Source organism: Ascaphus truei, chromosome 1, assembly GCF_040206685.1.
Source record: "Ascaphus truei isolate aAscTru1 chromosome 1, aAscTru1.hap1, whole genome shotgun sequence".
Taxonomy (NCBI): Eukaryota; Metazoa; Chordata; class Amphibia; order Anura; family Ascaphidae; genus Ascaphus; species Ascaphus truei.
The window spans coordinates 401,909,782-402,053,960 of record NC_134483.1 but is presented as its reverse complement, the minus strand read 5'-3'; positions in this window follow the sequence as shown (position 1 = coordinate 402,053,960).

The window sequence follows — 144,179 nt, the reverse complement described above, 5'->3', positions numbered from 1 at the left end:
ATTATATTTTTCTACTTACCTAGCACGTTCCTACATTAGCCCTGGGGTTGTGAGTCTCCAGCCACCTTTTTACACTTTCTCAAGACACAAAATATACTTTAACAATTATCATGAAAACAACACTTATTGTTATGACATAATTTGCTAAGATTAACAATAACTCATATTTTGCTAAATTTGATTAGGGCAAATGTTATGACTAAAAAGGATAACACACGTTTTTTATCTACCTCAACTTATTGATATGTTTCCCTTCCGTAACTGTAATAACTATAATGTAAATATTAGGGGGAATTATATCACACACCCCTCAAAGGGATTTAAAATCCAAGCTAAAAGTTTTTGAACATGTGACACTAAACCAGTGGTTTATCTGTAGAAATGTCCCTGTGGTATGGAATACTTAGGACAAACCGGGAAGCGTATTAAACTAATATAAATGTATCATTAGAAATTTGGATCCATCAAATATCAAAAAAGATACACCGGTATGAAGACATTTTTATTTCTATAAACATAGTGTATCACAATTACAGTGGCAGGTGGTAGAACAAGTATAGGTACCAACAAGGGGAGGTAATAGGAGAGAGTATATTTTACAAAGACAAATGTTTTGGATTGATAAGCTAGATACATGCACCCTTAGAGGGATAAACGAGGGAGCTTCACATACTTTTTGGGTTTGTTGATACATCTTTTTTAAAACAAAGTGTTGTAGCAATTTCCCTGATATTTGAAGTTTGGCAACAAATGTTGACTTCAGCTCTCTGTTCCTATGTTCCTAAGTATCCTTTAAAGTACTTTGGCCTGTATACATCAATCGCTGTTAAAATGGAGTTCAAACCGGAACAGGTACAAAAAAAATTGTACAGAAGGAAAAATGTCACATGATACATCCACCAGGCCAGCCATCATATGGAACATCAACCAATCAGTTTAGTTGATTTGCCATGTGGTTCCCTTACATTGTTGGAGATAAGATTGTCACAGGAGACCAGGTTTAGTGTACACCTTTACCAGGATATATAGTGAGCAAAACAAGATAATGAAATAAATTGAGGTTTATTAACAGAAATAGACATACACACAATGGAACACAAAATACAGTTTAAAAGCAAACTTATTGTATAGGTAACTACTCCCAGCTCCAAAAATAGTGATACAGAGACTCTGAGAAATGATCTGAGAGACCCAAAAATGAAATGTATATGACATATATGAAGTCCAAAAGATGGTTCAAAATCCGCAGCAAATCAGGTTATAAGTTCTTGGGCAAATAACATCGCCTATTGTGTACAATGAAGGACTGAACGAACAGGGAAAGATGGACCCAATAAGAGAGTAGCTAGAGAAAATATAGCCAGCCTTGAATCGAACCCTTAGTAACTCATTAGCATAAATATCTCGGTCCTAGCTTCTGCATCCCTTAATGTCCAAAGATAGAGGTAAATACCTGTGTCCTTTTGATAAAGCATTGTAGGATCCCACGTGCTGAAGCTATGGTGATACCGAAGCCTCAGACCGTCCGGGAAAAACTTCAGGCTACTCACATGGAGGTGCCCGTCTCCTCTCGGCGTTCTCCCATGAGGCGTAGCGAATTGCCAGAACCTGCGCTGCGGAAGTGTGTAACTCCAATCGTGTGGCAGTAGAGTTGAAAAAATTGGTGGAACAGCAGGAACCCAGAGAAAGCACCAATCAACTCACCAGAGGTAGCAAAAAATTAAAAAGGTTTATTGAATTACATTGTTAAAAACAAAAAACAAACTAACATAAAAAACAAAATCTCCTACATGTTTCAGGCTCTCCAGCCCTTTCTCAAGGAGTATGAGAGGGGTCTGATGGAATGGTGTATATATAGCCCCTCCTCTGAACTCTCCAACACCAGAAATGCATTACAGGTGATTAAGACATATAACAATTAACTCAAAAAGTGTGTCCCTGTCTCTATATTGATAATGCACTAGGAAAATAATAAATCATAAATCAATATGGGAACATCAGAGGGGTAAATGATAAGTGTATATAAGCGCTAGTGTATTCAGTGTTATACAAACAATAGAACAATAGAGCAAAACCTGTGATACAGTCTTTGGATGAAGGTAGTCCTTAAGCTGCCTTAGGGGTTGATCTTAGATCTTCCAACCAGATATGGAAGATGTGTGTAGAATAACCTCTTGTGGCGTTGAGGAAAGATGGATGGAACAAAGTCTTGTGCAGAAATTCCTTCTTTTATGGATACCCCAGAGAGGGAGACAAGAGATGTACAAAAAACACCACAATAGTGTATTACCCTTTAGACAATGTATGACATGGTGATTAAAGTACAAGAGCATTTATTGGTTAAAACAATTGTATCTACAATTGGTGTAAAACATGAATTAATAAACAGTAGATGAACTTCTGTTAGTAAATGAATATGCAGGCTTCCAAGCGCTTCTGCTAAATGAAGCCGTGCTGCTCCGCCAATGGTAAAACCGAAATCCTACTCACCGTCCTTGAGTAGGACATGTGCAGTGGTACGGGGTCTTTTGCCAAGGGTTGCCGTCTGCTGTGGGGTGCCGGACGTCGTTTCGTGAGATGCGGGGAGATTTTCTGGTGTGCTCGTGGTCTCAATACCAGCCGAGTAAATTGCAAGCTTCTCCTCCACTGACGTCACCGCCTGGTTGGTTCAGCTACGGTGTCCCTGGATGATCACAAAGCCTTCCTACGCGTTTCGAAACTCCTATTCACGGGTTTCTTCGTCAGGGAGTTTCGAAACGCGTAGGAAGGTTTTGTGGTCATCCAGGGACACCGTAGCTGAACCAACCAGGCGGTGACGTCAGCGGAGGAGAAGCTTGCAATTTACTCGGCTGGTATTGAGACCACGAGCACACCAGAAAATCTCCCCGCATCTCACGAACAGACGTCCGGCACCCCACAGCAGACGGCAACCCTTGGCAAAAGACCCCGTACCACTGCACATGTCCTACTCAAGGACGGTGAGTAGGATTTCGGTTTTACCATTGGCGGAGCAGCACGGCTTCATTTAGCAGAAGCGCTTGGAAGCCTGCATATTCATTTACTAACAGAAGTTCATCTACTGTTTATTAATTCATGTTTTACACCAATTATAGATACAATTGTTTTAACCAATAAATGCTCTTGTTACTTTAATCACCATGTCATACATTGTCTAAAGGGTAATACACTATTGTGGTGTTTTTTGTACATCTCTTGTCTCCCTCTCTGAGGTATCCATAAAAGAAGGAATTTCTGCACAAGACTTTGTTCCATCCATCTTTCCTCAGCGCCACAAGAGGTTATTCTACACACAATATGGGAACATGTATCAATAAACAGCTAGGCAGTGGACAGAGAAATCTACAATATAAGTAAACTCAATGTCATACAAAGAAATTGATACAGATTGTATTGAATAAAGGTGTATCACACTAATTGATTAATTAAGCTATCCCTATCACATAAGTGATGAGGACACACACAAACATGTTGATTGCATAAACATAGGAAAAGCTGGTATAACCTTCATGAAGTAATAGATATAATACAGAATAGAAAACATTTCACAAAGATATAAAAACTACAATGTATATGAAAATAAACAAGGATATACATCCAATTAGTTTAACAAAAAAAGTGTTTTAGAAGAAAAGAAAAGAAGGGAGAATACCTGATCATATAATATAACTACCTTTATCAACTGTAACACCGATTTTGTGATCTATATGCTTATATGCGGTTGCAACAAAAGATACATTGGTCTCACGTCTCGTATGTTCAAAATTCGAGTGATGGAACACATGAGACTGATTCTCAAATGAGATAAAGTACATCCTGTGTCCAAACACTTTGATACATGTCAAAATGGTTCTCTTGTTAATTTTAAATGCGTTGCCATTGACACTGTTCAGATTCATAGCTGTGGAGGTGATAGAACCAATGCACTATACAGGAGAGAGGCCCATTGGATTTTCTCTTTAAATACTCTTGTCCCAAATGGGTTAAATACACATTGGGATTTGAAGTATTTTTTATGATTTATGTCCATTTCTCTTGTGGGTACTCTCTCATGTTATATTGCATTGGTTCTTCACCAACATTTATATTATATTTAATCTTTCAAATTACAAGTCTGTTTTGAGTTTTCAGTGTTACCTTTGAACTGTGGAATCACATCAAATATTATAACATATACAAATGATCAAATAATACATTCTATTGATATGATCATTTTATATTATTTGTTTTCTATGAGATGATTTTGTATGTGCTCCAGTGGCGCAATCTGTTAGCGCGCGGTACTTATATGTCAGTATGTGCTAAACTATGCCGAGGTTGTACAGTAAGTTCAAGCCTCACCTGGAGCATACCTTATCCTCTCGTGGTTACGTTTACAGTTCACAAATCATACCAACAGGACTTGTTTTATCTTTCTTTCATTCTTCCCTTCTTTTCTTTTCTTCTAAAACACTTTTTTGTCAAACTAATTGGATGTATATCCTTGTTTATTTCCATATACATTGTAGTTTTTATATCTTTGTGAAATGTTTTCTGTTCTGTATTATATCTATTACTTCATGAAGGTTATGCCAGCTTTTCCTATGTTTATGCAATCAACATGTTTATGTGTGTCCTCATCTCTTAAGTGATAGGGATAGCTTAATTTATCAATTAGTCGTATACACCTTTATTCAATACAATCTGTATCAATTTCTTTGTATGACATTGAGTTTACTTATATTGTAAATTTCTCTGTCCACTGCCTAGCTGTTTATTGATACATGTTCCCATATTGATTTATGATTTATTATTTTCCTAGTGCATTATCAATATAGAGACATGGACACACTTTTTGAGTTAATTGTTATATGTCTTAATCACCTGTCATGCATTTCTGGTGTTGGAGAGTTCAGAGGAGGGGCTATATATACACCATTCTATCAGACCCCTCTCATACTCATTGAGAAAGGGCTGGAGAGCCTGAAAAATATAGGAGATTTTGTTTTTTATGTTAGTTTGTTTTTTGGTTTTAACAATATAATTCAATAAACCTTTTTTATTTTTTGCTAGCACTGGTGAGTTGATCGGTGCTTTCTCTGGGTTCCTGCTGTTCCACCAATTTTTTCAACTCTACTGCCCCACGATTGGAGAAAAGCACACTTACACTGATTGGCTTAGGGGTTTCTTATACTAGTTTGGAGTTCATTCTAAAAATACTACAGCTAATCAGAGTGTGGGTACATTCTCAGTAGCCAATCAGAGCAAAGCCCAAATGACTGCCATGCATCCCAGGGTGTGGGTATTTGAGCCCTTCCTTGCTACCCAAATGGCTTTCACACCTCAGGCATCCTCTGGTGGCTTTCATCTCCGATGTTCAGCAGACTCACTGGCACCAACTTGGTAGCCCTGGTAGCCTGTCTGAACATTGGTTCCGAAAGTCCCAGCTCATTTACCGTGCACAACATTACATTACACTATTAAAAACAATGTTAATAAAATATACTTTTAATATATCCTAAGTCTCTGGGTATGGGGAATAGAATAGAAAACTGCACTTTATTTTCTATTAACCTTTATTCCCAACACACTATCTAAGAGACCTTATACTTATGGTTGGAGTGCCCGTGAACCCCAATACAGGTTCTGGGCTACCTGGGCATTAACTGGGTATCCCCATTAACCTAGGGATCCCTCATAGTTACAGGGACATTTTGCATCCCTTTGCCCCATTTACCTTTCTGGGCTATGCTGAAGCAGGGAACCCTAGCGTGAGTCGTGCAAGCATTTCCAAGGGGAGATATTGCCGGGAAAATGTGCCTACATGTATCCGAAAATCAAGCATGATTCTCGGGTACAGTTTTAGGGGAATCGACAACTCAGACCCCAACTACCTAAGCACATTCTGACAATAATTTCTCTGCAAAACCCCCCGCCCCCCCTTGAAACTCATGCCATAGCAATCCCTGCTTGCTGTAATTCCTGGAAAGGCAAAAAACACATACATTCTTTATTAAAGCATTTTACAGATTATGCATTTACAGTTGTTGGGCTCAAGAGCTGACACTTCTTGTACCTCCCACCCATGGATCAGGGGTAACTATTCATGGGCTTGACATTTATTGAGAGCCTGGTTACCCCCTACAGTCACAGAGATGTCATCTCAAAGTGAGAGAATCACATGGTACATCAACCAACCTGATTGGTTATGTAGCATTTGATGTCAGGCACCCTTTGTGACATCCCAGACCCTAAATAAGGCTTGAGCCATCTCAGAAGACTGGAAGTTAGTCAAGAGGCTACATCCAGTGGCTGAAGAGTAAAGAAGAAAAGTGAAGACAGCTTTAAAGAAGATAAGAAAAAAAGAAGTAAAACATTTACAGCAAGAAATACTTACAGATGAACACTCTAAAAGCAACTGAGGATCAAAGACTTTGGGACAAGTTGAGGATCCAACGTCAGAGACCACGGATGCAATTTGATTTAAAATAAGCCATCGGGTCTGCATTTATTTTTCACTTTGGGTTTTTTTTTTCCATCGGGCCCTAGATTATTTTTATGGTTTTTGTATATTTTATTTTGTTAGCCATCAGGCTAGGATTTATTTTTTTGTATGGTTGGATATCGGTTCTTTATTGGATTGGTTCTGGGGGGCATCTGCTCTAAAAATGAAGAGGATGGCCTTTATCCCAGCAGCTGATTGGTTTAGTGGTCAACATAGATTGCCAGTGTGGCTATCTAGGCCCCCATTGAGGGCCTAAGTTGCCACAGTGACAATCAATGTGTCATGTTCTAGCTTACAGTACCCATGCTTATCCACTGGGACTGCTGTTCTCTGCTAGCTCTCTCAAGAAATATTCCAGACCCTGTAACTGACACCTCTGCCCCTGTGCTCTACTCTCAGCCTGCCTATACTGTAGTGCCGACAAGTATTCTAAAACAAATCTGGGGCAATCACCAACAAGACCCAGGTACATGCTGGGTACATGCTGGGTACATGCTGCAACATTTCAGTGACATTTCTGCAGACAGACTAATGGCCCATTTCTCTGCAGAAATGTCACTGAAATGTTGCAGCATGTATCCTTCATGTACCCAGCATGTACCTGGATCTTGTTGGTGATAGCCCCAGATTTTCCAAGGCAAGTTTAAGGCAAGTTTTAGAATACTCGTCGGCGCACCTGTATTTCTGGTCTGGTCTGGGAATTTCTCATCAAGATTAACACAGCAGGGGTCTCTGCTTCTGAATGGGGCTCCTGTTGTGTTAAACCTTCTAGGCTGCATCAGTCTGGAAGAGCTGCGCAGTGAGCGCAGACATAATCAGTCCCTTTCTCACAATGTTTTTATTTTATTTGAATTACATAGTATTGAAACAGGGGGTCCCCGGAGCTGAACCGCATTAATTTCAACACCGGGTCAACATCACTAACGTACTCCACAAAAATGTACTGCCAGAGACACCCAAATTCGTAAGCAGGAGAGCCCGTTCTTTACTCCATTCATTAAGGTGACCAGATCCTATGGGCTAAAGAACTATCTGAGACAGACAGCATAGACACAACACTGCCACGGTTTTGGATACGTTTTTAAAGAATGGGAAATTTGTGAGTGCACACTTCACAGGATTTCAAGATCAACAGAACACATTTTTGTTTAAACATATTGCACTATATTTTGTATGCTTCTTTTATTTGCATACATCTGCACTACCCATACATCCGGACAACAACCTGAGTGCCTGAAGAACATTGGGGAGGCCTTCATCCAGCAATGGATCGACAAGGGCTGATAATGATGAAATACTGTATATATTTTAAGAACTAACGTCTGTAATTAAATAAATTTCTTCTTGTTTTTTTTTTGTATTGTTTGCTGCATTGAAGCTATCATGTTAAAGAAGCTCTTAGAATAATTCATGAATGTCTTGAATTGATCAAAATTAGAACTACTGTTAGTGATGAAGCTATAAGGATAAGCGTTTATGAAAGGTACTATTGATTGGTAATCAAGCTTTTGCTGAAAGAATGATGCAGCCTGAATATATATGGGTTGCACAAATCTAAATTTCCAGTTTAATCGATTTAGCAATACTGGTATATCCCTCTGGTACAGTACATTACACAGATTTTGATTAACCAAATTAAATAAAGTAAATCAGTCATTCAAGAAGTGCAGATAGATTTCTAAACACAAATGCTTATTGTTTGTACTTTTTTATCAATTAATTTGTTCAACATGTCTCTGCATTGTGTTTTGCATCTGGCTTTCTAATCCGTAGATTATGTTGAAGATATGTGGTAATAACCAACAGAGTATCTACACAGCTGTGCATTAGAGCTTAGCTGTAGTTGTTATGTGTTATGCCAGTAAACGTGACAGAAATCCCTTCATCATTCTTAGATTCATGCCTCGTGTATTTGCAGGGCGACACAGTAAGCCAGAGGAAGGTCAATACATTGTGATTCTAGAGTCAATAAGAATTGACACATGCCACTCTTACAGGAAATTGCTTGCCTCCTGTTTGTTTATATGTTTCAATAAACACCTTTTGCTTCATCTCCATAGATTTACACAATTGGTTTTTGGGCACATAGTCTATAATATGTAGTCACAGATGTTATGAAAAGTAGCAGATTATTTTGGCATAACAATAGAACATGAATTAATTCAGGTATGTAGAAACACATAACCTAACATAATTATTGTGTAAACACGTGTAAACACTTAGTTATACTAATGACAGAAATGTATAAAGAGTATAGAAAAGAAGTATGCATATAACTATATAGATTATCAAAACTTTTTTAATGACCAAACCATGGTGTCTTGATTAACCTAACTATCGATTTACCAACAATTCAGAATTAACCCCGAGGGAGGATTTAATCATTTCAGTGTCAGGGAATTAGCTGACAGCTGTTTCATGTGACTATGCTTTTTAACAGCTGGCAGCAAAACTCAATGCTGCTCCACCTACTGTAAGCATTTAAATGAGAACCTTTCAATGTGTAAAATCACTATCAGTATCAGTATCAGTATCAGAATATTACTTAAGTAAATTGTCAAGAAAACGGATTCTCACTAAATTAACAAAAAGAAAATGGTGTTTACAAAAAAATATACATAGAAGGTTTACTGAGAGATATTCAATCCCAGTATTAAATAACATTTACAGATTTACTACAGCAGAATTCATTGTGGCCCTGGATAACTCTGCATACCCAGTCATACCGCAGAATAATGAAACACAGAGTTTCCATTGTAGAGTATTAATGTTTGCACCAACATAACACAAAAGAGAGAACAATGAAGTCTTCTACATCCGTACAAACTGTGCATGATCAATGATGCACAGTTAACCATGCCACTATAATCACAGAACAGTAACATATAACAAAATACATGTTTTCATAATTTTTAAAAGAAGAAGAATATTTTATTCTGAATTCCTTATATTTAGTGCAACTATACTTTCAGGAGTTTGTTACATTGCCCCTGTGGGTATTTTATTTAATCTACAAATCAGGGATATGTCTAGTTCCTTATTAATGGTCTCACACTCTCACATAATACATAATGCAACTTTCTCATAATTTCCTCCTCCGAATAATCCTACCTAAAGCATTTTATATGTATGTAACAGTGTTTCCCCCACCCGGTGGGAGATTTGTCCATTACTACGGTGTATGGTACATATACCTGCTGGCAACAGGAGGGCTGAGTCGTCCGCTGATGGTAGTGGATCAGGATCAGGCTTCTGAGGTTCATACCCCACATATCTCTTTAGCAGTCCAGCGCTTCCATGTGACGTAGGCTCCAGGAACTGAAGGTGATCTCCCACAGTAGAACATATTACCTCTCCTCCCAGTAAGGTCACGCACCAGGCAGGAGGTATATAACAACAGGAACAGTTTATTCACTCTGTACAGCACAGTTACATGGCAGGCTTCTGCCCGATGCAGTACTCTCAGCTCTCACTGAATGATGGTCCCTGGACTGTCACTACAGGCCAAGGGCACCCACAGCTGTCCTAACTCTTCCCTACCTCCCTAGCTGTCCCAGCTACAACAGGATGTACCACCCCCTGCTGTCACTCAAGCACAGTACCAAAAGGAAGGGGAAAAACCTCATACTAACTTCTGGCAACCTGATTGTACCAGGGTTTACTGCCAGCCCTAGGGCAGAATAGTAGCCATCAGGTGACCTGACTACATGTATATAAATATACAGGGTAACATATCAACTTGAAGGCAAACAATAATTAGTAAATACTGTCTGTCATGAATGGCCCCTGTACCTATAAATACATACATACTGTTCATCATGTTTATATGGGTGCAGTTCCACTTTTTGCTTCTCACCTGTTCCAATCACGTTTGCTGTAAATATGATCTCCGTCTAGAAAATAAGCATGTGCAGCCTCCTCTACAGCTACATTGTAAAAAATTTTTTTTTTTAATATTTCTCCGGTTTGCATTGACATTAATTCTTTACCATTTTCTCCAGATCTACAATATTTTCAGTTCCCACATTTAAAGAAACCCGCAGGCATTTTTTTTTATTAAGCCAATTGCCTTCTATTTTATCCATTCTTGGAATACTTCGTGATATTCTTTTTTTTAATATTTTCTGCTCTAGTATAAATCAATTTTGGTCTTACAATTAAACAATTTTTAAAAAGGGGATCTTCTTGTAAAATATGGTGATGTTTTTTCATTTTTTTTTCTATTTCTGTATATTCTGTGTTAAACTGTGTAATAAAGGTTACCACATTATCCTTGTGTTGTTTATTTTTCTCTTCATTATTGTTTATCAGATTTTCTCTATTTTCATTTAACACTTGTGTTTTTGCTTCTAATATTACAGTATTTTTGTATTTTCTCACTTGAAATTTTTGCATTAAAGTTTTAGATTGTTCTAAAAATACGTCGTTGTCTGTGCAGTTACAGTACATGTTATATGTTTAAACTCCCCTTTGGGAATGTTATTGAGCCATCTACTAAGGTGGTTGCTTATAGGTAGAACATAACTATTATAGTCCACGGGTTTATAGAATGTTTTGTTTTGACTGTTTCTTCCTTTTAAATGCACAGATCCAAAAACTCTATTTTTTCTGAACAAAAGTTACTAGTACACTTTAAATTCCAATTATTGATATTAATATTTTCCAAAAAAATTACCACATTTTCTTGACCGCCTCTCCAAACAAATATGATGTCATCAATTAATCTTTTCCAAAGGACCAGGTTTGTGCCAAGCACGCCATCCGTCCATATGTATTCCTCCTCCCACTTACTGTGTATTTCTGTCATGTTGGATGTAGCATTGGGCTTCTCTGTCGTCTGTTGTATACATATGCCACGCTCAATAGCACTCCATTTTGACACATATACATATACATATATATATATACACATACATATATATATATATATATATATATATATATATATATATATATATATATATATATATATTGTGGGGGATCAGGGGTTCCCAAAAAGAGCTTGCTGGGGTTCTGTGTTCTGTTAACCTCCTCCCACTTTCCCATGAACAGATTCACGTAGCTTGGTGCAAACCTGGTGTCCATTGCTGTTCTGTATAACTATAAATAATATTTGTCGTTAAAAATAAAATAATTATGATAAAGTATATATTGTATACTGTCCAAAATAAATTTATTTTGATCTTTATGTATAGATGAATCCCAATCTAAAAAATATTTTACAGCTTCCTGACCTATGCAATGTTCTATATTCGTGTACAATGACGTGATGTCTCACATCACTAACAAGTCATTTTCCTTCCATTGAATACCTTTCAAAAGATTTATTATGTGTGTTCTGTCTTTTATATGTGATTTTAGTTTAGGTACGTAACCCTGCAAAAAGAAGTCCACGTATTGTGATAGATTTGAACTTATTACATTTCTTCCACTGATTATTGGACGTCCTGGCTGATTTATTAGGTCCTTGTGAACTTTGGCTAAAAAATAAAAGGCTGCAACATTGGGGTTTTCAAATAACAGAAAATGATATTCTTCATCAGAAAGTATGTTTTTGTTTTTACCTTCTATGACAAGATTTGTTATTTTTGTTTTAAATTCTTCTGTTGGATTTTTTGATAGAATTTTATATATTTTTTATCTTCTAATATTTTTAAAGATTCTCTATCATATCTTCTTTTGTCCATTAGGACGATTCCTCCCCCTTTGTTAGCACTTTTTATTACTATTTTGGATTTTTTTGTTTATTTCTGTAATGCCTCCTTTTCTTCTTTGGTTAGATTTTGTTTTATTTAGTTTTTTTCTTTTTTTAATTCCTCGAAATATTTATTCACAAGCTGATAAAATGTTTCCACAAGGTTTCCCTTACTTTGACTTGGGAAAAATGTGGATTTTCTTTTGAAATCTGTATGTTTATACACATTTGAAGAATTTTCTCCATCTTGGTTGTTATTAGAAATGATTATATTAAACTCCTGAATATTTTTCGAAAAAAAATCTTTTTATAGCTAATTTTCTAATATATTTGTTTAAATCAATATATTAATTAAATGAATTGTGTTTGCAATTTGGAGCAAATGTCAATCCTTTTTGTAAAACGTTTTTCTCCTGTTCAGTTAATTTATATGGATATGAAACGGGTAAACAGCAAGTTAACCCACCAGGCGCTCAGAAAGCTCAGAAAGCATGGCTGCAGCTGTGAACTGATGCTTGAAAAACAGTTAATGTTGGTAACGAACGCCACAGTCCCCCAGTGTAATCTTCACAAATGTAAATCTCTGCAACTGGCTAACCATAAGCACGATAAAGTTAGAGAAAACATAGAAGTAGATAACTTACAACTGGGGGATGTAGAGAAGTGGCTGGTCTATCCTCCGGTATGGAAATGCTGCATGTCCCTCTGCTAGCAATGTGTCTTGACGACATGATCCTCTCAGCCCGCCAGCACTTTCTTCTGCCGCCAACCCTACATCCGCTCGATCGCGGTGGGTGGTCACCTGACCGACGGCAGTGCCGGTATATCCGGGTGTAGCAGGGGGACGCAGGTGCACCAGACGCAGCCCGGCGTGCAGGCAGCAGGCACTGGAATACTGGAAATCCTCCCAGGGGAGGTGTAAACGCCGCACAGCCGTGGAGCAAGAACTTCAGAGAAGGCTGATCAGTGATTCATAAAAAACTTTAATGAGACAAAGTACAAACGGATCCTCTTGACGCGTTTCGGCCCGTCAGGCCTTTGTCAGGCCTATATCCTTCATGCCATCCTTTTTTACTTCTTGATGGTTCCCTCTTTGTGTTCCCTGATTTTTTTACATTTCTATAGTTTCCTGTTTTGTAATATTGTTTGTCTCTTCTAAATTTAGTTTGTTTTATCACAATCACTTCTTGTTCTATTTTGTCTAGTTTTTCTGTTGGATTGATTTCTAGTAATTGTACCTCATTGGTCTATTCCATTTTTTCCAATCTATTTTTTTTATCTCTGTAATTTCTATATCTATTCTGTTGAGTGATTGTCTCCTATATGATCCCTGAAGAAGTTTTCCATAACGAAACGCGTAGGAGTGGGCGCATTCCCTACTTATGCTCTATATACCCATTGGGGTATTTTTTATCACACTATCTGCTGGGGACCCGTTATCCTTCTGTGCCTTTTCGCCGGTTTTTGGCACCATCTAGCGTGACGGAACAAAGACACTGAGACATTACCGGACGCCATCTGATGACGTCAGACGCCACTGTGCACGTGCACGTGCACGTGTCAGAAAGCGAAGGAGCTCCGCTGAGTTTGCAGTGACACTGCCAGGTACTAGGAGGGATCCCCACCAGTGAGCTGATCCAGACGTGCCTCTGCAACAGCTGAGTGAGCCAGGCGTGCCTCTGCAACAGCTGAGTGATCTGCTGCCGAGCTGAATCACGCGAGCCTCTGTCACTGCTGTGAGAGGAAAAGATCTGCAAGTTCTGCATTGCGAGGGTGATCGGCTGTCTACAGATGGGTAACATGTCCCAAACATGTCATGCTGTGTGATTTTTTAATTGATGTACGTGCAATACTCACCTTTTAATTATAAATTGAATTTTTGAATTTATTACACTATGAGGTTTTTCTTTGCGCTGTTCTCTTTCTTTTTTCTCCTATGTGAAATAAGAAGGTTCATGATCTGAATTGAACAATTGTCTGAGATACGATTCCATTCACTAATAAAAATATCATTGTTTATATCAAAAGTGGGTGACTTAAAGATACGTCATGTAGCCCTCGTGGTATACGTTTGCTACACATGTACTGTTGTAATGTCGTCATGTCCCACCACTGTTTAACCCCTGTAATCATAATCTTTCCAAGATAAGCAAATTCCTCTTCAATGTTATTAGTCTTAGAGAAAGTGAATTTATTAGTTTCTTCCTCAGTGCAATAAAAATGTAATCTAAGTTTAAACCTCTCTTATCCCTGTTGTGGGAACAAAATGGCTTTACTCCATTGTATATGAATTCCTTCAAGGTTAAATACCTATATAGAATGTTGTGCAGATTCAACTATAACAGTACAAATAACTGTGCAAATAACAATATAAAATAACAGTGTTAAAACTATATGCAATATTGTGCACATGCACCTGCACAGCGACAAGACATCCCTTCTGTATCCTCCTCCCATCCAACACCTCTTCCTAACTCTCCTCCTGCCTCTTTTTCCACTGTCACAAAGAAGGATGTATTGCTGCTGATCTCCTCTTCTCCCTCTATCACGTGCCCTCTTGACCGCATTCCCTCCCATCTCCTAAAACCTCTTGCTCCTACTCTAATCCCTACGCTCACACATATTTTCAACTCCTCCCTTTACTCTGGTACCTTTCCCTTCTCCTTCAAACATGCAACAGTTATACAACTACTCAGAAACAGCAAGCTTGACCCTATCGGTCTCTCTAACTATTGTCCTGCCTCCCTCCTGCCTTTTGCCTCTAAACACCTTGAATGCCTTGAATTCTCTCGCTTGTTCCATTTTATCACCTCCTATTCTTTCCTAGATCTTGTACAATCTGGATTTTGCACTGCTCACTCCACTGGAAAAGCCCTCACCAAAATAACGAATGACCTCCATGCTGCCAAAGACAAAGATCATTATACCCTGCTTATGTTACCCAACCTCTCTGTAACCTTTGATACTGTGAACCACCCTCTCCGCTTCATATTCTCCATAATCTTTGTATCTGTAAGAGAACAGTATTCTGGATTTCCTCTTACCTCTCCCTTGGTACTTTCAGTGTCTGATTTGCGAACACCTCCTAATCCTCTGTCAATCTCTCTATGGGTGTACCCAAGGTGTCTTCTTCTCTTTTCTCTCTACACACTTTCTCTATGTGATTTTATCACATCTTATGGATTCAAATATTACCCCTATGCTGATGTCAAACAAAGTTATCTTTAAACCCCTGATCTTACACCTGCAGATCAAGTCTCTGAATGTTTCTCCACTATATCATCTTGGATGGACCTCAAATTTAACATGTCAAAGAAGTAGCTCCTCATACTTACTACCAGATCTGGCCTTACTACCTCCTTTTACATTACTGTTGGGAGCACTATCAAACAGTACACCCATTGTCACAAGCATGCGGTCTAGGGGTCACATTTGACTCCTCCCTCACAATCTCCTCTCATATTCAAAATTTAGCTAAAACCTGTTCTTTTTTCCTTACATCTCAGCCCTAATTTATCGCTATACACAATCCCAACTCTTGCGTTCTGCTCACAGATGTCTTCTCTCTACCCGTATTGTATCTAAAGCCCTCTCCCGCCTTAAACCTTTCTCACTCACTGCCCCACCTTTGAAATGCCTTCCCCTCCATATCCGACAAGCACCCTCTCTATCCACCTTTAAGACCTTTCTTAAAACCCTTGAGAAAGGGCATAGTGCCCGAAACGCGTTGGTGGACTTGTGCTGTGGCTTAAGGGGACATTTAGTCCATCTTTTTAATGCAATAAATATTTTTTGCTGCTGCAACCGTGAGCCTCCTTCTGGTCTTTCTGGCAGTGCACTGCCATTTTTCCTACCTGTTCCTGCTGTCTACTTGGGAGATTGCACGCCTATCCATCATCTACTGTTGGATACTCCAAGTGAGTCTGCTTTATGGGTCGCTGTACCCTGTCTTTCTCCTTAAATGGGACTTTGGTCTGTACTAATTATTAATGGTGCCGTTGGCATTAAGTACTAGTCCCCTAACCCTATTAGGGCAACATTATTGTACAACCAGTACATTGAAAGGAGTTAATTTCAACTGCAGTTAATTACATTACAAGGACTTGTTCTTCAGATGCACTGGCGTTCTATATACATTCTTAAAACCCACCTCCTCAAGAAAGCATATGCGTAGTTCCGAGGCTGATACGCTTCATACATTGACCTTGACCCATTGCAGACGAACTTACCAGAATACCTTCCTAGTGTCTCCAGAGAGAGAGGGGAGAGAGAGTGGGGGGGGGGGAGAAAGGGGAGAGAGAAAGTGAGAAAGGGGTGAGAGTAAGATAGAGAGAGGGGGCAATAGAAGGGGAGAAAGAAAGAAAGAGAGAAGGGGGAGGGGAGAGAAGGGGGAAGGAAAGGGGGAGAGGAGAAAGGAGAGAGAGGGAAGGAGAGAGAGAGGGGAAGGAGACTGGGAGAGAAGGGGAAGGAAACAGGGAGAGAGGGGGTAAGAGGAGAAAGAGGGGGGGAATTAGAGAGACCAAGGGAGGAAAGAGAAGAGCAAAGAGAAGGTAAGAAGAAAGAGAGATAGATAAGGGGAGGAGAGTAAGATATGGGGAGGAGAGGGAGAGGGGGAAGAGAGGGGGAAACATGGAGATTGGAAGAGAGGATCTGAGTGTACACACTTCCTAGCTTCTACCCTGGAGGTCTAAGGGTGCTGCAGAGGTGCCTGCTGGAAGGTGCCCATGGAGGTGCCTGTCAGGGGGCCTCCCTCCACCATCCTACATCATGCTGCCGGGACAGGCACCTCCACAGACACATTCCAGCAGGCCCCCTCTCCAAAGCCTTTCATAAGGCCCACTCTGTGGATCAGGCCACATGTCAGGTTTTGTAGCAGAGAGCCCGGTCCCCTTCATTCATTGGGCCTGGGACAAGAGTTCCAGCTGTACTCCACTGTTGGTGGCCCAGCATATACAAAAATGTATTTTGAACGATTGTTTGCTTCATGCGTCTCTTTAATTTGGGGAAACTCAGCAGCTTGAGCAGAACCTTGTTAAAAGTATAATGACTTTCATTATTTATATACAGTACAGTCATAAATATGGAATATGTAGTAGTACGTGCTGAGTTGCTTTATAGGGCTGAGAAATGCTTTTAAGGCAGTACTACAATACTGTATTTTTTGTGCACAATTATCTTAGAATTCTTTGGCCTGGATGATTTATTGTATATTCTTCTTTTTTTTAGATCATACAGGTGACCAATTAATAGAGCTAGAAATTACAACAGAAAAGAAGCATGGATGGAAAAGTTATTTTTATGAAATCCACCAAAAAGCAATATTTATTCTGATTTAAAAATATAATGTATGTAATGGATATTTAAAAAAAAAAAAAAAAAAAAGAATTATATGAGCCACTGATCTTTGGATGCTCCCAAAACTTTTATATTATTGTGGTATTTATATCCATTTGCTATGTATTGTTGATTCTACATCATGAGACGTTGCCTGGAAGCCATCATTCTCTGGTAAATATGAGTTAATATCCCAGCAAAAAAAAACCAAAACAACGTGACTTGTTATCGCAATGTTATGACCTACAATAAAGGGAGGGTGTTTATTATCCCTAGGGAAAGGGTGGTAGGTGTTAACCCCCAGCTTGCCACAGTGGTTAATAAAGCATTGCCATCCTTACTAGCTTCTTAGGTAGTAACAAGTGGTAGGCATTGTAGTATCTGGAATGCATTAACCCACGACTAGCTAGATACTTGAACTACTAAGGGGTTAATGTGGTTTTAAATGTTGTATAATCTATTCCAGGTTGTTATTGTTTCTTTTTCCTATATGCAGATCATCATCATTATCCTCAGCCTATGTCAATTCACTGCTGGTGGTCTATCCAATGATCTTCCAGGTACTGTGGATGCATGCTTCTCTTTTCCAGGTACTGTGGATGCAAGCTTCTCTTTTCCAGGTACTGTGGATGCAAGCTTCTCTTTTCCAGGTACTGTGGATGCAAGCTTCTCTTTTCCAGGTACTGTGGATGCAAGCTTCTCTTTTCCAGGTACTGTGGATGCAAGCTTCTCTTTTCCAGGTACTGTGGATGCAAGCTTCTCTTTTCCAGGTACTCAAACACATTTTACGATTTTGGTTATCGCCTTAGCTTTTATAATACAGAATATCATAGGATTCAATGGCACTGTTGGAGCAGTATGCCATAATATATTACAACATCCAGTATCAAACATGAAAGAACAATTAAGTCTACTAGATTTGTACCTTTAATGCCAAGAAAATGTTCATATTTTTGCAACAAAAACATAAAAATGTAGAACATATTTGTCTTATTTTCTATTTTTCGGTATGCATCAACTAAATTTATTAGGTTGTCTTTCAATTGCTCCTGGGTCCATATTAATATTTGGTCATACACCAACCAAATCCTTTATGAAATGTATGGGACTTTTTTAAACAAGTGATACTGTATGTTACATAGTTACATAGTCGATAAGGTTGAAAAAAGACACAATGTACGTCCATCAAGTTCAACCTATGCTAAATTTAGACAACAGATACCTATCCTATATTTGTATTTACCATACAGAATATTGATCCAGAGGAAGGCAAAGAAAAAAACCCAGTGAAATATCATCTAATGATATCTCATAAGGGGAAAAATAAATTCCTTCCTGACTCCAAATATTGGCAATCAGATTACTCCCTGGATTAACATCCTTCCCATGTTTATGTATGTCCCTGTATACAGTACCTTTCCTTTCTAAAAATAACTTTTTTTTTAAAAGATACAGTATCTATTGTATCTGCCATTACAGTCTCTATGGGTAATGAATTCCACATTTTAATTGCCCTTACTGTAAAAAAAAAAAAACCCTTTCCTTTGTTGCTGGTGAAATCTCCTTTCCTCCAAACATAAGGAGAGACGTCTCCGGAAAGTTCTTTCCTTCTTTTTTTTTCATCTTTCTTCTCTTTCTTGTGTAGCCCCCTTTCCCTATGCCTAAAGGAACTAAGTGACAACTATGTTTGCTGCTATATCTGTTGCTCACAGGAGGCGTAAGCCTTTGCCTCTGTGAGCCTTTGGTGAGCTCTTTCTCCTTTGGTGCAGCACCTCCACCTATGAGGGATCCCAGTGTTGGCAGGATAACCCCTCACAGGAACCAGTAAAAGTAATGAATAATACACCATGCAATGTATTTAACTAAGGTTTACTGTACACACTAATAACACATATAACAGATAGCAACGGTATCTACAATATAACCCCAGTGACCCAACACTTGGTGGTTCCCCCAAAGTACTGAGGGTGCTGTGGCACCAATACCCCTGGTGTTCTGTCCCAGTAAGTCCCACCAAAATGTGAGGTAGCGCTACCCCCTGTAAATGTAGGGGCACGTTGGGTACCTGCCAGGGTACTCCAGTACACAGGTGCTGCTTTTCGTGATAGTATTGTTATAGACAATTTTAGAGATTTGATGGGACTACTGTACATCTCTTATTATATTGTTTACACTCAGGATCACACAGAAAGCTACCCCAGTCTTGTGAATGTGAGATGTTCATGCAAGGTACTTCAGGCTTGTAGGGGAGGGGGAGGGGAGCAGGGGGGGATTGCACTCTAAAACAGAAGAGTGAAACAAAATAATAAAAAATACAACTGAATGGGTCAATTAGGGCCATCTTAACCCTAGACCTATCTGCCTTTGAGTGAAACCTTTCCACCATATCATTGTATGTACCGGTCCAGTGTTCCAGGTGAAATATATACCTGTGGTGATGGAGGGGTTAATCAGGATTAATAAAGGTATTCTACCCGGCTGATTAACCCCAACTCACATTGGGAGTGAAGGGGTTAACAGTATATGCATTACCCTGATGTATTGGCCCTTGTCCGAGCCTTCTTATCTCCATTTTACAGCCTGTTCCCTGCCTGCAGTAATAGAAATGCATACAAATTGTAGTATTGTTTTTTAGGCACAAGATGGCATTGTGAGCGCTGAGCCGAGTGCTGATTGAACAAGAGTGGCTGTGTATGGAAGTTCTGCTTTGAAGAATGGGTATCCATATCTAAGCCGTAGACCTCGTAACCGCAAGGTCAATTGAATAAGTGGCTTGCGGTTAAATCTGAAGTGGATACTGTCAAAATGTATCACTCATCTTATTTGCGTTCTTAACTTGAAAGGGGGAAGTCTATTGCCGTGAGAACTAGGTTAACCACGGAAACCACAATAGACAGCTTTCAATTAAGTACGCTAATTCGAGAACCAAAAGAGCTGGCACTCTGATTTTTGGTGTGCAGTCCAGAATAAAGAAACCATGTACCCACATATAAAGTTTATTCCCGTAGCATAAGCAGAACATACTTTACTAATAAAATGTATTTTACTGTTAGTTTTAAATGCATAGGCAGAAAAGGTTTTTTCTGAAAGCCCGGGAAAAAAATCCTTCAGTATGTAAATATGCTAAGGGTGAATGAGCTGAGGGTATTTTCTGCCCTGTACTTCAAAGAGCCGCTGCTAAGTGGGAGACTCTGAGTCTAGTGAAGTGCAGGGTTGAAAAGCCTCAGAGATTCCAAGTGTGAAAAAGTCCGGGAAGTTGCTGAGTGATCCCGGTACTCAGCATGAGCCATTGACACCTTGGGACCAAACCCTAGACTGAGGGTCGCCAAATTGAGGGCGGACACCCGGTATGTTAAACCGCATAGGTGTCAGGCTGACACACAGGCCGCAGCTGGGCTTCTCCGATCCACGAACTCCCTTCTCCGGACCCTCCACAGAGATCCCAGCTGCATGTACAGGCTTTTGTCTTTCCCGCCAGGGGACAGCAAGCAGAGATGGCAGAAGAAAGGCCCAGGCGATCCGACCCTCCCTCCCCCACCCCGGTAACTCTGCTCCTCTTTACACCATTCACGGTCCTCTCCCCTCTGTCATCAGAAATCCAACTCCAACATCCAACTCCAGCTTCTTCTCCGGGTCCTCCGACGCTTGGCATCTGCATCCAACGGAGACCTGCCTGGACATCAAACAGCCACAAAACTCGAACCGGATCTCATGGTTAGTCCTATAATAACCTTTTTTGTTCCAACCACTGTGTTGTGTAAAATTCGGAGAACGTGAAAATTGACACACTTTCTCCTTTAAGAGCCTGATTGAGACTAATTTCCCACCCTTTCATGCTGGCCACGTGAGGATCCCCTCACTTTGGCTCCAGGGAGGACTCCTCTTCCGATCCTTGGTAGGTTGTCGTTGCTGTTGGATTCAGCTTTTTTAGGAAATCTTCTCCTTCCAATAGATTCTTCATTACATTAGCTTTGCCATCCTTGATCAGTAAGAGGCCAAAGGGGAAAATCCATCTGTACTGCACCCCCCTCTCCCTCAAGATTTTGGTAATCGGCTGTAAGTTGCGGTGTCTGCTAAGAGTAGTGGGGGACAGATCCTGAAATACTTGTATATTTATTTTTTCAAAGGAAATGTTGTTGTGCTTTGTTATTTTGCTTAGGGCATCTATTTTTTATATATAATGGTAATATTGGAGAATGATGTCCCTTGGGGAGCTCCAGGCTGCTGCCTACTTCTTAAGGTTCTTTGATACCTGTAAAGTTCAAGCTCTGCCTCTGTCTTCTCCAGCATCATGGAGGTCATCCACCTTGACACAAAGTCCTCGACCTCTATGATTGTCTCTGGAATTGCCCTTATTTTTATATTATTCCTGCGATCCCTGTTATCAGAGTCCTCCTTCCGATCTTTGAGCTCAGTTATCTGGCCCTTAAGGTAAGTTGTGGATTTTATATTTTTGTTTAGGACTTTGATCATAGAGTCCAACTTCTTTTCGAGGTCATCTGTTCTATTACCCATATTTGCTATATTTCTCCTCATCTCTTTCATTTCGGCCTGAAACAGCATCTTTAGATCACTAAAAAGTGTTTCTATGTCTGTCTTTGTAACCATTAGTTTCAACAGGTCTATATTTCCTCTTTCTACTGATTCCCGCTCAGAGTCAGACCCCCCACTGTTCGGTCCGGCACACTTGCTGTCTGAGCTGATTCCTTTTTCTGAAAATAACATACTAAATCCAGCGTCTTTCTTTTGGTTTGAGCCTTACTAGTCATCTCAGAGATCTTACTGAACTTGATCTTTATGTTTTAATGTGTTTTGCTTAGTCCAAATGTATTTTCTCTGTTTTTTTAATGCTTAGGCTTCCATGCTCATTACCGTCATGCATGCACCCTCGGGTTGTTATATTTTAATGTTTATTGGGGATAGAGAAGGTGGGTGAATGGGGATACTTGGCTCAGGGTGTGTGCTTAGGCCTACAGGGTTGGTAGAGGGAGGGGTTGATCTCTTTCTTAAGATAACAGCTACCACCTATGGTAATGAAGGGGATAACGCCTCCTGCAATCTTCTTGGCTGGCCTAACCACCGACCCTGGGCCAAGTACCCCCATTTACCTATCCCCTCTACCCCCAGTAGACCAGGTACTGTGGCCTAGCGCCTTCATTGCCTTAGCAGTTAGCCTCTAAGGTAATGAAGCTGTTTTAATGTTAATTTTAATAACAGAGTATTGAAGCAGGAGGTATCCTGAGCTGAACCCCAATAATTTCAGCCTCGGGACCCCCTGCTTCCCGAGTTACAGGCTGGTATCCCCGCCATGTTTAAATCTCCCGCATCACGTGACCGGAACATTTAAACGCACAGAATATACCGGCACCCCATACCGGGGCCTGTAACTCAGGAAGCAGGGGGTCCCCGAGGCTGAAATGAATGCAATTCAGCTCAGGAGATCCCCTGCTTTAATACTCTGTTATTAAAGTTAACATTAAAACTGTGTGATCACCTGTAAGAGCTGTGCAGGGAGATGCAGCTCTCTCCGTGCAGCTCTTGTAGGCTGCAATTTAAGCAAACACAAGTACTGCGATAAGTATTTGAAAAAAAAAACACAAAGTAGTGCGATGTTGCATTTTTTTACCGCACTATAAAAAAATTGTGATTTTTCTTAGTGAATATGGTTTGACACACATTTCTTACAGTGCGGTAAGAAAATGCAAACCTGCTGGGCAATGCACTGAATTTATCGAAGTTTTGTGAATGAGCCCCTAAAGGTGAGCATTTTCAACGACAAAAAACAAACAAATCTGAGAAAACAGAACTCTTGTGTTTTAACTTGAATTTTGATCCAAACTTGTGAACAAACTTTGTTTCGAAAGTTCAGAGATGGAACTCACGAGCATGCCCAACGTTTTTCAAAAAGGAAAAGAAATTTTTTATGAATCCCTTGTTACTCAGTATTTTGTTCTTTAAACTATGGCAGTATCAATTATACCTAAAGATTCATCTTTGTAATTCGCAGGTTTTAGAACTCACATTTTTGGTGCATCCCAAAGAACGTCGTCTCTGACAAACAACTGCTACAGGTGCAGCCACGAGTATCCGAACACTTGCCTTGGAAAATCTGGGGCAATCTCCCAGTAATGCTGCAACATTTCTGTGACATTTCTGTAGACAGACTAATGGCCCATTGGATTAACACAGCGGAGGTCCCTGGCAGTCCCATTCAAACTGACCAGGGATCCCTGCTGTGTTAATCCGATGGGTCATTAGTCTTTCTGCAGAAATGTCAGAGAAATTATTCAGCATTACTGGGAGATTGCCCCAGATTTTTCAAAGCAGTGTTCGGATACTCGTAGCTGCATCTGTAATTCAACATGTATTCCGATGCTCAATTTAATAACAATTGCAATTTCACTGTCCCAAACAGTATATTGGAGTTTCACTGTCCCATACAGTATATTGGAGTTTCACTGTCCTCTTCTAATGAGAATGGCTCCATATTTGTATGAATACTATATATCCACGGGGGGGCTGGACCTCTCCTTCTCAATACATGTTAAGGTCATGCTTGACAGATGTCTATTTAGGTACAAAATGCAGTTTTGCATGACATAGCACATTAAAGCTATCAAGATCAGACACCAGAGGTGACGGTGTCATTGAGAATCGCAGCAGGAAGAGTATTCCAAGGTGATAAAGCATTCCGAACTCTCCATTGTTAATGCCAGAAATAATCTTGACCTTTGCTAAATGTCATTTTCCCTCCATGAAGCTTACTCTGTGGGATTTACAGATGAAGATGAGTATCATGGAGGGAGAACTCCAGCTATCACCTGATTAAACTGCTTCACAACAAAACTGATATAAAAAGTGTATAATATATACAATTATAAGTTTACAATGCAAAACAATACTGGTTAGGGTCAAAGTATACAGAAACCCTGTGGAATTCTTCACACACCACTTGTGAACAAAATAACTCTGTTTTTCTGAAATCTATAGTAAACGGTGGATGCCTTACACAACAATTTAAAATGTACCCCAAAACAATAAATACATTCTAGTACTGGGTGGGCTGTCAAGTTCTCAAGTGCCAACCACCAACTTTATTTAATACAGTAGCATTATAGGACTGACGTTATTTGATAATGTATACTTAATGTACAAAAAAAAGCAGTAATGATCCCCAGCCATGCTTTATGTAGTACCATAAAGACTAGATTGTCATAGAACATGGTGTAATCATCGAAGCAAACAAGTCTGAAATGTGACAAAGACTTTACGTGTACATACAACAGCACAATTACCACCACTTATGCTGGATATCTCACATTTCTGTGGCTTCCAATATCAATGCAATTCCAATACTAATACAAGTCAATGAAACTCTCTCCATTATTCTCACGAGGAGAGTGCAGAGTAGAGATCATTAAAAAAAAACACATTTTTTTTACATCTTAAATTAAATTTTCCACACATTTTTTGCACAAAACACAAGAATAATGAGATATATATAAAAAACAAAACAATTCTCCCTGATCCTCCTGCCCCCACATCCCAAAATTAACAACAACCAATCTGTGAATCTAAATGATTTACAATTTCCCATTGAACTCATTTAGTAAGAGTCTCAATATAAATGTCCCATGTAGAGAAAGGGTTTGAGTACCTCGCACCAAACACTGTTATAGTAGAGGAGTCGTATGGAGGTTGTGTGCTACCTGGGAGATAGACAAAATGTCAGAGAAAAGTGGTTCGTATCTGGAGTGTACTTGCCACTTACAGAAATCCCTAATCTAGTGGTGCACAACAGACCATAAGGTTTATATAGGTCCAAAGATGCTCACACTGAGTCTGTTAAAAAATTACTTTTTATTAAGACCAAATGTCTAATTAATTTTAGTTTTCTAAATTTTAATTAAAAATTGGTTTCCTTGCTTATTATTCCTTGTACTAAATAGTGCATAGAACCATAGTCCAGCAACTCACGTAAATACCACCAATAGATCTTTTATTAGGAGGGTCAGGGAGTGACTCTTTGTACACTCCACAAAATTGTTTATCAGTAGCTTTGTTTACACATGTTCACACTAAAGCAATTTTAATGTCAAGAGTGCCATTTCCGTTCTTGAGCCTCTTTGTATAATTGTATTAACGCCTTTGCTCAATTTTCGCCCTATGTTTATGTCTTCAATTTAGGCATGTCAAAAGGAGAAGCTATGTATCAAATCATGTGCCTCTTTGTATAATGTTCCCGCCTTTCAATCTGCATCAAAATAATCCACCAGTTTAACCTTTTGCTTTTTAACAGCGTGCACCAGATATACATATTGTATGTACATTTCATGTGCAGTGCGCGAATACACGCTTTATCTGCTGCAAAATTGCCTTAGTAACTATACCCTTATACTCTGCTGCTGCAACATGATGCAACTTCAAAGTTTTACAGACTGAATATGACTAACAGGAAACAACATGTAGAACTGTGGACCAGACAAAAACAAACAAACGACAGCACAGAAGAGAGCCTCCGAGGTGACGCAAATTCCAATATGGAAAATCCATGGCATCTAACAACCTTATTATTCAGTTTATAGGGATCTTCTGCATAACTATGCCATATGATTATTTAAAAAAAAAAACACCAAAGTGAATAACACATATACTGTATACTGTATAAAGAGTCATATAAAAAATAGGAAAATCCCCATATACCAGAAAACTAAATAATACACATCATAATGAACCATATCTAAATGCCAATGTAACCATGCTGTAAAATGGATTACAGTCATCCCTCCTGCTGACAGTAAGGCCTGGTAAGTTATGGGCATCCCAGCAGTAATTATGGAGGTTTGCCCTCACACCCTGGTGAGGTGCCCTATATATGGATGGGAGTGGTCACATGCTCTGAATTCATGATTAGTGATGTCAGAGTTGTGCCAGCCCCCAGAGTATACATAAGGCACAGCACTGCCAAAAGTTAGTTGTTGGTTCAGAGGTTGTTGCTGAGTTGGTAGTAGATGATGAAGCAAGGAGCAACTCTGAGTACAGACTTGGGAGGAGACAGCTTATGAGACTGTGACCAGGGACCTGGCACAGGGACTATCTCCCTGAGGGGAGATAGGGAATCCACCAATTTGGGAAAGGACACCTTTCAGAGGGAAGTGCGGTGAACATGAGCGGCTGAGTACAACCGCTGTGAGGGGCAGCTGGCCCGCCGCAAGTCAATAAAGATGATCTTGTTAAATCATACCCTTGTGTGTAAGTGTGGAGTGATTACACAGAGGAGTGCACCACAGAGGAGTTCCTCACCAGGACCATCCACAAGCGGACGCTGGGATCCTGATGAGGTGGAGGCGCTGCACTGGATATAGGTAGGACTCAAGCACACTACCTCAGCTGCCTGTCTGGGTTGGCAATCACCACACAACATCATGCGGGAGACTCAGGAGTCCTGTTGCCAACAGGTGCACCACCAGACACTACACTGTAATGGGGACTGGTTAGACCACAGGGGCCAATGTGAGATTGGGTGGGTTAGGCTAGTCCAGAAAATCCGTTACACCAAAATAGACTCATACAGTATCTACAGTATGTCCTAGTTTATAGTATGCGCAGAATATGTCTTTGTAATACAGTAGATATTCAAGTATGGCTGTATCATCAATGATCTAACTGCAGCTTGTAAGGGAGCTTGAATACACATGTATGCGGATGACACAATCTTATATGCCAAAGCCCTAGCCTGCTGACCTTGAACAGATACTGTATATCAATCTGATTTTTTGAGACTTTAAAACTGGATTTCCCAAAGCAAACTGTTTTTAAACACTGAGTAGACTATAACAATGGTATTTCGGACCAAGGTTACATTTCTAAAGCTATCAATGACGGAGCTACAGATCAGAACCAATTCTAACACTATTCTAGCACTGACACTAGTTTTAAATATCGGGGCATATGGTTTGACTCCCATGTAACATTTGGGTTGCACATTGATACCGTGACATCCAAAACATATGCCAAACTAGGCGCACTTCATAGGAACAAATCCTCCTTAAGCCCGCTGGTCAGAAAGCGCATCGCACAGCAGATGCTAATATCATTTATAGACTAAGGGGACATAGTATACTGATGCAGCGGCCATTATTCGAACACATCACGGCGCCGATTTTGAGTTCTCTGCTGTTCCCCACGCAGCATGAACGCGGCCAATCGCCCCAAGCACCCACACTTATCGCAGATGTTTTGTTTGAATTTCATAGATTCTCTTTATTCGTTTGCAATAAAATGGATGAGTTGTAATGTGTTCAGTACTGTGCTACTGTGTCAATTTCATGTTTTTAAAAGCCAGAACACAAAAATTCGTGCGGGAAGGCTGGAATTCATCCCACGGTTTCAAATCGGGATTCCGATATACATGACGCGTGAAGTGTTCGCATAACGGCCGCTTCATCAGTATGGTACAGCTCACCAAACTCACCTTGGCAAACTAGACACCCAATGCAACTCAATATGCCGCTTTTTCCTCCAATGTAACTACAACACACATCACAGCGAAATGCTCAAAGATTTAGATTACTATTACTTGAGTCTAGGCACAAAGTACATTTTTCCTATCTTGCCTTCAAATACTTTCTGGGCAAGCTACCCGCCTAACTGAACAAGCTCCTCACCCCTAGCACATGCAGCACTTATCACCTGAGATCTGACTACAAAAGATTGTTCATGGTCCCAAGGTTCAAAATACGATTATGTTAGTTAGGCTATACCTCAGCGAGGTGATGTTTCAATGGAGCATTTGTAGAAAGTTTCTATTTTAAAGTTTCTATGTCAATTATATTGTAAATATGCTTTTTTTGTTGCATCTAGTTCTCGTCAATGAAGACTTGAATACAATATGTTAAGGTCAATTTTCATTTTAATGTGTATGTGTATACATTTACTCAGACTGCACTTATCCTGTGCACGTACATTTTTCCCCTGTTGTCATGAGTTCAGGGTTATTTATCCTTCTCAGGTGTTTGTTAAACTTTTCCCCTGCTGATTCAGCGCGGCCAAATGCGATCTGGGTATTTAAATTCACCATTTTGTCTGAACCCTCACTCTTTCACAAAGCGCCAGTGTTGGTGTGATATGCGTCAGAGTGATTCTCCAGGCTGTTTAAATCTGCCAATAAAGTTTTCTTGTGCAATCGGTAACTGGCATTCCAGCTCTGTATTTCATCAGCAGTGCATCGCAATTACCTGCTTTTCCTCTGTGATCTATTCTGGTAGAAGTTCACCAAACTACCCCTCGTGGACTGTAATCGGAGTGTGTAAAACCTCATTATTTATGCTTCAGCTGAATATATTTCTAGAGATATAAGCCATGGGCTTTGTTTGCACTGGGATTTATTGGCAGCAGTACATTTGCGGACTTATGAACGATATTTATTTTTGCTTCGGCAATTCAGCTTAAACAGCTCATTGACTCAGGGAGTCTTTAAAGAAATTATAATTACCACAGTCTTTACCTCTGTCAAGATTTAAAAGTACTCACTCTGCTACAGTCGATATTATTCCCTTGCAAGCAGACACAGTTTGGAACACTTGAGTTTTTTTTGTTTGTATACTGTAGTCATTCTCACACAGTCATTTTTTAATGATGAACAATACTCCAAATATATGCAGACCACATACTTAGAGGTTACTCCAATATTCCCTCAAAATAGTATCTGGCCGCTCCTCCTTCTCTTACCGTGCACCTGATAACTGGCACAATCTACCGGAGACTCACAGCCACCAGCAGTCTAAGTTCTTTCAAAACTAAAGCTGTCTCAAATTTTAATCTGGTCTGTAACTGTTACATGCGCTTATAACATGTATTATCTTTAACTTTTAATTTAATGTCTTTAAAAATAATGTATAACCCTGTTCATTTAATGTAACCATATATGGTCATCATAACTCTGTGACCAGGACATACTTGAAAACGAGAGGTAACTCTCAATGTATTACTTCCTGGTAAAACATGTTATAAATATATAAGTACATTTTATTTACAGTCTATACAGTAGCACCAACAGTGTATGCAGCGCTTTATTAAATTACAATGCAGGTAAAATTAAGAACAAATAATGGGGATGAGAGCAGCAAGTAAATTACAACATAGGACAAAGGGAGACCCTGCTCCAAAGAGCTTACAAAGTATAATTCAGTATGAAGTAACGATGTTTATCTTTTCACTCATATTGTATCATAGCAAAGAGTAGCTGTGAGATCACAATGTAAGCCAACTTTCCAGGTCTGAAAAGGAGTCCAGTCATTGAGAAAAAAGCGGAGCACAGCGACAAAGCCCTATAGCAGCGTGAAACGCGTCAGAGTACTTACCTGCTACCTCCATGTTGTGACCCTATTAATAAAGTCATTTTTTTAAATCATTCTTGATCTGCTTAGCCCCAGTTTTTTATATCACTGTGCTCCGCTTTTTTCTCCATGACTGGACTCCTTTTCATATCTACTTCCTGGCTGGATGCATGCACCAGAGGACAAACTTCACCTCAATTGTGAGTACCATTTCTACACTTCACTGATTTGGATGAAGAATAATAGAGACTTACAGTATGCATTATGCTTTAGGATGGTTGCCTGTTGTAAATGAGTAATAGAGACATAGCTGTCCTTACAGGTGGTAGTTGGTTCTCCGGATGCAGGGATTATCCATATTCCGCAAACAATTTAGCCTTGCAGGTCATTTATATTTTACTCACAGGTGAATTAATACTCTGTCCTCCTACTAAGAATACAGTATATATTGTCACACTACAAATCCTATACTCGGATGTACTGATTCCAGAGACTTTGTTCTCTACTGTTTGTTCTATAACTTTCCAGGTCATTGCCGAAAGGGGGCGACAGACAGAAAAATACTGAAGCAAAAATAATGCAGATAGATATGCATGTTTGGTATATTATGATCTATTGGAATGAATGAGGAGATTGACTACTCTTGCTCAGTGCTACGGTATGTGATCTGTATGGGTTATACATTTGGGGTAAAAGAACAATGTGATAGGTACTAGGCTTTGGATTTGAACTCTGAATTCTGAACAATGAGGTTGATAGGAATCTCACACTTTCCGTACTGGAAATGATGGGCATCAGGTTGTAATTATGCAATGCTTATGCCTTTTCTCTGTATTTCCCTTGGATTACGTTTCGTGAGAAAGGGCTCTGTGTAGTTTAAGAAGTTGAAGGCTTCTTCACTGTTCCTCTAAAATAAAATCAGATATTATATTAAATTTTTTATAAACCCTACACACGCACACACACACGCACGTGCACGCATGCACGCACACAGTAAATAATATAGAGAAAGTGTCACTCCATTACTTACAAATGTCTTTATAAAGTATTCTCTCACTGGTGCTCACAGCCCATTAACCCTGGCATCTCAAAGCTGGATCTAAAGGTACACACATTATAGTAATTGTGAAGAAAGCACACAGGAATCAGAAATGTAAAAAGCTTCCTCTATTTTAATCCATTAGCAGAGCAGGCGCAATCATAGCGTGATGCCCTTGCATCAGACTCTACACCTGTATTAGCACTGTGAAAAGCACATATAAATAGCCCTTGATAGGGGTTAATAACTCACCCAAGACCACTACATGTGAAACATGTAGGGGAGCGGTTACAACTTCCACATCTTTGTGAATCTCACAGCAGGCAGTATTGCGCTATAAAGGCATTTATCGCACTTAAAAGCACTTATCTCTGCTTTGTGCATAGCCCCCAGAAAACCCACTTATCACTGCTTTGTGAATAGGCCCCATAGTATTAGATACAATCAGTTATTTTATTTAATTGTTTATCAACCCTACACACATGCACGCACACAGTACATACAAACACACACTTACACACACAATATGGGGTAATTTATCAAATCTTTCAAGATTTGTGTAAAACAATACTTATTAAAATTGCAAAATTGGTGAACGGTTGGTAGCCAATTTCCTTTGAAAAATATGATGTTTTTCTACTACTATTGACCCAGTTTTGCAGACTGTTAAATAAGTAATTAGACACGTATAAACATTTTATAGCGTACAGTAGTAAAATAGACATGTCAGTTTAGTGTCAGTGCGTCGCATTGATAAATAATGAGAGTTGGCCAATATGAGAGGCACAGGATAGAAAAAAGTAAAAATCTAATAAGATTGTGTTGTGTTACAGTGCTTTCAAGATTCAGATGCTATCAAATGGTAACAGTGTTGAATTATTACTAAAACATTTTAAACAATATAGAATAGGCAGCATTGTAATTAAGCACATCACTTAAATTCACAAGAAACTAAAAATAAATGTCAAAGTTGCTATTTATACTGCAATTAAGTGCTGTATCATGTCTATTAGCTAATACTTTCAGATTCGTTTCTCAAGTATAAAAACTGCCTTAATTAAATGTTTACAGCCTTTGTTGACAAAACTGTATTTAGATGTCTGGTCCAAAGAAAGGACTGCTATTCAGTTAAAAAACATACGCTGTATTTTTTAGTATAGGACGTGCATTTAAGGTACTGTATATGTTAACATTTCATATGGAATATGTTAAACTCCATTGTATCATTTGAAATTCTACATATAAGAGATTTTACAATATCAAAATTAATTCTTGTTGAGTGAACACATTTCAATGAACCCTTTCATTGCTAGAGGGGCCACGGCATCAGAGAGCCACAGATCCCCAGCAAATTTAAATCCTGTGGTGCTCCTCAGAGTGATCACATGATTGCGGGTCACTTAATCTGGAAATGGAAGAGGAGTCTATAGGAGCCCAGTACGTAATCTCGAAACAAAAGAGGCCGTCTGTTAAGCTCATAGGACACTACACAAATATGGCAATGAATAGCCTAAGGGTTAATTGTATGTTTGCAAAGCATAAATGGAGTTGAGCCTAGATGGAGAAGTATGGGGGTAATTGAATGCAGATTCGTATCCAAATGTGAAGGTTTACGGCTGCAAATAAACACAGTGTCCTTTTGCCGGTATGGAGTATGCGTCTTACTCACAATTAGTACCATCCCCCTTCTTTCTTGGCCTCGCGGTGAAGGTAGGTGGATGGTGATCAGCGTCCCTCCATAGCATGGTCTCAATCAAAGTGTCACAGTAGAAGAAAAAAGATCGATGCAGCAGCCACTCCTGATGTACACTGAGACTCACCAGCAAAAAGTAAAATAAAAACCTTTTATTGGACTACATAAAACAGGGTTGGGCATTGTGTCTTTATTATTGCGATGTGAATGCCCAGATAGGGTGTCTTTATTAAGATGTACTGCTGCATAATGTGCTTGAAGTTTCAAAATAGCCAATGTGATATAATCATATCTATGGATGAATATATATTTCAAATTAGAAACCAATTGATATAGATTTACTCATTATAAAGCATATTTTTAAAAATACAATTGATTGTTTCGTTCAATAGATGTTTATAGGTATTTATATACCTTTACATTAGAAAATAATACTCTTTGGTCCAATGTAATTACATTTCTATACACATTAAATCATTGGTGGTGTTACACAACAATCTATTAACTGAAGGGAGGTTTAAATAGTACCCTCCTTCTGCTGATGTCACACTCCTTGAGAAAGAGCAGTTTTGCTCGAAACGCGTGGGAGGAGGTTTCCTATTTTTGTTCGTGACAGTATCTGTTTTATGTAGTCCAATAAAAGGTTTTTATTTTACTTTTTGCTGGTGAGTCTCAGTGTACATCAGGAGTGGCTGCTGCATCGATATTTTTTCTTCTACAGTACGCAATCTCACCTGGAAAACAAACACAAAAAGTGCTTGACATAGCCACCACATCATGGGGTCCTGGAGTGCCAGACCTATATCTTAGTGGCTACTTCCTGGGGCATCCAACGGTTAATATAAAAATATACATGTATTCCATATTTAATATGGAAATGTTAGAATGTATACCTGATTTACTGAAGTTTTAGCATCCTCCTTATTCATAAAGAAAAAGGACCTAAAATGGCCCAATCACATTATTAATAGACATTCAAAAACGGTATGAAGCAGTAATTTGAAACAATATCTCATTGTGTGGCTTTACTGTCACATAATATCAGTGAATCAATATGTTTGAATCAGAAATGTAACAGCAGTAATGGAGTCAGTGTTGATTTTAGATGACTATTTTACCTTAGTTTTCTGCATTCTGAATTGTAATAGAATTCTCAGAAAACTCATATCTATCATTTGTCATCAGCTCTTTGTCTGCTAATGAAATATTGAGATGGGAACTTGAGGGGAGTTTGACTTCATCTCTGAAGTCCTTCCTTCCAAACACTGAAAGAATAGAACGCTTGAAGAAGTGATCTGCAAAAGTGTAACTGGGAGAACACAGATAATAGAAGCACTTTTCAAAGTTTGTTGGCTGAAGAGAAGCATTTTGAAATCAATTCTGAAAGTGAATATAGTATTTTGTATGTACTGTAGCTAATGAGTATCAATGTACCGTATCAGCCTTAGCTCCCTTGTTTTATAGAAAAAGTGCACTGATAAGGATATTCTACTGCTGATAATCAGTACTGTACATTTTTTTGGTAATCAGGAAACCCAGTGCCGAATAAAAGAATCCTTTATACTCATATGGATCTCTGTCAATAATTAGTGAACAAGGCATCACTTATTAAGTAAATAAATCTGTGAGAAAACAATGATGTACAAAAAGGCAATGCAGGCAAGGAAAATAAAAATCACACGTTTTAGTAAATAAGGAAAATAAAACTTAAACCTGTAACAAGTGTACCTGTAAGCAATCTTTATTGCCAACGGGAAACCATTTATTGAAAAAATAGAAATGAACACTGACTAGATAATGATGAAAAATACAGAAACACACAGTACCGTATGTGTCAACAAAACATTATGAAGGGAGTGCCACAGACGACTATAGACTTGCGAGTGGGGGCCAATATTGGTGGAAATTCTATAGAAAGGTTTTTTCAGGAAGGTGAAAGATAGACAAAGTGGGAATCTTGAGATGAGGAAAATTTTGCTTTGTAGGCATGTGCAGCATTTCAAACGCCGACAGAGTGGAGAAAGCTGGAAATTTAGAGGTGTTGAAAGCAGGGAGATTAATGGAGAGTATGTCACAAGGATAAAGAAAGCCCCTGGTCAAAAGTATGGGAGCGGAACCTCACTGGGGGCCTATGGGGCTCTACTGTGAGGATTTGCTGTGCAGCTAAGATGGCCAATGGACCAGGATACTCTCACCCCAACCAAAATGTCCATCAAACCAGGGTCAGCATCTCTGACTCTGATTGTCAGTTCCTGCTCCAGGGCTTTAAATAGCAGCCAGTTACATTCAGCCATTTCCTGTGCAAAATATTAGTATACTGGATGTGCTTCCTTGTCCTATATTTTCCCTTGTCCTTGCTATTGATCTTGCTGTGACCTCGGAACTGTGACTCGAGTATCCCTGCCTTTAACTCTATCTGCCTCGACCCTGGCCTCTGGTGTATGTAAAGAGGGAGTGGCTCAGTGAGTAAAGGCACTGACTGGCATTGAGAGTTTGAAGCAGGGGAGCCTGGTTCAATTCCCAGTGTCGACTCCTTGTGACCTTAATATGTAATTAATATGTGACCGTAATAGGGTGCTACACTGAAAAGTGATATCAAATTCTCGCCCTCTAATCCATGCTTTGCTTAGACCAGGGAGTCATTTTTAGAGATCCCAGATCTCTGTTTGGAGCATGAGAGCAGGGACATTTCCCACAGCGACTACGTGTCATGGTGGTTCTTGAACCTTGAAGGCCCAGGCATGGACCTCCCAGAACCTCCACAAGCATGATGGTGACTTGGATTGACTTAAATTTTACTACTGAGTCAGGCACCCCAGGTCTGAGATCTCAGCAGCGGCTCCAAATGTAACCCATGTTCCCCTGTAACTAAAACGGACTACCGTGCTGCTGTTACCTGCTGGCTCACAGAAGGCCAGAGCCTCCGCCACTGGGAGCCTGGGGTGATCGGATGTCCACCTTGGTGCAGCACCTCCACCTGAAAGGGATCTTGGCGCACCAGGATAATCCCCTTCCAGGAACAATACCAGTAATACACACACACACACAGGTATATAATAACAATCTTTACAGTACACACCATAAATAATACCCTCTACCACACAGTATAATAGGCCCCAACTTAGTACCACCAATGAGTGTCCCCAAAGTACATAGGGTGCCAGGCACCAATACCCTGATGTCCTTTTCCCAATGTCAAGGCCCACCCAAAGTGTATAGAGTAGCGCTACCCCGTGAACTGTTGGTGCACTTTGTTGAGGTACCTGCCGAGTACTCGAGTACTCGTTGCGGCCGACTTAGTGATGGTGATCCGCTGATCCAGTGATGTCGTCATCCGTGATGGTGTCCGCCTCTGCATTGGGTGGTCTCCGATAGGAGGGTTCCACCTTTAAGAGTCTCTGTACATAAGGAGGGTCTGGTCCCAGACCGCAGGCCGTGAATCACAGCTCAGTGTCTTTACTGTGTCCCTTACAGTAAGAAGGGGGGCGTGTCCCTATCTAAGGGGCCTTCCCTGAAGCAACCACATGCTACACGTGAGCCGGGGCCTATCTGGGGCTCCTGAGACACTACCTGTCTTTTCAGCTCCCTTCTCCGACTGGCGTGGTCCTGCTGAGCGCGCCAAATGTATCAGTCTCTCTTGCTCCTGCCCCATAGTCTTCTGGGGGCTGTACTTCCCGCGGTGCACCTTTCCTAATGGCCACCGGCTATATCCATAGTCCTGCGCATGCGCTGGGTGTACTAAGATGGCCAACAGATCTAACAGGGCACTGCACATGCCCAAATCCCTATCGCGCCTGCGTGCACCTATTCATCATGGCAACGCCCTGTAATGGCAGCCACCGGGAGCCTCCGGCGATCCGATCGCCTCTCCACCTTCTCCTGCATGCCACCACAATGTCCCTGCTCGCCGCTCCTCCCACCGAGGTATCCCGGTAGCCGTCCACCTCCCGCAACCCGTAGGTAAGAGGGTGACCTGTCTACATGCCATAAAGTGATCTGTACACAGTAAGGGCTCTATAATACTACCAAAATACATATTATCCAAACTTTATAACATCCTCTCAGCTTGGTTACCTTACCAGCATCTGTCATTATGCAATTACTATCCAACCATTTATCTTTTCCCCCTTTAAAGTATGCTTCAGACTAGGAGTGAAAAAATGTACAGTAGCTGATGCATTTGCTTCATGGTTTCTAGACTCCTTTTTCTGTATCAGTATACCTCATAGAGACAGAACAAAATCACAAAATATGCTCACGTTTTCTTCAGGACTATATTGATGCTACAGTATCAGCCAACAGGTAATAAGCTGATGCTTTTACATGCTCCTGCTTAAACATAAAGGCTTGAGAATGAAAAAGTTGAGCATTTGCAATTAAGGCTTTGAGGCAGTCTTTGAGGCATGGCATGAGGAAGGAGTCATTTACAAGCACCAATGCACTCTATCAACTGTCTATTGACATAATCGTAAACAGAAATTGACATACAGGCACATAACAAGCTTTGCAAGGCTCCTGAACATCTGATATGCTTTTTTTTTTTTAAAACAAATTTCCGTATAAATTTTTACAAGCATCAATGCACACTCTCAACTGTTTATTGGCATAATTGAGAACAGAAATTGACATACAGGCACACAACCAGCTTTGCAAGGCTCCTGATTTTCTGATATGCTTTTTATTTAAAAAATCAGTAGAAAGAATATTTAGTCACACCTCGGACATTGGAAAAATGGTCCACATGACACTGGGGCAATGCATTTGCTGTCCATACACCTTTGTCCTGGTGCCTTTTCTCAGACAGCCTTTTTCCTCATAGAAAACAATAGGAATAAGCGTTCTCCTCTGGCTGATACTGGCTTAAGAGGCTTTTCTAGTCTTACATTTGAAATGGACCATTTTCAATAACAGATTGCCTCTGAATGATGAGCTTATCTCCCTCCAGTTTATATTTGCTTTAACAACATTGCACAGTTTGGGCAGAAGCACTGACTGGAACTACAGTATATCATTCCTATTTAAGGATTTAAGGTTATCATTGGTAAACTGTATCATGCAGTGGACTGTGACATACTACCAACCTACCTACATTCACAGTGTAGGTATACGATTGAACCTATACCGTATGTTACTATTCTAAAGCTTCAAATCCTGTTTTATTATTTAAACGTGCTTATATTTTTAAAGCAGGTATAATCACAGGAGACAGCTATCTTTCTGTCAAGTGAAAGATGAAAGAGGTAACTAGAGGTGTACTGTACCGAGTATCCGGAATTACCCGGTACCCGGTGTTACGCCGGCACATTTCCAGCTACCCGGACATTACCCGGTCCCGGCAACTGAGAAGTGGGCCCGGCGCCGGGTAATACCCGACGTCGGGTAATGTCAGGGTAGCTGAAAATAATCACATCACTTACCTTTCTTACCTTTCAGCCAGCGACGGAAGACACCTAGGAACAGCAGCAGCGGTCCTGTGGCGGTGGCAGCATCAGAAGTGTCTTCAGCCGGCATGGGACAGCAGGAATCCATTACACAGCACTGCAGCAGGTAAGCAGTGTGAGTCGGGGAACCATGTGACTGGAGCAGGAGTGTTCCTATTGGACAGACGTCTGGTCACATGGTTCCCCGGCGGCTCACACACACACACACACACACACACACACACTGCTTACCTGCTGCGGTGCTGTGCAATGGATTCCTGCTGTCCCACGCCAGCTGAAGACACTTCTGATGCTGAAACCTCCACAGGACCACTGCTGCTGTTCGTAGATGTCGCCGCCACCCTGCAGGTAGGTGCCAAACTGGGTAACCGGCTGAGTAGAACTATTAATTTTGGCCCCGAAACCATTTTTATTTTTTTTAAAAATCACTACCTGGTACAACACTAGAGGTAATCATTGCAGAACAACTATGTTATGAATACAAAGGGGATCTGTAATATTTACCTTTTACCCGGATTGCGGGCTTTACTTAATACTATATTTAGAGTATTACACATCTCCTTACCACCATTTTGTGTGCTCCAGAAGCCATCTTTTATGGTCTCTAGAAATGTTACATTTACATCAGGATTTGAGGTGATCTCTATCCAGCATGTGCAAGGATTCAACATGGTTACATTGTTCTCTTTGCCTGCAAGTATTCTAAGCTCTTTTACCATTTCATATTTCCCATTTCACTCTTTTTTTTTATCGTTGAAATGTTGTATTGCGTTTTCCATATCAAAACATATTACATTTCAACAAGACCACAAAATACTAATTTACAGTGATTACAATATTCATTTACATTTAACAGTGCACTAAACCAGTAAATAATATATTAAAATTACATATACTTTAGACAATGACAAAAAAAATTAAATTCAATTTTAAATCGATGAGTCAGTTCTATCTGAATTGCATAATTTCCCTCTGTACCTTCCCCCCCCCTTACCCACAGTTCCTTTTGTTGTTTCTGTGCTATAGTCCTAACCTTATCTATATGTTATTCTTTTCCCCCCTCATCACCTTCTGTGCCTCTCACGTACCAGACTTCTTAGTAAATATCACAACATTTGGTCAAATGCCCGCAACACAACCTCTGTTTCTGTCTGGTAAAATTTCAATAAAGGGATCCCATTTTTAAAATAGTGTTTCCGTTTTTAGCTCTTTATTGGTTTCGGCTTCCATTTTATCTAACATAAATAATTGTGTTAAATATTTGTTTTGCATCTCCATGTCAGGGGTATATTCTTTATCCATTGTAACATTATGGTTTTTCTGACTACCAATAATGTAATTTCTATGAATGTAGGTATTCTCACTTATTATTCATGATCTTCCATTCCTCCAAGTTACCAAATATCAAAGAAACTGGTTCTTTAACCGCAGTTATTTTAACATTCTGCTGTATGTAACATGGTATGTCGCATAATACCTCTCTTTCCCACACAGTATATCTGTTATGTAAGTCCTGTTAGCTGCAGGTAGTAACAGGTTACCCCCCAGTGACCCCTCCTTATGCTCCACTTGTAAGTGAAGGAAGTAAGGTGGTGACTCATGGCCTGTGTACAGCCTATCAGTGATAGGTACAGTCCATGAGCCCACCCCTTCCAGAGACTTCCAAGTGGGGGTAGCAAAGTTAGTTCAGTCTTGCTCTGCCTGCAAAGGAGAGAGCATGGGCTGTCAGACTCTCCCATGTCACGGATGAGCTGCCATCAAGACTCAAGGCCCCATACTATAGGGGTACACATCATCCAGAAGTCCTGGGACTTTGAATATCAACATCTATGCTGTGAGAAGAACTGCTGCAGTATGTCCAATAAATATATCTGCTCACTATACCTCTGCCTGGGTGTCAGTTCCTGGTCAGGAGGGGTAGGGAGTGTTGTGGTGGGAACTGATGTCCTGCACCCCAGGAGCCCATCACAGCTGGTGGCGCTGAAGCACTGATGATATAGAACCCCAAAAGCCTGTCCTGTTGCCCCTTACGATCACGGCTACTCAGCTCTCCTGAACCAGCAGGTATGCCTCAGCACCATACTAACATAGTAATGCAGTGTATCTCCCAGAGGGGGGGTGGGGGGGGGGCATGTGTTACATGTATATAATCCAGCACTTGGTCCCAAAAATTTGCAATCTTGGGGCAGTCCCATAAGCAGTGTTTTAGGTCTGCTTTCGGTTGTTGGCACTTTGGACAACTATTCCTGGATTTGGCTGTATTTTTGTAAAATGTTAAAAGCACAAAATGCCCTGTGTGTCAGTTTTAGTTGCATCTCTCGCCACGTTTCTGATATGATAAGTGTTCTAGTTCTATCTAAACCAGTAAGTATTACATTAAGTTCTGTTATTTCCTTGAAATCTTTGTTGCAGAACACAAAAACCTTTTGCAAAAACCTCTCATAATTTTTGTCTCTTACTAAATTATATATATATCCAGTGGTGGGATTCAGCCGGTTCGCACAGGTTTGTGCGAACCTGTTCCTGGAATTTTTCAGGTTCGCCGAACCGGTGCATTAACTGGCTGTAGAATCACTTGTTGCAGTGCAGGACTGCAGGGGAGGTGCGCCATCTAGCGTTCTGACCAAAACTTACGGTGTCTGCAGCTTGAGCTCCTCACGTGCAGCTCCTGCTCTGCCTCAAGTGATTCTTCTGCCGCTGCATACCATCTCCCCCCGCCTGTGGGCAGCCAGGGAGGCATGGAGGTGTGGAGGGAGAGATCTGAGGGAGATGTGAGAGGAAGTGAGGGAGATGTCTGAGAGAGATGTGAGAGGGACTGAGGGTTGTTGCCGTAGTACAGTTTGATGGAAGTCGGGTACTCCTCAATACTGACACGTGGATTAGTGGTCATTGAGGCAGTGACTATCTGACTGTTACTGCCTATTGGGTGTGTATTACTATTGTCAAACCACAGAAGTGGTAAAAAAAAAAAAAAAAAGAAACGTCTGCCTCAGGAAAACGTTCCTTAGACATGTATTTTATGTATGCAGAGTTTTGAAGAAAAGGCGCACACAGCTTCTAATCTTCTAGCAAAAATACAGAATATCATAAAGCGTTGGCTAACTGCCAGGGCACTTGTGGTTGGGATTGTGGCGGGGATAACAGTTCCAACTAGGTTGCAGTATTTAAACAAGGCAACATGACACACATTCCTTCTTTTGCCCACATAGTCAATTTAATATTCACTCATTTACGGTGTTGGAATGTGCAGAGAATTTTGGTTGTAGCTAGAAATTTATGTGCTTACTTTAGCCAATCGTACATAGATCCCCCTAAGCTGCAGGAGCAAAACAACCTGCTTCATCACCAGCTAAAAATGGTGGTGCCTACATGCTGGAATTCCATCTTGATCGCCTCCATGAGCAGCAGAAGGCAGTCAATAATTTTGTCATAGAGAATGCCAGCCGGCAGCTGGGTGGGCTCTTTCTGCAGCCTAGACAGTGGCATTTGATGGAAGAGCTGTGCAGTCTGCTGAGGCCCTTTGAGGAAGCCACCATTTTGGTGAACAGTGATGAAGCTGGCAAAGGTCAGATACTACCTCTAATATTCCTCGAAAAAACATTAATCAATATGCAGCATAATAATGACGACAAGGATGATCAAAATTATGATAATAATTATATGTTGGCAATGTTTGCTAAATTGCCTGGCTACACTTTTAGACCCAAGATTCAATTACAGAATGAAAGACTTTTTGCCTCAGAAAGAAGAGATTGCAAGGAAAATTTAATTAATTATGTCCGGGCACAGTTGGAAAGGGAGGAAAGGCAGAAAAATTAGGCCAATGAAGGTTCTTAAGTGGCAGCCTCAGTGGGAGTAAATTCACAACAACACGGTGGTCATCATTACTGCTTTCTTCTTCTCAGGTCTCAAGTCAATTGGTTTTAAGTCGTGGTGGTGTTGGCAGTGGCGGCATTGGCAGTGACAGCAGCCAAAGTCATGGCCCATCTCTATGGCAAATGCTCCATCTCTATGGCATGGTTCGCAGTAGCGCAGAAGCAGCAGACACCTCTAATAGTAGCAGTGTTATGGACATGGTGGAGTTGTATATGGGTGATCGTCATTCCTGGCTCCTGGGCTGCTAAAACCAAAACATGGACTGCTCATCAAAGGTTGCAGTGGACTGGCTGAGTTGTCCTCCTGCAAGTGTATTGTCAGAGAGAGCATTTAGTGCAGCCAGTGACTATTGTTAAATTGGCCCAAGGCAATGCAGGGCAGCCATCCACCAATTCCATTGCATTTAGATTGGCATTGGCACAGTGCTTAGCTTTTTGTGTTTAAGTATGTCCTCATTTAATAGTTACTCTAGCATATTGCAATAATGTACAGATGGGAGAGAGGACCCCCAGGACATTGGGAGGGAGGGCCCCCAGGACATTTATTATATTTTATTGGGATAATAAAAATTATGAACCTGTGTGAACTTTTAGCACTCTTTGAGCCGGTTACATAAAAATGACCGCAATTTTGTTGTCATTCATAATAATTGCAGTAATTGTTTAAGGGGTGTGATGCCTATGATAGAAATAGCATTAGCCTGTTTGATGCCTGGGGTTAGCAAGGTATACCAGATTCACCAAAGGAGTCAATACGTTTAAAAAATGCATTACCTAACCCTTAGTGGCTAGTAAAGCATTGCCATACAATCCTTCACTAACTGCTAAGGTAACCAAGGGGTAAACCCATCCAGTCAACCCCCGGGGAGGCCTAAGCACCCTCCCTAGGCAACTCCCCGCCCACCCTCAAGATTAATGCCCAAGATCCCTGTAGGAGTTGTGTGCAGAGGTGAAAACGGGAGACTGCTTTTGGAAAACAAATGTAGGCTTTCATTTCGCCCAAATCTTTAACATAAAATGTTGCTTCGGTTCAGCATACAAGAATAAACATAACTAGATCTGCATGGATCTCTGAATAACATCAGACCTTTAGTCCCTATCTGTTAGTTTGAGGGATAAGCCCCTTAACAACAATAAAACAGAGTTCAGTGTGGGTTAAGGTTTTCTTTTGGGATCCCTAACCTCGTGTGGAACTGTATCAAAAGCCTTTTCAAAATCTAAGTAGACACATCATCACCCTGGTCTAAATTCCTACGTACCTCCTTAAAGAGCCAAAGAAGAAAAAAGCAGCGCACTGCCAAAGAGCCAGGTGGTAAAATATTTTAAATTTTTTATTTAAAAAAAAGGGAGTTGTGCAACTTCCTTGGGTGATGTTAATTTTTTGAATAAAGAATGTAAAACGTTTTACCACCTGGATCCAAGGCAGTGCGCTGCTTTTTTCTCCTTTGGCTATTGGATTTCTACATTTGCGGCTGGACACGCCATTATAGTCTTGTGGAGGCTGGAGGCTCAGGAGTGGGTAAGATTTATTCAACATGTTATTTGAAGAGTGTTCTTAAACTCCAGTATTGATTACTTTTTCTCCAATGAGATAACTTCAGATTGATTTACCACCACCATGATCATTTTCTTCAGGAGATACAGCTTGTACCCCTTATAACGCTGTGCTTGGGGTCCAAAGAATCACATCGCGTCATAAGCAGATTGCGTTAGAAATAATGTACAATTGTATGCATTGTACAATAAAGTATTTAAGATACCAATAATCGTGTTGTAAAGTATTCATAAATATGAAAATTTGGAACCACGCTTGCATCGCGTTATAAGCGGATTCGCGTTGTAACGGATCGCGTTATAACAGGGTTGAACTGTATTATGTTCTCATCTCACTGGTTTATTACTCAAGATACTGTACTTTATCCACTCCATACTAGAGTCTTACCCCAGAGTTTCAATTATAAGGATTATTTATATAAGACTGTATATATTCCGAAATCATTGGAGCACCCAATTTCTCATATGTACCTCCTCAAAGAAACTAATACGGTTAGTTTGGCTCGAACTATCCTTCATAAATCCATGCTATTACTAATAATGTTGTTTTCCATTAGGTATTCCAGAAAAATATCCATGGTAATATCAGTAATGTTGCCTGTGGCTCCTGATTCCCCTCTCAATATTGCTGACCATTGTGAGCCACCGTAGCTATTCAGTTTTGACACCGCACTCGGAAGTGCTGGCTCCATACCAGTATAGATGGGCGAACTTCTCCGGAGACGCGCATTCACAGGAGGGAACCTACACACAACCTGCTGTATTGAGAGGGGAATCAAGAGCCACAGGGAATGTACGGCCCCAGGAACTGCAGGAAACTACACGCATTGTATTTGGAGGATCTCAGCATCATTGCAAAGATAGAACGAGCAGATACCAGTGTGCTGGAAAGCATTATATTTGAATGTCTGATTTTAAAGAACTGTTCGTGAGTGTAAAGTGACATTCTAATTTCTAAGCTCCAATAAATATTATTATGCCATGTATCTTCTATCTTCTAACTAAGATTCAGTATACTGTACCTTGAAAGACTGCGAAAGAAAGACCAGTGTGCACCAACCATCTTCTCCATAAAGAAAGCTACTACAGTCAAGTTAAGTGTACCTCAATAATTTTATGACTAACTCCTGCATTTAATTGAGATACACTCTATGTTTCCTCTCTTCCATGTATTAAATTTGATCAGTCCACGTACCAAAAGACGTCCACCCTTTCATCGTTTCAGTTATATTTGGGAGAGATTGGAAATCCCTCCTCCTAGGAGCTCGGCAGGTGGACGAAAAATTCCTTCATCTGGGACTCCCTACAATTGGAGGTTTTTAATTTTAATTGTATTATATCATGTTACACATGTACAGCTATCTGGGATATCAAGGGGTTTTGCATTTATATTGGTTACATTTGTACCAAGACATTTTAGAGTGTTAGCGCTTTCTTTTTCATTCCAATAGTAGCATTGAGTGACTGTCTCACTCACATAATTGCTTATTTAATTAATAAATAATTAACACAACCAGCCATCACAGAGGCTGACTGTGTATGAAATTAACTCAACGTAGCTAAAGAATGCAGCAGTATAATTTGTCTGTGTCTCACACAGAGTGTGACATTTCTCATTTATGCATCACAGCTTCAGGTTTCTGTGCAGTGCAGGATGCTCCTGAAACTGTGCTCTGCACTTAGGACAATATAAACTCTTTATTCCTCCTTGCCGTCCAACACAATACCAATACAGTCCTGGCAGAAAGTAATATCCTCATTTCTTCCTGATAGTTACAAGATGTGTATAAATGCACAGGCACATACAGCAGTTTTGCAGAGGCAATCCTACTGAGTTCTTGGTTTAATAAGTGACAAACAATGAAACTAATAATAAAAAGAAATTAACATATTGTCCTGGACTTTTTATCATTTCCTATCACTTCATATTATATAATTTTCCTACTTTCAAACACCACTCTGCATTTTCTATCTCCATCCTGTTCCATAAGACTCACTGGAGACATTAGTGACTCCTGTTCTCTTCTCAAGTTGCCTTCATGTAAAGTATTGTCCAAAAACCATCAGGTGGTCATTCACAAAAAGGGAAAAAAAGAGCAAAACAGTGCACTGCCAGGGAGCCAGGTGGTGTAAATATATAAAGTCTATTTATTCAGCAACACTCACAAAAACATACCCCCAGGGGGTGAAAAAGTAGCTCCTACGCGTTTCGGACCGTGGGGGACCTTTATCAAGGAGTATGGGGGATTAGAAGAAGGGGGCCCTTTAAATACACCCTATCATAAGCAAATGACCAATCCAAAGTTTGAAATTGGCGCCAAAACCGGGTGCGCACCGGTGTGACGTCATTCGTGTGAGCCCCACGTGCTGCGTCCCAGAAATCACTGGATCGCGCACCCTCAGACCACACCTCCTTATGAACGCCAGATCGGCAAGAACACCATAGTAACGGCTACAAGGTAGAAGGAGGGAGTCTCCTCCCCTGGGGGAGGACCCGTACAGACTGACAGGGCCACGTCACGCACACAAACAGCCTTTGAGAACCAGGCTGATGTGCCCATACCCCTGGCCCGATCTGCCTGGGAACAACAAAGACAACTCCACGGAGGGGTGTACCCCTCCCCCCCTAACTCAAAACGGGACTGGGAATAAACAAGTGTATTCCTTATGAGAACACACCCAATAAACTTGTGCTCCCACGATTAAATCTACTGTGAAAAACAGAAATCAGGGTCCCCTTATTCTCTCCTCCATGTAGACAAACAAAAGTTTAAAATAACGTGAAACAACACAGACACAGGTCCCTTAACCTTTTTCTAGGCAAAAATATTGACACATAATACTACTGTAGGAAAAGGGACCTGATACTAACACAATTTATTTAAAAACATTAGGTGGAATATTTAAATCTTATATTGTTATTCCACTATGAATCATAAATCACCCATCTGGGGTAATATTGCAAGGAAAACGGTACAATTCATCAAATCTTAAAAAATATATATTCAAGAATCAATCATTCTATACGCTCTTTTAGAAAAATGTAAGAAAATGAATTTGCAGGTGATGTGTATATACAGAACGAATGCAAATTCACAAATTAATTAAAAATGAAAAATGTATCAAAAATTACTACATTGATTCTAAACATATATTGGACAGTGGACCAATATTTCTCCTCTCCATACTGTACAACAAGATAAACCTTCAATAGCCACGAAGCACATCAAGGTGTATAACACAAATAATTAAAGCCAAAGAGGATGCTAACTGAGAACACGAATTATCCCCTTTTACACCACTCTTCTGATATTCTTTAATATTTAATAAGTAACACACATAAAAAATATGTAATTAGTGTTTCACCACCACTTCTTAGGAAAATGTATTGTTTCAGAAAGTGACTCAGATTCCATTCAATGTTAAGACCGCAGGGAGCACGGGTTTTAAGCATAAAGATCCAATAAGCTTCCCTGCGGTCCAACAGATTGAGCCTATCTCCTCCTCTTTCCTGTGAGAAAACTCTCTCAATACCTTTAACAGTCAAACTTTTAATCCCTCCTTCCTTACACTCTGTAAAGTGTTTCGACACCGGGTGAGAGCAATCTTGCTTTTTGATTAGCAGGTAATGGGAAATGAATCCCTGTGGGTGCTACAAATGTCTCTGCAGGGTTGTGCAATATAGCATAGGTGTACAGGTACACTTCTTATGCAGTATATAGAGTACTGAATGCTCACTTGATAGCCATATGATAGGGTAATAGAGTAGTATGCAAGCTCCTCAGCAGGTGTGTGAAATGTACCCTCACTGAAGAGAGCACACCCCACACCCACTTATGGGACGGCACCCCTCAACCCATAGGCATGAGACATGATAATGACATTAATAATGGAACTGCAATCACAGAAATGCGTAACTCACGAGACCTTCCTGGACTGGTATAGCGTGCCTCCTTCCGATATGATGAATCCAAGTAGAGAAGAAAGTGGTGTGGCACTGCTGAACAAATGAAAGGTCTGGAGGCTGCTTGCAAATAAAAAATGCTTTAATTTATGGCATTAGTAGACCGGGCTACAAAAATGGGATACCTCTGACGCGTTTCGCGCTGTAGGAGCGCTTTATCAAAGAGTAACCTGCGTGTATGCAATCTCTCATTTATATATGCCAGAGCTGCATAGCCTGTTCGCGCCAAAACGGGCCCCTCCGATCACGTGGTCGGGTGTAATTACGGGTGCCCGTATAGGCATGGACAGCCCACCCAGCTTGTGCATAATAGACCTAATTAAAAACAAGCTAACTAAAATCGTCACTTAGCTGAGTCTGAAATCTGCAGATCATCTCTCCTCCCCACCCGGTCTCCTGTCTAAATCCAAGATGGCGACCGGAGCTAGATATCTATGGAGGCCCTGGATGGACAAAAAGATCTGACCTGCAGATAGTGACTTCAAAGCAAAAATAACTTTAACAGCCTGATAAATGAACACAAAAACAATATTAAAAGAGATTGAACAAGAATATAAAGACAAGAAAAAAAGAGAATTAAAAACAAATCTAACATAGTAAGCTAAATACTGAAATAAACCAGATAATAATAATAATGATATATGAAAAACACACTATTATATTAACCCCCACTAGTGAACAATATATAAATAAATAAATAATATTGTGACATAAATCGAATAGATCTAAGTAATATACCAGTGTGCCCTTGATACGAGCCACTGTACTCATATGTATACATATATATGATTAACCTAAGTGAAATATTTACTCAAAATAATGATAAATAAATATAATATATATAATAGATCTAAATACGTATATAAATAAATAATGACCTAAATACATTTACTACATATTATAAAATATCTGTGTAAGGTGATCATAATAAATCATCAAATGAATAAGTGATTGAATCCATCCCTATAAATCATAAAAATATCAAGTATATATTAAAAAAATCAAATATATAAAAAAAATATGAACTTCTAAGAATTTATAACAAAAAAGAAAATGTAATTGAATGAATCATAATACTAATAAATAATATATAATATTGATGTTTAAAGAAAATTAACCAGTTCCCAATCCTGGTTTATTCCAGGTGGAAATAGAGTATCCATACTGAATATCCAGAACATCTCTCGTCTGTTGAGCACGTTCAGTCTGTCACCCCCCCGTTGGGGCATGGGAACATGCTCAACAGCCGAAAAAGAGAAGCCCTGGATACCTCCCTGTGGACAATCAACAAAATGTCTTGCCAAGGGATGGATAATATTTATAGGGATGTATTCAATCACTTATTCATTTGATGATTTATTATGATCACCTTACACAGATATTTTATAATATGTAGTAAATGTATTTAGGTCATTATTTATTTATATATGTATTTAGATCTATTATATATATTATATTTATTTATCATTATTTGGAGTAAATATTTCACTTAGGTTAATCATATATATGTATACATATGAGTACAGTGGCTCGTATCAAGGGCACACTGGTATATTACTTAGATCTATTCTATTTATGTCACAATATTATTTATTTATTTATATATTGTTCACTAGTGGGGGTTAATATAATAGTGTGTTTTTCATATATCATTATTATTATTATCTGGTTTATTTCAGTATTTAGCATACTATGTTAGATTTGTTTTTAATTCTCTTTTTTTCTTGTCTTTATATTCTTGTTCAATCTCTTCTAATATTGTTTTTGTGTTCATTTATCAGGCTGTTAAAGTTATTTTTGCTTTGAAGTCACTATCTGCAGGTCGGATCTTTTTGTCCATCCAGGGCCTCCATAGATATCTAGCTCCGGTCGCCATCTTGGATTTAGACAGGAGACCGGGTGGGGAGGAGAGATGATCTGCAGATTTCAGACTCAGCTAAGTGACGATTTTAGTTAGCTTGTTTTTAATTAGGTCTATTATGCACATGCCTATACGGGCACCCGTAATTACACCCAACCACGTGATCGGAGGGGCCCGTTTTGGCGCGAACAGGCTATGCAGCTCTGGCATATATAAATGAGAGATTGCATACACGCAGGTTACTCTTTGATAAAGCGCTCCTACAGCGCGAAACGCGTCAGAGGTATCCAATTTTTGTAGCCCGGTCTACTAATGCCATAAATTAAAGCATTTTTTATTTGCAAGCAGCCTCCAGCCCTTTCATTTGTTCAGCAGTGCTCCACCACTTTCTTCTCTACTTGCTTTTTGATTAGTCTGAGGTGTTCCATGATCCTGACTTTAAGCGCCCGTGTAGTTCTTCCTACATAGTTTGCCCCACAACGACATGTTAACAAATATATAACAAATTCAGTGTTACAGTTAATGAAGGAGGTAATAGGAAAAGACTTAGATGACTGTGAACTTGAGAATTGGGAGGATGGTGACATGTATCGACATATGCCACAACCACCACATCTGATGGAACCTTTTGTACAAAATGTATTGGTGCTTCTCACTGTGGGGGAGGCTACATAACTAGGGGAGAGATAGGAGGTAATAGTTTTCGCCTTTCTGTATGCAAATCGAGGCCCTTGTTTCAAACATTTCTCTAAACTATGGTCCATTTTTAAGATGTCCCAATGTTTAAATATAATTGCTTGTACTTGTCTACTACATTTATTGTATTGTGTAATCAATAAAGGTGTATCCTCGTAAAACATGTCTCTCTGTCTGTTTTTCTTACCCAAACTTAGTTCTTTTGTATTCACTTTAGGGTAAACATTTTTCTTTCCTCTACTTCTTCCCTTCGTGGACATATAACCCTGTGCAAGGATTAGGGACTGTATATCCAGTGTTCTAACTTCCTCCAATGTATGTTGTAACTCAGGACCATCATAGCCTCTCTGCTGAAAACGCCTGGCCAACTCCCCAGACCGACGGGCAAAACCCTCCTCCGCGGAGCAGTTCCTCCTCAGTCTGAGGAATTGGCCTTTGGGGATACCCTTAATGACCGCTTTAGGGTGACAGCTGTCCGTCCTAAGTAACATGTTTCTAGAATTAGGTTTTCTGTAGATATCCGTTTGGATGTCTCTATTGATGTCAATAAAGAGTAAAAGGTTCAGATAATGTATGTGGTGCAGGTTAAAATAAAAAGTGAATATTAAATTATTAGGATTCTGATCAAAAAATAAAAAAATAAGTGCAGAGTGGGTAAATCACCTTCCCAAATCATAACCAAATCATCAATGAAACGTTTATAAAATGTGATAAATTTTCTAAACGGATTTGTGCTACTGAAAATAAACTGTGATTCCCACCACCCCATAAATAAATTAGCATACGTGGGTGCAAAACTTGTGACCATGGCAGTCCCCTACAGCTGTAGATAAAATTTGTGATCAAACAGAAAATAATTGTGCGTGAGTAAAAATTAATTGAATCTGATATAAAAGTGGTGTGAAACAAATTATTATCTGGACATTCTAAAAAGTGGCGGACAGCTGCCAATCCTTGGTCATGTTTGATAACCGAATATAAAGATGTAACGTCAAGGGTGACCTACACTGATTGTGGGCCCCACTTGATCCCCTTTAACTGAGTAATTAAATCTCCAGAGTCCAGCAGGAAAAAGGGAAGACCCCTTACAAATGGTTGTAGATATTTGTCAATATATTTAGAAAGTCCATCTCCCAAAGATCCAATAGACGAGACAATTGGTCTCCCTTGAGGGTTGACCAATGTCCTGTGGATCTTTGGGAGATGGTAAACCACTGGAATTCTCGGATGAGGGTTTCCATAAAAACACCATTTCGTCTTTAGTCAAGACATTGGTAATTTGTCCCAAATCTATGAGATCTTTGAATCCCCTTAAGAAGATGTCGGTGGGGTCCCTTGGTAGCTCAGAGTAGGTTGTGGCATCCCCAAGTTGGCGGTAGGCTTCCTTTAGGTAGCCAGACCTACTCTGAACCACCACTGCCCCACCTTTGTCTGCATTTTTTATTACAATTAAAGTGTTTTTCTGTAATGAATGCATGGCTAGTTTTTCCTTGTGACTTAAGTTGTTCTCACCCGTGTGCGAAAAAGAAAACCCTTCTGCTAACATTCGCAGATCTCTGATCACCACATTTTCAAAAGTCGTTAAGTAAGGACTTTTAACAAACTGGCGGTAAAAGATTGATCCTCTTTTGAGGTTAGATTTCCAGGTACTGAATTCTGGTATGTCTACCCCTGAGGGTTGATCTTCTAAATCCTCCATTAGTTCATTAAGGTCATTAATATCCTGAAAAAAACATGCCTCTCTAAAGGTCGAATCTTGACCCCTTATGTCAATGCTTACATGATCCCCCCTTGAATCCCCAGTCATGGAAGAACTAGGTACTTCACTAAGAGGTAAAGGAATGGTGTAATTATGATTACCTTTGATCTGCCTCAGTTGATAAAGCACGTTTCTGAAAAAAAGATTTAAGTGTTAATTTACGTACAAATTTATGTACATCTATGGCAGTGTTAAAAAGATCAAACTTCATCGTTGGAGCATATTTAAGTCCTTTCCCCAGTAGCGAGAGTTCTGAGGGGGATAGTTCGTACCCTGAGATGTTAATCACATTCGTGGACTCCTCAATTACTGCTTCTTCCTCTTGATTGGCCTTTTGTAACCCTCTCTTCTTTTTCCCTCTTCAGGTTCTTTTTGTTTTTTTTTTAAAAAGAGGGAAGTTTTTTTGTTGATATTGGTTGGACCATTGCTGGTTATCTGACGGTCCCTCATGATAAGATCTTGAGGTCCTATTCTCTGCTGGTCGTTGGCCTGGTGGTTCAGAGGTGATAAATGACTTATAGCCAGATCTATCTGTTTGGGAAAATGACACCGAATGGGACAAAGTCTCTACATTGGATATATCAGAGTCCCTACTAGGTACATCACTACCCCTTGTTTTCAAAATTGATTTACGAGGTGTTAATCGCATTGTTTTATCTCTTTCATTATTTTTAGAGGGGGCTTGAAATGAACGTTCCCTATTGGGGGTGATTCTTTGCCAACTATACACTTGTTTTCTTTCATAGTCGGTACGATCCCTGTCATACTTAATTTGTTTTTTAGCCATACTGTCCTCTTCCACCTTTATGACAGTATCGGAAAGTATTTTATCATAACCTCTGAAACCATCTAGATCTTGAAATTGTTGTAATTGGGTCTGTAGCTCTTTTACCTGAAGTTGTAACCCCTTTCTTTCTTTAGCTTTTTGTTCAATAACCAACTCCATTAATTTGAACGAACATTGGTCTAAAGTGGCAATCCACTGTTGTTCAAAAATGGGGTCTACAAATCCAAAAGTAGGAGCTTTTTTGATTCTTAATCCCCTTGGGATTCTTTTATTTAGGAGATAGTTTTCTAGGGAAATGATATCCCACCATGTTCTAGAATTTAGAATCAATAATTTCTCCAGTTTCTGAAAGTGCGTTTTAAGGTCAGTAATATCCCTGGAATCAGTTTCCACAATCCGTTCAAACCCCTGCATCGCTTTTTTCTTACGCAAGGAATCATCAAAACAATTAAAAGCGTACATTGCCGTTTCCTCTTGCACCACCTCTATTTCTTCAATATCCGACATCATGTAAAATCTAAATGCAGAAATATTTTCTATAAAGGATAGAAGAAATTTGGTATAGGAGTGTCCTGGACCAATAGCAAAGTTGTGATGGATATACCAATCCTCGGGTCCTTTTGCACCAGGCAAAAATTGTCGGTTCAATGACCCCAGAATAAAAAAAATCACACACCTGCTCCCTTAAACAAATACATTTTGATTGAAGACAGTCCTATCTGCGATGAGCAAACCCAAGCAAATCAATTCAACGTATAGGGGTATAGGGTGAAATGGGTGCTTCAACGTCAGTGGGACTTCCAGCATATATGTCCGTAATAATGAAACAGGACTGGTGGACAGAGTCAATAACGGATTGGGTATACTGAGGAATGTGATATGTGAGTCACCTATTAAACACATGCGTCTCCTGAAGGAGACCAACTATTGTACCCTAAGGCACTCTAGTGACACCTCATTGGAGACAAGACAGTACTATTGATGGTACTCATCTACAGTTAGGTCCAGAAATAATTGGACACTGATACAAGTTTTGTTATTTTGGCTGTGTACCAAAATAAATTCAATTTACAGTTAAATAATGAATATGGGCTTAAAGTGCAGTCTATCAGCTTTAATTTGAGGGTATTCACATCCAAATTGGAGGAAGGGTTTAGGAATTACATATCTTTAATATGTAGCTCCCTCTTTTTCAAGGGACCAAAAGTAATTGGACAATTGACTGAAACGCTGTTTCATGGACAGGTGTGGACTATTCCTTTGTTATTTCATCATCAATTAAGCAGGTAATTGGTCTGGAGTTGATTCCAGGTGTGGCATTCGCATTTTGAAGCTGTTGCTGTGAACCCACAACATGCGGTCAAAGGAGCACTCAATGCAAGTGAAACAGGGCATCCTTAGACTGCAAAAAAAAAAATCCATCAGAGAGATAGCAGGAACATTAGGAGCGGCCAAATCAACAGTTTGGTACTTTCTGAGAAGAAAAGAACGCACTGGTGAGCTCTGCAACACAAAAAGGCCTGGACGTCCACGGAAGACAACAGTGGTGGATGATCGTAGGATCCTTTCCATGGTAAAGAACAATCCCTTCACAACATCCAGCCAACTGAAGAACACTCTCCAGGAGGTAGGCATATCCTTATCCAAGTCTACCATAAAGAGAAGACTTTACGCGAGCAAATACAGAGGGTTCACCACAAGTTGCAAACCATTCATAAGCCTCAAGAATAGAAAGGCCAGATGAGACTTTGCCAAACAATATCTAAACAAGCCAGCCCAGTTCTGGAACAGCATTCTTTGGACAGATGAAACTAAGATCAACCTGTACCAGAATGATGGGAAGAAAACACGGTGGAGGCAGTGTGATGGCATGGGCATGCATGGCTTTCAATGGCACTGGGTCACTAGTGTTTATTGATGATGTGACAGAAGACAGGAGCAGCCGGAAGAATTCTGAAGTGTATAGGGATATATTGTCTGCTCAGATTCAGCCAAATTCAGCGAAGTTGATTGGACGGCGCTTCACTGTACAGATGGACATTGACCTGAAACATACGGTGAAAGCAACCCAGGAGTTTTTTAAGGCAAAGAAGTGGAATATTCTGCAATGGCCGATTCAATCACCTGATCTCAAGCTGATCGAGCGAGCATGCATTTCACTTGCTGAAGACAAAACTTAAGGCAGAAAGACCCATGAACAAACAACAACTGAAGACAGCTGCAGTAAAGGCCTGGCAAAACATCACAAACGAGGAAACCCAGCATTTGGTGATGTCCATGCATTCCAGACTTCAAGCACTCATTGCCTGCAAAGGATTCTCGACAAAGTTTTAAAAATTAACATTTTATTTATGATTTTGTTAATTTGTCCAATTACATTTGAGCCCCTGAAATAAAGGGACTGTGTATGAAAATGGTTGCAATTCCTAAACGTTTCATACAATTTTTTTGTTCAACCCCTTGAATTAAAGCTGAAAGTCTGCACTTCTATTGCATCTCGGTTGTGTCATTTCAAATCCATTGTGCTGGCGAACAAAGCTAAAATGATGAAAATTGTGTCAGTGTCCAATTATTTCCGGACCTAACTTTATAACAATCACAAATGATTAATAATAATAAAATCTTACCCACTCCATCTGTCTGCATATTCCTGCATAGTCCATCCAATTGGCGTGCAAATCTGTAGATAGTAATCCAGCAAGAGAAAAAAAGAGCAAAACAGTGCACTGCCAGGGAGCCAGGTGGTGCAAATATATAAAGTCTATTTATTCAGCAACACTCACAAAAACATAACCCCCGGGGGTGAAAAAGTAGCTCCTACGCGTTTGGGTAAGGAAAACAGACAGAGAGATATGTTTCACGAGGATACACCTTTATTGATTACACAATACAATAAATGTAGTAGACAAGTACAAGCAATTATATATAAACATTGGGACATTTTAAAAATGGACCATAGTTTAGAGAAATGTGTGAAACAAGGGCCTCGCTTTGTATACAGAAAGGCGAAAATTATTGCCTCCTATGTCTCCCCTAGTTATGTAGCCTCCCCCACGGTGAGAAACACAAATACATTTTGTACAAAAGGTTCCTTCAGATATGGTGGTTGTGGCATATGTCGATACATGTCACCATCCTCCCAATTCTCAAGTTCACAGTCATCTAAGTCTTTTCCTATTACCTCCTTCATTAACTGTAACACTCAATTTGTTAAATATTTGTTAACATGTCGTTGTGGGGCAAACTATGTAGGAAAAACTACACGGGCGCTTAAAGTCAGGTTCATGGAACACCTCAGACTAATAAAAAAGCAAGATTGCTCTCACCCGGTGTCGAAACACTTTACAGAGTGTAAGGAAGGAGGGATTAAAGGTTTGACTGTTAAAGGTATTGAGAGAGTTTTCTCACAGGAAAGAGGAGGAGATAGGCTCAATCTGTTGGACCACAGGGAAGCTTATTGGATCTTTATGCTTAAAACCTGTGCTCCTTGCGGTCTTAACATTGAATGGAATCTGAGCCACTTTCTGAAACAATAAATTTTCCTAAGAAGTGGTGGTGAAAAACTAATTACATATTTTTTATGTGTGTTACTTATTAAATATTAAAGAATATCAGAAGAGTGGTGTAAAAGGGGATAATTCGTGTTCTCAGTTAGCATCCTCTTTGGCTTTAATTATTTGTGTTATACACCTTGATGTGCTTCGTGGCTATAGAAGGTTTATCTTGTTGTACAGTATGGAGAGGAGAAATATTGGTCCACTGTCCAATATATGTTTAGAATCAATGTAGTAATTTTTGATTAATTTTTCATTTTTAATTAATTTGTGAATTTGCATTCGTTCTGTATATACACATCACCTGCAAAGTAATTTTCTTACATTTTTCTAAAAGAGCGTATAGAATGATTGATTCTTGAATATATATTTTTTAAGATTTGATGAATTGTACCGTTTTCCTTGCAATATTACCCCAGATGGGTGATTTATGATTCATAGTGGAATAACAATATAAGATTTAAATATTCCATCTAATGTTTTTAAATAAGTTGTGTTAGTATCAGGTCCCTTTTCCTACAGTAGTATTATGTGTCGATATATTTTTGCCTAGAAAAAGGTTAAGGGACCTGTGTCTGTGTTGTTTGACGTTATTTTAATCTTTTGTTTGTCTATATGGAGGAGAGAATAAGGGGACCCTGATTTCTGTTTTGCACAGTAGATTTAATCGTGGGAGCACAAGTTTATTGGGTGTGTTCTCATAAGAAATACACCTGTTTATTCCCAGTCCCATTTTGAGTTAGGGGGGGAGGGGTGCACCCCTCCGTGGAGTTGTCTTTGTTGTTCCCAGGCAGATCGGGCCAGGGGTATGGGCACATCAGCCTGGTTCTCAAAGGCTGTTTGTGTGCGTGATGTGGCCCTGTCAGTCTGTACGGGCCCTCCCCCAGGGGTGGAGACTCCCTCCTTCTACCGTGTAGCCGTTACTATGGTGTTTTTGCCGATCTGGCGTTCATGAGGAGGTGTGGTCTGAGGGTGCGCGATCCAGTGATTTCTGGGACGCAGCACGTGGGGCTCACACGAATGACGTCACACCGGCGCGCACCCGGTTTTGGCGCCAATTTCAAACTTTGGATTGGTCATTTGCTTATGATAGGGTGTATTTAAAGGGGCCCCCTTCTTCTAATCCCCCATACTCCTTGATAAAGGACCCCCACGGTCCGAAACGCATAGGAGCTACTTTTTCACCCCTGGGGGTATGTTTTTGTGAGTGTTGCTGAATAAATAGACTTTATATATTTACACCACCTGGCTCCCTGGCAGTGCACTGTTTTGCTCTTTTTTTCTCTTGCTGGATTACTATCTACAGATTTGCACGCCAATTGGATGGACTATGCAGGAATATGACAGACAGATGGAGTGGGTAAGAGTTTATTATTATTAATCTTTTGTGATTGTTATAGATGAGTACCATCAATAGCACTGTCTTGTCTCCAATGAGGTGTCACTAGAGTGTCTTACAGTACAATACTTGGTCTCCTTCAGGAGACGCATGTGTTTAATAAGTGACTCACATATCACATTCCTCATTATACCCACTCCGTTATTGACTCTATCCACCAGTCCTGTTTCATTATTACGGACATATATGCTGGAAGTCCCACTGACGTTGGAGCACCCATTTCACTCTATACCCCTATACAGTCACAAAAAGGACCTTCAATAGTTCAGTACATTCCAGACCAGTTCCCTGTGTGACTCCATTTCTAAGTTTTAAGGCCAAGTTTTCATGCCTCACTCTCAGCAGGACGCTGAGTTTTTCTTGGCTTAATCAGTGATAAAGAATTGAATAAATAAAGAAAAATAATTATAATCAAATACCATTTTTTTCCAAACTTTTCTATCCTTTTCTATCTCAGAGTATTTCTTTTTCCTACTTTAAATCCCCACTCTGCAATTCCTGACTTTTTCCTGTTCCCGGAAACTCCTGGGTGACATGAGTAACTCCTGATGTCCTTTCAAGCAGCCTTAATGTCAAGTCTTTGTGGGGTGGTCAGTAACAGAATGGACCATCAATAGTTGATAGGTCAGGCATACGAATGGATTATAGTTGATGCCGTCATGGGATGTGCGATCCGCACATTGTTATATACTGTAGTATCTTCCCTCGAAAAATGAGTTTGTTCTTTTATCGTGGTCATCATCACGATTGTAGTCAGTGGCACAGAAAGGTAATCACTGCCATATTTGTATTCTGCATCTCTGACACTATTTCGTCACAGTGAAGGTGATCCTTCAACCTGGATCTAGTAGAGCATTCATTTAAAATCTCACTGAGAAGTAACAAGATTGAAAACTCTATCAGATATAACATTTTTAAACATGTCTCTAAAGATGAAGACCATCCTAGGACCAAAATAATGCAGTGACAGAGTTACATCGGTAACTGATAAATTTATGTACAATTTTGTGTAAATGAGATGAGAGACATGGTGAGATGAAGGTGAAGTGAAGCTGTGTCAATTTATAAGTGATCAAGTCACATGGCTGATTAAGAGACAGTCGTTCAGTATCTTCATAGTCCAGGTATATTCCTAATTTCTGCAAGGGAGATAATCCACAGACACAGACCAGGCCAGGTAATTTGACTCCAGAGATCAGACTTTGATTAAATTTGGGGGAAAACCTCTGGAAGCACTGCTAGTGTCCTCCATTCTGCTGATCCCACTAATGTAAATTGCACCACAGAGAAGACTTGGTCTCACAGGGAGGGAGTGGAGCATAAGAGAACAATGTTTTTAATATTCATAGCTTCCCCAGAGATATACAGTACAAAGTGCATAACAGAGTCAATGATGACCTTCTGTCTCCCTCTAAATCTTCACCCAAGTTGGAAGGGGACCCCTCCGTCATCTCTCAGACTGCTCCAGCCCAGCAAGTAGATTTGCACAACTTTTTAGGTGTCCTAGAGTTATAGTACTGTAGGGTGCTGCCTCAGCCTCTACAACCTGCTTGCAGGTAATTTCTGGTAAAGTCAGATGGGTGCTACCAGCCAGGGTCATCTCTGATCATCTAATGTAGTTTAGTAACATGCCAATTCAGAATTGGGTTCTGCAAAATAGCACGAGTAGGGGAGGGAAGAAAAGGATACTCCAAAATCTCACCGTGCTTGTTCCACAAATGTTGCAGGAGACTAGTCAAGCCCATGTTTTCTCCTCTCTTGTCCCTATGCACCGCTGCATGACATAGCATGCAGTTGACAACCTCAGAGAAGATCATTGAGCCATGACTGGGCAACTGGAACTATGCCACCCAATGCTTGTGGCTCGTCTGGGCTGGCCACTGCGCAACTGGGATTCCTGCAAGCTAAGTGAGGAAGTAATAGAAAAAATCAACAGCACACAGCCAAGGGAGCCAGGTAGATTTGATAATTTTGAGAAAGGGCATAGAGCCCGAAACGCGTAGGTGGATACTTGTTGGGGCAAGGGGGGACCTTTGTCCAATCTTTTGATGAAATACATTTTTGCTTTTGCTTCCGTGAGCCTCCTCCTGGTTTTCTTGGCACTGCACTGCCATTTTTCTACCTATTTAACAATCAATCAGACATCACCAAGAAGGTGTAAAAAAACCTCCACCTTTCTACACCTTCTTGGTGATGTCTGATTAATTGTTAAATAAATTATGTTTGTTATCAAATTACCTGGCTCCCTTGGCTGTGCGTTGCTGATTTTTTCTATTACCTCTTGGATCCATCTACTTGCGGCTGGTTACGCCTCATGAGGACATTAAGATAACTCTAGGAGTGGGTAAGGATTTCTTTCTGATTTACTTCAAAGGATTTATTCAAGAAGGAAACCAATGTGAGTTATTTTCTCTTTTTTACATCTATTATTGTTATAATGAGGTTGCAACAGAGTGGGTATCATTACTGACTGCCATCTTCAGGAGGGATCTTTATAGTTATCAAGACTTCTCACCTTATTATTCACTCCATGAAGAGTTTTATCTTTTTTTCTGTCCTATATTGGACTCTACTATTCATTATTATATCCTGTCACTGTTGGAGCATCCACTATCTCCTCTTTGAGCTAAGTGAAGAGTCCAGAATGCAAGGAAGGCAAGCCTGAGGACTCACACCGTGACATCAATGAGAGGCAATTCTGTATTCCTCTGTCTCACCTTTTCCAATACGGACCTCCCTAAGATCATCGGAATTGCCACCACCAATGTCATCCTCAGTTTCTCCAAATTTCACTGGGGCATTCCCTGGACCAGATGGCATTACAGCATTCACAACCTCCTCCTGACTGCTTGAACGATTACCTGATACTACCCACTCCTCCTGTCTGTGGTTACAATCTCCTGAAACCCTACATGTGGTGAAGCTTTCTGTACCCAAAAAAGAGCAGCACGAGCAACCGTAGAGGTGGTGAGCTTTGCTGACTTGGGTGGTGACACTGAAACCAGATCCAAGGATACAGATTCAAAACCTGTCATGGGGTTCACCAACAGACTAGAACTGGGCTCTGCTCCGGCATCCACGACACCAGCCTGATCTGCAAGTGCACGCAACACATGTGGCTACATCTCCTCCTTGCACACCTGTTCAAACAATAGGTGGTCCCGTGTGCTGGAAGCCTAAACAGTCTCTCAGTAATATAGACATAATCATGTGATGTAAATAACAACGAGTACTTATCTGGAGATAAAGTTGACAGTGACGATAACGGAGCATTAAACAAATGGTCAAAAGACCCCAAATCCACGCTACTAACTGCTTCCTCTAAAATAGGGCTACATTTAATAACAACCCATTCCCCTGTCACAGCCTGAACAGTCTCAGGAGCAAATAGTTCACGAGGCCCTCACAGAACAAGGGCAGGCAAGTATTATGCCTACTCTGGCACATGGTACCAGCAGGAAGAGTCACTCGTACATCAACCACTGGGCTCTTCTGCCCGCACTGCCAACTGATCCTAAAACACTTGTTGAATCTGATCTACGCTGTCAGTCTCACAGGAAAAGCACGGTGACACTGACCGTTCTGCCCTGGCTGCCACAAGCAACACTGATAATAAAAAAAAATGGAACAAATTTTAATAATGATAAAATAATATTATAGAAAATAATATTGAAATAAAAAATAGAAGATAAAAAAAAAATCTGTCTCTCTCACACTCGGGGATCCTGTCTCCTCTCACTTGTTTTTAACAACGGATTAATCCGCCGGCAACTATTCTAATTTCCAATTAGAATTAAACCATCAATCTTTTTTCTTTTACAATAATACGGATTAGAAATAACATAATCCATGGAATGGATTTATGTGAAACCCACTGTGATGGTATGGGGTAGCTGGCCTTCATTAATAAAGATGGAGCCCGGCTAGCTGCCCCTCAAACCATATGGCAAGGGTTGAGAGTGTCAGCTCTTTTGTCTAATATTGTACCTTACCGTGTTGCCCTGTTATTCTGTTCCCCTTATACTGTCCCCCGTTGGGTTATAAGCTAGGAACCATGTGTGGGGGTTTAACTATGTAAGCCCAGTGGCCCAGTTAATGCATTCTATGCTGTATTCCCTTTGACTCATCGTCCCGTAGCTGCCTATGCAAGCTTATAAGTGGGTTGCCTTGTATGGGTGGCCCCTTATGAGAAATAGCTGCAAGGCAGAGACGTCTGGAACATGAGGGACAAGGGGGATATTTGGGGGTAAACAGGGTTAACATGTATTGCCTGCCAGCAAGGTATTGGAGCGGAAGTCTAGAAGGCTTGTATGCTAATGCAGGTTTTAGAACCCCAGCTCGCAGATCTCAGTTTTAGAGTGTCCGCTAAAGGGATCAAATGTTACTGTTACTGTGTTGGGTGTAGGGGCTGGTGTCTTAGAACAGGTTTTAGAGCCCCAGTTCACATACCGCACATTTTAGATCCAAATTGTAGATTGCAAGTTCTAGGGACCAAATGTTAGTTTTAAAGTGGCCGGTGCAAGCTTATAAGTGGGTTGCCTTGTATGGTTGGCCTCTTATGAGAAATAGCTGCAGGGTAGAGACTTCTGGAACATGAGGAAAATGCGGGATATTTGGGGGCAAACGGGGTTAACCTGTATTGCCTGCCAGCAAGTTATTAGAGTGGGGTCTAGAAGGGCAATGTAGGTTTTAGAATCCCAGCTTGCAGATCCCAGTTTTAGAGTGTCAACTCTAGGGATCAAATTTTAGTTTTGCTTTGGTTTAAAACTACAATGCATTTTGTGTTTTGTGTTGTGAGATGAACTGCATACAGGACAAAAGGCAGCCAGATGTGAATTAGCATTTCAATGCCACAGCCCATGTATAGGGATTCCCTGCATTAATTGCAACATGGCGAGGTGTAAGGGCTGTGGACTTCCTATCTTCAGAGAAAGCTTTTGTTTCACCTATACACAGGGGAGCCAGGAACTCAGGGGGTATGGGGCTAGCTTGGAAACTGTTGCTGGATTTAAAACTCATCGGCACGATTTCCATTGGCAAATTTTGAATTTTCCCCTCCTATCATTGAATGCACAAACACAATCCGTGGTCTAATTGGCTGCCAGCCCCCTCAATGTATGAGATAGACAGCAAGCCCTATATAAGGGAGAGCAGTGTAGCAGATAACTCTCTTTTTTTGTTGGAGATTTGAAGAGACAAGGAGCTGCTGGTGGTCTTTTAAAAGGTGCTACTGGGTGAAAGAGCTATTCACACAGAGAAGCATGGAGAAGCCCAGCCAGCAGTCTGGAACCAACCAGGGAAGACAGGGTAATGCCTTTTGCGGAAGCAGGCACCCTGCAACTAGAAAAGGGCTAAATCTCAACCCCTAGACCCCATGAAGTGTGTATATTCTCTATATTTTGTGTTTCTGTATGTTTCTGAGGTCTTATCCAAATAAACCTAATTTTATTTCACTGCCATGTTTTGCCTTGTGATTGATCCCTTAAATATAATGTGTTAAAAGACCTGAGCTACCGTGACACCAACCAGGGGATTATTTTAAAGCTGCATAAGTGAGCCACATAGGGGATTTTAACTAAACCTCACAGACTGAAGTTGAAACAATCAATCTGCGGACTTTACCCCCGTAGAACGGATTTGTTGTGTAACGGATTTGAACTGGTTCACCCATCTCTACTTACAACACTTTCTTCTGCTTCAGCAAGATCATGCAACAGCAAATTGATACAAACTGAATCTAATTTAAAGAACCCAAGGAATAGAACTGCAAACCAGACATAAATAAAAGCAGAAGGCAGCACACAAGAGAGCTGACAGAGAGACATATTTACTTTGCAGCTACTGTACAGCATAGTAAGTTAGTAACTTTCAGCATACCTGGATATTTCATAATTTCATTAACTGCATTTAATAATTCTACTGATAATGTAAATAAGAACGATCAAGCTATTTTCATGAAACCTTATAATTACTCACCTTACATAAATTATTTTTGCGAAATCAAAATACCAGAACAACATTAAAATATATTTCCCATAATATAGATTAATAGACACAGTTTATTCTAGGAGACTTATTGCCTACAGTATTTCCAACTTGTCTGTTCTGTTTTCTTTACTCTTTAACTCAGCAAACCCCAGGGCTTTTTATGTTCAGTCTTGTAAAGCTTTCATTAACTGAGTATGAAAGTTCATTTCAGTGGCACCCTTAATTATGCATTACGGCTTCTGAAAATTATCACGCTTGTCTGAGTTTCTTGTTAAATGTGCTTTTAAGGTAGTTTATGAAAGAAACAGAAAGATGGAATGGGCATATTGTTACCTGTTCCTGCAAAATGAGCATATTATGTATACACATTTTCTTGTGTCATTGCTCTTCTAGTCACCATTGGAGTTTAGGCAACAGTATGATAGGGACAAAGGTTATATCAAGCCTCTACCCCATTTTACTGACAATGTGCTACCTAATTATATACAGATTTTCATTCTGCAAAACGATATGTGTAGAGAGTTTGTAGTTGGATAATAACGAAGAAAGATAGGAAGAGGGAGTATGAATGCTGCATTTGGTTAACTATGAATGTGTGTTTGTGTATGTAAATGTTGCCGCGTCCCCTACCCTGCCTCCGGTGCGGGGATCTGCCTGGCTATCACTGGAGCATCGCACTCTCGGGAGTGTGGGGACGGCCATGTTTTTAGTTAAGCCTGCACAGTGTCAGGAGTGTGGCGGCCATCTTACAATGGCTCCGCATATGCAGCAGCGGGACTACATGTCCTAGAATCCTCAGGTGGGAGGGAAATACCAAATAGGACTGTCCCAGCCAATGGGACTCTGGCAGCAGGTGGAACAGGATATCCTCCGTGGGCGGAGAGCCTGTGAAGTCAGTCTAGCAAGAGCCAGCAGAGAGGATGGATGCGTCCACGGTGCCAGTAGCCCCTGGACCAGGCCATAACTCTGCCCCTAGGCCCAAGTGAGGCCCTGAGACACCCGAAGAGCAGTATTAAAGGGAAGGCCCCAGATATGGACTCTTCCCCTTATTAGTATTGTTGCACCAGTGGTGGGCGGCCACGCAGCGACCAATTGCCTGGGACCAGGCAACAGGACCCTATGACATTCAGGTGAGACATCCAGCTGTCGCTCACCCCACAAGGCTGGTCAGGACCCTTAGGAGAGAGGGGAACTGTGTTGGAGGCCCTGCTATGTGGGACACGCTTCAACCCATCGAGACAAGCAGCACCTGGCTCCTGGAGTACCCAGGCCGATATCCAACATGCACCTACATGGGTAGTGTTACCTTGCACTTGAGTGGGGACTTGGTCGGACAGGACAGCAGGGGTATTGGTGCCAAGGCACCCTCAGTACTTTGGGTGAACCGCCAAGTGTTGAGCCATTGGGGTTAACTGAGGGTACAGTTATTGTGTGTCATATGTGTGTAGTATTATGTATAGTAAAGTTTAGTTATATACTTGGTGTGGTTTATTACTATTTTTGTGTGTTGGTTCCAGTGAGGGGCTATACTGCCAATGCTGGGATTCCTCATTGGTAGAGGCGCTGCACTGCAAGGAGAAAGCTCACCCCAGGCTCCCAGCGGTGGAGGCTTACGCCTCCTGTGAGCAAGCAGGAACGCAGCATGCATAGTTCCCTTTAGGCATAGGGAAAGGGGGCTACATTTGGAGGCACTGCTGAGATTCAGAACTGGGGTGCCGAGATAACAGAACCAAATTTAAGGAACCATGTTTGTACCCTCCAAACAAAAGGTTTGTCAGTGAGTCGTGGAGCTTAACCATTATCCCCGCCACATGGTTACGGTGGGGGACGTCCCGGCCGCCACACCCCCACTTCAAGTATGCACTTCCCTAAGGTGGTTTCCTGGCATAGCAAGTGGGATCCTACTTGCCGATGGAGCGTAGTCATCGTCACTGCAAGCAACGAGTTAAGTGAAGATGAGGGCCCCCAGGCCCTGCATTTTCCAGAAGCTCTACCCACGGATTGCCCACTCATATACCCCGAACTACCCATACAGATGGAGGATTTCAGTCCCTGACCAACATCAGTGGGGCCTGCATGGCCATCCCCTGAGAATAGCCCCCGACAGAACAAAGCTAATCCAGAGTCAGCTCACAGCAGATGGGCGGGTTGCATGGACATCGAGGACGTATTACAGAGATTGGCTGACAAATTTTCACAGTCCTCCCAGGGTCATCACTATCGCAAGGTAAAAGCTTTCCCCAGGGTGCAGCTCACGCCGCTGGGAGAAGAGGAGTTTGCAGAGTTGGGAGACCATGCAGTGCAAGTGCTGTCAGAATGGACTTGCATGGACGCCATCAAGAAACAGCGAAACGTGGAGTGTCTGCGGCCCCCGGCCATCAACATAGTGCAATTATATCGTGTGGGCCATGCAGAGGCTGGTGCCCAAGATCTGATTCAGGCCTTAACCAAAGCCTGTGGCACTAAGGACGACCCCATTCATTACCCTGTCTATAGCATTCTCTCAGGCGACTAAGAAGTTAAACATCTTTCTCCATCGCTCACCTGTTCCAGATCACCTTCAGGATCGGTCATGTGGGCGGAAGCTGCTTTTGTCTTTTGAGAGACTGCTATTTAAGACAGGCTATTCAGAACACTGGTCACTCTTTGAAAAAGCTCCCCCATGGAGAGAAACACGTTAGAGGACCTGCCTTATCCTTCCTTTCTGGCTGTTATGCCCATTCAAATATAATTGTTGGAATTTTTATTGCCTCCAGCCCTGATTATTTTTTTAATTTTGCTGTGCTCAATCCCTCATCTATCACTTACCTCATACCTCATCATTGGAAGGTTCCTTGCTTACACCGGGCTCACTCAGGAGTAGCGTGAGCACCTATTACCTCCCCCCTCCCCAGTCAATTCCAATCTCCATAGTATACATCTGTGATCAACCGCCCCATATCCCACACATACTTGGCAATACTAGAACATTATGTATTATGGACTGCCTACTCATTAAGGTTCCACATTTGCCTTTTCTGGACTATTCGTTTTATATGTCTGCACCAATGCATCATTACTTATTGGATTTTCCAAAGTTTTTGTAGCACCGCTAGGGACCCTTATCCCATTTTTTCCTGCAACCTACTGAATTTTTGTAATAAGTCCAGAAAACTCGTCGACGCACGTTAGAAAGTGGGGCTTCCACATGAATATCAGCAAGTGATGTTCAACAAATGTATGAACTCGGCAAAGATTGAAAAAAATGGAATAGAATTAGAAGAGGTCAAAGACTATGTCTACCGGGGCCGACAAGTAACAATGGTTAGGAACCTTTTGAATTAAATTAATAGGAGAATGAAAATGGAATGGAGCACATTTCAAAGAAACAAGACAATCTTTCAAAGGAATCTCCCACTGTGTCTCAAGCGGAAAGTATTTGACAAGTGTATTCTGCGTGTGCTCATATATGGATGTGAAACTGGGACTCTAAATGCAAAGATAATTCAGAAGCTTCTTACAACTCAAAGAAGTATGGAGAGATGTATAGTGGGTACAGTATATGTTTATGACAGTTCAGGTTCAGGAAATCTAGACACCTGAAGTCTGGAAGTGTCGGATTTCGGACACACAAACCTGCCCATCCTTAGTACAAGACACTAAAGACTTGCTCAATAAACTGAACAATATAACAACAACTACGGTAATAGGTACATGAAATCATTGTACAGTAAAATCCTTCAGAATTACAGCACACAGTAGATATGCATTAGACGTTTCTTGAAACATCTGAACTGTATCGCATATACAATGCAAAAATGAATACTAAACGCATCCAATATATTGGCACGTGTTTCAATTTAATTTTACTGTTGTACAAGCTGCAGTACAGTATGGGGACTTCAGTGGGTACCAGTATAGAATCAACAATATGCTAATATTTTCAGGGCTCACATTGAATAAAAAATTCTAATATCATATAATCACAAACCTTACAAATACTACCAGTACATTGATGCTCAGAGGAAGAAAAGAAAAAAAAAACAGTCATCATTTCATTTATAAGTAGCATTTTAAATAACATCCTGAAAAAACTAGTTCATTTTTTGGCTACAGTATGTTGGTATCAAAAAGTAGAGATGCGATTTATACATTTATATGCAAAGAAACCCAAAGTCAGATGCCGCTGCCTCCTCAACACCAGCTTCCTTCCCACTCACATTACATGAGCAATAAACACAGTTAAGCAATAAGATAATGCTGAATGTGCTCTGCTATTAAAAATAGAAAATAAAACAACTGACAGCCCTAATTAAAGCATTCAAACAGAAGGGATACATATATTAAATATTACAAAAGCAGTACAAATCCACAAGAACACATAGTACGATACAAATAGAAAAATATCTGAACGTATATCAGTAATTATGATACACAAAATAGAAGTGGATTAGTTACTGTAAATTGATAGAGGGTAGTGGGAAAAGTGAGTACGGGGAGAAAAGAGTGGGAGACAGAGGAGGGAAGGTGGAAGGGGTTAAGAGGTGGGGAGAAGGATGGGGGAGGTGGAAGCATGTGGATCCGAAGAGGAGGAGAAGGATGGGGTGGGGGGAGAGGTATAAGAATGTGGATCAGAGAAGGAGGAGGTGGAGGAGGAGAAGGATGGGGGCGGGGTAGGAGCAAGTATAGGCCTGAGGGACGGAATGGTAAGAGGTGAGATGGAGGAAAGGTATGGGCCTGGGAGAGGAGGTATGGTGCTGGGAAGTCTGCAGCACACGGGCACTACCTGAAGCCTCAGTGGGGCCTACATGTAGGTGCCTTTGGATGTGCCTGCTGGAGGCAAGTGAAGGGGGCTACTGGAAAGGCCTGCCAGAGGGGGTTGGTGGTTGGCAGAATTAGAGGTCTTAGAGACCCACTGAATAGACCCTATACATTTGGGTCACAGGGCCTAGAACAGCAGTCCCGGCTTTCCCTCCCCCTGTCGACAACTCTGTTGACGCCATAGAGAGAGTATCCAAAGCATTGTCTTTGTACCACACTGTGATTTTAGGTACAGTACAGAAGCAGTTTCTTTAGCTAATTTGTCAACTACTTAAATCCCATAAACTAAGGAACCTTTTGTACAGTGTGACACAGTAATGTTAATAATCCTGATCTCACCCTGATGTATCTTTGTATAATCTAGTACAGTACTCTTTACCACATTTTCTTTTATGAAGTATAGAACTGCCATTTGTATCTTGTCATTTATTCCTTTCCCAGAATATTAGGAATATAACTGTCCCTCAGTACACATAAATGCAATTGGTAACTACAAAATGTGCACCTTTACTAATTTTATCAAGTAGCACATTGAGCAAAGTTTCTAATGTAGTTCTGCAAATTGGGCTCTTGAGTGTTTTTATGATTATTGATCAGCTGGAGTTCTAGCATAGGTATACAAAGGTAAAGGAGCAGTTAATAATAGCAATGCAGTGGTAGTAGATGAATCAAAGCCCATACATTTCCATGGCTGATGGGATAGTAGGTTCAGTATAGGTCACTACTGCATTTCAGCCTCTGTGACAGGGACAGCACTCCTATATATCCTATATATTAACAAGCCTGTAGCAGTTTAACTGATTGGATTTGCATTCTAGTCACTCATTTATAAACTAATGCCAGTAGTAATGTTTTCACCAAAAGGTTAACTAGACATATCTATCTGAAAGATCTCATTGATATTAATGTACCACAAGAAATGCAGGGTACAGACCTTATTAAAACTGAGTTCTCCAAACTAGAGAAATTACTTATCAAAGACACAAAGAAATGGTGGGATACGACATTTCTTGAAAAGTATTTAGAGTTTGAAAGAGTGCCAAGAGGCCTCAGACTGGAGAAAGACCCATCATTTGACCTAGAGAACGAAATGTTCCTTAAAGAATGGCATAGTATTGTAGATAAAGGATCACAGGATCTAATTAAATTAATTATTAAACAACAACACCTGGAGACCAAAAAATAAACGAGATCAAAGATAAATTAAGTCCACTTGATCAAACTTCAGCTTTTAAAGAAAAAGATAGGGACCTTCAGAAAAAAACTGATGCACTAGAAACAAATATAATAACCCTAAAAATAAAGAAAATTAAGAGAGATGAAGAAGACTACAGTATAAAGAGGGTGTACATAAGAAAAAAAATAACAAATGACATAAAAGAGGGTAGAATACACCAATTAGAACATAAAGAAAGAAAATCACAGGTTACTAGGCCCAAATGGAGTAATCATCCATCATATGTAAAAGATAGACATGAGACAACACAGAGAAAAGATGATAAAAATAGAAGGAAGTCTCCCTACAGACAGAAAAATGAAGGCTATAAAAAGAATCAAAACTATTATAGAAACGAAAGAGACAACTTACGAGACAACAGAAATCCCCCAAGAAGAGACGAGAGGAGGGAGAGAAGAGAAGTTACACCAAAAAGAGATAGAATAGATTCGGATATTAATGATTCACCAGACACAGGGTTTTTTTTAGAGCAGGAGAGGTTTCCCAGTATTCGGGAGAACTTCAATCAGTTTTTCCATATGAGGGAAGTAGAAACTGTAACCTCCAAAAAAAGAGCAAGAAACGAGGGAATAGAGGAGGAAGACGAAAACCCAAACCCAGAGAAAAAGACAGCAAGGTACTGTAAGTAAAAAATTGAATATCTTTAATTTGAGTACAAAAGTATTGACAGATAACCAGAAAAGGTCATTGAAAAAGGGTTAACTTTTGCATCAACAAGTCATGCAAGTGGTTTTGACCTTTTTATCGACACACAATTTTTTTTAATGGAAATTGACAATTAAAAGGTTTTCCTTAAATAAATACGCTAAATCTAGAATTTGGGGGAACGCAAGAGTTGATCTCCCAACTACGCTTAAGGATGCCATACCAAAATTTATACACATCGACTTGAAAATGAAGTCAACCTTCTACCCAAAGGGAAGTAAAGGTAATTATATCGAGGCTTTTGGCCAATTAATACAAAAGGCTCTAGAAGAATTAGCAAACAAGAAAGAGAAGCATTGAAAGAACTAACAGAGGAAAAATAAATTGCAATCAAACAGGCAAATAAAGGAGGGGGGATAGCCTTGATGAATAAAAGAGACTATGGATCGGAGGCAGAAAGAATTTTAGGAGATCAAAATACACTACCGACACGCTTTATTACTCTGCGGCCAGATCCGCAAGCCGGGAGATTTCCCGGCTTGCTAGTGGCCGCCGACGCGCGGTCACGCGTCTTCGGGAGCGTGCGCCCCCTGCACGCGCGTCCAGGGGCTCCCCGAGGGAGCCCTGGTGTCCCGCGATCGCGGGACAGCGGCAGGGGGTTCCGGGGGACCCGGCGGACCCGGCAGCGGTAGGGAGAGCGCCCCGATCGGAGGGCGCTCTTCCGCTGCTTCGGCGCGCGCCCGTCACTCTCGGGCGCGCGCCAGGCTACTGCTGCGGCCAAGAACGGGCAAATGCTCGAATAAACTTGGCCGCAGCAGTACATATATCAAATTAGATAATGATCCTACAAAAAAAAAGTTTTTAATGATTTGGTGTTACTATTAGAGAAAGGTAAAACAGCAGGTATAATAAATTAAAAGGGATTACAATTCTTGAAGGTAGAGGATCCAATACTACCAATCTTCAATTTCCTACCAAAAATCCATAAGTCGCTAACCAAACCTCCAGATAGGCCGATCATTTCAGGGATTAATTCCTTGACACAAAACCTGTCGGCCTATATAGATGTTTTTTTTACAAAAATATGTTAAGAACCTTAGATCGTTTTTGAAGGATACAAACTATGTGATTAAAGTATTGGAAAAATTTTTAATGGAAGGAGGATATGCTCGTGGCTAGCTGTGATGTAACATCATTGTACACATCCAGGGGGCATGCACAGGGATGGAAGGCAATTAAGAAAATCCTCTCTGAAGACCCTGATATGTCATCTATTCAAAAGGATTTTATTGTAGAAAGTATAGATTTAATTCACAATGATAATTTATTTAAATTTTGATGGTAAATTTTATTTGCAAAGATGCGATACTGCCATGGGGACCAAGTTCCTGCCGAGCTATGCGAACCTCTTTATGGGGGTTTGGGAGAATAGAGTTGTCTGGCCATATGCGGGACTCGGTGCGGGCTTGGTCCTTTGGCGGCATTTTATCAACAATATATTTAATTATCTGGAAAGGGGATGCAGAAAGTTGTAATGATTTTATGTTATTTTTAAATAGGAATAATTTAAATCTTAAATTTACGTATACTTTAAGCCCCGTTACTTTTGACTTTTTAGATCTTACTATTTATGTGTATAATGATAGGGTAAAAAAGAGGGGAAGAGGGGAGAGGGGAGGGATTTGGGGGGGAGGGAAAGGGAGGAGGGACAGGGAGGGACAAGGGGAGGAAAGATGACTCTCGCTTCAGTCTAATATATAAATATACATATAGTAACAAAGATGCAAAGGGGGAATGAGATGAATTATGAAATGGGAGAAAAGGAAACACCCTTTAACAAGCACTCATTGAAAGTTTGAAATGATGAATTATAATTAAAAAGTTGTACTTTATTCAAATTATTAAAATAAATGGTGATACATCTAAACAAATATACTTAATAAACAGACAATGACCTAACACATAAAACGAACCAACAAACATTTACTCATAAACTGGAACTAGGGGAGAATGGACTAGTAAATATATACTTATTAGTGGTGAGATAGCTCACAATAACTTATCACAAAATCCCTAAGTCCAGCACTAAACAATTATGTTAAAAACCTGTGCTGTTTTAACAGGTAACTAGGCATTGACCGTCATGACGCTCACAATACCAAAAATGCTGATATAAAGGAGTACTCTCCCAGAAAACCACAATCGGTACAAAGATAAATATCAGATCGACTTGATAGATGTAGTGCATCAAATCAAACACTACTCACACAGTTAATGTCTTTCACATCTAGAGTAACATTAACAGAGAAGTCACAAAACTATAATGTACAGATCTATGTAGTGTTACACAGTGCAAGAGGTGTGGAATGGCCCACAAAGTGTGTTAACTTGGCCCTGAGGCACGAGTCTTAGCTCGTATCAAGTTATAGCCTCCTATACTATACTAAGGGAATGCACTGTTTGAGTGTAAGTATGTGGTTTAAAGAGGGTAAACTCTCAATGAAAGTCGCAAGAGTAACAAATACTTTGTATCTAAGAAGCTGCTACTCTTCCAATTACACTCGCAACATATAAAGGCTTTCTGCTTGTATCAATAAATGCAGTGTTAGATACCTCTCCTGTACTCACAGACATCGTCGTCACGATGCAACAACAGTAAGCAGAAAACGCAGAATTACCCTGTCACACAATCAATCGCATTATGCTGCTAGCATCGGCTCAGGGTATAAGTATATATTAAGAATGTAAAGGTAGCAGTTCGCGACTGAAGCCGGCACTCAGCAGTGCCTCTCACCCACAATCCGACGGAGGTGCATCATGACGTCATCCTGGTCCCACCTCCCACCTGACGCACGTTTCGCGGAGGCTTTTTCAAAGGTGTTGACGTGGGATGCTATGAAGGGGGGTTTTATGTGTGATCAATTGCTGAAGGACCAATGCAAAGCCTGCAATGAATATTAACCACTTTGTGTACTTGATAGATAGTGAAGATGACAGAGACTAATGGCTATTACACAGACATTGCTAAGTGGGACAAAATAAATAAATAATTCCAAAAAATTAATACAATAAAAAATAAATAAATAAATAAAGATGTTAAATAAATAATAAAATTAAAAAAAAGAAGAAAAATACATACAGAAAACAGAGATCCTGAGGTATATAAACCGCCTGAGGTAATTGAGCTACACGCTATGATATTTAATAATGGTAAGTATACATAATAACCAGAGATGTTAACCTGCAGTAATACTAAGGGTGAACAAAAAAGCAGACCACATATGGATATCTTAAATAAAGGGGGAGAATAGAAAACCCTCATTTATGCCACCTGGTGATAATATTTCTAGGACATAGATCCATTTTGATTACTTCTGCAAAATGAGACGATTCCAGTCACCCCCTCTAGGGTTGGGGGACACTTTCTATTCCCAGAAAACGGAGACCAGAAATGTCTCCTTGTTGCATGTGGTGGATGTGATTTGCTAAGGGGGTATCCAGGTGATTGAGGATAGCTCCCAGATGCTCTAAAATACATTGGCGAAACTCTCTAATCGTTTTGCCAACGTATTTCTTATTGCATTTGCATACAACTTGATATATGACACCCCTCGTTCTGCAGTTAGTGAATTGCCTTACTGAAAATGATTTTGTATCATTCCAGTTATGGAAGGTATTGGTTAAAGAGTTAAATGGGCAGGCTTTACAGCCACGGCACTTGAAATTGCCTATGGATCTATTAGCCAGCCATGTGTCTAGTATAGTAGGTCGCAAGTGGCTTTGGACAAGCTTGTCTTTCAAATTCAGTGCCCTTCTACTAACCAGAGTAGGGGTATGTCTTAAAACTTCTCTAAGGTCTGGGTCCTCAATAAGTACAGGCCAGTGTCTGCTCAAGATAGTATTAATTTCGGACCACTGGTTATTGAAGGTCCCCACAAACCTGATAAGCTTGGGATCATCTGCCCTTACCCTATTGTCACTCAATAGGGAACTTCTGTCACTGAATTTCGCTCGCTGGTAAGCTTTAGAGATAGATCTCTGGCTATAGCCTCTTGCCTTGAATCTTTCTCTCATTTTGTCCGCCTTTATTTCAAAAGTCTCCAGAGTGGAACAATTTCTGCGAATTCTAAGAAATTGGCCTACAGGGATACCTTCTTTCAAACGTCTTGGATGATGACTTTCGAAACGTAAAAGGCTATTCGTAGCTGTTGTTTTACGGCGGACCGTTGTTTCTACTTTATTATCAGGTCCTCTCGAAATCCTAAGGTCTAAGAAGGTAATCTCCTGTTTGCCAATTTCAAAAGTGAGGTGAAGATTTAACTCATTGCTGTTTAACTTTTTGACCAATTCAGTGAACAATGTCTGTATTCCCTGCCACAGGATCAGGACATCGTCGATATAGCGGACCCACAAAGAGATATGATTGGTAAATATCTCATTAGTTTCCTGGAAAACCACCTCTGCCTCCCACCATCCAAGATATAGATTTGCATACGTGGGGGCACAGGTGGTCCCCATTGCCGTACCTCTTAGTTGGTGAAAGATGGTACCGTTAAACGTAAAATAATTGTGGGTTAGAATGAACCTCAATGGGTCCAACACTAGTTCATTATGCTTGGTGAATTCGCAACTCCTGCTTTTAAGGAAGTAGGCTACAGAGTCTATCCCCACTTGATGAATAATGGAAGTATAGAGAGATTCGACGTCAAGGTTAATTAATAGTGTATCCTCATCCAAACCAATGTCATTGAGTCGATTCAAGACATCTTTTGTGTCTCTCAGGAAAGATGGCAAACTGTTGACAAAAGGTGGAAGTATTTGATCGATGTACTTACTGCTTTGTTCTGTGAGATTGGAGATCCCGGACATTATGGGCCTACCAGGGGGCGGGGGGGGGAAATGCCCTTATGTATTTTTGGGAGAAAGTAGAATGTTGACAGGACTGGTGATGGTGACAACATTCGATAGTATTCTTTTTTAGAGAGGACTTTAGACATTAAACTTTGATCCAAGATGTCTTTTAGTTCCTTCTGGAACTGAATAGTAGGGCTTTGCTTAAGTGTCTTGTAACACTTAGTGTCAGATAATAAACGGGTGCACATTTTGATGTAATCTGTAGTGTTCATGATCACTGTATTTCCTCCTTTATCAGAAGGTTTTACAGTGATTGTCACATTCTTTTGTAGATCTGTTAACCCTTGACGTTCAGGAGGGGTCAAGTTATCAAGTTTATTATGGACTGATAGTTTTTCTAGATCTTTAGTAACCAGCCTTATAAACATTTCGACGTTGGGACTTGTTGTCAGAGGTGGAGTAAAATTAGACCTTGGTCTCAGGTCTGAAAAAGGGCCTTCTCCCTCAGTTCTACTAGATTCCTCAAGGAGGGCGGTAAGGTCTCTCATGTTATCAACATGCAGTTGATCTAAATGTATGAGACCTTCATTTTTCAGTCTAAACTTTCCTTTTAAAGAATTTATGAAGTAGGAGTTTCCTACCAAAAAGGTTGGTGTCTTTTACCCAATCAAAGATATGGAAGTTTTCTGATGGAGAAAATGACAGACCTTTGTTTAATGCACTAATCTGATCACTAGTCAGTGTTTGATCTGAAAGGTTAATAACTTGATTGGTGTCTAAGCTGAGTGTATCTACCTGCGCCTCCTATAACGTCGTCTTGACCTGCCTCTGTAAGCCCAAACGTTCCTGTCTCTTAGCCCATCCTTTTTGGCCTCTCCTGGTTTTCCCTTTTCGGTGAAGAGGGGATAACTCGGGCCTGCTTCTAAAAAATGCAAACGATCTAAATCAGGTCTGCTTGTTCATCTCTCATTACCGTCACCCTCATCGTTGGAGGTGTCCCAATCTGTTGAGGAATCATTGAGAGGAAATCTAGTTCTCTTCTCTGTAAAATGATGCCTATAGATTTTACCCACTTCGTAGTCCCTAGTGTCTCATTGGAATTTTTTGGATTTCCGTTCTTTTAGTTCTTTAGTAAATTTGTCAATGTTCAGTTGTAATTTATTCTCAGATTCTATGAAGTCTGTTTTGTCTTTCCATTTGTCTAAGTCATCTGTGTTCTTAAATCTGTTTTCACAATAGTAAGTTTATCACTTTGATATTCTATCAATAGTTTCATCAGTGAGATCGAACATTTGCCCAAAATGGTATCCCATCTCTTAATGAAAGTATCATCTTGAAACATATGAGAGGGGGCTATATTAGCTCTAAGCCCTCGTGGGATTCGTTCAGTTCTTAAATTGTTTTCCAAACTAGTGATCTCCCACCATAGTCTTGCTCGTTGTTGTTGTTGGAGGAGGGACAGGGAGGGACAGGGAGGGACAAGGGGAGGAAAGATGACTCTCGCTTCAGCCTAATATATAAATATATACATATTGTAGTAACAAAGGTGCAAAAGGGGAATGAGATGAATTATGAAATGGGAGAAAATTAGTAAATGTTTGTTGGTTCGTTTTATGTGTTAGGTCATTGTCTGTTTATTAAGTATATTTATTAAGTATATTTGTTTAGATGTATCACAATTTATTTTAATAATTTGAATAAAGTATAACTTTTTAATTATAATTCATCATTTCAAACTTTCAATGAGTGCTTGTTAAAGGGTGTTTCCTTTTCTCCTATTTATGTGGAGGAAGGTAAATTAAAAAACAAAACTTTCTTCAAGCCAGTTGATAGTAACAACTTTATCCTGAATAGCAGCTGCCAGCACCCACACTGGGTGGAGAATATTCCCTATGGGCAGTATAGGAGGATCAAAAAAATTGTACTGATGCAGATGTGTTTGAATCGCAATCTCAAATCTTAACTAATAAATTTTTGGAAAGAAATTTCACAAAAGATAAAATCAATAAAGCTTTAAACAAAACTCTTGAACTTGAAAGGAAAGATATAATTAATGCTAAAAAAAATAGAGATGAAAATGCTAAAAAAGACAAGTGGATTGGGCTTTTTTTTAACAAGGTACAATAAAGATGCAAAACAAATAAAACAAATGATACGTAAACACTGGCATCTTATCAAAGACACCCAGTTTTGAAATATTCTGATTATCCTGGATTGACCTTTAGAAAATCTGCAAATCTGAAGAACAAATTAGCACTGAATGCTTTCACTCGTGAGAAGAGTAAAATTTCAGTGAGATAAAAGTTATTTTTTTAATGTTTTAGCTGCAAAGCATGTCAATTTAAATCTTCGGAAAAAATGAAATTTAAATCAAACGTTACAGGAGAAGAAGCATTTCAGATAAATAGTCATATTACTTCAGTCACAGATACATTCCAGGATGCACTGTTTTTAAGTAAAAATCTTTCCTGCTTTATCCATTGTAACACCGCCGGAAGAAGAGATCAGTGTATCTCGAAAGCTCGCAGATATAAAAGCATTTAGTTAGCCACAGAACGGTAATGTCCAAGGGGAAGAGACCTGACGCGTTTCGTCATGAAAAGTGACTTTCTCAAAGGGACGCACGCACCGCGTTAGTGTGGCTGGACAAATTTAAATTGATTGTGCTGACCTGCACCAAGCGCGGTCAGCGGCAGCGTGGATGCAGCCTAAATGTGCATAGCTAAACAAACAATCTGAGGTTCAACACAACACCCACTCTTATTAAATAGTAAATTAATTCATTTTTTTAAGGGCCTGGCATTAAAGTACAATAGATTTTAAAGTAGATCCGGCACCTCTATGAATTAACGTTTTCATTTTCTCCTCATCTGCCCATATATAACATGCAGGATTCGAACTATATTGATTAACCTATTCTGTTTATCTTTCAACCACATTCTTTAACCATTTTGTGTCACCTCAGAGACAGGTTAAAAAACATCTCACCTATTTACCTTCATTTGGAGTTTCTCTATCCAGGTGTTATAGGACTCTTTACTATTTGTATACAGCTTCATAAAGATAAACACCTGGGAGGATGTGAGCGTAAGGATTAAATATCTAATATCCTCATCTTTCTTAATCGTATCTCAGCTGTTTTTCTTGTTTCAGGTGAGTCAGCGTGTTTTTCTTAAGCTGACAGAAATTGAATAATGCACTGAGCCGTGTCAGTGATGAATTTACTGGGAATCTGTAAAAAGGCTATACAAAGTTGGGTCTTCCGATTAAGATTAAACAATTTTTCATGACAACGAGTAAGAATTGGAGTAATGAATAGAGTAAAACCTTCTATTTTTCTTGAGACAGGGCCCAGTCCCTTCAGCAAAATATATAGTTGTATTTGCTGCAAATCTCTGACATTACCTGTATTATTCCAGACTAAAACCTCAAAAACCCATTTACTGAAGCAGGTCAAATCCTCAATAGATGAGCGCCCAATAGGACTTGCCTTCCAACAAATATCGCATCAGTCATTTTCATAAAAGGAGAACAATATAACTTAATAGAGACTGTACGCACTACGTATGATGATCTACGTGTGCGCTGACGCAGTTGCCTAAAAGTTTTTTTTTATTTGTTTGTGTCTGAAATGCAGCATATTTATGTATTTCTGCTGGTTTAGAATTTGGTGCATGCTGCTCTAGTATTCTGCTCCAAAAAAACTGACTTACGCCACCTTTAAGGTGATGGAAAAAAAACAACCATCAAGAAAAGTAATGCAAGCCACACATTTTTTTTTTTTTTTATAACTTGTATTTTATTGTGAACAAATGCATGGTATACAGAGTGAACATTATATGCATACAAAATATAAAATAGCACATGTAATGTGGGCCTTGAATCACATATATTAGAATCGCACAACTTTTCGAGCCCTACTCGGTCGTGTGAGTGCAGGTGAACAAATAATAATAAAATAAAAAATAAAAAATAAAAAAAGGGAAGGGTTGGGGGGGTAGAAGGGGAAGGGGAGGAGGTAAGGGTGGTTGGTAGGGAAGGATATAACGAAGCTAACTTTTCTTGAAGCATAAATGGCATATGGGTTGTAAAGCTATAACTAGGGCTCTATTCAGCTTTGAGTAATTGATCCCATTGAGTGTGTGGGGGTAATTATTTTACTTTCCCGTAGGAGAACGCATCTCTTACTATCAAAGCCAAATCGTGTCACGCTCTACCCCGGGGATGTCTGTCTGTGCTAACCAAGGGGTCCAGACTTTTAGAAAGTTATCGCCAGTGTCATTAACTAAACTTGTTAATTTTTCCATCTGGCAAATAAACCAAATACGATTCCGAATCTTTGGGATAATTGGAATATCGGGGCGTTTCCATAGTGCTGCAATCTCACACCGTGTGGCTATTGCAAAATGAGCAATTAATTTGTTATGTGACTTTGATAGATCCTTTAAAGGTCTGTTTAAGAGAAACAGCCAAGGGTCAGGGGGAATAGAGAGGTCAAAAATCCTCTGAATCCAATTTCTGATTTTTTCCCAAATTTGGGTTATCAACGGGCAAGACCACAGCATATGTAACAGATCAGCTGTTCCTCCACATTGTTTGGGGCACAATGGGGAGGACCCTGGTACGAATTTCGATAATTTTAGTGGGGTGAGGTACCATCTCATAAGAACTTTATATGCGTTCTCCTTCAGTGTGGTGCATATGGAACTTTTGGCAGTGGCTAAAAATATGGAGTCCCAATCCTCATCCTCCAGGGATTCCCCTAGATCTATCTCCCATTGGTTCTGGAATGAAGGTGTTTGCTGTTTAGATGTAGCAGATTCGACTACCTCTCCATAGATCGTAGATATAAGTCCCTTAGTGTCGGTTTCTGCCCGGCAGAGCTTTTCGAATTTCGTCAGGGGAGGGTACGGGGCAAATTTGTTATAGAATGCTCTAATCTGGAGGTATTTATAGAATTCTGAGTGGGGCAAGTCTTTTTCTAATCTGATATGGTTGAATGTTTTAATTTTCAGATTATATCCTTCCATATCCTTGATTCTATTGTATCCTTTTAGTTTCCAGATTGAACTATTTGTACCAATTAGGCCAGGTGCAAAACTTGGGTTGTTCCAAATGGGGGACATCAGAGAACATCCTGATGTGAGTGAGTTTTTTATGTTTGTTACTTCCCAAACCGATATGGAGTTGGTCATTGAGGTGAGCGGTAGGGCAGCGGTTTTCCTCGCTTTTTTAGGTAGCCAAATCAGGTTGCTAAGCTCTAATGGAGAGCAAGCAGAACTTTCCAATTCCACCCATCTTTTCAATTTAGGGTCAGAATGCCATTGTATAATTTGACTTAATTGAGCCGCTTTGTAATATGATAACAGGCAGGGTACCGCTAAGCCACCTGCCAAGGTAGGTCTTTTCATATTTAGTTTATTAACTCTTGGTTTTTTTCCTCCCCAGATAAAGTTAGATATTGCAGACTGAAGTGAGAGTATATTCTTCAGTTTGAGTGGCACAGGCAATGTCTGGAAGAGGTATAGGATACGGGGAAGTAGATTCATTTTAACGCTATGTATCCTACCTATCCAAGAAATCTTCTTGGAAGACCATCTGATAAGGTCTTGTTTTAATGTCCAAATCAGGTTGGGATAGTTTGCATTATAGATGCTTTTTGCATCTTTGGTGATGTGGATCCCTAGGTATTTTATAGATTTCTTTTGCCAATTAAATTTAAAATTTAGTTTCAGTAGTTTCTCCGTATGTCTAGGGAGATTGATATTCAAAGCTTCGGATTTGGATTGGTTTATTTTGAACCCAGAGACCTTAGAAATTTGTCTAGTAGGTCAAATAGGTTAGGTAGTGAAGTGAGGGGTTTTGAAATGATTATTAGGATATCGTCTGCGTACAGGGCCGCTTTATGTGATTGGGAATAAGCGTTTAACCCTGAGATGTCCGAATTATCTCTAATGCGTGCCGCCAGGGGTTCTATACATAGGGCAAACAGGAGGGGAGATAATGGGCATCCCTGTCTTGTGCCACTTTGAATTTGGAATGAGAGTGAGGGGAAGCCCTGATGTATAACCCTGGCGGTTGGGCCTGAGTACAGCGACATAATCGCTCCACTCAACCGATCCCCAAAGCCAAATGCTGCTAGCGTCTCTTGAAGATATGGCCAGTCTATCCTATCAAAAGCTTTTTCTGCGTCCAGACTTAATAACATGGTTTGAGTATTATTTTTGTTTGCCAATTCTAGCAGATCAATAAATCGTCGAGTGTTATCCGCAGCCTGCCTCCCTTTGATGAAGCCGACCTGATCTGGATGTATTAGTCTGGGTAGGATTAGACTTAATCTGTTGGCCAACAATTTAGCATATATCTTTATATCAGTATTGATTAAGGAAATTGGCCTGTAGCTTTTACAATTCAGCGGATCCTTGCCAGGTTTATGTATTAATGATATAGACGCCCGCAGCATATCTCTAGGGATTGGTGCTCCTGCTAATATAGCGTTGAACATGTGGAGCAGCCGAGGGGCAAGTAAGATAGAGAACTTCTTATAATATAGCCCCGAGAAACCATCTGGTCCTGGCGCTTTTGATGGTTTAAGTTCTTTAATGGCCCGTGACACTTCTTCTAATGTGAAGTCGGCGCCCAGAGCCTTTCTGTCCTGCTCTGTCAATCTCTCCAGTTTTGAGCTAGCTAAGAAATCTCTCAATGCTTTGCTCGTATTGTTATTATGTGCCACTTTCTTTCCGTCATATAAGGAACCATAAAATGAACCGAATTCTTCTACTATCTTTTTGGGATTGGCTGTTTGTATGCCCGATTTTAAGCGTATAGCTTGGATGTTAAACTTAGATTGCCTATCTTTTAGCGCTCGAGCTAGCATCGTATCCGGCCTGTTAGCTTTTTCGTAAAACTTCCTCTTGGACCAACTTAGGGAATTATCTGCCCTGTAAGTCAATAACATATTCAATTCTATATTTGTATCTTTTAGATCCCTTGTTGTTTGTGGATCAGGGTTGGTTTTGTGGTTTGAGAGAAGAGAGTGTAGTTTGGTTTGGAGCGTTTTGATTTTGGAATCTCTTTCTCGTTTTCTCTTAGCTGTGATACTGATTAATATGCCCCTTAAGGTTGCTTTATGAGCCTCCCAAAGAATCATATGGGATTCCACAGAGCCTGTGTTTATCTCAAAAAATTGAGCTATTTCTCGGTCTATAGCATCACAAATTTCAGGTATCTTAAGAATAGATTCGTTAAGTTTCCAGTTTGCACCTGGTCGATTGGCCCGGATATTGTTGCACTTTAGCTCTATTGGTGCATGGTCGGACCATGAAATATCATGGATCTCTGAATGAGTGACCATAGGAACCAGATGGCACGAGACAAAGAGGTAATCAATTCTACTGTAAGAGGTGTGTGGGTGGGAATAAAAAGTATAATCTCTGGTAGATGGGTGGAGCTCTCTCCATATATCCACTAACTGGGTATCTTTTAGGCCTTTGTGAAGGGCGAATTGTGCCTTTTTATTGTCAGAGACTCCTCCTCCTGATCTATCTAATGCTGAATGCATTGTAATATTACAATCTCCTGCTACTATGATGCATCCTTTAGCTACTGAGTTTAATATTTTGAAAAACTTTTCAAAGAAAATTGCATCTTGTATGCAGGGGGCGTATAGTGAGGCCAATGTGATAGGCTGTTCATGGATCGTTCCAATTAAAATAATAAAGCGGCCTTCAGCGTCTGTTTTAATTGTCTGGGCGATAAATGGGACTCTGTTACTGAACAGGATGGCTACTCCTCTTTTTTTGGCTGAGGCTGAGGCGGTGAAATATTGGGAGAAGCCCTTATCTAAGAATTTAGGTGGATTTTTGTTACTGAAGTGTGTCTCCTGTAGGAGCAACACATCCGCCTGTTTTCTCTTATAGTCCGTAAAAGCTAATTTTCTTTTGATTGGACTATTAAAGCCTTTTACATTGTGAGATATTAATGTTAACGCCATGTGTTGTAGTAAAAGAGGTAACTAGTGTAACGACTTATATACTCACTTTTAGCTATATCACCGGTGAATCTATCTGTTGTGCTTGAAGTTCTCATGCCATATAGACCCGTCTGCAGGGCTCCGAATGTCCTTAGGAGGGGAGGGAAGGGGAAAGAGAGGGGATAGGGAGACAGAACAAGGGAAGAAACAAGAGGGATACCACAGGGAAGGGAAAAAAAAGTAAAAAGTGAACAAAAAACAAGGGCATACCACGGGAGCCCCCGAGGATAGCCCCTGCGCCCAGAAGGTAGGTCTTTTGGTTCCACCAAATGGGTGGGCCAAACTCCTGTGTTGGAGACTGACCTCTCTGGGTCTTGTGGTCGGTCCTCAACAATTGGGAGCCGAAAAAAGAAACACATGCGCGACGCCGGGGATACACCCCCGGCACACTTTCCATATATTTATTATCTTGTTAATTGCGACAGATAAAACTGGGTGTTATAAATGCCAAATAGAAATAGAAACCTTAAATTAAACAGGAACCGTAGAACAGAGAATCGTTACAGCTGTAACTTTAGCCGTATGTAATAACAACTTTTGTGACACTTAATAGACTGACCTAAATAACTTCTAAGAACTGCCTGACAAGTGGGACAGGGAAGACAAATGCTATGATATGACAGACAAGACATATGATCTATAAGACAAATAAGGCATATGAGACAGATATACAGGGTATATTACATAGGTAGGGTGATAACGTTTCTGTGATTTAGATAAACGTGTCTAAATCCCTTACTATGTGCAGAGAATTAAGTATATTAGCTGTGAAACTGATCATCTAAAGTTTATATGAGACATAACAAAAATACTTATCCCTTGAGTAATGTTTGGGATGTAATAACTATATAAATATTACACATAAAACTGAAAGCCTCCAAATCCTAATAATATATCAGCTTAACCATCTGTCTTTTAACTAAACCTTCACTAACGTAGATATATTGAAGGTAAGATTAGAACTGCTGCTAATACTGGTAGAGGGAAATAGGGGATATTAGTATACAGTATATATAGCCTCTATATACATATACATATATGCCGTCTTCATCATGTAGTGCATAGTACAAAGCATATTAGTACAACGTATAGTATACGTAGTCCCTATGGTACTTAATATATAGTATATACTGTGTATGATATATAGAACATAGTGCATAGCTTACAGTATAGAACAGTATATATAAAGCGCATAATACGCAATGCAATATATATTTCAGCATATCATATATATATCAACCATTGCACTTTGTATGTAGTACCTAACATATAGTATATAGAGTACACATAGTATTCATATACTCCCGAATCGCATATGTATATCATATGTATATCATATTATACAACCTTCACACATATATTACGACATATATACCGTATGTGTATATAATGCTCCCATAGTACACCCAAACACATGAACTTACATGTATACAGATGCCTACAGATGCTTTTAGGAACATATATACAGCAGTACCTACATATATAGTATACAGCACCTTGGCCATAGTGTACAGTGCATGTATGTATTTATTAATTGTTTGCTGGTTTGTGAAATTTTATTTTTATTTTCGGAGGTGTAAGGTGAATGGGAACGGGTCAAGTATGGGACTAAAGGGATAATATGGGACACTAGATGGAACTAATTAAATGTTGTTTATTGGGTCTTTTGCGAGTCTTTTGCGAGTCTCCGGAGGTGCTGCATCTCAGGGTGTGCAGCCTCCTGTGATGTGTCACATCCGTGCCAGAGATATGCGCACTCCAGGAAGTAATCCAGATCTCGCGAGAGGGAGGTGCCCGGCGATGACGTCAGATCACTAGCGCGGGAAAAAGCCATTCTGTTTCCCGCTCGGCTTGGAGAAGGATCGTGGGAAGATGGCTGCCGTTCTGAAGTTGTGGCCGGAGCTGCTCCGCGATCCCTTCCCTCTCCCTTGGTCTTGGTAGGTCGTCTTCGTGCCAGATGGAGTGTGTTTAAGTCTTAGAAGATTTATGGTAGGTTTCAAATGGAACACAGCTGCCTGGGACGGACTCAGTCAGTGTCTAGAGTCACGGGTGCCTCTGCGCCATTCTTGGGACGGGTTGAACCAGCTTTGTACCCGGTGGGCCATTCGAGTTGGTTGGCGGGGGGTGAGATGGACTTTGGTGAGATCTTGTAACAATTTTTGCTAGGAAGCCCTCCTCGTCTTCTGGACTCCTCAGAGTATGTGCCACGCCATTTTTAATGGAAAGTAAAGCGCAAGGGAATAACCAACGGTATTTAATGTTATTATCTCTGAGTGCTTTTGTGACATGGGCCAGAGCCTTTCTTTTAGACAGGGTAGCAGGGGCAAGGTCCTGGTAGACCTGGAGTTTGACTCCTTCGAACTACAGAGATCTTGCTTCTCTGGCAATCCTGCACACCTCTTCTTTGGTGCGAAAGTGATGAAAACGGGCCACAATATCTCTGGGGGGATCGCCTTTTTGAGGCTTCCTGCGTAAAGCCCTGTGGCACCTGTCTAAACGTATTTCAGATTCTGGTTTATCAGGGAAGAGGTTTTCAAGCCAGTTATTCGTGAAATCCTCTGGGTCCAGGACGCTTTCAGGGACCCCCCGCAGTCTAATATTACACCGTCTGTCACGGTTTTCTGCATCTTCCACTTTATCTTCTAGCAGTCTAATCCGATCATTTAGTGTGGTGACTTGATCTTGCGTTTGCGATATGGCAGCAGTTGTTTCTTCCGTGGTTGTTTCTAGGGTGGCCGTTCGTTCACCCAGTGCATCCACATCCTTCCTGATGGCCCAAAATTCTGTCTTAAAGAATTTTTGCATTTTGGAGCAAAACTCTTTTAAATCCTTGCGTCGGACCATCTCTTCATCTCTGTCCTCCTCAGCAGTTGGATCGATTTCGGGATCCATGTTATTAGATCGCGCGGGAGATTCCGGTTTGTCCGGAGGGGTCACCCCCTTTCTCTTGAAGTATGTGGAGACCGGCTGGCTCCTGGTCCGCGCTGCTTTGCTGGATGCCATCTGTGGGTGTTTATGTTTATTATGCTGTGTGATATGCCGTGAAATATTCGTTTCTGCCGCTTTTATTTAAATTACAAGTGCCAGTGGGAGCGGAGCTCAAGCGTTAGTACTCCATTCTCCTCCACGTCGCGCATGCGCAGCCACACATTTTTTAACACAGACCTGCACCAATATGCATATGTAACTCCGTCCTAACTCCTCCCACTTGCTCCAGGAATCCTTCATCTTGTTGACATACTCGAAAATGGCACAACTAAGATTAAATAAAGTGATGCTGCACACCTCAAAAATAGAAAAAACATACAATTACCGGTGCTCCAGTGTTTGCACGAAAGCCTGCAATCAGTCCAAGACAGATGAATGAAGGAACAAAGGGCATTGCGGATTTGAGCAAAATAAACTCATTTATTGAGCCAACACGACGTTTCGACCTAAGTGGTCTTTTTCAAGTGACAATGGCATAAATACATTCCACAATAGTAACATATAAATAGTGCCCCAAATCCCCACAATGCAGCCTGTCCAATTAGTGTAGATGAAGTTCATATGCTGAGACAGTCCCTTTAGCCAATCTCCAATCTGTGCTCCTTTACACCAGCTGTTGGTGCTCCACGTTAGATTCTGGTGTTCACATCCTCCTGTTCACATCCTCCTGTGTAATCCGGCATCCATCTTGATGACGTCATCACTCCTCGTTTCTGGCGTTTGGAACGCATCCTGGTCCCATTCTGCCATTGCACATCATCTCCGATCGTGCGTTTCAAGTCCGCGCGTGCGCGGTGTCAATCCGGTCGATCCTCTTCATCCCTATACCCCTTCCGATCGCAGAAAGCGCAGATCATTGCAGAATCATTGCGCCTGCGATTGTCAATCATCCTGCGGTCCTGCAGGCTCGGGGGGGGGGGGGGGGGGGAAACAACTGATCTCCAGTTTCAAATCGGTCAGGTGTTTTGATCCTAGTGCGTCATCTTCATCTGTCAGACAGTGTTGTAGAATGTCTTCATCACCAATGATCCATAATGCATAAGTGGAGGAGAAAGGGGAGGAACAGATCAGCATTCCACATATAGAACAGGCTGTGTGACATATTATATCACCGTGATTAAGTGTTGATAATAAAAATCTAAAAAAAAGGTTTGTCTTTGTCAATGAATTCAAATGCCTAACCCCAGAGGTACAGTATAAACGAACGAGTATACTTGCAGCAGGCAATGGCAGCAACCTAAGGAAAAAAATCATCATCTCTCCTCAATGAAACAACCTAATGACAAAAAGTCATTTAGTCCATTTGGGTATACAGTATTTAATGTGTGGATCCAAAAGGATTCCCGCTGTAATAATAGCGTATCCTTATCCAGACCAGCCCTAGCTTTTTTAATATGCTCAATACCCATTAACTTTAGTGAGGATATTGGGTGACTGAAGTCAGAGCAATGTTTGATAAGAGCTGTTTCCTCTGCATGATTATTAATTTTGCTTTTGTGTTCTATAAATCTGGTTTTGAGCATGCGACTGCTCTTGCCAATATAACATAGTCCACATGGGCATTTAATCATATAAATGATGTTCGTAGTGATGCATGTGATACGCTCCTTTATTTTATACAGTCTGCCACTTCTGGGGTGGTAGAACTTATCCCCTGTATTCAGACTGTTACACACGCTACAGCCATAGCATTTATAACAGCCTACTTTAGGCAAACTCAAGAAGTGTGGTGTTATGTAATGTTTTTCATTATCCGCCTTTATCAGGATGTCTTTAAGATTCTCTCCACGCTTATAAGCAAAACGTGGGAAATCCTTACAAACATCTTTGAGTGTTTCGTCTGTCTGTAAAACTTTCCAGTGTTTTTTTAAAGTGTTTTTAATGAAACCACTGGCCGTTGTAAATTTGCTAACAAATGTCAGACGGTCACTTTTAATCTTTGATTGGGGTGTTGTATCAAAAGCCTTTACAATCTCAGATCTGTTGTGTCCCCTCTCAACAAATCTGTCCTCAATCTCCTTTAAAGTTTCCTTCAAGTTAGTCGGCCTGTCTACTATGCGTGTAGCCCTAACCTTTTGTGAAAATGGTAGCATATGTTTTAATGGTTCTGGGTGGAAGCTGGTTGCATGTAACGTGCTATTCTTATCTGTTGGTTTTCTGTATAGATCACTATGAAGTACTCCATTTTCATAGGTAAGGAGCACATCTAGATACGAAATCTGCTTTGTGCTCCAGTTTTTTGTAAACCTAACAGTGGTGTTTAGACCATCCAGATAGTCAAAAAAGTGGATAAGTTCTTCCTCTGTACCCTCCCACAGAAACAGCAGATCATCGATATATCTACAGTAAAATAACATTCTCTTATAGTGTTCTGTAGGATAGATAAATTGCTACTCAAAATCAGTCATGTATAAATTAGCATAGGACGGGGCCACATTGCTGCCCATAGCTGTCCCTGCAGTTTGTAAATAAAAGGTCTGCTCGAACTTAAAGTAATTTTTGTACAAAACAAAATGTAGGAGGAGCATGATAAAATCCACAGGTGGATTTGATTTGTGAGAACTAGTAAGATTCCTTCGAATGACATCTAAGCCACCATCATGAGGAATTATGGTGTACAAATTAGTAACATCCATAGTAACCATGATAAGATTTTTTCCAGTTAATGGAACTGTGCGTATTTTTGTAAGAAAATCAAATGTGTCACGTATGTAAGATTTGTTCTTAATTACCAAAGGTTGAAGAAAGGTATCAATAAATACCGCTAACGGTTGATTGATGGAACATGTAGCAGAAATTATGGGTCTGCCGGGGGGATTCTGTAAACTTTTGTGGATTTTTGGAAGTAGATAAATAACCGGGCGTCTTGGATTTTTCATAGTAAGAAAGTTAACTATCTCCTCACTAATCCATAAATTATTTAATCCAAGTTGTAGTATCCCCCTAATTTCTGTTTGATACCTTACAGTCGGATCCATATCCAATTTAATGTAACACTCTTGATTGTCCAATTGTCTTAAAACTTCTGTTTTGTACACACTATAGTCCTGCACTACAAGTGCTCCTCCCTTATCCGCTTTTTTAAAAATGATGTTGCTATTCTCCCTGAGTGTTTTTAAAGCCTCCTTTTGTGCAATTGTCAAATTATAGTTTGTGTAATGATGTTTCTTAAAATGTTGTTTCACATCATGTTTTATAAGATTCATGAATACACTCACACTAGAATTTTTGAAAGGTGCAATAAACCTTGATTTCAATTTACACCGGTTAGGGTTTACCTGCTCTTGTTGCTGCCACTGCTGATCTTTCTGATCTGTGGGTCTTAAAAAGAAAGATTTTAGATTCAAGTTTCTTTCAAATTTGAACAGTTCAACCTCTAATTCAAAAGGGTCAGGTCTAGTGGTGGGGACAAATGAAGGACCTTTGGATAAAACACAGATATCCATTTCTGTTAACTTATGAGAAGACAGATTAATGATTAGATTATGCTTACTCATGGTCGTGGGCGGAGAACCGGAGGTGTTCTTTGTGCATCTGCGGCCCCTCCTTGTCTTGCGTCTTTGGCCCTTGATGTCTGTCCTCGTCCCTTGTCTAAAAAAGACCTCCCTGGGGTTTGGGTTGTTGCACCTTCCGCTGATGAAGCGGTGTCAGAATCACTTGTGAAGTCTGATGGTTTTTTAGCCACTTTTTTTGATTTCGTTAGGTTTTTTGAGCGTCTGTCAGACTTTCTCCAAAAATAGACGTTGTTCTCTTTGTAATCTGTCACTACTACCTTAAATTTTTGTTTCTTAAAGTGGATTAAATCATCCTTAAATTTTTGTAGCTTAACTTTAAGGTCATCTAGTGATTTGACAGTAATGTCATTTTGATGTGTCTGCTCAATAATGATTTCTATTTCTACAATCTCATGCCTCACAGTAGTGAGTTGCTGACCCACTTCTTCTATCACCAGCAGTATCAAATCAAGTGATGCTTTATTCAAAATTCTACACCAGTTGTCACAAAAAATAGTATTGTCAATTCCAATAGTTGGGCGATTTTTTATACGAAACCCCCTAGGAATGAGTTTCTGTTTATAATACTCAGTTAGTGTGTTGCCATGAGAGTAAAGCTCGATTTCCTTTTTCTTAAGCCTTTCTAAATCTTTAATATGATCTGTGGGTCTATCCGGCCCAAAGGCCTCTTGTGGGGTTGATTTAAACAAGATTTTATTGATTTCCTCGTCATTAAAGGTTTTTGTTTCAGCTCTATTAGCCAATCCACTTGACAGATTATCCAAACCTTCCATATGTTAAAAACCTCGCCACTTGCCACTAGCAAAAATATATCACCAAATACGGATCAGAAGCTCCTGTGTAGCAACAGGTATATGCAAATATGGTAATAACCAAATAAATACTGACCTAAAGCTAAATAGCTAATCAGTAAAATCAACACTTATGCTAATAAAAGCATTCATCGGTGGGTGCAAGCATTAGTACAGGTAGTCACAGTCCAGAACAAATAAAGTGATGCTGCACACCTCAAAAATAGAAAAAACATACAATTACCGGTGCTCCAGTGTTTGCACGAAAGCCTGCAATCAGTCCAAGACAGATGAATGAAGGAACAAAGGGCACTGCGGATTTGAGCAAAATAAACTCATTTATTGAGCCAACACGACGTTTCGACCTAAGTGGTCTTTTTCAAGTGACAATGGCATAAATACATTCCACAATAGTAACATATAAATAGTGCCCCAAATCCCCACAATGCAGCCTGTCCAATTAGTGTAGATGAAGTTCATATGCTGAGACAGTCCCTTTAGCCAATCTCCAATCTGTGCTCCTTTACACCAGCTGTTGGTGCTCCACGTTAGATTCTGGTGTTCACATCCTCCTTGCTCCTGTGTAATCCGGCATCCATCTTGATGACGTCATCACTCCTCTTTTCTGGCGTTTGGAACGCATCCTGGTCCCATTCTGCCATTGCACGTCATCTCCGATCGTGCGTTTCAAGTCCGCGCGTGCGCGGTGTCAATCCGGTCGATCCTCTTCATCCCTATACCCCTTCCGATCGCAGAAAGCGCAGATCATTGCAGAATCATTGCGCCTGCGATTGTCAATCATCCTGCGGTCCTGCAGGCTCGGGGGGGGGGGGGAAACAACTGATCTCCAGTTTCAAATCGGTCAGGTGTTTTGATACTAGTGCGTCATCTTCATCTGTCAGACAGTGTTGTAGAATGTCTTCATCACCAATGATCCATAATGCATAAGTGGAGGAGAAAGGGGAGGAACAGATCAGCATTCCACATATGTCACACAGCCTGTTCTATATGTGGAATGCTGATCTGTTCCTCCCCTTTCTCCTCCACTTATGCATTATGGATCATTGGTGATGAAGACATTCTACAACACTGTCTGACAGATGAAGATGACGCACTAGGATCAAAACACCTGACCGATTTGAAACTGGAGATCAGTTGTTTCCCCCCCCCCCCCCCGAGCCTGCAGGACCGCAGGATGATTGACAATCGCAGGCGCAATGATTCTGCAATGATCTGCGCTTTCTGCGATCGGAAGGGGTATAGGGATGAAGAGGATCGACCGGATTGACACCGCGCACGCGCGGACTTGAAACGCACGATCGGAGATGACGTGCAATGGCAGAATGGGACCAGGATGGTTTCCAAACGCCAGAAACGAGGAGTGATGACGTCATCAAGATGGATGCCGGATTACACAGGAGCAAGGAGGATGTGAACACCAGAATCTAACGTGGAGCACCAACAGCTGGTGTAAAGGAGCACAGATTGGAGATTGGCTAAAGGGACTGTCTCAGCATATGAACTTCATCTACACTAATTGGACAGGCTGCATTGTGGGGATTTGGGGCACTATTTATATGTTACTATTGTGGAATGTATTTATGCCATTGTCACTTGAAAAAGACCACTTAGGTCGAAACGTCGTGTTGGCTCAATAAATGAGTTTATTTTGCTCAAATCCGCAGTGCCCTTTGTTCCTTCATTCATCTGTCTTGGACTGATTGCAGGCTTTCGTGCAAACACTGGAGCACCGGTAATTGTATGTTTTTTCTATTTTTGAGGTGTGCAGCATCACTTTATTTGTTCTGGACTGTGACTACCTGTACTAATGCTTGCACCCACCGATGAATGCTTTTATTAGCATAAGTGTTGATTTTACTGATTAGCTATTTAGCTTTAGGTCAGTATTTATTTGGTTATTACCATATTTGCATATACCTGTTGCTACACAGGAGCTTCTGATCCGTATTTGGTGATATATTTTTGCTAGTGGCAAGTGGCGAGGTTTTTAACATATGGAAGGTTTGGATAATCTGTCAAGTGGATTGGCTAATAGAGCTGAAACAAAAACCTTTAATGACGAGGAAATCAATAAAATCTTGTTTAAATCAACCCCACAAGAGGCCTTTGGGCCGGATAGACCCACAGATCATATTAAAGATTTAGAAAGGCTTAAGAAAAAGGAAATCGAGCTTTACTCTCATGGCAACACACTAACTGAGTACTATAAACAGAAACTCATTCCTAGGGGGTTTCGTATAAAAAATCGCCCAACTATTGGAATTGACAATACTATTTTTTGTGACAACTGGTGTAGAATTTTGAATAAAGCATCACTTGATTTGATACTGCTGGTGATAGAAGAAGTGGGTCAGCAACTCACTACTGTGAGGCATGAGATTGTAGAAATAGAAATCATTATTGAGCAGACACATCAAAATGACATTACTGTCAAATCACTAGATGACCTTAAAGTTAAGCTACAAAAATTTAAGGATGATTTAATCCACTTTAAGAAACAAAAATTTAAGGTAGTAGTGACAGATTACAAAGAGAACAACGTCTATTTTTGGAGAAAGTCTGACAGACGCTCAAAAAACCTAACGAAATCAAAAAAAGTGGCTAAAAAACCATCAGACTTCACAAGTGATTCTGACACCGCTTCATCAGCGGAAGGTGCAACAACCCAAACCCCAGGGAGGTCTTTTTTAGACAAGGGACGAGGACAGACATCAAGGGCCAAAGACGCAAGACAAGGAGGGGCCGCAGATGCACAAAGAACACCTCCGGTTCTCCGCCCACGACCATGAGTAAGCATAATCTAATCATTAATCTGTCTTCTCATAAGTTAACAGAAATGGATATCTGTGTTTTATCCAAAGGTCCTTCATTTGTCCCCACCACTAGACCTGACCCTTTTGAATTAGAGGTTGAACTGTTCAAATTTGAAAGAAACTTGAATCTAAAATCTTTCTTTTTAAGACCCACAGATCAGCAAGATCAGCAGTGGCAGCAACAAGAGCAGGTAAACCCTAACCGGTGTAAATTGAAATCAAGGTTTATTGCATCTTTCAAAAATTCTAGTGTGAGTGTATTCATGAATCTTATAAAACATGATGTGAAACAACATTTTAAGAAACATCATTACACAAACTATAATTTGACAATTGCACAAAAGGAGGCTTTAAAAACACTCAGGGAGAATAGCAACATCATTTTTAAAAAAGCGGATAAGGGAGGAGCACTTGTAGTGCAGGACTATAGTGTGTACAAAACAGAAGTTTTAAGACAATTGGACAATCAAGAGTGTTACATTAAATTGGATATGGATCCGACTGTAAGGTATCAAACAGAAATTAGGGGGATACTACAACTTGGATTAAATAATTTATGGATTAGTGAGGAGATAGTTAACTTTCTTACTATGAAAAATCCAAGACGCCCGGTTATTTATCTACTTCCAAAAATCCACAAAAGTTTACAGAATCCCCCCGGCAGACCCATAATTTCTGCTACATGTTCCATCAATCAACCGTTAGCGGTATTTATTGATACCTTTCTTCAACCTTTGGTAATTAAGAACAAATCTTACATACGTGACACATTTGATTTTCTTACAAAAATACGCACAGTTCCATTAACTGGAAAAAATCTTATCATGGTTACTATGGATGTTACTAATTTGTACACCATAATTCCTCATGATGGTGGCTTAGATGTCATTCGAAGGAATCTTACTAGTTCTCACAAATCAAATCCACCTGTGGATTTTATCATGCTCCTCCTACATTTTGTTTTGTACAAAAATTACTTTAAGTTCGAGCAGACCTTTTATTTACAAACTGCAGGGACAGCTATGGGCAGCAATGTGGCCCCGTCCTATGCTAATTTATACATGACTGATTTTGAGGAGCAATTTATCTATCCTACAGAACACTATAAGAGAATGTTATTTTACTGTAGATATATCGATGATCTGCTGTTTCTGTGGGAGGGTACAGAGGAAGAACTTATCCACTTTTTTGACTATCTGGATGGTCTAAACACCACTGTTAGGTTTACAAAAAACTGGAGCACAAAGCAGATTTCGTATCTAGATGTGCTCCTTACCTATGAAAATGGAGTACTTCATAGTGATCTATACAGAAAACCAACAGATAAGAATAGCACGTTACATGCAACCAGCTTCCACCCAGAACCATTAAAACATATGCTACCATTTTCACAAAAGGTTAGGGCTACACGCATAGTAGACAGGCCGACTAACTTGAAGGAAACTTTAAAGGAGATTGAGGACAGATTTGTTGAGAGGGGACACAACAGATCTGAGATTGTAAAGGCTTTTGATACAACACCCCAATCAAAGATTAAAAGTGACCGTCTGACATTTGTTAGCAAATTTACAACGGCCAGTGGTTTCATTAAAAACACTTTAAAAAAACACTGGAAAGTTTTACAGACAGACGAAACACTCAAAGATGTTTGTAAGGATTTCCCACGTTTTGCTTATAAGCGTGGAGAGAATCTTAAAGACATCCTGATAAAGGCGGATAATGAAAAACATTACATAACACCACACTTCTTGAGTTTGCCTAAAGTAGGCTGTTATAAATGCTATGGCTGTAGCGTGTGTAACAGTCTGAATACAGGGGATAAGTTCTACCACCCCAGAAGTGGCAGACTGTATAAAATAAAGGAGCGTATCACATGCATCACTACGAACATCATTTATATGATTAAATGCCCATGTGGACTATGTTATATTGGCAAGAGCAGTCGCATGCTCAAAACCAGATTTATAGAACACAAAAGCAAAATTAATAATCATGCAGAGGAAACAGCTCTTATCAAACATTGCTCTGACTTCAGTCACCCAATATCCTCACTAAAGTTAATGGGTATTGAGCATATTAAAAAAGCTAGGGCTGGTCTGGATAAGGATACGCTATTATTACAGAGGGAATCCTTTTGGATCCACACATTAAATACTGTATACCCAAATGGACTAAATGACTTTTTGTCATTAGGTTGTTTCATTGAGGAGAGATGATGATTTTTTTCCTTAGGTTGCTGCCATTGCCTGCTGCAAGTATACTCGTTCGTTTATACTGTACCTCTGGGGTTAGGCATTTGAATTCATTGACAAAGACAAACCTTTTTTTTAGATTTTTATTATCAACACTTAATCACGGTGATATAATATGTCACACAGCCTGTTCTATATGTGGAATGCTGATCTGTTCCTCCCCTTTCTCCTCCACTTATGCATTATGGATCATTGGTGATGAAGACATTCTACAACACTGTCTGACAGATGAAGATGACGCACTAGGATCAAAACACCTGACCGATTTGAAACTGGAGATCAGTTGTTTCCCCCCCCCCCCCCGAGCCTGCAGGACCGCAGGATGATTGACAATCGCAGGCGCAATGATTCTGCAATGATCTGCGCTTTCTGCGATCGGAAGGGGTATAGGGATGAAGAGGATCGACCGGATTGACACCGCGCACGCGCGGACTTGAAACGCACGATCGGAGATGACGTGCAATGGCAGAATGGGACCAGGATGCGTTCCAAACGCCAGAAACGAGGAGTGATGACGTCATCAAGATGGATGCCGGATTACACAGGAGCAAGGAGGATGTGAACACCAGAATCTAACGTGGAGCACCAACAGCTGGTGTAAAGGAGCACAGATTGGAGATTGGCTAAAGGGACTGTCTCAGCATATGAACTTCATCTACACTAATTGGACAGGCTGCATTGTGGGGATTTGGGGCACTATTTATATGTTACTATTGTGGAATGTATTTATGCCATTGTCACTTGAAAAAGACCACTTAGGTCGAAACGTCGTGTTGGCTCAATAAATGAGTTTATTTTGCTCAAATCCGCAGTGCCCTTTGTTCCTTCATTCATCTGTCTTGGACTGATTGCAGGCTTTCGTGCAAACACTGGAGCACCGGTAATTGTATGTTTTTTCTATTTTTGAGGTGTGCAGCATCACTTTATTTGTTCTGGACTGTGACTACCTGTACTAATGCTTGCACCCACCGATGAATGCTTTTATTAGCATAAGTGTTGATTTTACTGATTAGCTATTTAGCTTTAGGTCAGTATTTATTTGGTTATTACCATATTTGCATATACCTGTTGCTACACAGGAGCTTCTGATCCGTATTTGGTGATATATTTTTGCTAGTGGCAAGTGGCGAGGTTTTTAACATATGGAAGGTTTGGATAATCTGTCAAGTGGATTGGCTAATAGAGCTGAAACAAAAACCTTTAATGACGAGGAAATCAATAAAATCTTGTTTAAATCAACCCCACAAGAGGCCTTTGGGCCGGATAGACCCACAGATCATATTAAAGATTTAGAAAGGCTTAAGAAAAAGGAAATCGAGCTTTACTCTCATGGCAACACACTAACTGAGTACTATAAACAGAAACTCATTCCTAGGGGGTTTCGTATAAAAAATCGCCCAACTATTGGAATTGACAATACTATTTTTTGTGACAACTGGTGTAGAATTTTGAATAAAGCATCACTTGATTTGATACTGCTGGTGATAGAAGAAGTGGGTCAGCAACTCACTACTGTGAGGCATGAGATTGTAGAAATAGAAATCATTATTGAGCAGACACATCAAAATGACATTACTGTCAAATCACTAGATGACCTTAAAGTTAAGCTACAAAAATTTAAGGATGATTTAATCCACTTTAAGAAACAAAAATTTAAGGTAGTAGTGACAGATTACAAAGAGAACAACGTCTATTTTTGGAGAAAGTCTGACAGACGCTCAAAAAACCTAACGAAATCAAAAAAAGTGGCTAAAAAACCATCAGACTTCACAAGTGATTCTGACACCGCTTCATCAGCGGAAGGTGCAACAACCCAAACCCCAGGGAGGTCTTTTTTAGACAAGGGACGAGGACAGACATCAAGGGCCAAAGACGCAAGACAAGGAGGGGCCGCAGATGCACAAAGAACACCTCCGGTTCTCCGCCCACGACCATGAGTAAGCATAATCTAATCATTAATCTGTCTTCTCATAAATTAACAGAAATGGATATCTGTGTTTTATCCAAAGGTCCTTCATTTGTCCCCACCACTAGACCTGACCCTTTTGAATTAGAGGTTGAACTGTTCAAATTTGAAAGAAACTTGAATCTAAAATCTTTCTTTTTAAGACCCACAGATCAGCAAGATCAGCAGTGGCAGCAACAAGAGCAGGTAAACCCTAACCGGTGTAAATTGAAATCAAGGTTTATTGCACCTTTCAAAAATTCTAGTGTGAGTGTATTCATGAATCTTATAAAACATGATGTGAAACAACATTTTAAGAAACATCATTACACAAACTATAATTTGACAATTGCACAAAAGGAGGCTTTAAAAACACTCAGGGAGAATAGCAACATCATTTTTAAAAAAGCGGATAAGGGAGGAGCACTTGTAGTGCAGGACTATAGTGTGTACAAAACAGAAGTTTTAAGACAATTGGACAATCAAGAGTGTTACATTAAATTGGATATGGATCCGACTGTAAGGTATCAAACAGAAATTAGGGGGATACTACAACTTGGATTAAATAATTTATGGATTAGTGAGGAGATAGTTAACTTTCTTACTATGAAAAATCCATGACGCCCGGTTATTTATCTACTTCCAAAAATCCACAAAAGTTTACAGAATCCCCCCGGCAGACCCATAATTTCTGCTACATGTTCCATCAATCAACCGTTAGCGGTATTTATTGATACCTTTCTTCAACCTTTGGTAATTAAGAACAAATCTTACATACGTGACACATTTGATTTTCTTACAAAAATACGCACAGTTCCATTAACTGGAAAAAATCTTATCATGGTTACTATGGATGTTACTAATTTGTACACCATAATTCCTCATGATGGTGGCTTAGATGTCATTCGAAGGAATCTTACTAGTTCTCACAAATCAAATCCACCTGTGGATTTTATCATGCTCCTCCTACATTTTGTTTTGTACAAAAATTACTTTAAGTTCGAGCAGACCTTTTATTTACAAACTGCAGGGACAGCTATGGGCAGCAATGTGGCCCCGTCCTATGCTAATTTATACATGACTGATTTTGAGGAGCAATTTATCTATCCTACAGAACACTATAAGAGAATGTTATTTTACTGTAGATATATCGATGATCTGCTGTTTCTGTGGGAGGGTACAGAGGAAGAACTTATCCACTTTTTTGACTATCTGGATGGTCTAAACACCACTGTTAGGTTTACAAAAAACTGGAGCACAAAGCAGATTTCGTATCTAGATGTGCTCCTTACCTATGAAAATGGAGTACTTCATAGTGATCTATACAGAAAACCAACAGATAAGAATAGCACGTTACATGCAACCAGCTTCCACCCAGAACCATTAAAACATATGCTACCATTTTCACAAAAGGTTAGGGCTACACGCATAGTAGACAGGCCGACTAACTTGAAGGAAACTTTAAAGGAGATTGAGGACAGATTTGTTGAGAGGGGACACAACAGATCTGAGATTGTAAAGGCTTTTGATACAACACCCCAATCAAAGATTAAAAGTGACCGTCTGACATTTGTTAGCAAATTTACAACGGCCAGTGGTTTCATTAAAAACACTTTAAAAAAACACTGGAAAGTTTTACAGACAGACGAAACACTCAAAGATGTTTGTAAGGATTTCCCACGTTTTGCTTATAAGCGTGGAGAGAATCTTAAAGACATCCTGATAAAGGCGGATAATGAAAAACATTACATAACACCACACTTCTTGAGTTTGCCTAAAGTAGGCTGTTATAAATGCTATGGCTGTAGCGTGTGTAACAGTCTGAATACAGGGGATAAGTTCTACCACCCCAGAAGTGGCAGACTGTATAAAATAAAGGAGCGTATCACATGCATCACTACGAACATCATTTATATGATTAAATGCCCATGTGGACTATGTTATATTGGCAAGAGCAGTCGCATGCTCAAAACCAGATTTATAGAACACAAAAGCAAAATTAATAATCATGCAGAGGAAACAGCTCTTATCAAACATTGCTCTGACTTCAGTCACCCAATATCCTCACTAAAGTTAATGGGTATTGAGCATATTAAAAAAGCTAGGGCTGGTCTGGATAAGGATACGCTATTATTACAGCGGGAATCCTTTTGGATCCACACATTAAATACTGTATACCCAAATGGACTAAATGACTTTTTGTCATTAGGTTGTTTCATTGAGGAGAGATGATGATTTTTTTCCTTAGGTTGCTGCCATTGCCTGCTGCAAGTATACTCGTTCGTTTATACTGTACCTCTGGGGTTAGGCATTTGAATTCATTGACAAAGACAAACCTTTTTTTTAGATTTTTATTATCAACACTTAATCACGGTGATATAATATGTCACACAGCCTGTTCTATATGTGGAATGCTGATCTGTTCCTCCCCTTTCTCCTCCACTTATGCATTATGGATCATTGGTGATGAAGACATTCTACAACACTGTCTGACAGATGAAGATGACGCACTAGGATCAAAACACCTGACCGATTTGAAACTGGAGATCAGTTGTTTCCCCCCCCCCCCCCCCCCGAGCCTGCAGGACCGCAGGATGATTGACAATCGCAGGCGCAATGATTCTGCAATGATCTGCGCTTTCTGCGATCGGAAGGGGTATAGGGATGAAGAGGATCGACCGGATTGACACCGCGCACGCGCGGACTTGAAACGCACGATCGGAGATGACGTGCAATGGCAGAATGGGACCAGGATGCGTTCCAAACGCCAGAAAAGAGGAGTGATGACGTCATCAAGATGGATGCCGGATTACACAGGAGCAAGGAGGATGTGAACACCAGAATCTAACGTGGAGCACCAACAGCTGGTGTAAAGGAGCACAGATTGGAGATTGGCTAAAGGGACTGTCTCAGCATATGAACTTCATCTACACTAATTGGACAGGCTGCATTGTGGGGATTTGGGGCACTATTTATATGTTACTATTGTGGAATGTATTTATGCCATTGTCACTTGAAAAAGACCACTTAGGTCGAAACGTCGTGTTGGCTCAATAAATGAGTTTATTTTGCTCAAATCCGCAGTGCCCTTTGTTCCTTCATTCATACAACTAAGATTAATACATAGATTCTGCCTGGTGCCGGTATATTTCAGTGCGAGTGGCAATAAAATAATGACTTCGCGCCAATATTTTGCTTTGGAAACGTGGTGACCATAATCTTTAACCATAATATCTCTATTTTTGTCTTTTTCAACCAATACTGTAGGTCTTGGCTTGCTTTAATCATGATAATTTATTTTCAATCCTATCCAATTGTTGTTGATTAAACTGTATGTTTGTGTATTCAGGTTAAAATTATTTTCAGTGGTATTATATTTAGTTTTAAAGGGACCCACTGCATAATGTAATTCTTACACTACCCTTCCTGTTTTCTCTGCTTCAAATTCAATGTAATGTCATTTACGTACTATATTGGGTATAGTGGTTTCAATTTTATTTAAATATTCGTCCAATTGATTAAAGATCTCCAATTTAATGAGAGGAGGCCTGTGACAGTACAGAACCTCTGTCTAAAAGGGCTTTAATAGGAAGCTTGTATTGGTCTGAGGAATCCAGCAGGGAACTGGTTAATTGCATCCACAGACAATAAACCAGTCTGCACCTGGCTTATCAGACAGGTAAACTAGTCTCCTGCTTGAACTGCAGGGGAGACCACTTGAGCACAGAGGGACTATGTTGCCAGCAAGACACCCTGAAACCAGACCCGCTACATCCAGGGCAAAGCGGACCCTGGAACCCGCCAGAAGGTGGACGCCAAAGGACACAACACCAGAGACTCACAAAAAGATCCCACTGCTTACAGGCAGACAAGACCACGACTATTCTAAATCTACCCGGTTACATTCTGGGTATGTGCTGGGTGTAACCTGGCTATTTTAAGGCAATTTTTAGGCATTTCTGCATTGACTAATGACCCATAGGATTAACACAGCAGGGGTCCCTGGCAGTCCCATTCAGTTTGAATGGGACTGCCAGGGACCCCCGCTGTTAATCTGATGGGCCATTAATCAATGAAGAAATGCTGGGTCTAGTTTAAGGCAAGTTTAAGGCATGTATCCAGCATGTACCTGGGTGTACCTGGGTCTTTTTGGCGATTGCCACTGGTTTGTATTAGAATAGTCGCAGTTTGCTGTACCTCTTCGGACTTTGTGGTCATAAGTTGGCGAGAGGCCTTTCCACTCAGCCCTGCAGATAGGAACTGGGAGAGCGAGTTTGCCCATACTAATGGATAGACTATTTGTTTATTTGTGTGTTTACTTTAACTGTATTGCTTAAAGCTATGGGCACAATGAAAACTATGGTTTATTTTCCCCCAAATATGTCTCCCTGGTTGCACCTCTGCACATGTCTCTTAAGGCCTTTTCTTCTTTAAACTTTGCAGTATACTACATCTACTTCTTGATCCATGGTTCTATTTTATGATCTATTGTTGGCTGTTTACCTTATTCTGAAGGAATCCAGTTGTATTCCCTGTAATTTGACCCTGGGTCAACCTCCAACTTGATCTGTTGTTGCTAACACAGTTCATTCAATTTGCCAGATGTGGACTGGCAAATTGCAGGTTCAGCCAGACATCCTAGATACCATGTCTGGGCATCTCTCAAGCAATTGATGAGAGTCCACATGCAATAAAGTAATCCTAGATTTAATACTTACCAATGTGGACAGAGTATAAGATGTACCATACTTGTGGGTGAGAACTTGAGTTCCAGTGATCATCAATCCACTGATTGTGGTTTAATGTAAAGACACAGGCTGAGTCATACCACACAAAAACTAAGGTGTCAGATTTTAGTAGGGCTGACTTTTCAGATATTGAAATATATTGAAGGGATTCTTTAGCAGGGTGCAGGTATGAGTGGAGTGCAGGAGAAGTGGAAAAACTAAAAGATCCAATACTAAAAGCAACACACCATTTTGCCAGGCAGGTTAGTGAAAAATAAAAGAAAAATAAAGCTGATATGGTTCTCAAAGGAGGTGGCAGGTATTAGAAAAGCGAAAAATACAGATTTTTGGAAATACAAGCAGACTCGGAGGAATTAGGATACAGAATGATATCAGGCTCGGCAGAAGGAGGCTAAATAAATACTCAGATGTCCAAGGTCCAAGCAGAAGATAAAATAGCTCAGCCAGAAAAGAAGGGGAATAAAACCCTTTTTAGGTATATATGTGAAACGAGAAAAACAAAAAGAGGACCACAGTTTGTAACAGGAATATACAATTGTAGCAGACGTTATTGCACCCGCTGAGATGGCATGTTAGCCCCGCACCATTTCCACGTGCAACTAATGTTATTAAATGTTTTCTGCTTCCATGGCTGTGTTGGGTATTTCCCACTGCAATGCTCCAATGGGAGCAGTAATGGCTACTACATCTGTAAACACAAGCCCATTTAGAGAGGGGAAAGTCCTACTGGAATTGAAAGTGGACAAGTCAATGGGGCCAGAGGGAATACATCCAAGGATTTTAAAAGAGCTTAAGGGAGTGCTAGCAAAACCATTAACATAAAGTATCTACAGGTATTCAACCAGTCACTACTAACAGGTGTAGTTCCAGATGACTGTAGAAGAGCAAGCGTAGTTCCACTTCACAAAAGTTGAAGTAGTGAAGAAGCAGGTAACTATATGCTAGTGATGAAGAATGAAAATTAAACCGAATATCAGCTCTAGGAATGTAGTAAGAATAATAATTTACAATAAAAAATATATAAAGCTGGAGCTTGTTCCGGGTTGTGGAAGTAATGCATCCAGTGCTATGAGATGGAGAGACATAAGTTGGGGGTAATGATAGTGCAAATATAGCGGGGTGCTTACACAGAGCGGGTGATCCCCACTAATATGTGTATCCCTATAGATGCTATGATAGTCCTCTTACCCCGTCTCTCCTGGCCGGTTGTGGTGTGGAGTCACGCACTCACAAGGAAACACCTCCTCGCCTCTCCTTCCACGCTGCGAGTCAGAACTCCCTTTCCTATACCCCTGGTGGCGTCCGTCGATCAGAGTAGATTCAGCAGAAAAGAAAGATCGATGTGACTGCCGCTCCCAGTGAAAAAATGTTGGAAGCTCACCAGCTGATTTAGAAGTTAAAATCCATTTATTCAGCTACATAAAAACTGACAAAGATAGGACATAACTCCTCCTCCCACGCGTTTCACGCCCACTGCGGAGCTTTTTCAAAGAGCATACACTACATGCTAGTGAGCCCGATGTCAGTAGTGGCTAAATTAATGGACAAGTACAAAATGGGTATACATTTTCAGTGGCAGATCACTCCATCAACGAGGTTACAATTTGGATCTTCCAGAAAAAAAGATAAAATCCAAACAAGAATGGAAAACAAGTGCATTAAAAATAATACTATTTAATACCACTTATATTGTAAGATCACCTGGTGCAGGGTTCCATTTTGCTATTGTGTGCTTTTAAATTCAATTCACTTGCATTATAATTCCTATTCTTATATTGTCTATTTTTTAAGGGGCTTTTTAATTGTTGGTGCTTTAGAAATAAAAAATATACATACATACAATACCAATGAAACAGCCTTTAACAACCAGTATAGACTATTGACATATTAACACAAATATCCATTACTCTGAATGTGTTACATTTTTACTTGCTCTGACCATAACGCCATCTTCTCTTTCTGTCTTTCACTCCAAATTCTGGTAAAATTGGAAAAATGTTACAGCCCTGATATTTTGTCAAACATCTCCGTCTCTGTGTTCTTGTCTAATGACTCATTTCCCCCTCCTTTATCAGCCCTGCATATCTGGGGAGGGGGGTGGGGTTGTGCTTGAGGAAAGTAATTTACAGAGCAGACATGCCTTTTGAAAGATTGTTCCAAATATATAATGTGAGTACAAAAAAAGTACTCATCAAGTTTTGCACAGTTCCAAATAGACTAACACAGCTGCCACAGCCTAATACATAAATATGGCCCACTGGTAAATTCTCTTAAATGCAATTTTATGACATTCTGTACAGTAGTTACTGTAAAAAAAAATACAATGGAGGAAATGCCCTTTTATATTTGTAAAGGTTCATGTCAGGTTAAACCCTTGCCTTCAATGTACTATATAGAGTGAGTTTTGTTTTTTTTTTTTATATAGAAAAGGTACAAATATTTAATGGGGAAGTGTAAAAAGAAAAGCTGATTGTTATTATCACGTATGTCCTCATCCGCAAAGAATATTGTACAAATCAACAGAAACCCAAAATGTATCCCAAAAATTGCAAAATGTGTCCAAAAATGTTAACAATTGCTTTAAAGGTAATAGGTTCGTTAGAGCTCAAAGACAGGAATTATACAGTGTTATATTTAATACAACAAAAGAGTGTTACTGTCACGGTAGAGGAGGTCTTTTAACACATTTATATTTAAGGGATCAGTCACAAATGGCAAAACAAGGCAGTCAAATAAAATGAGTTTTATTTGGATAAGACTTCGGAAAGACACAGGAACACAAAATACAGAGAATATACACACTTACTGTGCTCTGGGGATTGAGATCTAGCCCTTTCCTACTTGCAGGGCGCCTGCTTCAGCAAAAAGCATTACCCTGTTTGCTCCATTTGGTTGCAGCCAGCTGGCTAGTTTTCTCCATGCGTCTCTGTGTGAATAGCTCTTTCACCCAGAAGCATCTTTGAGTAGCCCACCAGCAGCTCCTTGTCTCTTCAAATTTCCAACAAAAAAAGAGCTATCTGCTACACTACACTCCCTTATATAGGGCTTGCTGTATATCTATATCATTGAGGGGTCTGGCAGCCAATTAGAGCATAGATTGTGGTTCTACATAAATGATTGGAGGGGAAAATTCAAAACTTGCCAATGGAAATCATGCCTATGAGTTTGAAAACCAGCAACTGTTTTCCTGACTTGCCCCATACCTCCCGCTGGGTAGGTTCCGCAATGTCTAGCTGGAACAAAGGCTTTCTACTCCAGATATCCTGTTCACAGCCCTTACCTCTCATCATGTGCCACAAACCTACATGTCTTTTGCAATTAACACAGGGAGTCCTCATCCATGGGCTGTGGCATTGACACGATAATCCACATCTGGCTGCCTTTTGTCCTGTATGCAGTCCAGCTCACAGCACAAACACAAAATTCATTGTAGTTTTAAACCAAAGCAAAACTAACATTTGATCCCTAGAGTTGACACTCCAAAACTGGAATCTTCAAGCTGGAATTCTAAAACCTACATTGCCCTTCTAGACCCCGCTCTAATAACTTGCTGGCAGGCAATACAGGTTAACCCTGTTTGCCCCCAAATATCCCCCATTTTCCTCATGTTCCAGAAGTCTCTACCCTGCAGCTATTTCTCATAAGAGGCCACCCATACAAGGCAACCCACTTATAAGCTTGCATAGGCAGCTACGGGACCATGAGTCAAAGGGAATACAGAACAGAATGCATTAACTGGTCAACTGGGCTTACATAGTTAAACCCCCACACACGGTTCCTAGCTTATAACCCTATGAGGGACAGTATAAGGGAAATAGAGTTGCAGAAAATACATAGTTTTACCTTACTGGACCCAAGAGCGAACCCTCTTGGCCCATTACCCACGGCCTCTAGAGGCAACCGGCTGTGCTTCACCTTCATTAATGAAGGCCAGCAACCTCCGACCGTCACAGTTACAAAAAAAGATGAAACAATTGCGTACCATACATAAGGTTGGACAGTTTATAATATAAAAAGGAGTAAAACAGGAACCTATATATTATCACAAGTCCTGTAGTAGGTTCCCTTCCAGTAGGTCATGGATTGAATGTATGAGGTGCACACACACACACAGACACACACACACAATGTAACCCAGTTAGATCTGAATTGTGTAGTTCAAACAGCAATTCTTACACCCCAGAATTTTGTGAGACTCAAGGTGCCTTGAGTGGCCTTTAGGGGTGTGTCCTGACTGTCGTTTGTCAGTTTCCCTTGACCAGTGACACTTTCATGATCTAAGGTCTAGGAGGTGAGCACTTATTTAATTCTGAGTTTAATCAAGCAGTTTAAAATATTCAATACCTCATTCCCAGTCATTAACAGATTTATGGTACCAGCCTCATTCTACTCAGTTTAACCTCTCATTCTTAGACAGTTACAATGTTAAAAGCTTATTTTAAACCTTTGGGTGAAATATATTTTCTATTATTAGTAATTTATTTTTACAATATGATGACCAAATACAAAATTGGATTTTGCCAAAAAACTCTTTTTAAACACTGACAAGACTGTAACAATGGTATTTGTCACCAAGGCTAAATTTTTTAAGCTTCCAATTAATGAGCTCCAGATCAGAAACAATGCTAATACCATCTTAGCCATGTTACTATTTTTAAATACTTGGGCATATGGTTTGACTCCCATTTAACATTTGGGATGCACATTGATACCCTGACATCCAAAACCTATGCCAACTTTATAGGAACAAATCCTCCCTAAATCTGCTAGTCAGAAAGTAGATCGCACAGCAGATGCTAATGCCAATTATAGACTATGGGGACATAGTATATGGCTCGGTACCACAAACCCACCTTAGCATACTTGATACCCTCTACAATTCAATATGCCGTTTTGTCCTCCAATGCAACTACAACACACATCACTGCGAAATGCTCAAAGAACTAGATTGGTCATCACTTGAGTCTAGGCACAAAGTTCATCTTTCCTGTCTTGCCTTCAAATACTTTCTGGGTAAGCTACCCGTCTATCTGAACAAGCTCCTCACCCCTCCACATGCAGCACTTATCATCTGAGATCTGACTCCAAAAGACTGTTCATGGTCCCAAGGTTCAACATACTATCCGTCCGCTCCTCCTCTTACTGTGCACCTCACAACTGGAACAATCTGCCCGAGACTCTCACAGCCACCACCAGTCTAAATTCTTTCAAAACTAAAGCTGTCTCACATTGTAATCTGGTTTGTAACTGTTTCGTACTGTATGCCTATAATATATATTATATTTAACTGTGCATGCTATGTCTTACATATAACCCTGTTCACTTCTGTAACTATGTATTTGTAACCTTGTCTTATTTGTCATCATAACTCTATGCCCAGGACATACTTAAAAATGAGAGGGAACACTCAATGTATTACTTCCTGGTAAAACATTTTATAAATAATTCTAGATGTTAAAAGTCTTGTAGAATACTGTGAAATGACAATTTCTTTCTGCTAATTGTTGCCTTTTCAAGTTGCGTAGTTAGACAAGGGCAATCTCGGAAGTACTAGAATATGTCACTATAACTGAAAAACCATTGACATTTAAAGCTAGAACAAAATACATTGACTATTGTGTTCATTTGAATGTGTTGTAAATGTTAAAGCAATTTAAAAATGGAGAGCAATGAATGTGAATTTATTGCCATTTACACAAAATAACTTGATTGAATAAAGCATACCAGTGACATTTTGTTGTGGTTCACTATATGAAGATATATGCTTCTTAAAGGAAGAGATATCCTGGCATTGTCTTTTAGAATTTTCTCAACGTAGAATCACAAAGATTTTCTGCATTGGAATTTACCAAAACATACACAGGTACCACTGTACTATGGAGAAAATGAAGATGTGGGCTAAGTAGCCTGGAAGAAAATACTGTATACAGACAAAGGACACATTGAAAACTGAATAACTCCTGTATCATGCTATGTTGAAAAGTGCATCAGTTAGGGCTAAAATGGGATGGGATGACACCAGTACTATATGACCTTCTGGCACTTAATTTATCAGTGGGAATGGCATACCGACAGTTCTGTCCAGAAGGGGCCAGAGCAGGACAATCAAACTTAGTATGGAAATGGTAATAATTGTTATGTACAGTATAATGTATTACTGCCACTAATAACATAACTGTAAGAACCCACGTGCGGGGACTGCGTCACTCTGTGCCGGCCCTCGGTAGACAGCTATGCTGACTTCAACACCTGACATCCTCATGGCCTATAAGAAGGCACCTGTCTCTGATACCTGTGCTTCCCAACAAGTTGGTACCTTGGAGGCAGGTTGTTTAGCTTTCTTTCTGCATTTTACCTTTCTGGCTCTACACTCGGCTTATGCTTATACCTAGTACTGATTTCGGCTTGCCTGACCATTCAATTCTGCCTGCTCCTTGCCCTAAAACTGGTTTGCCTGACTATTCTTCTGCCTGCCACTTGTCCTGACCCTTGCTTGTCTGACCACTCCACCTGCCTACTACTTCCCTCGACCAACAATTTAGCAATGCTTTAAAAGATTGATGGCCGAAACCGACTGGACCGTCTGCAATCCAGGATTTTCTGACATGGATTAAAAGACCAATTGAAGGATGAAATGGCTTGTGTGGCTCGCCCAGAGACTTTCTTCATAATAATTGATCTCGTAGGCCAGATAGATCTCATATCAGAGGAACACAAATGTGAAAGATGTCGCCCGAGCCTCTTTGCTCAGCTATTCGAACTGAGGTTACTAGACGTGAATCCCTTGCTATGAACTCTTCACCAGAACCAATGCAGATCATGTCTACAAGGGGTCACTTGACCCAAAGAAAGACAACGATGTAGGTCTGAATAGTTATGTTTATACTGTGGTAAATCTGGCCATTTCTGCAAAATTGTACCAACAATACCAGCAGACCTTGAAATCAGAAACAAAGATGTTCGACAGTGAACGGGGAAGTTCCATCGAGCCGTACTGATACTTCACCAGATTTGTCCAACCACGGTCTAGTTTCCTGTAATGGATGTACGACCTATAAAGTATTGAATTTAACTGTTATGTTGCATCACCCTGGGCTGCCTCCATGTCTTGCAGTAGCCTTGATTGATTCATGCACATCACAAAACTTTATCGATGGATGCTATGTGCACCAAATTCCTGTAAATCAAAAAGATGCAGCCAGAACCGGTGGAGTCTGTTCATGGATCCCCTCTAAAATCTAGACCTATTACTATTCAGATGATTCTCTTTCTCCTTTCTCTTGACCATCAAGAATATGTCCCTCTGGATGTCTCCTCTGCTCCAAATTTTCCAGTCATCCTCAGTATGCTGATGTTAAATAATCCCACCAGTGACTGGACTTTAAGAACCTTCTTTTTCTCCTCAACTTTCTGTGTCCAAAATTGTCTTCTGTGTATACCCAATTCAACACCCCTTAATCCAGTACCACATTCTTCTTGTTATATTCCAGATTAGGAGGTGGCAAACCTACTACTCACAAAATATGGAAACGAAGACAACACAACGCACAACTCTCATAGTGTTAAACAGTAATTATATTGCTACAAACTAGTGTGGTAATAAATGCATGTACAAGATAATTCAGTTAGAAAAGCAGGACATGTTTAGGGTACATGTTACCGCTTGTGTACTCGCTCCATGGATAGCCTCCACAGTCATCAGCCCTGAGTCTAGAAGTACATCGTCCCTCGGTCCAGGAATCACCAGTCCTTCAGAGCGGAGCTCCTGACGTCACTGGGGGTGCGTCCAAACGGGTGACTCTCCAGCACAGGAGCAGTGTGTATACCGCAGACAGCTGATTGGAGCACACAAAGATACGGGGAAATAAAGTCTTTGAACTCTTAAACAGCTCAGTCCTACGCATTTCATAGAATAAAATTGACTTCATCATTTGGACGCACCACCAGTGACGTCAGGAGCTCCGCTCTGAAGTACCGGAGCTGCGGCTTGAAACTTGGGCTAAGTTAGCCCTAGAGCCAATATTAAGAGGAGCATCTGGTTGGGTTGTGTACAGTGACCGTGGGACGCTCGAGTGGATTAGTGACCAGCGGAAGATTCTCTGGACTGGTGATTCCTGGATGAGGGATGCTGTGCTTCTGGACTGAGGGCTGATGACTGTGGAGGCTATCCATGGATCGAGTACACAACTGGTAACATATACCCTAAACATGCCCTGCGTGTCTAACTGAGTTATCTTGGACGTGCATTTATTACCACACTTGTTTGTAGCAATATAATTACTGTTTTAAACTATGAGACTTGTGCGCTGTGTCTTTTTCTTTTTCATGTCTATTCATGTGATGCTGAGCCATCCACTCTAGCATGCAGCAGACTCTCATCATTATTGAAGATTTTTGTATGTATTTTTGGATCATACTATTACTCATTGTCACAGTATTATTTTAATATTGTACAGTATTTCGATCTTCAATTTAAGGTGCATTTTATTTAAGATAGGTACTTAATCAATATCTAATCTAGAATTCAATTGAATTTTTATATTTATCACATTGTCACAACATTATATACAATTTGGTGCGCAGTTTTTCTTTTTCTATCTAACTCACAAAATAGTTTGACATTTGGCTATTTTGAATATCGGGTCATGCCCTTTCGTTTATGTAAGGCTACTGCCACATTCCAGCATTTCGTGAATTATATATTTTGGGAAATTTTAGACCAGTTGCATGTGGTATATTTAGATGACATCATCATCTTCTCTATTGACCTGCAACAACACAATGGACAGGTCAAAGATTTATTTAACCGTCTGCATTGTTTTCAATTATACGCCAAGCTAGAAAAAATGTCTGGCTCAGTCACAACTTTCTGGGATATGTAATGTTAGCCTCTGGAATAGCTATGGATGGACGAAGGATCCAGGCCATATGGGAGTGACCATCCTCCACAGATGTGAAATCTCTGCAAAGTATTTTAGGGTTTGACAATTTTTCAAGACTTTTCGCTGTTGGTTCTTCCACTCACGATGCTCATTAGAAAACGTCTCCTTTTCTTCGGCTTTTTCCTTTCAAGCCAAAACCACATTCCTGTAATTGAAAGTTTTTTGTTCCACAGCACCTGTATTGATGCATCCCGAAGCTCAGCAACCCCTTATTGTTGAAGCAGATGCCTTGGATTCTGCCATTTATGCAGTCCTTTCCCAACGATCTCCTGTGGATTCCATCCCATCACATTTCTGTCACTGAAGTTGTCCAACACTGAAATAAATTAGAATATTTTGGTGAAAGAACTGTTGGCTATCTGGGAAGCATCACTCATTTGTGAACTGCCCTCTGCACAAACCAGTGTCGGACCCCATACTTTTCTCGCTTCTGATTCAACGTAACTTACACACAAGAAAAAAGCAATGGAGGATTGCTCTCTTAAATAAAGATCTCCCTGCTACCTAACCTGCACCTTCCAAATTGGTTCTACCTACCACACACGTACTTGAAGCAGTTCAAGTATGTGTCAAATTTCTTCACTGAATGAAACTGGCTACTGCAAGTGATACCTTTGCTAAGAAAGACAAACATAGCTGACCTCGCTACTTTTAAGTAAATGTTCGTGGTTTAAGAATAAACTTTAAATCCCCACCACACATTAAGTCTGCAAGACTTTCACTGGTACCATGTCCTACCAACAGTAAGACACAAGGGTATCACAAAGACTGTGGACGTCCTCCAAAGACGGTTTTTGGTGGACACGAATTCCTCAGGCCATATCTCAATTTATTAGTTACTGTGAGACTTGTGTGAGTATGAAGCAAATGTAACAATGTCCAGCAGGTTTATTACAAACTATTGACAATCCTGCTCAACCTTTGACTTGTGTATCAATGGACATTTTTGTTAAATTATCTCCCTCCGAGGGTTCTACGGTAATTCTAACCATCATTGATTCATTTGTAAATTAGCAAATTTTGGACCACTCTCTCAATTAACGACAGCTCAAGGTTTGGTCACAGTTTTCCTGAAGGAGGATAATTTCGGATAGAGGATCTCAATTAATTTCAGCTTTTGGTCCGAGATGTGTCGGCTACTTCATATTCAAAGAGTCCTGTCTTCTGGCTATCATCCGCTGTATAACAGACAGACTGAACCTCTGAACCAAACGATGGAACAGTATCTTCAGTCAGACAAGCAACCACTGAATTATTTTATAATAATTCCCGGATATGCATCCACCAAGCATATTCCATTCTTTGCCACCTACGCAGATCCCCTGAAAATATTTCCATTGGAACAGGAATACTCCCCAGTCTCAGCCCTTTCCTTCTTGGTGTCTACAGTACAAAAATGTCACCAGAATTTACCAATTTGACTATGTCAAGTAAAGATTAGATACAAGACATTGGTGGATCGTCACCGGAGACCCGCTTCTGTGTTTCAACTAGGTGACCTGGTGGGGCTTTCCACCCAGGATTTACCATTAAAAGCACCCTGAGACAATTTGCCCCATAATTTGTAGGACGATTCTCATCATTCAGAATGTTAACCATGTTGCCTATCGTCTCCAGTTGTCAGTTTACTGGAGCATACACCCTGTGTTTCATGCATCCCTGTTTAAACCCTCCTTTACCAACAACTTTCCTAATCAAATCCGGAGACGCCCAACCCCTGTTCAAATAAGAGGACTTCAAGAAGCACCCTTTGTGGCGTGAAATGCATAAGAGGGAGAATATGGATATTGCCTGATCTATTTGCCTGCACAATTAGAGCCATTATCCTGACCTTGGGTTCATATTGCCAATCATTGCAATTTTTATGCTGCTGCTACGGATGCCTTTCTCGTTCTTCCTTGCATCAAATTAGAGGACAATCTGAGTTTGACGATCAAGCTATAAACTGGTTGGCAGACATCTGTTCTACCTTGTAGATTGGAAAAGCTATGGTCCAGAAGAGCAGTCCATGGAACCGCCCACACTAGTGCATGCTCCGCAGCTAATTAAGGAATTCCATGCTACAACTGCGGCCGCCTTTATCCTAATGCGGCCGGATCCGCAGCGCTCTGATAACCGCTGGCAGATGCGGTATATTTTCTTTTTTTCAGGAGCAGTTTCTGGTATGTTAGCGCTCGGATTTTTAGCGCTGTCTGCTATACTGCAATACCATCTAAAAACACAGGTGGGCGTTCGCGAGCTGTTGTCTTAAAAGTCTAATAGCCATTCAACCTACAGTTCAGTCGTACATTTTTTGCAAGTCTGTGTGTGCGCGCGCATTATTTGTAAAATGGAAGATTTACAGTATACAGTATTACAAAAATATAACGTTGCGTCTTCTTCGAATATAAAATTAACACATTTATATATGTACTGTATTATTTTGTAATCAGTACTTTTACATCCCTCCAGAGATATATTGACTGTGGTAGAATCCCGAGAGGGTTAAGGGTGTCTAAACCACCTACATCTGGCAAAGATAATACCCACTTCATGAAGGAGTGGAATATAATTCTTGATGATTGCTCTAACGAGCTAATGCGCTTGATTATTTACGAACGTAATAAATCACTGGCATTGATTGAGAAGGAAATAGTTCAAGCAATCAAAGACTTGGAACCTATAGTGAGTAATCACGACTGCTCCAAGTTAGAACTTGAACTTAAAACTAAATTAGAGAATGCAGACGATAAACTTATTAAAATTAAACATAGGAAATTTTTACGCGACAAGAATGACTATGATACAGGAAAAGAAAGGGATTGGGGTAAGGAAGAAACAAGGGGACGTGTTATAGACCGTGTGTATGTACCCAATAACAGAAAGAGTGATGGTTCTCACCCCACGAGGTCAAAAACACCTAGGCCAGAAAGATCTGGGGGTTATTGGGTACCTGCACAGGGTAAGAAACATGGAAATTATAGAAAAAAATCTAAAGGGGGTTATAGAGGACCCCATAGGGATCACTCTAACCATAGTCAAAGTACCAATCAGTATTACCAAAACCCTAGACAACAGAGGTCTAATGACGAACCTCGTTCACATGGGGATAGTGATTCCAATTACCATGAGAGTAAAACTCAAAATAACAAATACCCTGTAGCAAATAAAACTGCTACACCTAGATCCCCCCAAGGGCTTCATTTTTTAGAGAGTCTGTATAAAGACTTGCATAAGTTTACGAGAAATGTTACGCTTAAGAGACACTTTATCAAAACTGATCAAGAGAACCCAATCAAAATACCTGAAGTACAAACTTTCACCATATTGGAGAATGAGGGAGATGACCTTGTGTGTAAACATACACCTTTTAAACCAATGTCAAAATGTTACCCTGCCCAATCCAAGGGCCACCACTTGGAAACATTCTTCAATATGGTAACACAGCGAGTTCCTCGAATTAACTAAAACTTTTAAAGCTAAGAGCATTAAACATAATATTAGTTTTAATGAAAATATAGCCTTAAGATGTTTAAAAGATAATTCTAATTTAATCATCAGGCAAGCTGATAAGGGGGGCGGTGTGGTCCTCCAGGACCGTAAGGTATATGAGGCTGAGGCCAACCGCCTCCTTGGAGATCAAGCTTTTTATATTAAAATTGCTAAAGATCCAACTGTAGAGTATACAGCTTTATTAATACAGCTTCTTACAGTAGCTATGGATGAATTGGTACTTTCTAAATTAGAGTTTGATTTTTTATATTCAGAATGTCCCCGAGTACCTATTTTTTATAATTTGCCCAAGATTCATAAATCTTTAGTTAACCCCCCTGGTTGCCCTATCATCTCAGGCATCCAGTCACTCACATCCAACCTCTCACAGTACTGCTGCGGTCGAGTTTATTCGAGCATTTGCCCGTTCTCGGCCGCAGCAGTAACCTGGCGCGCGCCAGAGGGTGCCGGGCGCGCGCCGAAGACACGGAGGAGCGCCCTCCGATCGGGGCCTTCTCCCTCCCGCTGCCGGGTCCGCCGGGTCCCCCGGAACCCACTTCCGCCGTCCCCCACATCCCCCACATCGCGGGACACCAGGGCTTCCTCGGGGAGCCCTGGACGCGCGTGCAGGGGGCGCAGGCACCCGATGATGCGTGACCGCGCGGCGATGACGCGCGGCACGCCGAGGGAGTGCGGCTAGCATGCCGGGGCATCCCCCGGCTTGCGGAGCTAGCCGCACTCAAATAAAATGTGCCGCCTCTGTATGTTGATTTCTTTTTACAAAGCTATGTAGTTAAAATGCCTGCTTATTGGAAAGATACTTCATCGGTGCTTCAGATTTTTTCTGGCTTTGAATGGAAGAAGTGGTTGACTTGTGACGTCCAGGCGTTATATACCCACATCCCACACGACAAGGGTTTGTCGGCGATAAGGTTGGTCCTGGAGGAAGACAGTTTACTGCACCCCCTGAATGTGGAATTCATACTAAAAGCAATTGAATTCATATTAACACATAATTATTTTCTCTTTGTGTCCCAGTTTTTCTTGCAGGTTTGCGGAACTGCAATGGGGACTAGATTTGCCCCCAGTTTCGCGAACCTGTTTATGGGAGACTGGGAGAGGAAGAGGATTTGGACCAACAACCCCTACAGTAGGAATGTTGTGATATGGAAACGCTTTATCGACGACATCCTGTGTGTGTGGGATGGTAATGATAATGAATTGTTACATTTCATAGATTATCTTAATGATAATGATATGAACTTGATCTTCAGCCACATTTCCAACGAGCGATCTATCAATTTCCTTGATCTCAATTTAACTGCCACGAGTACTGGGGAAGTAACCACAAAGGTATTCTTCAAAGAAGTGGACAGTAATAACCTACTTATGGCCTCCAGTAATCATAAAAAATCATGGATTTCTAATATCCCTAGGGGCCAATTTGTTCGAATCAAGCGAAATTGCAGTTCCACCGATTTTGAGGAACAGGCTTACATACTTTTGCATAAATTTCTAAAAAGGGGTTATTTGGAAAAAGACCTGTTGAAAGACCTGGATATAGTGAGGGGAATGGATAGAGACTACATGATATTACCAAAGAGGAAGGAATCACCTGTTGTCACTGGGTCTCTTGATATTCCATTTGTGACTACCTTTAATTCTGTGAGTGTTAAAATTGAGGAAATTTAAAAAAAACCATTGGGCAATATTAAATAGGGATGTGTTTTTAGGGGGCCACATCCCACCAGCACCAAAATTCATCTACAGGAGAGCTAAGAATTTTAAAAATACTTTGGCTCCTAGTGATATTTTTCCACCAATCCATAATAGGGATAAGTTATGGCTAAATAAATCTGTAGGTAATTATGCATGTGGTAAGTGCTCTGTTTGCCACTATCTACATAAAGAGAGGAAAACTTTTAAATCATTAGTTAATCATGAGGAGTTTAAAATTGAAGAATTTATAAACTGCAATACCACCCATGTGGTTTACTTGATTGAATGTTCCTGCAATATCCAATATGTTGGTCACACTAAAAGGTGTTTGAAAGTGCGCATCCAGGAACACATTAGGAATATTAAAAATGGTTATGATAAGCACAGTTTGTCTCGGCAATTCTCTGTACACCATAAAATAGACCCATCTTCCCTTAGATTTAAGGATATACACACTGTCCCCTTAGGGAGGAGAGGTGGTGATAGAATTAAGAATCTCTCTATCCAAGAAACATTCTGGATTTACAAATTAGAATCCCACACCCCTAAAGGGTTAAATGAGGATGTGGATATATGGTCCCTGTATTGATTCTGTCATTTAAATTATTCATGTCTGCTTCGGAACTAATTCTTGTTTCTTTCTTTCAGATATAAATCTTTGTTTGCAATCCAGGGGGATCATATAAGGGAGATAAAACAAAATGCAATCTAAGTGTAGACAGTATAATAATCTATAAGTCAATTCAGTGATGTGTACTGGCTCGTATGTGTAGCCTACTCACAAGATGTAGATCAAATACGGGCAATAAAGCACAGTGGTCTTTGCGGGAAGGACCTCTATTCCAATATGTGGTGAAGACCTCCAATCTCAGCAAGACAGAGGTGTATATAAGGGAGAAAATATATCCATAGTGCAGACCAATCATAAAAAACGTAACTTTTATGGGGTTTAAAAATGGACACTTACAATAAAAACATTCAAATAATGCATATATCACAATGCTGTGATAGAAGAGAGTTTGCTGTTGACTTCTGGCTCACCCACCACCTCCGGTCTGTGGACACCGCGTGGGACGCTGCTACGCTGGACTCTCCACCTCCTGTGATCCCTCTAGGGTGTTCTGGTCTCGTCAGCTCTGATCCTTGCGTTAAACGCCGCTCTGTTGTATCTCTTGAGCTCCCTCTGAGGCGTGGTATCCCGTCCCCTACGGTTGACTATGTCACTTCCGGTTGGTCGTGATACGTCACTTACGGTTGTGGGTCTGCAATCTCTGTCCCTGCTTCTCTCCTCCTGTGGGCGGCTACCACTCTATGCGTTTCGCCAATACGGTGCATGGCTTCGTCAGGAGTGTACCGCCCCCTACCATTCAGCATCCTAATATACCCCACATCATTAACTATAATAAAAGACATCTGCTTCTAAAAAGTCTGCACTAATCAATACTGTGGAACTCATCTATATACATAAGGGAGCATCTGTATGGTAATTATAGAGGAATAACATGAATGAACAATTCATTAATTTCGTATAAAATATACTTCAAAAAATATGTAATTAAAATTGAAACGGATATACCTGCAGAAGATATATACTTCAAAGAATATACTTCTAAAGAGAGAAGGGTTCTGGATTTAAATGGCAATGAATGTGGGGGAAAAAAAGTTAGTGGAATGAAAATCCATGTGACAGTGAAATTCAGCACCCAAATTGGACGTCTGGAATTGGATAAGAAAAAATGCTTTAAAGGACTTTTGGAAAATTTAAAGGGGCAGTCCGATAAATTGGTGCACATCCAGTATCAAAAAATGATTGCAACACATTATATAGAGTTGGGGAGTGCAGAGTTGAAAATAAGGGGGGAAAAATACTCCGTGATGTACATGGATAAGGGATTATAAACAAGTCAATACATTGTGAAAGTTACATATCAATGGGACACATGGATTCACATGATACACTTCAATGATGCGTCATGCTAACTTGCAACATATACAGATATATTATACAATTCGATGTAAAAGATTGAATTCAACATCCTATCAATGGGATTTCTAAGGGGGTATGTACCCGGGAGGGTTTTAAAACAGCAATGCCTTCTAATCCACAAGTAATTTTATGTTGTGCTGACCTGGATCTATTAAAACAACAATGGACTTAACCATCACAGAGAGGAAGGAAACAAAGGAAGAAACAAGAGAGACATAGTTAGCAATTTTAGTACAGTACATTTCACAAAAACGGTGTTATCTCTATTTCCATATTAAGGCCCCTGGGGGAGAGAGTCCGCAACCTGTGTATCCAGAAAGATTCTCTCTTCATGAGTCCCAGGTTGCGATCTCCCCCCCTCCAGTGACCCGGGACATGTTCTATGGCCATGTATGTCAGACCAGTGGTGTCCCCCTGGTGTTTCTCCATGAAATGTTTTGATAAACTATGTGTGATAAGTGATCTTTTTATACTGCTTAGATGTTCAATGATTCTGACCCTTATAGGTCTTTCAGTCTTCCCTACATACTGTAGTTTGCATGGACACTCCAGGAGGTACACCACATGGTCAGATCTGCATGTCAGGCATGTTTCAATTTTAAAGTTCTCCCCTGTGTTGTTGGAAACAAACTCAGTTTTATTGATGGATTTGAATTAACATGCCCTACATATTTTGCATCCATAGAATCCTTTGTTTCGTTGTAACCAATTTTGAGGTTTGATTTTCCTTTTCACAGTACTGGGTGCTAATTTGGTTTTCAGGTTGCAGGCCTTTCTGAAAATGACGTTAGGATGTTCGGGTATTTCACTTCCTAGTACTGGGTCATTTCTAAGAATGTCCCAGTGTGTGGTAATGATCTTCTCATGATCTATTGATGTGTATAATGACACAACATCACATGTTGCCATTATATAATGTTGCTCCCATCTGACTTTGTTAAATGTGTTCAGCAAGTCTGTGGTGTCTCTTAGATATGCCTTCTGTTGTGTGACGTATTTCTGCAGGAATATATCTGTGTACAGTGACAAATTGGCTGTTAGTGAGTCAATCCCCGAGACGATAGGTCTGCCTGGGGGATTGACCTCACTTTTATGAATTTTTGGTAGGTGGTAAAATACCGGTACTTTTGATTTGTCACTGTACAGAAATTTATATTCACCCTCGTCAAGTGCCTCCAAGTCTTTCCCTTTCTCCAATAAAGTCTGTGTATTCATTTATAGGATTTATAGAATTCTTTCTTAATTTTGTATAGGTTTCTTCATCACCTAGTAGTCTAAGGGATTCCTGGTTATAATTTTCCCTATCCATCAGGACGGTCCCCCCACCCTTGTCTGCCTGTTTAATCTCCAGTTCATCATTATCCACAAGTTCCTTCAGGGCTATTTTTTCCTGTTTAGTGAGGTTTTCTTTTAAATTGTGTTTCTGTGCCAAAAGGTTTTCGAAATCTGTATTAATCATCTGGAAAAATGTCTCCAGATGATTCCCTTTTGCAAAATGTGGATAGAAAGAAGACTTGGGTTTCAATCCTGTGTGTATCATTTTAATCTCTTGTGCTACTACTGGTGGAATACCTGTTTCTATCCTAGGTTGTTGATCTCTACCTATAAAAAAACCTTTTAAGGGTTAGTTTCCGGGGGAATCTATTTGCATCTATAAAGAGATCAAAGCTGCTATGGTTCCTCACTGGTGCGAATGATAGCCCCTTTGAGATGACACTTTTTTGTGGATCTGTCAATACAACTTTACTCTAATTAGAAATGTTACTGTTGGTAGTTCCCCTTAGCGTGCGCTACTCAGTGATGAAGAAACCTATACAAAATTAAGAAAGAATCCTATAAATGAATACACAGACGAGTTGAGATCTTTATTGGAGAAAGAGAAAGACGTGGAGGCACTTGACGAGGGTGAATATAAATTTCTGTACAGTGACAAATCGAAAGTACCGGTATTTTACCACCTACCAAAAATTCATAAAAGTGAGGTCAATCCCCCAGGCAGACCTATCGTCTCGGGGATTGACTCACTAACAGCCAATTTGTCACTGTACATAGATATATTCCTGCAGAAATACGTCACACAACAGAAGGCATATCTAAGAGACACCACAGACTTGCTGAACACATTAAACAAAGTCAGATGGGAGCAATATTATATAATGGCAACATGTGATGTTGTGTCATTATATACATCAATAGATCATGAGAAGGGTTGCAGAGCCATAAAAAGATTTTTATTAAAAGACGTAGATCTTGCAGAAGTACAAGCTGATTTCATCATTGATGCGATTATGTTCATCTTGCAGCATAACTTTTTTTGGTATGATGAGGATTACTACTTACAGAAGAGGGGAACAGCGATGGGGACCAGGTTCGCCCCAAGCTACGCCAACCTCTTCATGGCTTCTTGGGAGGAGGATAACATCTGGCCGAACGGCGAGCTTGGGGAGGGCCTGGTCCTATGGCGTCGTTTCATCGACGATGTGTTTCTAATATGGGAGGGGGGAGAGAGTAAGTTAAATTACTTTTTGTCAGGAATAGATAGCGATGACCTGAATTTAAAATTTACAAGTGGTTTTAGTGAAAAGCAAGTTAACTATTTAGACCTGGATATATACATAGAGAACGGAAAAATAAGAACAAGAACCTATTTCAAGGAGACAGATAAAAATAATTATATCCTGCGGACTAGCTGTCATCTTCCTAGGTGGATGGATGGAGTGCCATCCAGTCAGTTCACCAGGATAAAATGTAACTGCAGTGAGAGAGAAACATTTTTATCACAGTCAAAGAAATTAAAGGACAGATTCATGGAAAAGAATTACAGAGAGGACAAGTTAGATGAGGCCTTAATGAAGATAGACAGATTAGAGAGGGAGGATCTCCTTAAACCCAAATTGAAAAATCAGGCTGTAAAGAACAAATTTGACTTTGCGTTCCTCACCAATTATAATAGGGAAGCAAAGGAAATCAGAAAGATCATTACCACACACTGGGACATTCTTAGAAATGACCCAGTACTAGGAAGTGAAATACCCGAACATCCTAACATCATTTTCAGAAAGGCCTGCAACTTGAAAACCAAATTAGCACCCAGTACTCTGAAAAGGAAAATCAAACCTCAAAATTGGTTACAACAAAACAAAGGATTCTATGGATGCAAAACATGTAGGGCATGTCAATTCAAATCCATCAATAAAACTGAGTTTGTTTCCAACAACACAGGGGAGAACTTTAAAATAGAATCATGCCTGACATGCAGATCTGACCATGTGGTGTACCTCCTGGAGTGTCCATGCAAACTACAGTATGTAGGGAAGACTGAAAGACCTATAAGGGTCAGAATCATTGAACATCTAAGCAGTATAAAAAGATCACTTATCACACATAGTTTATCAAAACATTTCATGGAGAAACACCAGGGGGACACCACTGGTCTGACATACATGGCCATAGAACATGTCCCGGGTCACTGGAGGGGGGGAAATCGCAACCTGGAACTCATGAAGAGAGAATCTTTCTGGATACACAGGTTGCGGACTCTCTCCCCCAGGGGCCTTAATATGGTTATAGAGATAACACCGTTTTTGTGAAATGTACTGTACTAAAATTGCTAACTATGTCTCTCTTGTTTCTTCCTTTGTTTCCTTCCTCGATGTGATGGTTAAGTCCATTGTTGTTTTAATAGATCCAGGTCAGCACAACATAAAATTACTTGTGGATTAGAAGGCATTGCTGTTTTGAACCCTCCCGGGTACATACCCCCTTAGAAATCCCATTGATAGGATGTTGAATTCAATCTTATACATCGAATTGTATAATATACCTGTATATGTTGCAAGTTAGCATGATGCATCGTTGAAGTGTATCATGTGAATCCATGTGTCCCATTGATATGTAACTTTCACAATGTATTGACTTGTTTATAATCCCGTATGTAGCAGCGTCCCACGCGGTGTCCACAGACCGGAGGTGGTGGGTGAGCCAGAAGTCAACAGCAAACTCTCTTCTATCACAGCATTGTGATATATGCATTATTTGAATGTTTTTATTGTAAGTGTCCATTTTTAAACCCCATAAAAGTTACATTTTTTATGATTGGTCTGCACTATGGATATCTTTTCTCCCTTATATACACCGCTGTCTTGCTGAGATTGGAGGTCTTCACCACATATTGGAATAGAGGTCCTTCCCGCAAAGACCACTGTGCTTTATTGCCCGTATTTGATCTACATCTTGTAGTAGGCTACACATACGAGCCAAGACACATCACTGAATTGACTTATAGATTATTATGCTGTCTACACTTAGATTGCATTTTGTTTTATCTCCCTTATACTGTATGCTCCCCCTGGATTGCAAACGGATTTCTACGAATTGGGGGACCAGTGGAACCAGTCCCTACCAGCTGGGTTTGAGCAGGGGGTTTTAATTCATTTATTCACGTTATTCATCACGTTTTCACTGAATTATGTTTATATATCACTAGATTTGAATTGATTCACTGTATATTATAAGTGAACACTAATAGAGCTGGCGCCCTTCCTTCACTATAACACAGCAGATATAAATCTTTGCCATTTGTTATTTTTATGGTTAATTTTAGTATTGTGTTTTATGCAGCTTTTTAAGTATTAAAAATAAAATGTTTTTTTTTTTTTTAGGCAGCTCTGATTTTGCAGCTGTACAGGCATACCCCGCATTAACGTACGCAATGGGACCGGAGCATATATGTAAAGCGAAAATGTACTTAAAGTGAAGCACTACCTTTTTCCCACTTATCAATGCATGTACTGTACTGCAATCGTCATATACGTGCATAACTGATGTAAATAACGCATTTGAAACAATCTCTATAGTCTCCCAGCTTGCGCACAGCTTCGGTGCAGGTAGGGAGCCGGTATTGCTGTTCAGGACATGCTGACAGGCGCATGCGTGAGCTGCTGTTTGCCTATTGAGCGATATGTCCTTACTCGCGAATGTACTTAAAGTGAGTGTCCTTAAACCGGGGTATGCCTGTACTGCATTAGCATGGTGCATAGTGATTCGTTGATACTACTAAATTGTTAACCAATCATATGGTTTTGAATGGTATAAACTCTGATACAGATATCATGTGTTTTATTCCCTGAAGAAGTGGCCTGTTGAGCTACGAAACGCCGCATAGGAGAGATACCATTAAACCTATATACTTTTATTATTCATATACCAAGGTGTATTTTATTGTTGTCAAACGGTTTGCTGAACACCGAGTTGATTTCCTCTTCTGCGCATGTGCCGCGCTGTTGCCTGCCTCTGTGGTTGCCAAGTGAGGTCTGAATCATTACTGGCAGACGCTGTTACTCAAAGCAGAGCGAGCGCTCTGACGTCACAGAAGGGCCCGCGGGACCACGCCATCACGCTGCCTGACTGATCGGGAAACACAGTGAGGTCTGCAGAGGAACCTGTGTTCTACTTGCGAGCAAAGGACAACCACTCCCTAGGATCCACTAAGCGTATTGACGCTATTTACAGGACATTGAGACTGTGGCAGAGTCATCAATTATCTGGCATTTCACCTACCTGTAGGTGGAAAGGAGAGTGAAGCTCTGGTGGTTCCTGGTTGCAGACGCTGGTAACTGCCACTCTGTGGCTCTATGCTTGATTAATCTACCTTGATGTACGCATAACCTTGAAACACCTTAAATATAAACATAGTTTATTACATTTTTCACGATGAGTGTTGTGCGCTTTGTTTGTTTTTTTGTTTTAAATATACCTGTATGTTTTTACTTACTGGACACCATTAATGTTTTTTTACTTACTGCACCCACCAGTAAAAATGTAGTGTACTGTACTATACAGTTCCATGAGGCATACTGTATAGTACTGTATTGTAAAGTAAACTGTAGGCATGCGCATTACAGTACATCAAAACAGTATTAAAACGCATTATCGGCATTAGTATTATTATTAGAACACACATACTGTACTGTAATACATGTACAGAATAAATGCATACTTTTTATTTTTGGGGTTTATTATACAGTACAGTATGTAAAAATTATTGTATACTTTATGAAAAAAACAGCATACTGTTTCAGGTTTTCTATAAAGCTCACAGTTATTCTATCCTAATCAATAAAAATGGCAGTGAGTCAGATTCAGCAGTGTGCAAGCATCGTTACAAAAAGCGAAATTATCCATCAAAATCCCTCCATTTGCCGTTCTCAGCCTGATGACAAAGTTTATTTTCTGAGGAAGAAAAATAAAAGTATTACAGTAGTGGTTAGTTCAAATTAATCAGTCCCCTATAGAAGTTCCCACAGTCAGTCCCCGCAGTCCCCTCGGTCAGTCCCAACAATAATTTTCTCAGGTGGACGTCTCTTGTTTACATACTGTACACGCATGCGCCTACAGTAGATGTGATTAGACGCATATGCGTTTCAACAAGGTTCCAATGCGCATGCGCCTAGCTGTCCACCAATTGTTCAGTATCTACTGTTGAAGCTACTCAGCCAATTATATTGCTAGACTACATTTTGGCGAATTGTGACTAAAATAATAGAACTACTGTAAATAACCATAAGCAAAGCGATTGATTGCAGGAGAATTACTGTAAATACTGTACGGCAGCTGTACCCACCATAGAAGTTGCCAATCGGTTGACGCCGAGCCACTGCCAATCCCGTAGTCTTGATTATACACGTAGTTGACAGGTGACAGCGGGCCCGCTACACCTATAGATGACAGCTCATGAATCTGGAAATCGTTTTGGTACATGCAAGCTTGCTGGTATCTGTACGTGAAATCCGGCCCAGGCAGCAGGTATCCAGGCGGGGACATATAGCAAGGGTTGCCGGTCAGCAGGTTTTCACTGACGGTCGGACCGTTATTGGAAGCTGGTGCTGGCATTGGCGCATTGCTTGCCTGGGACTGACGATTGTTAGTTGGTTTTACCATGACCTTTCGCCTTTTGAAGTCTCCATGATCAAAGATACTGGAAAATTCTGGCGCAACACACCAATACCCTCCTCTAACTCCGGGTGCGGGATCAATACGAAAAAAACACGGATCGATACATAACTTTTTTCTTATTGCACGCTTCCACACACGATCATCTGGTGAAATTTGTAAAAGTCACAATTGTCGATAAAATATTGATAAATTTGACCAGATGTGGCCATCTTATCATCTGTTGCATTAATTGCAGCCCATATTAAATAAGCGTACGTTATGTCGGGTTTTTTGAACACGGACTGCAGTGGTGCACTCATCTCTGAACTCTCAGGGCAATAGAACACCAGACACTGCGCGTTTAGTTTTTAATATGAAAAGCCTAAATTGATACATTATTGTAACTTCTTCACAATGGACCACTGTTTTTAAACACCTGCAAGTCGACACATTACTGAAGCACATGTACAGTACTGTAGTGTACACATTAGAATTCATTACAATTCATGAATATCTGCCACCTGGCGGATACGTGAAGAATTGCAACAAATTAAATCCGAACCATTATTATTAAACAGATCAAGCGCGGGTGACGCCGGCATGAATACGGCATGAACGCTGCATGAACGCAGTGAAGCGCGTGGCATTCGGAAAAAGTCACCGAAAAATATCCGAGAAGTTTTAAAATAAAAGGGGCAGCGGCTGTAGGTGTCCAAAAAAAGTCTGTGCCACTCCACCTATAAGAGGGGTTAATATATAAGGACCCACGTGCAGTGCCCTCGGTAGACAGCTATGCTGACTTCAACACCTGACTTCCTCACAGCCTGTGAGAAGGCACCTGTCCCTGATACCTGTGCTTCACAACAAGCTTGCCATCTTGGAGGCAGGTTGTTTAGCTCCCCTGCTGCTGTTTACCGTCCTGGTTCTACACTCAGTTTATGCTAATTCCTGGTACTGATTTCATCATGGCTGACAATTCTATTCTCTCTGCTACCTGCCCAGACCTGACCCTGGATTACCGGAGTTTTCTTCTGCCTGCCGCCTGTCTTGACCCTTGCTAGTATGATCATTATGCCTGCCAACTACCTCCCTAGACACTTGGCCCACCAGCTAATACTTTGGATCTGGATTCCAGGTTCCAGTTCCTGCTATCTGCGATAACCTAGGTACCAACTGACTCTACCCATGGATTTACCTGTGGCTCCTGATAGCACCTTTGTTAGGGGACTTGTCTACATGGCACAATGCATTGTGGGGAGTGAAATTACTGACTGCAGTGGGTATCACCCCTATGGTCTGCATTTATTGCACCCCACAATGCTGTGTGACACCATGCCAGTGCACACATTACTTTTACATGGTAGTGGCCATCTCTGCATCTGGCTTTTTGGTCCCTGTCTGCACAGCTGCTAAGCCCTGTATGCCTGCACATCCATTCTCCATCTCAATTCTGCCAAATCTGCCAATCTCCCCAGACTCCTAGACAGTCTAAGATTGCTATAGCTGCCTTACCAGCAGGTTCCCTCTTTTTTGAAAGATGTGTTCTTTTCTGGGCAGTGAGTATCTGCACAGAGCCTCTGCCTGCCATCCTTTCTGAGCCAAGACTAGATAAGCTGCCCCAATAGCACGTACTACTGGGAGCTTCTGACTGTCATCCTTCATATATCACAAAGAAATAGCTAAGTCTGACATGCTCTGCTGCCCAGTCCTGTCTGTGTAACCAGCAACAACTTGCCAATCCACCCCAAGATATAGCTGACTAACTGAGCTACCCAGTGCTAAGTACTTACTGTGCCACCAACATAATGCCAATCCTCCCCAGGACTACTGTAATTTAGCTCCTCAGTACCCAGTACTTACTGTGCCACTACAGAGCCGCTTGCCAATCAACAAAGAGATTGCTGACTAACTCAGTCGCCCTGTACTTCCCCCTAGCTTCATTGGAGAGAACAGATGTCCACCCCTTATCTGTGCAGTGAGTCAGTGTGCACATAGACAAAGACAGAGGCATATAAGAAATGCAAGTATAATTGCATTTATTTCATAGGTTTGGTTTGAAACCTCAAGAGCAAAGCAAAGGGGGGCACATCATGCATAGTTATATTTTTTTCCACTCACATCCTAGTTACCCCTTTGTCTAAAAGCAGAGAAAAAGGGGAAGAATGACACATGCATTACCATAATGTGCCAATAGGTATATGATGGCGTAATTGTGGTAATTTATGAGTGAATTCACTGCAGATGCCCAATGGATTGAGGGCAAGACGCGCGGGTAAAAAAAAGTTCACACATCTCTATTTGAAAGGCAGGAATTACCTTTCTCTTTCCAAACCTGTCTCTCTTACATAACTACTGGGATTATTTTTAGCTCACTTAGGGCCGGATCCACCGTTCTCCATTAAATTAGGACAAATAATTATGTTACCTAACAGGTAATAATTTTCCTTGAGTTTAACTGGTATCCACACAGCTAAATACATGCAAAACCTATGGACGTTAGTTATCTCATTAGCACAGGCTTAACTCCATGTTAAATTAGCACTGGCTTCCATTGGCTTCAAATAACATGGCGTTAAACCTGTTTTACCCAAAGGCGTCGTTATTCCCATCAAGAGTATGACTAGATATTTAATTAAAATTAAAAAGGAGAAGACTGGAGAGGAAAAGAACCTTGTAAATAACAATACAATAATTAAATCATACAGTATTAACTGGTGTCTTACACTAATAGAGACCCTGTAAAATAATTATTTCAGGGGCTGGATGTGAGTAACGCCAAGTTTAGCTATGACCTAAACAACGTAACGTTAAATCCCTGAGTTAATGATAACGGTTTTCTGAATTTATAGCTGATGAGAGTTTTTTTTAGAATAACAAATCTTGAATGTTATCATTATTTTAACAAATGTATAATGGCATTTACGAACAGTTATCACGGAAACACTGTAATTGTAAGTGGGAAATTATACTCATTCTCTACTGAGTTTTATTGGAATTTAAATAAATGTGTCAATTGGTAAAATGATAGGGTACCCAAGCAATTAGATAATCTCAATAGGGATCCCTTGTGGAAAAAGAGGTTCAGAAACACTGTCCTAACTTACTGGTAGTTAAAATCATTTTGTTTAATTTCTACTAGTGTACCAGTCATACATTATTCCAAACATACTGCACATACACAGAGGTGCAGCAATAGTGTGCATAAAAGTATAATGTATCACTGCAGCTTTTTCTAAGTGTAGGTTTTGTTATTTTATATGCAGTGTGTAGTCTGTACAATAGGTATTATTCTATGAAAAGCAGAAAAGCAGCTGCATTGTATATAATTTTGTCTTTTCGAAATGCTGTGTCTGCAGAGCTATGCAAAAACTGCTAGGAGACACAAAAATAATGTAATCTGAGCAGTATTATAAAGCAGTGTGTCCTCTTTTTGAAGCTGACACAGCATTTCATTTTATAGTAGGTTTTACGCAGAGATTCAATGTCAAAGAATCGAACATTTCTGCATGAGATACTTTCCAGATGTAGCAAGACTTACTGTACATGTGACGAATGAGCCTCGGCCGCAAAAATTTAGTTTAACGTCAGCCTTAGTACTCTGCCATAAAGATAGGCAGGGCAAGTGCGTCTTTAATCTAATTTGTATTTATTTATTTATAAAATGTTTTACCAGGAAGAATACATTGAGAGTTACCTTTAGTTTTCAAGTATGTCTTCGGCACAGAGTTATGATGACAGATACATGGTTACAAATACATAGTTGCATTAAGTAACGAACAGTTAAATGTAATTGGTAAGTATGCACAATTAAATATAATATATATTATAGGTGTATGTAACAGTTACAGACCAAGTTAAAATGTGAGAAAGCCTTAGTTTTCCAAGATCTTAGACTGGTGGCGGCTGTGAGAGTCTCCGGCAGATTGTTCCAGTTGCGAGGTGCACGGTAAGAGAAGGAGGAGCGGCCGGAAACTTTGTTGAACCTTGGGACCATGAACAGTCTTTTGAAGTCAGATCTCAGATGATAAGTGCTGCATGTGGTAGGGGTGAGGAGCTTGTGCAGATAGACGGGTAGCTTGTCCAGAAAGTATTTGAAGGCAAGACAGGAAAGATGAGCTTTGTGCCTAGACTCAAATGATGACCAATCTAGTTCTTTGAGCATTTCGCAGTTGTAGTTGCATTGGAGGACAAAACGGCATATTGAATTGTAGAGGGTATCAAGTTTGCTAAGGCGGGTTTGTGGTGCCGTGACATATATTATATCCCCATAGTCTATAATTGGCATTAGCATCTGCTGTGTGATCTGCTTTCTGACCAGCAGACTTAGGGAGGATTTGTTCCTAAATGCAATGTAACCTATCACTTATTCCCCTTTATTTCATATGATATCCTATTCATTTCAATATAACCCACCACTTATTCCCATAAAAACTTCAGATGACTAAAAAGTATTTTTAAAGAATTATATTTTTACAGTTTATAATAAAAAAAAACACACAAATGAGCAGTGAGCCCACACAAACTCACATGCTTCACGATAAAACTAGGCGTTTGGATAACTCTGGGTCTATAAAATCGACGTCCCTCTTCACAAACAACCGGCCGGTTGTAGCTGGTAGTACTCGGCTGCTCTCAGTCTCGTGGAGTCACACTTCAGGGTTTCCCCAGCGGATGATGTCACAGTGTTGACGGAGCCAATCAGCGTTTCAGGATTCAGGTGCAGCCTCTGTGACACACAGACGGTGCATGAAACAGCAGGGACAGAACGATCAAATGCTCCCAGCTTCAAAAGACCACCCTACGCATTTCATTCCACTTGGGAACTTCCTCAAGGGTGCAATAGTAGACCATAGTCCACTAGGCTGATATATATATATATAGTCCCAAAAAGGCAATCTCATACTCAAGGGCTGGCCCAAACATCAAAGTGACCAAACATAAACACATAATAAATTGTAAACAATACAAATATAGCATAACATATTTGCATATTGAATGTGCTGAAGGACATATAGATGCTCTAAGGATAGAACAAACATCAGTTATTATATAATACATATTAAAGTAATATGCTAATTGAGACAATCGGAGGAATACTCTTCATCCAGGATGAGACCATTGATAATGGACTAAGTAATATCCATAAATATTAATATGCATAGATGCAAAATGCATGAATGCAGAAAAATTATAATAAAACAAAATGAAACATTTACAAATAATCTAAAAAATTATTAACTAAGAAATTTAAGAAATTATAATAACAGGTACAGAAAAAAACTAAAATAAAAGAATACTTACTAGAAATGATGTAAAATCAAAAAGGAATTCGGGTTACAGTATATCGATATTTAAACCCTGTGGTTTTAAAGTTTTTAATTTATGAATCCAAAATGTTTCTTCCTGTGAAACAATCTGGATCATATTGCCTCCTCTCCAATTTAATTTAACTAGGTTAATACCTAAATAGGTAAGACCCTTAGGACCCGACTGGTGGAAAAGTTTGAAGTTTGGACTTTTCCACCAGTCGGATCATAATTTATTTTTATTATTAGCTTGTATATTCCCTATTCATTTAATATGTAGTGTTTGGCTACACATTAGCAGTCATCCTCATACCAGTCCATCTGCTAGCGTATTATTCTTGGCTATGATCACTGTTATAGATAAAAAAATTCCTTGCACATTCACCTTATTTATATACTATATTGAGTAGTCACAAGTGCAATTCCTTATCCAATTAATATTGGATGCTGTCTGCTCATCATTTTCTATTTCTAATATATATTTGTAAAGTGTCAGTTAGTATTATGTAAAACAGGATGTAATTTATTACATCCCCACCAGAAGTGATATCGGTGCATCTTTGCTTCCGTGGTGCCACAGGTATGCTTTGGAAATCAGGCACCGGTAACTTCTCTGGGATGTCGTACTGCAGTGGGTTAGAGGAGCACACCCCTGTGATGGTTATTTGATTATTGATTATTATTTTTAAACAGTTACAAATATTCACATTTTTAAGTGCTGTCATCCAGCATTTACACCACAATTGGATGTCTCTCTCTTTCTTTCTACTGCCTCCGCTGTCTCTGTCCTCCTGGATGAGTCCCCTCATACTGGAGCTGAACCACCGGATCGCGTTCATGCGTTCTCGTGCACACTCGTGTTTACTTTCGGGTTCACCGGGTAGATTCTCCGATGTAGTGGAGAAAGTGCAGGGTGCTTCAGCAGCTGTTCAATGTCCTTTGGGTGTACTTAGTCTGCAACAGGAGATCGCCCTACATTGAAAAAGGCCGTTTTGCAGCTGGGGAGACTGATAAACATCAAACATTGCATGTAATATCCTCCATCTACACCAGGGGTGGCCAACTCAAGTCCTCTTTTTTAATGTAGGGTTCGCTGATTGTGCGTGGGCGGAGGTCTCAGGTGCGGAAGCACTATTAAAAGGACGGCGGAAATCAGGAGTCTTTAATTCTTTGATAAAGCGCCGATCGGATGTGAAACGCGTAAGAGTGTTTTTTTTTACATCCTGTTGCTTATGTGTCAAAAAAATACTTATTTTTTCACTGCTGTGAGTTCCAACCCCTGGTTATTTTCAACGGCTGTGCACCGCCATTGTTCGCCTCCTTATCTACATACCATCTTGCCGACAGGAGCACGCCAACTGAAGTTCACATGTAAGGGATCCCGTGAGTAAAGACTTACAGTTTACCATGCTGCACAAGACCATGTCTAAATCCCATGCCTATTATTTGCCATTTGCGCCCCTCTTACAGCACCATGGCCGCTATTAAATATCATAGGCGAAGATATTCAGTGCGCTATCTGTCGACGGACATACTTAATTGCAATTACATAAATAACCACACAAATAATTCTGCCGGCTGACCGTAGACGAGCTGCAGTGAACAAAGTGTTCACGCGGCTGTAATCTCGCACCTTCTCGCAGTCACATGGATAGTAAGTGTTGCTATAGCTGTATCTCACGCACATAGCCCCTATAAGCTTAGGACCCAAATCCACCACATCATATATATTGTGTTAAAAAGAGTGCCACTAGACTTGCGACCTCATCTATGGAACAAAGACAAAAAGGTGCAGGGCTACATCTAACTTGACATATTATATACAGTAGTTAAATACTCACTGTATCTGTATATCTTCTCATAAGCATGGGCCATACTGTGAAGTGGTTATATGATACTTTGGTCAATTAATTGAACTAAATCACCCTGGCTTATGAGAAGATATACAGATAAGTATTTAACTATGTAATATGTCATTAGATGTAGCACTAGGCCTTTTGTCTTTTGTTCTATACATTTGTACTACTGTATACTGTACATCTCCTTTTCTAATAATCTAGCGTATTATAAGCATAAAACACCAACAAACCTTTACTTTGTATGTAAGGCCGAGTTTATAGTGCCGGCGACGGCGACACGACGGATGACGTCACCCGTCGCTGAGAGTGAAAGTTGTCATCCGCTTTCCGGCGACGTCGCGGGCAACAAGGTCTTTGATTGGTTCAGAGGCTGTCACATGTGGCGATAGCCTCTGAAAAATCAAATTTGACCGGCTTCAAAAATTCGCGCCGCCAGCATTGCTCTTGTCGCGTCGCGCTTACTATAAGCGCTTGCGACAGCGACAATGCATTTGTTTTCGAGTGACGTTGCTTCGCTGGCACTATAAGTGCAGCCTAAGACTTCATCATGTAGATTGTTCTGAAACTTTTAACATTTGGAATAGTTATTATGCTGACAGGGGTGGATTTCCCATAAGGCTGACAAGGCTATAGCCGAGAGCGGCAATTTTATGGGAGATAATTTGTGTGTTTTACTATTTCTAAAGTGGTCCTCCTCACGTAGCGTCACTTTGTCATGGCGACTTAACATCACATTATGCTGCGACGTCACATGATGCCACATTGCCATGACAATGCTGCGTCACATGCCGCCATGATGTTGCATTGCCAAGACAATGTGGTGTCATGTGATGCCGTGACGTTGCGTTGCCATGACAATGCGGCATCACATGCCGCCGTGACATCATGGTGTCGTACGCAGCGTAGGAGGGCCGCCCCCGAGCCTCCGGGCGACAAAACGGTAATTCCACCACTGCATGCTGATGCTTATACTGTATATAATAAAGATTTTGAGAACAATACTGTTATATGTCTGTAATTATTTGTATGTGCTATGACTTGAGCATCTTTTTGTCGTTGTATTGCTATAGTTAAAGGATTCTTCAAGGCATTGCACAGCATTGAGTTACAGGCTCAATCGGAAAGAAAATGGTTGGCATGTTTCCCCTCTTGCTGCTTTTGTGATGTACAAAGCAATTTACAGTTCTCACACACAGCAGAAATGATAAATTCTTGGTTTCAGTCAAGGACAGCCGATCATAGGGTGGAAAGGGCACATCATTATTTATGATTGATTTGATGTCCAACTACTTCTCAGTAAAACTTATTTCTAACATAATTTGAACATTGGTCTTTAAGTTACAAAGACAAATAATGAAGAAAAAAAAAATATGACAGGGAAGTTTTCCAAAAGAAATGATAAAAACATAATAGGTAACAGAAAGGAAATGTGCTTCCTGAGAGGTATGGGACCATATTTATACTCAAGTTAAAGTGCTGTAAGGTGTCTTCCATAGCTGTCAATGTCAATGACAGCCGATCAAGCTCTGATATGCCTTATACGCCTACAATGTGTGCCCTTTGAATATAAAACATTTCATCATCACAATATTATGACAACCTTGTAAGAAATCAGGAGATTGCAAGTAAAATATATGGAGTTTTCAATTCTCTAGCAAACTGATTATTTTCCATGTGACAGAATGAAATATATATTTTTCCATATTGGATTTTCAAAAGAAAAACAATGGTTGTAAAAAGTTGATCACATTATAGGTTAACGCCCATGTTAAAATGATAAAGACCCATAGCCGTTATCATGGATAAATATGCTCGTTTTGTATGAGGTAGCTTGCTCTATGGATTTATTTTTGTATTTTATTATTTGAGTCTGTTTGTGTCTTTAGGGATACAGGACAAATATTTTGGTTGCTATAATTTAAAACATGTTTTCCAGACAGTCACACATATTACTTAAACAGAGCTTGTCGGTGATATTTTCGAATGGCAGTAAAAGAAATAAACAAGTGAAAACACAGCAAAAATAGAGTCTTAGTAATATACTTTTCTATGTCCATTCCACTTTTGGAAAGATTGCTGCGTTGAACCTGCAGGACCCATGCGTTTTATTTGTCGGTCTTCTCTTTGACTTCTACACACATTCAGTGCAAACAGTGCTAGGAGCAATACAGCCCAAATTATATCACGTTCTGGGTAAGACTACTAACATTAATCAACTGCAATACCTGAATGTATTGTTTAGTATTTTGGAAACGTGGATGTTGTACAGCTGGGAATTCTTGCTTTGAAAAAGAAAGGTTACAGCAGGTTATGGGCTGAAACAAAGTGCTTTGCCTGCTGAAAGCGATTATTAAGCTACAAGCCAAATGCATTAGCCCCTTTTGCTGCTCATGTTGGCCTGCAACACATAACAATCTAAGTTCTCCAGCAAGAAAGTCATTAACCCAAAAAAAAACACAAGCCTCTTTCTTCTAACCCAAAACCTTTTTGTGGCCAAGACAGTAGATTCAGCAAAATGAAATAAATCGACATGAAATGAGCCTGGCTGACCAGATGAGATTTCAATCTTTCTGAAGGGAGGAGAGCTATATCGAAACTAACTTTACTGCCTTCTAAAGACCTGTTGATATTAACTTTGTTCTTAGCATTTTTGTCTAACCTAGATACAGGAATCTTTCGATATGCTGTACAGTACAGAATAGATACATTCCTGAAATGTTGTCCCTATTTTCCTATTGACTTCAATTATATAACTGGAGATGCATCCCTATAGAAAACAATTCAACCCCAAGACATAATAAAATCAGACTTAAAATGCAACAAACCTTTTTTTAAGCACATATTGATTGGGAGATGTAATATATATATATATATATATATATATATATACAGTGGTTGACAAATCACCAAAAAATCTACTCGCCACACCAAAAAATCTACTCGCCACCTAGTACCAAACGTGAGCTGCTTGGGCCAATATTTACTCGCCCGGGGGTTAAATCCACTCGCCCGGGGCGAGCAAATGTATAGGTTTGTCGAACACTGTATATATATATATGCACCCCCCTGAGGAAGATCCCCCTGTGGGATCGAAACGTTGGACTTCTGTGCTTTGTGTTTTAATACACTTACTGAATTTACCTGCCTGAATGCTGTCTCCTTTTTGCCAGTTTCTGGTAATGTATGTTTTTGTTATCATTATGGGATATGCACCAGCCCATTCAGGATACTATATTGGAGTGCCTGTGAAATCTTTTTCAACTATATATATATATATTGCATGTAGCCCCCTCTCCCCTTGCATAAGGGAAACCGTGGGTGACTGCGTGTGCTGCTCAGCATGTGAGTCTTACAGGAATAGAAAAAGAGACAGTATTCCCATAGAGCAATGCACTCAACCGCTCATTACTTAGGATTAATAATTATAAACTGGAAAGAGATGGAATTCCATCTCCACTAATACAAATTATAGTAAATGTTTATTAATTATATAGAAACAAAAGAATTCCTAATTAAAACCTATAAAATAATAGCGCTATAAGACAGTTTACTAATCTTGGGTTTGGAAAGTTCCCTATTCCCTCATGTGTTTTTTATTGCAGGCTTCAATATACTTTGAATTGGGCTCTAATTAGAGTCCAAACTGGCGGCATGCCAGTGATGTCACGTGAGAAGTTTGCCCTCACTGACTGAACCGCACAAGTGACCGTGTGACAACGGCATCGCGCGACAAAGACAAACATTTTTGGCTCTGCGTGCATCGCGCCTGCCCACGCTCACGTGCGCGCATGTATGGTTAGGTAATGAACATGCGTGACGGAACACACGTGCGTTTCTTGTAATGTAAATTATATTTTCCTCAATGAATATTAGTTATCTCTGCGCTATGAACATCCACGCTACTACATATATTGTTACAATTATATTTTTGCTAACTGACGTTGGTTTTGCATATTATTAGCTTTGTGGATACCCTTTAAACTCAGGAAAAATTATGTACCGTATATTCCGGCGTATAAGACGACTTTTTAAACCAGGAAAATCTTCTCAAAAGTCGGGGGTCGTCTTATACGCCGGGTATAGTCTTATACGCCGACTGGGGGGGCGCAGCCTGTGTGGCGAAACCTGGGGGCAGAGCAGAGCAGTGGCAGGCAGAAGCTCCGTGCTGCTGCTGTTTCCCTGTGCTTGTAGAGGGGGCGGGGCGTCCCTTCCTATCTTTACTCCTCCAGTGTTCCGCAGCGTGGGGAGCCGAGCATGCAGTACAGTAGTGTGTGTGTGTGTGTGTGTGTGTATATATATAGTGATGTGTGTGTATATAGTGATGTGTGCTGTATGCTGGGTGATGATGGGGAAAGGCGGGGTTGCAGACCTGCCTAAGACATGCAGATGAGCATACAGCTATATTTGCATATTTGCTTTCCTGTGGAGGGTTTTTGTCACTTTTTTTACTCACCATAACTTAACTCAGTATTATGGTATAGCCTATCCCATAGCCTCTCTTGCATTCCCAGTAAAATCAACCCCACACTGATGAGACCCATCAAGGTCGAAACAGCTGTCTGTGGGTGGTTTTCTGGGTATGCACCTTAACCCTGGCTGTGCTCAAAGCTGTGACCATGCAGCAAGCTTAAGCCTATAGGGAACCATGTTAAAAATGGTTATTGAGGCAAAAAGTGACACTGTGTGCTCATTTGCATGTCATTTCCAAGAATCCCTTGCTGCAGTGGAAGTGCTGTATGCTGGCTGATGATGGGGAAAGGCGGGGTTGCAGACCTGCCTAAGACATGCAGATGAGCATACAGCTATATTTGCATATATATATATATATATATATATATATATATATATATATATATATATATATATATATATATATATACATATATATATTTATATATATATATTTATATATATATATGTATATATATATATGTATATATATATATATATATATATATATATATATGTATAGTGGTGTGTGTGTGTATAGTGATGTGTGTGTGTGTATAGTTGTGTGTGTGTGTGTGTGTATATAGTGATGTGTGTGTGTGTGTATATATATATGTATAGTGGTGTGTGTGTGTGTGTGTGTGTATTGTGATGTGTGTGTGTGTGTGTGTATAGTTGTGTGTGTGTGTGTGTGTGTGTGTGTATATAGTTATGTGTGTGTGTGTATATATATATGTATAGTGGTGTGTGTGTGTGTGTGTATCCCAAACTCTATAGTTTAACTGGAAAAGTTGGGGGTCGTCTTATACGCCGGAATATACGGTACGTTACCTATTTAAGTAACGTCCTGTTATGTACCCTTATTTAACAGAGCTTTGTGGATCTGCCCCCTAGAGCTAAACCACAGTCAGCTGCAGTGATGTACTGCTTCCTGAGATACAATCACGTTGTTCTCAGGCAAAACTGCTGCAGGGTTTTATGCGGATCTACTTCTATAGTATAGGTTACTCCTCATTTGTAATATTTGTCAATAAAAAGATGTTTGGATGTTGCTTCCATATCCTTCAGTGGATAAGATCATTCTCTCGGCAATTACATATAAATCCCCTCCTGCAGGATGAGAGGGAGACATCAGGGTTTGTAATAAAAGTATATCACTATATAATAACAGCAATGTGTAATCCATTCATTGTAACATACATCATACGTATTTATTTGGGAGAGGGAGTGGCTCAGTGAGTAAAAGACACTGACTGGCACTGAGTGTGAAGCAGCGGAGCCTGGTTCAATTCCCGGTGTCGGCTCCTTGTGACCTTGAGCAAGGCACTTTATCTCCCTGTGCCTCAGGCACCAAAACATAGATTGTAAGCTCCACAGGGCAGGGACCTGTGCCTGCAAAATGTCTCTGTAAAGCGCTATGTATAACTAGCAGCGCTATACAAGAACATGCTATTATTATTATTATTATTATTATTAATGAGAGTTGCTGTGTATAATATATATATACATGCATATAGAGGTATCAGTATCGTATTAGCCGAGCTTCAATAATCAAAAATGAATAGACGATACTGTTCTGTGGCTAACGAAAATGACAGTATATATATGTATATATATGTAGCCAGGGTCCCTCTGGTCCCCCTGTCTGCAGGTTTCTTTCCCCTTGCGTGTGTGCTGCTGCGGGGGTGAGCGCGTTCCCGGGGGCTCCCGGTGGCAGCTGCGGCAGGACGCCGCCATGTTTAATGTGTTCGCGCATGTGCGGAGGCTTGCGCGTAAGCAGATCAATCGCGGCGGCCATGTTGAGGTTGGCGCGGGAGTTTGGGCCTGTGCCATGCAATGCACAGAGGTTGGCAAGCATACAGGTGGCCATTACATGTGTGCAAGAGCTCTTGGAAGTTGCGCATGCTCAGTTAAGAGTAGCGGCGGCCATTACTGCTTCAGACATGCGCAGTAAAGATCGCGCACGCGGTCCCCATAGGAAAGAGCTGTACCAAGAACTACAATTCCCAGCAGCCTCTGGGGACTGCACTTTCACCCTGGTCACAGGCAGCATTGAAGCCAATAGAGCTGGCAGCTTCTCCTGCAGCAAAGAAGATACAATGTTGTGTGCAGACAGGGTTTTGTCAGTTGGATCCAGGAAGCGATTGGGGAAGGTAGTGTACACAGCTGCAGTGCTCTGCTGTACTAGGCCCCAGGCCAAGGTAGGCCCCACTCCCCACTAGGTTAGTGGGTAAGTTCATAGGGAAGGCCCCTTAGGTAGGGACCCTGCCCTTATCCGAGTCTGAGTCAAGAAGAAACAGTGTGGCTTGCAGTGCAGCCACATCAGTTAGTTTGGCAGTTTCAGGGAAGGCCCCTTTCAGTGCAAGGGGGGGTTTGCTTTCTATAGTACCCAGTTCTATGTGATATCACCGGTGCCAGTTGCACTCAGTGATCGCGGCCTGCGTCTGGGCTCAGACAGGCTCTACTACAAGAGACATTCTGTGGGTGCGACGCGCCACGAGGGAGACACCTCAGGCGGAGGCGGATTCCTGTTCCTGCGTCAGACCCTTTTGGAGGAGCTTTACACCCGGGCACGGACGTGTGCCCGAGCAGGTATCTATAAGTGCACCAACTTTACCAACAGTCACTCACTTGGGGTATTGTGGGACATTTGGGACTATTGATATAACGTGTGGGGTACAAAGCCCTGCGTGGTGACCGGGTAGTTGTGCCTATTAGTGTTATAGAGGGACACTGTCAATGTCATATTGTTGAAGTATGTTATGTTGTGTTATTTGCCATATAGTAAACCCTTTTAGCCATAACCTTTGGTGTGGGCTGGTTACTTTATGGATGTTCCTATGTGAGAGCCACTCTACACTCCTAGAATCTCACATAGGTGGAGGCGCTGACAAGAAACGTTCCAGAGATTCACCCCATATATGCAAATACAACTGTATGCTCATCTGCATGTCTTAGGCAGGTCTGCAACCCCGCCTTTCCCCATTATCACCCAGCATACAGCACTTCCACTGCAGCAAGGGATTCTGGGAAATGACATGCAAATGAGCACACAGTGTCACTTTTTGCCTCAAAAACCATTTTTAACATGGTTCCCTATAGGCTTAAGTTTGCTGCATGGTCACAGCTTTGAGCACAGCCAGGGGGAAAGACTGGGTTGCAGACCTGCCTAAGACATGCAGATGAGCATACAGTTGTATTTGCATATTTGCTTTCCTGTAGAGGGTTTCTGTCACTTTTTTTACTCACCATAACTTAACTCAGTATATATATTTCTCAAAAGTCATATCCGAAGCCTTAGTTCTATTTTCAATTACTCTTCTGTTTTCATAAATGATTTAAGAATATTGAAATACATTTTTGACCAAATATTTTGTTTGCAGGCAATATCATTAAATATGTATTACATACAGTACAGTGCTTAGTTAGCGAAACTTTTTCACAACTTACAGTACTGCCATTTCTTTTTCATTCTAGCCAACAGCACTAGAAGTAGTTTTCTTCTTGTGCTTGAGTGTCATACTGTAGATAGTTTTATTTCATGCCGAAATGACATACTACAGTACTTATGCATCCAATATTATTTTTTATTTTTATTATTATTTTAAGTTGTTTTCATGTTTTATGCAACGTTATGTAGGAGGCTTGACTTGATTAAGATATTGTGTCCATTAATTTCACATTTGTTATGTTGACACAAAGGAAGCATGAAACTATTGCAGTGAATGAATGCAAAGTCAAAAATGTCTTTCTGATACCAATTCTGCTGCTTTGTGCTTAGAAAATAAATTGCATGACTAATTGTGTCAGAAGAAATATGAAACATGTGTTAAAATGTTTTGCAATCATGTAAATTAATTTCCGTGGGAGGAAAAATACCAAGAGTATTTTAACTAATATTAAACTAGAATAACTGCCAGACTGTAACTAACAGAACAATATTAAGCACATTTTGTTCAATCATATTGCAGATTATTATTTCACCTAGTGGCAATGTTCTTCATTGGCAGTTTGAGATATTTGCACTACTCATTTATGCATAGAAAGGAATTATGTGAATTAAACTAATTAAATCTTAAATATTCACTATTAATTATGTGAGATTATTTATTGTCTTCAAGTTAATTAGATTAGTTTTCTTAACAATTCCATCCCCCGAAACTCAGACCTGTTAATTACAGTATGACCGATTTATGAGTGAAAATATTTTTTCATTAATTAAACACATGCTACATACCATTAAAATGAGCCAGTGTAGTCAATCCAGTGATAAACAATCCAGCCTATTTTAACTAGACATTTGGAAATATTTCATTTGCAAAATAAAACATACAGTATTTGTGATCAAAAGTAAAAATGTGATGTATAGAATGTAAACGTGATATGTTAAGAGTCAGTAATATCTAAAATATCTGTAGCCTTTAAAAGGACTACTAAATATACCGGTAGTCACTAACAAGTGCTGTAAAAATAAAACATATGTAAACCAGTAAAATATCAAGTGATGCAAAGATGTAATAACCATTTTCCTAATTCAAATCAAACATACCCCTGAGGAAGAAGGAACGCCTTCGAAACGTGTAAGGTTGCCAGGGAGACGAGCACCAGGAGCACAGTGGATCACCGGAGGAGACCGGAAGTGACGAAAGACGCCAGCTGGAACGATGACAGTCGACTGAGCTGCTTAAAGTGACTGTAGCTGGTTCTTTTCTTTTATTGCTCATCAATCTATATGAGTGTATACCTTATGCTTGATATAAAGTTGGACTTTTTATGAAAAAGGCATCGGAACGCATCTGAATCAGATGCATACAATTTTAATTAATTAAGTCTTCTGTGATTGGACTAAAGATAAATGTAAGCATCAGTAGCCCATTCAGTATCTATCCCCTGATGAAATCAGCGTTAGACTGATGAAACGCTTAGGGTCACATATTCATATTGTTAGCAGTTGCTTGTATCTTGCAAACGCCGAAGAGAGGAGCTGCGGTTAGCTGATAGTACCTAGGAACCCTCGTTTACAGAAGTGAGTTGCTGGAGGACACTCCATAGAGCGATGCCACGAGAGAGGAACAGAGTGGATGATATTCAAGATCGATGCGAACGAAGCAGCACCTCTAAGGAAGCATGTTGGGGCTTGAGTTTTACTCATACAACGCGCATATTACTTGGATGTTTGTGAGTTTTAATTTGAAAATGTCCAAAGTTATTACATTTTTACACTGGTATCACACTAGGATCAGGCGCTTTTTCTTCTCATATTTATATATATATATATATATACAGGTAAACATATATATATATATACAGGTAAACCCCGTTATAACGCGGTCCTTGGGGTCCACAACCCCAAGACCGCGTTACAACCGGGGTCGCGTTAAAATTTCACCGAGCCTCCTCATTACAGATTTAATTCTCCTCCATTTTGCCGCCTTACCAGTGCTCTCCTCTTCCTGCTGTCCACGTGCTCTCATCTCTCTGCCCGTCGGCATGCCATTGTTTTTTTCAAACATTCAATTCAATGCTTTATTGACTACCAGACAGAGACACGATTAAACATTAATACATTTTGTACAAAACACATGCAGGGATTGAACTCGGGACCTTCTGATACCAATGCCTTGCCTCTTACCTCTACACCATAGGCTTGGTGTGACAATACATAATTATTAATTAGTTCATTAACTGTTAATAATAATTAATAATCATACTTATTAATAATACATAATCATAAAGAATGATTAATAATGAATTATTATTAATACATCATTATTGATTAATGAATAATTATTACTTAATAAAGAATAATAAAGAATTATATATTTATAAATTATACAATATAATTAAAATAATAATTTATTAAAAAAGCTAATTATACCATTTCATACAGGAATTGAACCCAGGACCCTTTCATATGTTGGTTAAGCATTCTACCACTAGACCACAGAAGCTGTGTGATGTCATAGACAGCTAGAAATAGATTTAAGATTAACATTGACATGTACCCTGTGGCAATGTGTTGTAGAGGATAAATATATTTATAGGTTATGTATTGTCACACCAAGCCTATGGTGTAGAGGTAAGAGGCAAGGCACTGGTATCAGAAAGTCCAGAGTGCAATCCCTGCATGTGTTTTGTACAAAATGTATTAATGTTTATTTGTGTCTGTGTCTGGTAGTCAATAAAGCATTGAATTGAATGTTTGAAAAAAAAAAAAAAAACCCAATGGCACGCGATGGGCAGAGAGATGACGTGGACAGCAGGAAGAGAGAGATGAAGAGAGATGAGCACGTGGACAGGACAGCTGGAAGAGGAGAGCGTAAGGCAGCAAAATGGAGGATTTGAGATGCAGGTAAGGCGGCAAAATGGAGGCTTTCAATTCGGGAGCCATGCTCAGACCGCGTTATAACCGATTCGCGTTATAACGGGTCGCACTATAACGGGGTTTACCTGTATATATATATATACAGTGTTCGACAAACCTATACATTTGCTCGCCCCGGGCGAGTGGATTTAACCCCCGGGCGAGTAAATATTGGCCCAAGCAGCACACGTTTGGTACTAGGTGGCGAGTAGATTTTTTTGTGTGGCGAGTAGATTTTTTGGTGATTTGTCAACCACTATATATATATATATATATATATATATATTTATATATATATATATATATATTAGCACACACAATCCCAGCAAGCTCAAACGCCCACACCCACCTAATCTTGACTATATGTAATGTCACATACTGTAGAGTGCCACTGGGCTGTGGCAATTGAATATAACAACGGGGTGCCCAGTGCTAAATCCAAATGACAAAACATACATGGTAATAATTACAAGAAATAATGCTTCAGTACTAATAATAATGCTAATACTAATACTAATAAAATATGTTTTTTAGTTAGATATTTTGGCCAAAGCATCATAAGCTTGCACACCAAATCGTCAAGGTAAACCATAATAAGTGCAAGTTCTACACTACACTGCATACTGTTCTCTATACCTCTGTGTGAGGGAAGAACCATAATAGATTCCTTACCTGCTTGTGGTTGTGGCACCTCCCCCAGAGCTCACGTCACCTCCCCCTTTTTAATGGTGGATCTTCTCATCTTTCTGCAGATAAGGAATCTATTATGGTTCTTCCCCCTCATACAGAGGTATAGGGAACAGTGTGTAGTGTAGTGTAGGACTTGCACTTATTATGGTTTACCTTGACGATTTCGTGTGCAAGCTTATGATGCTTTGGCCAAAATATCTAACTAAAAAAACATATTTTATTATTATTAGTATTAGCATTATTATTAGTACTGTAGCATTATTTCTTGTAATTATTACCATGTATGATTTGTCATTTGGATGTAGCACTGGGCACCCCCTGTTGTTTGTTTATATATAT